Source organism: Gopherus evgoodei, chromosome 14, assembly GCF_007399415.2.
Source record: "Gopherus evgoodei ecotype Sinaloan lineage chromosome 14, rGopEvg1_v1.p, whole genome shotgun sequence".
Taxonomy (NCBI): Eukaryota; Metazoa; Chordata; order Testudines; family Testudinidae; genus Gopherus; species Gopherus evgoodei.
This window is the reverse complement of record NC_044335.1, coordinates 3,632,996-3,757,160: the sequence shown is the minus strand read 5'-3', so window position 1 is coordinate 3,757,160 and position 124,165 is coordinate 3,632,996. Positions and strand designations below refer to the sequence as shown.

At 49.1% G+C, this 124,165-nt stretch overlaps 4 protein-coding genes across 16 annotated transcripts; 2 read left to right on the top strand and 2 right to left on the bottom strand.

The window, feature by feature from the left end:
- Nucleotides 1-2,788: 2,788 nt before the first annotated feature.
- Nucleotides 2,789-18,749, top strand: FKBP1A (FKBP prolyl isomerase 1A). Of its 6 annotated transcripts, XM_030533103.1 has the most exons (6): nucleotides 2,790-2,898; nucleotides 3,017-3,064; nucleotides 11,709-11,780; nucleotides 14,399-14,511; nucleotides 17,095-17,255; nucleotides 17,714-17,750. In XM_030533103.1, the coding sequence occupies exons 1-5, from the start codon at nucleotides 2,862-2,864 to the stop codon at nucleotides 17,221-17,223; spliced, it is 399 nt and encodes a 132-aa protein (XP_030388963.1). In that variant the 5' UTR covers nucleotides 2,790-2,861; the 3' UTR covers nucleotides 17,224-17,255; nucleotides 17,714-17,750. The 6 variants fall into 6 exon arrangements, with proteins under 6 accessions (XP_030388964.1, XP_030388963.1, XP_030388966.1 ...); XM_030533104.1 differs by lacking the exon at nucleotides 17,095-17,255 and having other exon boundaries at nucleotides 2,789-2,898; nucleotides 17,714-18,749; XM_030533106.1 differs by lacking the exon at nucleotides 11,709-11,780 and having other exon boundaries at nucleotides 2,791-2,898.
- On the top strand, nucleotides 3,468-44,406 carry SDCBP2 (syndecan binding protein 2). Of its 5 annotated transcripts, none has more exons than XM_030533098.1 (9): nucleotides 3,468-7,791; nucleotides 39,264-39,341; nucleotides 39,747-39,810; nucleotides 40,366-40,475; nucleotides 40,870-41,031; nucleotides 41,476-41,651; nucleotides 41,749-41,920; nucleotides 42,962-43,053; nucleotides 43,860-44,406. In XM_030533098.1, exons 1-9 carry the CDS (start codon nucleotides 7,693-7,695, stop codon nucleotides 43,912-43,914), a joined length of 1,008 nt encoding a protein of 335 aa, XP_030388958.1. In that variant the 5' UTR covers nucleotides 3,468-7,692; the 3' UTR covers nucleotides 43,915-44,406. The 5 variants fall into 5 exon arrangements, with proteins under 5 accessions (XP_030388958.1, XP_030388957.1, XP_030388960.1 ...); XM_030533097.1 differs by having other exon boundaries at nucleotides 3,469-7,791; nucleotides 40,867-41,031; nucleotides 43,860-44,404; XM_030533100.1 differs by lacking the exon at nucleotides 3,468-7,791 and adding an exon at nucleotides 21,827-24,883 and having other exon boundaries at nucleotides 40,867-41,031; nucleotides 43,860-44,404.
- Nucleotides 44,407-46,394: 1,988 nt separating this feature from the next.
- SNPH (syntaphilin) lies at nucleotides 46,395-81,231 on the bottom strand. 4 transcript variants are annotated; one of them, XM_030533789.1, is made up of 6 exons: nucleotides 80,977-81,231; nucleotides 80,255-80,361; nucleotides 58,074-58,167; nucleotides 55,447-55,653; nucleotides 51,841-51,990; nucleotides 46,395-50,148 (listed from the first exon to the last, which is right to left on the bottom strand). In XM_030533789.1, exons 3-6 carry the CDS (start codon nucleotides 58,118-58,120, stop codon nucleotides 48,912-48,914), a joined length of 1,641 nt encoding a protein of 546 aa, XP_030389649.1. In that variant the 5' UTR covers nucleotides 58,121-58,167; nucleotides 80,255-80,361; nucleotides 80,977-81,231; the 3' UTR covers nucleotides 46,395-48,911. The 4 variants fall into 4 exon arrangements, with proteins under 4 accessions (XP_030389649.1, XP_030389648.1, XP_030389650.1 ...); XM_030533788.1 differs by lacking the exon at nucleotides 80,977-81,231 and adding an exon at nucleotides 80,632-80,720; XM_030533790.1 differs by lacking the exon at nucleotides 80,977-81,231 and adding an exon at nucleotides 80,632-80,720 and having other exon boundaries at nucleotides 55,447-55,554.
- Nucleotides 81,232-86,464: 5,233 nt separating this feature from the next.
- On the bottom strand, nucleotides 86,465-113,857 carry RAD21L1 (RAD21 cohesin complex component like 1). The gene is made up of 12 exons (XM_030532943.1): nucleotides 113,714-113,857; nucleotides 111,512-111,641; nucleotides 109,015-109,114; nucleotides 107,812-107,918; nucleotides 106,679-106,864; nucleotides 103,009-103,110; nucleotides 102,074-102,187; nucleotides 99,875-100,104; nucleotides 96,593-96,695; nucleotides 93,371-93,510; nucleotides 91,631-91,708; nucleotides 86,465-86,653 (listed from the first exon to the last, which is right to left on the bottom strand). Exons 1-12 carry the CDS (start codon nucleotides 113,855-113,857, stop codon nucleotides 86,465-86,467), a joined length of 1,623 nt encoding a protein of 540 aa, XP_030388803.1.
- Nucleotides 113,858-124,165: the final 10,308 nt, after the last annotated feature.

Genomic DNA, 124,165 nt, shown 5'->3' with positions numbered 1-124,165 from the left:
CTTTGAAGTGTGAGTGTGGTCATGGCGCAGGTACTCCATCTCCTCAAGGGGATTAGCTTGCAGCGCTGGGGCACTGTTTACACTGGCGCTTTACAGCGCTGAATCTTGCTGCGCTCGGGGTGTGTTTTTTCACACCCCTAAGTGAGAAAGTTGCAGCGCTGTAAAGCGCCAGTGTAGCCAAGGCCAAAGACTTGTCTCTCAGCTGGGAGGAGCTCTAGTTAGGGAGAGGATGTTTCTCCGGAGAGCACAGCAGAGATGCTGACAAAGTGTTTGACCAGAAGAGCAGTTGGATCCAAGAAAGTACAGGAGGTCCTTTGTTAGAGCTTAGACTGTATGTGGGGAAGTTTAACTGGGCAAAGCCATTTTCCCGGGGCTCAGTGTTTGAGCTGGAAGAAGCTAGTTCTGATACTTCTAGGAGCCACTAAACAACTTTGCTATGTCCTGACCCAGCAGGGTAGATGGGACATGGAGAAAAGTGACTGAGCAGTCTGCTGTGAGGCCAGAGTGGTGCCGAGAGCTCTGAGGGGCGCCTGAGGAAGTGTAGGGTAATCGCTGGTTGGAGTTATTGACAAGCTTTCAGCTTCACTTCTGCCAGTACACTGTGATGGAAACCGGGGGCGTCAGCAGATGCCATTTTACTTTTCTAAGGATAATCTGTGGTACATTGGTGGCACCAGTCTTTGCCAGGCACTTATTAACACACTACTGATAATGCTATTACATGAGATATAATCTCGCCTACTACTAGTGATAGACTCATAGACTTTAAGGTCAGAAGGGACCATTATGATAATCTAGTCTGACCTCCTGCACAATGCAGGCCACAGAATCTCACCCATCCACTTCAATAACAAACCCCTAACCTATGTCTGAGTTATTGAAGTCCTCAAATTGTGGTTTGAAGACCTCAAGCTGCAGAGAATCACATCTTGTGTAACGGATCATCTCTACCTTGGGTGCTTAGGGCTATAATCAACTGACTGGGCAAAATTCATTTTTAATTGCTGCCTAAACGACTTGCGGTAGTTAGCACCACTACAGCTCCACTAGGGAGGAAGGATCACCCTGTGGTTAAACATCAGGTGATCTGAACCATTGCTATTCTGCAGGTTACTTATGTGACCTCTCAGTGGCATGGTTTCACCAGATGATAACAAAGATGGTAACACTTCCTACCTCATAGGGAAGCTGGGCAGTTAAAATGACTAAAGTGTGCAAAATGCTCATATACTTGAGTGATGAGCATCATGAAAATACTTAAAAATAAACAGAGCTGTGTCTTCTCTTCCCACATCCTCACTCCCATTTACCAATGTGGAGAAGGTGAACACTACAAATTTCCAGAGCAGATTGCTGCGGTCCCCTTCGACAGAGATAATAATCAGCAGTTACACGAGCATGCACCTTCCTATTTCCATCTTGGATTTGGGCTTATCAACTTTTTTTTGCTGGCACCAGTCTCATGGAAGTGAGGGAGACATCAATCTGACAAATGATAGAACGGGAATGTGTGAATTGAAATATTTCTACAGTAAAGAACAAAGCAAACCAGGAATGTTGGAGTTTGAATATTTTGCTTTCTAAAAGATTTGAGCAATGAACTTCAATTAAAATCCTGTGTTCCAGGCTCTTATCTATTATGTTATGCATCTCCACTTGTCTTGCATTTTAATGCCACCTGCTGAAAGCGTTTGCTTTTTTAATGCTCTTTCCTGTCCATGAAGCATCCCTGTTCACTTAGCAAAAGTCAAATTCCTCCACTTCAGCTGAGGAAATAAGACGTCTAACTAGAAATAATCCTCTTCAATGCAAAGCCGCTCCTGGGTCGCGAAGAGATTTTTGGATAAAACAGCTGCTCAGGTAATGGGGGGAAGCGCCCTTGAATGTAGAGTTCAAAGTCCGAGGGCTTCTCTGCAGGTAGAGCCACAGCCCTGATGCAGCGGCTCTGGTGCTTTAATGAAGATGCGACTACCTCTCCTGTAGTGCCCACCTCCCCGAGAGGTGGTAGCTCTGGCGGCAAGAGAACTTTGCCTGTGGCACAGCGCTGTCCCCTGGGACGGGGCGGCTGTTAGGTCAGTATGGGCTAGGGTGACCAGACAGCAAGTGTGGAAAATTGGGACGGGGTGGAGGGATAATAGGAGCCTATATAATACAAAGACCCTCAAATCGGGACTGTGCCTATAAAATCGGGACACCTGGTCACCCTAGTATAGGGGGATCAGACAGGTGGAGATTAGGGCCCCCCGAAAAGCCCGTGTGCGGGTTTCCCACGTGCTCATTGTCAGCCCTGGCGCTCGGGGGTGGATTCTCACCCCCGCCCCGAGCGATGGCGTTACCCCCATACAGGGAGGCCGGGCCTGAGCGTGTCTGGCTTCACTGCAGCCCCCCAGCTGCCAGGGGCTGAGCCCCAGCCCCAGCGCCGGGAGGCGAGCTCACGGGGCTCCAGGGACAGTCCTACCCGCCTGCTCGCTGCCTGCGGCAATAGGGGCGCGGATGGCTACCTGCATGCCGCCAAGCCCCAGCTCCTGGAGTCGTGTGACTGCAGCGCCCCGCTTTCTAGCCTCCTCCCCTGACTGCAGGGGGGCGGGGGCTCTGCTCAGGGGCGCCCGGTCCCCATGGCAACGATCCCAGCGCGCCCTGTGGGGCCAAGATGGCCGCTCTGCGGCGGCCGCGCGCAGGGGAGCGAGGGGGTGGGGGGGACTTCACCCAAGATGGCCGCCTCCTCCGCGCCGGGCGGGGCCTCTCTAGGCGGCGAGCTCTCTATGGCGGGCGGGCCGGGCTGAGGAGGCTGCGCATGCGCACGCGGTCTCCTCCTGAGCTGAGTGCGGCGGCTGCGGGATCGGGCGGGCGGCGGCAGCGGGATGGGTGTGCACGTGGAGACCATCGCCCCCGGAGACGGTGAGGGGCGCCTGGGCCCGCCGCCCCCCCCCCGCGGGCTGCCCCCCTCCGAGACCCCCGGCCTCGCCCCACCCCCACCCCGGTCCCGGCGCTCACGGTCTCTCTGTCTCTCCCGCAGGGCGGACCTTCCCCAAGCGCGGACAGACCTGCGTGGTGCACTACACGGGTGAGTGCCGCCGCGGGGCTCCGAGCCCGGCTGTGCCCGGGGGGGCCGTGCCCTGTAGGCTGTGCCCTGGGGGGGGCGTGCCCCGTGGGGTGGGGGCCGTGCCCCGTGCCCTGTGGGGGGTCGAGTGGGGGCCGTGCCCCATAGGATGTGCCCTGTGGGGGGTCGGGTGGGGGCTGTGCCCCGTGGGGGGGCCGTGCCCCATAGGCTGTGCCCTGGGGGGCGTGCCCCATAGGATGTGCCCTGTGGGGGGTCGGGGGGGCCGTGCCCCATAGGCTGTGCCCTGTGGGTGAGGGCTGTGCCCTGTGGGAGGTCAGGTGGGGGTTGTGCCCTATAGGCTGGGCCTCGTGGGATGGGGGCTCAGGTCTGCATTGTGGGGTGCCAGGGCTCCAAGCAGTTGATGGAGCTGGGGGGGGCAGTAGGGTGTTTGGCTTGTGGGGAAGTGGTTATGGGATGGGCCATTGCCCCCCCTCCAGGAGTAAGGGGGGGGAAGGCACATGGAGGTCTCCATTGCGGATAGGCTGCGGGGCAGTCCGTTGCTCGGCTTTTGGAACCTGGCTTTTGCGAGGCCATGAAGAGGCCTGGTACAGAAGGAGCCCCCCTAAGTGCTGAGACCAACCTGCAAGAGCTGAGAGCAGACCCCACCCTGGACTGGGATACACGTTTTAGGGGGAACCGTTCACTGCAGCACTTGAACGCGCAGCTGCTTTGTAGCCCTGTGTTCGGGCAGGCCCCGGTGGACTGGGTAACTTGAAAGCTCCTTCGCATACAGTATTCTGCTAGGGATCTTCTCACTTTGTTCTTTGCTGTGTCTCTTCTGATGGGTTTGCTAGAGACAGGCGCATTTAGCAGCCCCACGCTTGGCTGTAGTCAAATAGGAGGCGCTTTGGTGAAGTTTCTGGGTGTCCTGCTGTTTGGTTGGATCTGTGGTCTAGCAGGAGGGTCTGCAAGTGACTTGCCCTGTCATTTTTCCTTAACGTCTCCAGTTTGTTCAGCCCTTCTCAGCCAGAAGTCTGTTCCCTTTGATGGTGGGAATGGTGGCATGGAGTCCAAATGCTGTGTGCTGTGGGTCCATCTACATTACAATCAGATTCCTGACATTTGTAATAGGATTCCAACTTCAGCAAAGGCAGGACTATAATGTATGTGGTTAATGTCTTGGTGCTGTCCAAAGCTTCAGCCACAGAAGAAGGGAAAGGTCAAGGGACAGTGTTTTAACTGGGTCCCAAGACAATTGTATTAGTGCAGAGTGTAAATGCCCCGAAGTGGTGGTTGGTGTCTCCTTTACACAAGAAGTCAGAGGTAGTTGTCCGTTTTGGAGAATCCTTTCTGTGAAAGTGCTGTTCATTCTGTGCTCTGGTCAGGCTATTCTCTCTCTCTCCCCCTGTAAATTCTTGACTAAACCCAGCTGTAAAGTCTTCCTGACAAGCAATTAAAAAAAACTGTGTAGAAGGGTTGGGCTTGCTGCTCTTTGGCTCAGAAATATCTGAGCAGACTAACCTTTCTCCACAGCCGCACACCTTGTAGTAACACATGTTCTTGTTCCTGTCCAATCCTCATTCCTTGCTTGTTACCTTTTAACGCTCTCTGGGTTGTAACATTGTACATCTGCTGGGACAAGCAAATAGCCTATTTTACCCTCTTTGGCGATTCTTTGCCCTCCTGGTTTGAAGCTAGATTGGCTGTGATGTAAAAAGGCATATCCGCTCAGCCAACCTGCAGCTCTCAATTCTAGGATCAGCTCTGTAGCTGTAAAGAGAGGCAGTGGGAGATGCCAGCTGTCATTTGGTGAGCGATGGATGTTTTACAACTTGGTTGCCTGTCTCTGCTCTGGACTCGCAGCTCACGGCCGTTCATGGTGGTGGTGGTCATTCCAAGGTCTTTCTAAGGCTCATGTTGCTATGGCTTAGCCTATTAGCCCTGTTTTCAGTAACTTGGTCACTTTTAAGATAAATGATCTTAGATAGTTCTCCCCTGTCTCCATGCTCCAAACTCTACTCTTCCTCCTGTCTTGAGGAAGGAGGGGAGGTGGCAGTCTCCTGAGGCTGCTACTGTTTGAAGATGAGCCACTGTCTGTATGGGGTGAGAAACGCCTGGGTCCATCGAGCCGTGCCCCTTACAGTCCTGCCCCATGGTGATGATAGGGGGAGGGGAAGGTTCCAGGGTATGGAGAGGCTAGACCTTTGTGCTTGCTCCTGTGAGGCTGATGGCTCACAACTAGGCCATCTGCTTCTCCTTCCTTCCCCGCTAACCTTTTAATCGGAGGCGGGGTGGGGGAGAGGAAATGGGGTTGCCTCTTTTGCCGGCAGCCCCATTTCCTCTGCCAGTGGAAGAACAAAGGGATGGCTGGCAGGCAGTCAAGTGGCTCTTGGTGGGCCAGCTTTGCTGCATGCCAGCCCTCCGAACTCCCCAGCCGCATCCCCTCTCCCATCCTTATTGCTAACCTTTACTGGCTTTAAGGCAGCACAAAGGCTTCTCCCTGGGACCCTTCCTAACTCCTCCTCACAGAGTCATTCAGGGGGAGATGTCCCAAGTGTTTCCTTCCCGTCCCATCCCCACTGCAGATCTGAGGCTACTCTTGAAGCAGCAGCAGCCTGTCTTCAGTGCTTCCCACTTCCCTCCCCCCCCACTTATATTGTAATGGCCCTTGGGGCTGAGGATTTGCTCTGAATTGTTGGTTCTTTGAGAGAATGGCAGCTCAGCAGTGAGAGACTCTCCTGTGCTGAATCCCCAGGACAATGCCAGCAAAACTCTCCTGTCTGCGCAGTAGCTGTTGGCTCTAATACCCCCCCTCCCTGTGGTGGGGCATGTCAAGAGCAGGATGAGTCAAGGTCTGCTGTGCAGATTGGAGAGGAGACTTGTGTCCTAAATAAATGTTTCAGGCATGCACAGCTCAGCTTCCCTGTCCCGCTGGCTATTCAGTAACATTCCTGGAATCTAGAACAGCATAAATGAGAGCACTAATTTGGAGTACATTGTATACTGTTCCCAAAAGGGCACAGATACGGGATCAATCCCCAAATCACAATTGTCTGAAGTGCAAATAGCTTCTACTCTTGGCAGTCAAGGAATTTCCGGTCCCAAGGCTGCATACTTGTAGCTTTCTCTAATGGCTCACAATTGCTATATGGCAATACAGGTCTTATTTTATTCAGCTTCATTAAGTTATAGTTCTGGAGTCATTTGATTAGAAAGTTGTTTGTCAAATATCTACTTCTGAAACCATTATTTCAACATAATTAAATGGGGATCTTTGAGAGCGGTCTATTTAATAGTATCAATGTACCTATTATGTTGAATTTGCAAAGCTAGAGAAGCTCAGGATCTCTTGCATGGATGTGACTAGCAAGAGCAAAGCAGCTTAGCTTAGCTGGGTGCAAGTAAACCACAGCGCTCCTGTTTCTCTGTCCTATTTGGTTTCATTTTAACACATCTAGTTCTTGAGCATGGTGACTTAGGTAAAAAGCACGAATTGCATTTGCCAAAAGTCTGTGAAGAAGTCTCTCTAGGCTGCCACTTAGTAAGTATGTGTTCAGAATGTTGCTCCACCAGTTCTTCAGCAACAGAATGTGTGTACTGCACGTGTGGGGTGTAGCGGGCTCTGGTCCCCAGGGTGGCTGACCCAGCACTTCCACAAGTGTTTCATTTTATAAAATCAGTCAAACTGAGCGTTCATGAAAGGTGCTAGATTGACATCCTTGGAGCTTGGTGTTTCTAATCCGCACAGTCTGTATTCATGGGCCAGAGCGGCCGTGTTCCCCTGAGCTTCCCTACCAAGGTACCTTAACCCTCTTCCCCAGGAACCACCTCTAGCAGAAGGAGGATGCCCATGGCTGAGTGCCCATCTTGGCTTTCACCATAGACACCTGTCCACCAGGAACTAGACCTGGAGCCAGCTCAAAGATGTAATTGATCAAAATCAGCCACTCTATTGTAGGGTAATCAGTATTGTGCCTGTCTTTAAAAATGGGGCAGGGTGATCCTGGCAGTTAGACCAGTGAGCCTTACCACAGTGTCAGGTAAACACGTTAGAAGAATAGTCTTAAAGCACCTAGGAAAGCATGCTAGACCAACCAGTATGTTACAGACAGATTATTAGGGTTGAAGGGACCTCAGGAGATCATCTAGTCCAACCCCCTGCTCAAAGCAGGACCAATCTCCACTTCCCTAAATGGCTCCCTCGAGGACTGAACTCACAACCCTGGGTTTAGCTGTGTGTGTAATGGGAAGGTGTCTCTCTCCAGCCTGTGAGGATTCTTTGAGGGGTTAGCAATGCAGCGGCCAAGAAGTCCTGCTGGATACAACACATTTGGGTTTTCATAAAAAGCCTTTGATAAAGTCTGTTACAAAGGCTATTAAGGAAAATAAGTCAAGGGTAAAGTTCTCTCATGTATTAGAAACTGGTTAAGAGAAAATAGTGGGACTGAATAGCCGCTTCTGAACGGTGCAGTAGGTTAATTGTGAGGAGTGCGAAGGATCCGTGCTAGGGCTGGTTACTAATGATCGACGGGGGTGGGAGGGAGAGTAGGATGGCAAAGCGTACTGAGGCTGCAGTTATTTGGCTCAGTTGAGACTCGAGGTGATATAGAAGAGCCACAGAAAGAGCTAACGTAGGTGGGAGATTGGGTAACATGATGGGGGGGTGTTCACACAGCACTTCTCATTGTGGTGTCTGCACTCCAGAGTTCTGGCTGGCCATGGTAGGTGGAGGGAGTTCCTGCTTGCTGAGGGTGAGCTGGGTGAGGGCCGGAAGGTGAAGTTTAGTGGCGGCAAATGCAGGATGTGGGACGGGGGAGATGTAGGTGTCACGGTGGCCAACTCAGTGAAAACACTTGCTGTATAGCAGCACTGAGAAAGACAGTCGGGTGTGAGGCTGCGCTGCGGAAAGGACAATATCCCCAGGTCAGTTTGGATCATCCACATCTCTACAGCACTTGGCAGAAATTAGAAAAGGTCAAGAGAAGGGCAGTGGATGCGGAAAAGCTTCTGTAGAAAGAGCCTAGAAAAATTAACACTGGATAACTTAGAGAGGAGGTTAATCCAATAGTGTCCCTTAATTAATAGCACCTCACTGACCTTGTTAGGAGTCTGTTTGAATTGGTTTGAAGGTTAGAACCTGTCCATGTAGGCTGTAAATTGTTTGGGGCAGTGCCTGGCACAGTGGGTCGCTGGTCCATGATTGGGGCCCCGAGGTGCTGCCATAAATACAAAGCATGACTGTTGTCTGTAGTTAGGAAGAGATTCACCTCATGGGTATGTTATTACATAACTGTCCAGCGTGGGGTTTAACACCTTCCTTTAGCATCTGGCATTGGTCGCTGGACTGGATGCTGGACTGGTGACCTCTGGTATGCTGCTGTTATTCACAGGCTACCTCTGAGCCAGATTGATTGGAGCTGACTTAGAGTTGCAAGGTTTCCTGCCCCTTTACCAGTCATTAGGAAATGCAGCTGGCCTGAGCAGAGGCGTCTCTTAGAGCATTAGGATGACATAGGCATTCTGTTCATACCTCCCGCAATAAACAGTGCTAGTGCAGGAATGGTCCTTGTTTTCCATGCCATTTCTCGCAGCCTCTTCTCCAGTGAGGGCTCCGTCTACCTTGACTCTGCTTTTCAGTTTAGGAGATGGAGGGGCCTGAAGTTGCTGGTTCATCCAGAGAGGCGGATTTCAGGCCATCCCTCTTCCAGTGCTACTGACCAAGAGGGCAGGGTGCTGTTCAGGGGAGCTTTTGCTGGCTTGCACATTGCATCTTAGGTCGCCTGAGCAAACTGTAGCAAGGAACTGCCAAGTGTGTGCTGCCTGCAGCTCTGGAAGCAGAGCCCAGTGCAGTTCAGAGCGGGCATTGCTCTGAGCCCTGGTGCAGGAGGTAGATTGCTTTCTGGGTTACATGCCCCGCAGGACTAGTACAATGCCTTCTCTTTCACGCTGCACAGTAAACATAACCCTGTCTGCGAACCTTAAACTTCCTCTTGGCTTGGTTTTGCTGTCACCAGTTTGTGCCATTATCTCAGCAATCAGGCCTCCAAAGAGGAATTGGTAGGAGACTCCACATCCTTAACCTGAAAGTTCTTAATGGCGTGGGAACTGCCTGCCTGAGTGAATGGATCTTGCCCTGGACCAGGCAGCCACACTTGGTCCATGGAGGTGCCTGGGCTGCAGCTGCTGGCAGGTCTGTTCTCTGTGGGGGTCCCTCGCCTTTGGGGCTCACTACACCCTCCACTCTGATGTAGCCCAAAGCTGTTGAGTTGCAGGGCATTCTGCAGGGCTCATTTCTTTCTGAGGGGGAGGGGCTCTTGAAGAGGGGAACCTTGCATGAGAGGCGATGGTAAGGGAGGTTGGGGGACGCATCCTCCTGTCTCCTTTGTGGCAGGTTTTGCTCTGTGGTTGTTTCTAAAGGCGTGTAGACCTCAGCTAGCCACATGGTTTGCAGTAATAGTAACATGCCAGATGCAGCACGTTGTCCTCTTGCTCAAGGGGACAAATGGGAAACATCAAGTCCAAAGCTCGAAAAACCCACTACAGGAGTAAATACAAAAAGGCACAGGAAGCAGAGCTTTGCCCATTGGGGTTGGGAGGCAACGTCCCAGTGGGCAGCCTGTTTCTCTCCCACCCCGGCCATCTCAACTGCTGGAGAGCAAAGGAGGGGGCTGGGGTTCCCACCAGAGTGCTTTCCTGCTTGTGGGCTCCATTTCAGCCTCTGATTAGTTAGTGTCTTGATGGTTCGCCTTCTGCCACTGGAAGGGAAGAGTGGTCCCAGAGCATCTGAAGAAAAGGGGCAGCTGTCTTTGCTGCTCTGCCCCTCTCTTTCCACTCTGCTTAACTCCATGACCTGCTGGAGCTTTCCTAATCAGCAGCAGTGTGGAAGTGACTTGATCTTTGACAGTGTCACAGCTGCCCAGAGGGTTCCAAAGAGCATCTGTGAAACTGACTAGCATCCTGTTAATTTCCCTCTGCCCCATGCCACAAATGTGAGCAGATGCACCAGAGTCATGTGTTTGCAGACTCAGGAAAACACTTCATCAGGTCATACTTGGAAAGTGAAGCTCTTCAGGGCTGGGGCCACATTTCCCTGTGCACGGCCTGTTACAATGGTGCCCTGATCCTGGCTGGGGCCTCTTACATGAGTTTAAATTCTGCCGGAAATCGGATGCCTTGATATCCCCCTCCTCCCCCCCACGCATTGGCCAGGGCAAGAAGCTATTCACTGGTGTACGGACTCTGAGCGCTGGCCTGGACGTGGTGCATTGTACCTGAATTTAGAGCGGGCAAGGTTGGGGAATAGTTTCTCCCTTTACGTTGCTAAAATTTGCAGTTGGCTTGTGGGAGTGTTTGCTGAACTGCTCCCTAGCACTAACAACATACCCAGGCCACGTGACACTCAGCTCTACACCGAAGTCACAAGCTGTAGGGGAGAGGAAATCAGTGACTGTAGTGCCATCCGTGGTGCTGTAGGCGTGCATGCCACCGGGGCTGTGCGCTAAAATGAGAGCGCAGGGGAGAGGAAGATAATAGCTGTGCCTGTCCCTTTGGAGCTGAGGGGCTCCTGTGCCACACCCATCGTTAATAGAATGATGATAACTAGGAGAGGAAAGAGGACTTGTGGGAGGGGGGAAGGGTTATCTGTGAGAGGGAAAGTTCACTCCCTCTCTCTTTGTGCTGTTGCTCCAGCTGGTTGCAGCACCTCCTTGGCAGCCTTGTGTTCTGCTTCCAGGAAAGGAAGCCCTGGAAGAGAACAGCTTGGTGGTGGGAGAGGGGAGGATGGCAAAGCACTGTCCAGCCTGACCCTGTAAAACTACCAGCCTTCTGCTCCCTGCTTTGGCGCAGCACCCAGTGTATGGCTCAAAGGATTGTGGGATTTGGGGGAGTCGCAGCAGACGGTGGCTGGTTTTGTTGATCTCAGGTGCGAAAGGACTGAGAACCGGGAGGGGTTGTGTCCCCGATAAAAGCAAGCAGTAACTACTAGCTCATTGTTCCTGGGCCAGGACAGTGTTTTGATTGGCAGGGCTATGCTGGTGCTGACTTTCTGAGCCAGAGACCTTGGAGTTGAATTCTTGGTGCAGTGGAGCTGCTTTCCAAGCATTTGGCACATTAGCAGTATTTGAAAAATCCCTGGAGCTTATTCCTGTAAACGAACAAAACTCCAGCAAACACATGCCTGCATGGAGGTAGGCTGGAGTGCTAGTGGGTGTCTCGAATGGAGCTGGACAGCACCGTGTGAGAACTGTGCTAATTGCAGCTAGATCTTCTCTGACAAAGAGCAAGGCACAGAGCTCCTCTTAGCCTGCCAGCACTCTGTGTACTCATAGACAATCCCCATTATCGGCAGGCTCGCCTACACTCTCAGCGGGGCAGCGCCATTGCAGAGCCTGGGGCGCTGCGAGCTAGAATGGGGGCCGGGCGCTCTGTGCTTTGGCTTTTTTGCTATTGCAAGGTAATGGTAATTACAGCACTTTGGGAGGTACTCTGGCAATGTTCTGTAATGGATTGTACGAGAATGGTCTCCGCATGGCAATGTGCTCCAGCCTGTTGTTAAATCTGAACCGTGCCATGCGGCGAGGGCCGTTTCACACAGGTTAGAAGGCGTGTGGGTCACTGTAGGGCAGATTTCACTTTGTGTACATGACTTTGGAATTATTTTGCCTTTCAAATGTACTCTGCTGGCTTCGAGGCTTTAGTCTTGGAAAGGCAGGCGGTGCTGCCTCAGCACTGCTGGCGAGCGGTGAGCTAACGAGCCTCTTTTGGAAAGGCTGTGTCTCGCTTGGTGTGGGTTTTAGAATCTGTACCCCTCGGGAATGCTGGCTGGATAGCAGCAGGCTGCCTGACGAGCAGGGATCCCACCCGGTGAGTGTGGTGTTAGCAGTCCTGGCACGTAGTGGTTTTGACACGGCTGGTCAGTGACAGCTGATTTGAGCCGAGTGCGCACAGATCAATCGAGGAGCAGCTCATCTAGTTGGCATTGTTTAGGGCGAGCACCTGTGCTGCTTGCAGCTCCCTTCACTGGTGTATTCACACATGCGAGGAACTTCAGTGCTTACTGCTCCCCCAGCATGGGACGGAAAAGCGGATCTGCCCAGAGCCATATCCAGGGGTGGCTCTATGTATTTTGCTGCCCCAAGCATGGCAGTCAGGCAGCTTTCGGCGGCGCGCCTGCGGGAGGTCTGCTGCTCCTGCATCTTCGGCATACCTGCCGCCAAAGCCACGGCCAGTGGACCTCCTGCAGGCATGCTGCCCAAGGCAGTCTGACTGCTGCCCTCATGGTGACCGGCAGGCTGCCCTCTGTGTCTTGGTGCCGGGAGCCGCCCCTGCCCATATCCTTGGCCCTCCGAGCCATTTCCTAGACGCTCTGGCGGCTGTGATAACGTAGCCTGAAGTAAGATGTAATTTGTTGCTCTCCCCATGCACACAGTGCATTTTGTCCTCTTGCCACGGGCAGTGACTCACTGTCTGTCCTGATTAGGGGAAATCTCTCTGGACAGTGCCCTGCTGGACGAGACAACGGATTTATTTTTCCAAGAGTAAAACAGCTTCCGCTGGGGAAAACAGATGCTTATTTTTGAAGAACTGGGGAAAAGAGAAGTGTGGGTAATGCAGTTAGTTAATAATTACATTCCTGGTTACCCTTCAGCCTGTTTGCAGTAGCTAACTAGCCTGTTCCAGTCTAGTGCCTGTGGGTGTTGATTTCTCAGGGACCTGTTGTTAGCCGGATGTAGGGTTCCTGTAGAAAGGAGACCCACACTGGGCCAAAGCGCCTCAGGCATCCATTGTAGCAAACTGATAATGTGACTCTTTAGTTCTGCTTATAGACCCACTTCATTGCCCTGCTTCGGTTTAGTGAGCACAACGATTTCCTGTGCACCTTGGCCCCCTCGTTCTGTGGCTGTTCTCGGAAGCCCCATGGTTTGGATTTCTTGTGTTAGTGGGGTCCCAGCTCAGTTCCCCTTGTGACTGGCTAGACTGTCACCTGGCTGCCTGTGGCCGTGTGTGGAGGGTTAGAGGAATGTGTGGGATGAGGACAAAGCCAGTAAAATGGGCTGCTGACTCCAGGAGAACACCCGGTGGTGCAGAAATCCCTTTTGATATATTGTGTGCCCCAGGCTCCTCTCATGTGTGCAGCCCCCAAACGGCTTATTCCTGGGTTGGCCGTTTGTGTAAGAAACTTGGCTGGCCAATGGACAAGCTCTGCTGCTCGTATAAGGCAGTGAAAGCTCCCATGTTTCCCCAAGAAGGTCACGGAAACTCCAAGGAGAAAGGGAGGGAACTGCCAGAAGAGGAGGAAATTCCTCCTTTGCTTGTGTTGAGGAACTATATTTAGCCCTGAGGATGTTAACCTTGCTTTAGCCGAAGTACCAATGCACTCACTGTGGTAAGGTCTGGGTGCAGGGCTCCCTTAGAAGAGGTGTGTATTCTGCACCTAGCCTAACATGTCCCTGATTCTGGCTGCAGCTTGTGGGTTCTTCAGCGCTGAAACAAGTCAGGGGATCCAGGAGAAACACCTTGATACGAGTGCCCCCATTCCAGCTTCTAGCAGCAGACCAAGGTGGGTGTGCTGTGTAGTGTTGGCTCTCTAAAAGCCCTGCCATCTCCCCGCTTGGTTGGGTGGGGTTGGTAGCACAGGTGCCAGAAATCCTGGCTTTCACTGCCCAGCTTCTTTCAACTCTGCGTGCCTGGTTGGGATGGCAGTTGGTGGTTGCAGATCTGTGGGCATAAGCGAGAGGAGAGATTTCCCTGTCCTCCTACAGACCAACTGCGGAGTTTGAGCTTGTGAAGAGCAAGGTGCGATCAGGCCAGCAAGAACAGTGGTGCAGGCTGATGTGCGACATGATCCATCAAGAAGCACCAGGAGATGGAAGGGGTCTTTTCCCTCCCCGCCATCATTCTAATTCCTTTCTTCCTTCTGAGCTCGGGAGGCTTGCATGTGATCTGACATGTCAGGAAGCTGTTCCTGACACAGGAGGGAGTGATAAATTCACCTGTTCTGTCTGAACGTTTCTTCTCTCTGTGACCGTAGCTTCTCCCCTCGCATTGCTAGCTAGAGAGGACATAGCATCTGGAATTGCACTCAATTCATTGGTGTTTGGTGGGACTGTCTTCCCTCTGGGAGCTCTGCTTTCTGGGCTGTGCATCCTGTGGTGGCACCTGTACTTGAAAAGCCACCCCCTGGAGGCCAGAAACTGAGCTCTGCTGGGAGCTTTCCCTGATGCCAGGAATGCAACATTTGGCATCGGTGTCTGGTAGCCAGCACCCTGCTGTCACATGGATGGTCAGACTGCACCAGGCTCTGGTGGGGTGTCGAGTCTCTTCCATGCTGCATGTTTGAGGTATTGCTTCTCTTTTCAGGTATGCTGGAGGATGGGAAAAAGTTTGATTCCTCCCGCGACAGGAACAAGCCATTCAAGTTTGTGATGGGCAAGCAGGAGGTGATCCGCGGCTGGGAAGAAGGGGTTGCGCAGGTGTGTGGCTGTATCCCTCCGTGTCTGTTGCGAGGGCTGTTTGGAGATGAGCAGCTGAGGATCACAGACGTGGGAGAGACTCATGCTTGCAGCATGTGCAGTTCTCTTCATTTCCCCGATCCAGGATTTTAAGTGTGGGAGTAAATGTCACCTTCTGCCTCACCGCCTCCTGGATCTGGTGAGCTCAGCGGGGTTGGGTCTGCCAACCCCGTCAGTGGGACACCTACAGAGTGGCAGTGACTAATAGGTGCCATCTCTCCTGCTGAATCTGCACTGAACCAATGTCCTAGCACAGTCTCTCAGATGAGACAGACCCAAAGTGGGGCTACCATCTCCCGGGCTGCCCCTCGTGCTTGGGAAGAGCTCCCTGTAAACCTCTGCAAAATCATTGTCCACCATCAGATCTCTCCTTAAAACTCTGCCATGGTGCCTACAAAAATCTAGGCAGTGGCTGGCTGCTGGTATGCTCAGACCATCGCTTGTCATGCTGACCTGTAGTGTTTTCCTTGGGGCTCCCCATGTAAGTCTGTATCCATCTGGTGTCTCAGCTTATACTTAGATGGTCTCTGCCCCACAGAGTTGACAATCTTTGGGTTCTGTGTTCGTACAGCACCTAGGGCAGTGGGACCCTGGTCTGTGATGAGGGCTCCTAGAGAGTAAATAAATGTGTCCCTTGAAAATGAAGCCCAAGGCATGCTGTAGGCAGGAGAGTGCAAACTGTCTTGTCCTGGCCAAATTCCAGTTTGGGTTCCTGGGCTCTACCTCGCCCCCTTTGAGACCCTGCAGTTTCAGTAGGACGTGGATAATTAGTTCCCATCCTTCCTGACTGTGCAGGGCTCAGGCTTCACCTGGTGTGTAGCAGCCCCTGCATAATACAGAGCAGGCCGGTATCCTGAGGAAACGGTCTGAGCTCACCTTCTCGCCGCTCATACGAAGGGCACCCCCTATTCCGCTTCCTCCCCTGAGTGCATCGCCTTAACCAAGATCTAAAAATAGGACGTGTAGCCCATTTTCAGTGTGCGCCCTTCGCTTTCCTCTTTCAAATACTCTTTCTACTTCCTGTTCTCTATTTCCCTCTGCCTTCCTGCACCCCCTGTTGCATCGCCTTGGCCCGTGGTCTTGGGCCTTGCTCCTGTTCCAAGGTGTGCATCCATTTCACCGACAGTCTTCTGTCTCTCCGTAATGGGGTGTGTCAGTCTGCCCTGTTCTCCTCCTTCTCTGAGTGTTACTCTCTGCACTGCTCTCCTTTCCCACCTGGCTGGGCCAGCACATGGAGCCAGAAGAATGATGGTATTTTCTAAAGCACCAAACTCCCATTGACTTTCACTAGCAGCTGGGTCCTAACTTGCTTGGGTGCTCTGGAAAATCTCACTCCAAGTACCTTCCACCCAACGGGACAGGGGTGAAATGTGTGCTGGAGTGGGGCTTCCAGGGCATCTGTGGCTTGGAGGACTAACCATCACTAGGCAACAGGAGTGCCTAGGCAGGGTTGACAGGAGGAATCTAAGCCAAGTCAGATTTTTCCCCCTTCTCATTTTTCTTTCTCTCTTGGCTTTCCGCTGCTCTTTGCAGAGTACTCGTGGGTGGGATGCTGAGCTATCTCAGCTCAGAGTGGGTGGCACAGCAAGCTTCATTAGCTGTCTTTGTCCACACAGCACATGTGCGAGTCCCAATGTCTTTGGTTGATGTCCCTGCAGTATGCCTGTAACCCAGCCCCTGATCAGAGCAGAACAGCTGTCTGCTGTAATGCTAGTTGAGTCAGGAACTTGGATACAGGTGCATATCTCTTCCATGGTTATGCCAGGCCTCTGCAGAACTGTGAAACCTAGCATCACACTTACACTATCTGATGCTGCGGGTCTTTGACTAAACAGAGAAAGGAGCATCTGCCATGATGCTGAAGTACCATGGGCAGAAAGGTTAGTGCACATAACTAACATAGTCTCTTCCCACAAGAATCATGGGTGCATTAATTCTGAGTGAGGTGATTCCTGTGTGCATCTGTAATCTAGTCTAAATGGAAGTAGTTCCCACACAGTCACCTCCTAGATCAGTCAGTAGGAGCAGGATGGAATCTGAGCACATACAGGAGATAAGTGACTTCTCCTTCCTCTTTTTGTCTTCAGGAATATCCTGAGGAGGATGGGCTGCATTGCAAGGGCCAATTATTATTAATTATCTATGTTACCCTAGTGCCTGGGAACCGTAGTCATGAAGAGGTGCTGATCCATGCGCTAGCGACGTACGAACCCTGAACAAAAGGCAGCCTCTGCCCCAAAGAGCTTACAGCCAAAGTACAAGACAAGATAACAGCTGCAGACAGGGAATACAAGGAAACAATGAGACTTTGTCAGCGTGACAGGCAGTGGTCTGAGTACAAGAGCAGCCTGACCGTGGTCATTGTTCTGTTGTCTGTTCACTGCATGATATCTCCTCTGTGCAGTGGACAGAATGCCTGGGCGCTAACCAGGCATTGCCCTGTGGGTAGCCGCCCCGGCTAGAACATGTTTTGCCCTCTCGAGGTGCCTTTGCCTGGTTTGGAGTTTTTGCATTTGTCTGACTTTGTTCTGTGTCTTTCCACAGATGAGTGTTGGGCAGAGAGCAAAGATGATCATCTCTCCAGATTATGCCTATGGTCCTACTGGCCACCCAGGCATCATCCCCCCAAATGCCACGCTAATTTTTGATGTAGAGCTTATTAAATTGGAATGACAGGAGGCCCCTCCTCAACTCCCTGTTCTTGGGTAGGTGAAAGCCAGGAACTGCCTGATGACTGCCAGCACTTGAACTGCATGTCCTACAGCTGGTTCTGCTTATTTCTGAGGAGGGGAAGTAGCATCAGTCAGAAGTGTGTGGGGAGGAGGGGAAGGTGTTGCCTGTAACAGTAGTTTAAGGAAAGTAAACTGAGCCTGCTTGTGTGTAGGGATTTGGGTGGCTTGGCCTGCTCCAAGGTGAAGCAGAGCATAGATCTGCTCCTAACCCAGCACAGCGAGTGGGCTTTCATGCTGCAGGCTGGAGAGTTAATTGCAAAAGCTGAACATATGTCAGAATGCGCCTGCTCTGTTAATAACCGGGCTGCAATGGTTTTGTCTTCAAATCCCCTCACGTGCCCCAGTTACTCTCTCCAGGGGTCTTGGGAGTCCGAGCTGGGCTCCCTCTGCAGCCTACGTTGATGCATTGGCTCCTCTTCTCTCTCCAACAGGTTTGGCACATGGAGGAATCCAGAATCTCAGCTTCAAGAAAAATGCACATGACTTTGTATGGAGCTTTTCCTGATATTCCACTACACTCATTGTATAACCATATACCCTGATTGAATGTGTCTGATCACTCAGCTTTGCTTCTGACTCTTCCTCCTTGTATTGTGGTTTTATGTCTTTTAAACTATATGCCGTAAACCTCACCATTTTGGGGGTCAAATTCTTAATCTTATTTTTGTTCTGGGTGTAGATTAAGTTGTGTATGATTGAGCATTTACCAGTAAGTACACTGATGGGTTAACCTTAGATAGGAATTGTTTGAACAAAGAAAACCTGTTAATTTTTTGGATGCAAATATCGTGTATTAAAAACAATTGCTGCTGCTCCAAAAGCCATAGCTATCGAGGGCTGAGTGACTCTGGAAAGCAGAGTAGTTCTAGGCTAATGTATTTGTTTCCTTGGCTGAAACTGGGCCTCTGGGAGCAACTTGCTTCCCCCTTCCCGTCTGCCTTGTGGAAGGACAGTTTCAACGCGGTGTTGCTGCCCCAGCAGTATTTTCCCTCCAGGGTGGCTGGGGCTGCCCTTTCAGCTGCCCCCATCGCTACCCATTGACTTTTTCATATCTTGGTTATTTTCTCTTGGATTTCAAAGACCTTTTTATCTTTAGCCATCAAAGCTCTGCAACTACCTACATTCAAGAACTTGAATTGAACTTTTTAAATTGAAGGTGCTGTTTATGGGGGGTGGGGGAGATACAAAAAGAAACCAGCCCACAAGAGAAAACCCAAACCCCAGTCGTCGTAATTACGACTTAGACCCGAGTGTTCTCTACCAAACCTTGATGCTGGTCATCACAGCTCGCAGCAGTTTCCTGTATGACGCACAGTCCTGCTCTGCTGAGGTCCTTCCCACTCGCCTGCCTCTGCCCTGTGTAGTAATTTTTGGTAAGAGAAATTGCCGCTATCACTTCCTCCTCCACCACATCAAAGTATCACGTTTTATTATTGCAATAAAATGCTTTATGCTGGCTTTTCTCAACCCCTGTGTCGAAGGTTTTTTGCTCGCCTCTCTGCCACTTAGCCTGGCTGGCTAACAGCGCGCTGACACGGAAGTCGGGGTGGAGGCAGCAGATCTGTGCGGACGCACAGCTGCCTTTGTTGTCTGAGGAGTGCGAAGGCTTGTGTAGGTGTGCCAGCTCTCTCCAGAGCAAGGCATTTGAATTCGGTATCTGGGCCCTTTAGGCTCAGAGAGGCTGAGAACTTGCCTTCAGGCTGTTAGACGCCTTGCGAGTGTCAGTGAGAGGGCAGCCTGCCTCAGTTTACATAATTGCATTACTGTAAAGCTATTAAAAGTATCACCTTGTGGGCACTGAGGGGGCGAATTGCCTTCAGCTAAGCACCAGCCCTGCTCTGGGTAGGGAGCGTTGGAAAGCCCTGGCTGGAATGATTTATCCCTCATAGCAGCGCAGCTCAGGGCATTGCGCCAGGGCTTAGCGTTCCAGTTCTCAGCATTGTTCAGGCTCTCCGCATATGGGGCGAGGAGCAAGCCCTGTTTCTGCACGGAGGGGAGGGTGGTAGTACAGCCTTTAGCAGGGAGCACAGAACTCCTGAGGCCTTTCTGATTCCTAGCTGATTAGTTAGAACAGCAGCCACAATCTCCACCTGAAGCCAGGAAAGCAGAGAGCTGCTGGCAACTCTGCCCAGCTGCTAGGAATGGAGTCCTGAGTAGGGAAGGAGGTTGGCAACCCCTGCTGTGGAGAAGTTTGTCTGTTTGTCACAAATGCAAAATGTTTGAAGCCCCAAAGACCTAGTTCCCCACCTCTGTCATCTCTCTAACAAGTGCTGTCTTTCTCTCTGCCCCTCACCCCCTTTTCTCTTCTGGTCACCCTCTACTGTGTCCTGCTTGCCTGCGCGCTCTTCCTAATCCTTGATTTTTCTATGACACAATCTGGCCAGATTCACACTCTTTCCTGCTGCTCCCACTTGGCAGTAATTGAAATTGCTTCTTGTACAAATGGAGGCAGAAAGTCAGTGGAGGGTGAGTCGGGGGCTGGGAGCAGACACTGCTGTACTCGTCCAGATGGCTTACTCTACACCAGGGGTACGTAGAGGAGACCTGATGCTACCATTTGTGGACATCAGAGATACCAACATCAACGTTTCTCTGTGGGAGGGAGATCAAAGTTACACCTTGGACTCTAGTTTAGTGACTGTTCGGTAGCAGAAGCTGTGCAGCACACATGTCCCTGCAAGTAGATTTGCCTAATCAAAATCCATCTTTCTAGCCTACGTATGACAGCCGTGCTTGTGCTCACATACTGCTGAGTTCACTTAGCTCTTGATCCATGTTGGTGCCTTTATTTTATTTATTTATGATGCAAGGCCATGAGAGGAATTTTGAGTCTCAAATTTGTTGAGGGGGGGGGAAATGATTGCTAGTAAGCTATAGGTCAGGGGTAGGCAGCCTATGGCACATGTGCCGAAGGCGGCATGTGAGCTGATTTTCAGTGGCACTCACACTGCCTGGGTCCTGGCCCTGGGTCCAGGAGGGCTCTGCATTTTAATATAATTTTAAATGAAGCTTCTTAAACGTTTTAAAAACCTTATTTACTTTACATACATCAATAGTATAGTTACATATTATAGACTTCTAGAAAGAGACCTTCTAAAAACATTAACATGTATTACTGGCACGTGAAACCTTAAATCAGAGTGAATAAATGAAGACTCGGCACAGCACTTCTGAAAGGTTGCCAACCCCTGATCTAGATGGTATAGTCTTCAGCACTCATAAAAAACAAAACAGCCCATAAACAAAACCCGGGGGGGGGGGGAATCTGTGTTGGTAACAAGTGTTTTTGATCCAACATGAGATTTGTTTACATAAGAATGGCCATATTGGCTCAGACCAATGGTCCATCTAGCCCAGTATCCTGTGTCTGACTGGTCAGTGCCAATGCTTCAGAGGGAATGAACAGAACTGGGTGGTCATCAAGTGATCCAGGTCCAGCTTCTGTCAGTCAGAGACCTTGCTTTAGCGGGGGAAAAACCTGAAAATTCAGTGTTGGTTTGAAACAAACCAACTGTTTTTGGTTTGGGAATTTTTCAGTTCCTGGAAAAAAAATCCAGCCTGTGTCCAAAAGAGACTGCCCTGTTCTGCAGTCTGATCAGCAGCACCCCCCGGCTCCTTGTGACTAGATCCGGGCCGTATTTCTGGCTCCTCATGAAATTGCCAGAGATCTCTGATGTTTGTTTCAATAACATACCGATTGCTTAAAGCAGGCAAAGCACAAGATTCGGAGTTGATTTCTTTGATAGCAGCAGAAGCTTCCCTCTCGAAGGTAATTCATCCAGCAAAGGACAGAATAGTTGAAATTACTAACATGCTTCATTTAATGAATACTTTTTTTCCTGGCTTTAAATGTGAACTCATTTACTGCTTTCTGTCCGGGTTCTCTGAGTGCCTATCACATTCCGGTGCAAGTCCAGGGCAAGATCATTGGAAGAGCTGAATTCGACTTGCCACATCAGGCTTTCCACTGCACTATTCTGCACCCCAGAGCTGGGACAAGAGGAGGAGGATGCTGAGGATTGGCATGAGTAGACTGAGCTGTTGGCATTCCCTTCATTTGGGGCAGTAAGAACTGAGGCTAGGCATAGCCTCCTGTGGCCTTAATGTCCAGGTCCTCCAAAGAGCTGCTCCCTAGAGGGGAAAGGGGGGACCTGAGGGTGCTAGTGGGAATGAGCAGGAAGCATCTATTGTAAGCTGGGGCTGGGCACGGAATCACTCTGTAGTTCACATTTAAATAGAATTCTGCCTTTGAGGCTCTTTGTTTTCACTCAGCAAGCAATGGTGCTAAGTTGCAAAGTTGACTGAGCTGAGCTAAAACTCTGCTTTCACCCTTCCCCAGGCCCGCAACTGGGTGCTCTTTGGATTTGTTCCTGGAGAACTGGCTGTTTCTGGACCAGGAGGGGTACTGCAAGGTCTGCTTCACATGCAGTGGGGGAGTTTGCCCAGCACATACCTGCACTCATGGGGTTCTCCCCAGTGTAAATGCTCTGAATTCTGAGTGCTGCCATCTGTGGACATCAAAGCTAGCAACCGCTCAGCTTACAGGATTCGCCTGTGGTAAGAAAATAGCAGTTGACTCCTTCTCAAGCTCCATCAAAGGGAGAAATGGGCAGACAACTTCCAAAGAGCTTTGCCCTGGGAGAGGGAATGGAGATCTAGAGCAGTGGCCATAAAACCACTCGGACAGAAGTCAGATTCGCACCCTGCTCGCGGCGGGAATGGGGCCTGTTCACCTACAGCCATCGCTCTGTCACAGCGAGTCCTCTGTTGGCCTGTGACTTCAGCAGGGCAGTGAGTGGAGGTAGTGCTTAGGGATCTGGCGCCAGGAGCCATCAATTAACCGCACTATGAGCATGGCTCTCACGCTGCCTTGTGGAGGTGGGTAACCAGCAGCGTGGCACAGAGGAGGAGATTGGGGTGTGGAGAAGTTAGGTGACTTGCTCAAGGCCACATGAGGAAGCAGTGGCACAGCTGAGCACACTGAATCAAGCTTTCCTGAATCCCAGCTTCCTTGCCCATCCATCAGTTATCCCACGGGGTGAGTCCCTTCATTGGACAGCAGTTCTGTGCCTCGCTTCAAAACTGTCACTATTTACAGTGCCAGTGATTCAGAATTTGAGGGGTGGGGGCGAGGGTGGGGGGTTCCACCCTTTACAATAGCATCTGAGTCACCATCTCGCCTCTGAGCTCCTAACAGCGATAATGAGGAGATGATACTCTGAGCCCTGCTGCCCTCACCTGGAAAGGCTTTGGCCTGTCATTAAAACCTGTCCTCCTCCCAACTTTCTGAAGGTGTGAGCCTGAACTGGGGGTAGAGGAAATTGGGGTTTTCTAAAGCATCTACGGGCACTTTTGCTCTCAAGCTACTTTGATGCCTGTGAAAATCCTGCCTTATATTAAAGATAGGGCCAGCTCCATCTTCCTCTGAGCTGTGTCAGCTTGAGACGCAGCATGGCTCCAGCACCACTCTGCTGCCCAGTACGGCTTGGCCAAAGCCCTGAACTGTCTCCCCTGGCTCAGCAGCTGTGTGCATTCCGGTGCTGCTGTCGGATCCCAGGACGGCAGTGCCGTTGTCCTCCAGGCGCCTGGCTATAAACGGTGCCGGCTGCTGCTCAGGCTCCTTGCAGAAGGATCAACTCTAGATGGGTGCTTGAGGCACGTATTAAAAAACAGGCTGCAGGTTTCTTTGCTTTAATTATTAACCAGCGGCTGGCAGTGCTGCATTCTGTGGCGCCCAGCGGGAGTATGTCTGTGCAGGCTAAGCCAAGGCAGTCTGGCTGTACAGCTGGAAGCTGGTTTCTGACTTTTGGGGCGTGAGGGGGGTGTTATTCTGAGACCAGCTATGGCTCATTTTTAGCAGTAAAAATGGTGTGTCAAGGTATTGTCCCCTAGATGGTATCAAGCCCTGGCCTCCTGCCCTTAGTGAGGCTGTTACAGTGGCAGCACTGGGTGCCCCAAACCCCACATGTGGCCAGTTCTGGATGCTCCTCACTGTGTGCGTCCAGCCCAGCGATGAGTTTTCGGTCCCCACCAGGGTGCCAGAGCCCACAGAGCAATTCACCTCCTGCTTTTCATTGTACATTTCCCCTTCCCTCTCTCCCTTCCTCCCTCTTTGGCTGCCCCCACCCCTTTATGTAACGAATGCGTGAGTCACTGGGTGGTGAATCTAGCTACATGGCATGTGCGTTACCTTTTGGTGCTGAACGCGTGTTCTGCCTCCATTTATCATGGCTGTGAAAATGCTGTAATCTGCTTCCTTGTTTTCTATCGGGTTTGTAAGTGACCCCTCTGGCTCGCGGCCCCCCTGTGCTACTTAGCAACAGTTGCCATACAGGACAAGTGTAGCAACGTTAAGCAAGTGCTGGCTGTGCCATGTCTCTCAGCCCATTGGCCCTCGGATGGATCATTTCCACCCACGGAGCCCAGGTGCAGGGTGATGGGTTTGAACAGGGAGCTGATGTCATGAGCAGCACGGGGTGTCATATGTGGCTGTTCCCCTGGGGAGCTGTCGAGCGGGGGCTGTGCTTGAAGGGAGAGCATGGGGGTGGAGGGATGTGGGTGGAGGGGCTGATGTACGAGGGAAACACACAGTCCCCTTCTGTGATTGTCTCCCCTGCACCGCTGTATCTCCAACAGTGGGAGTTATGCATGGTGTGAATTTGGCCCTGGTTCTGGGGGTAAGCGAAGGAGCTCGGAGGCCAGAAGCTGCCCCCTGCTGTTCTTCCATGTGTGGCTCAGACAGCAGCTGCCAATCTCCGCGCTGCCCCAGCAGCTCGGCTCTAGGAAAAGCCAGGTGCTCAATGCACCATGGGTGTTTGGACAGCAGTCCCGGCTCCCACCCAGCCACCTCGCCACAGAACTTGTTCCTCCAGGCGTGAGGGGCTCTGTATTCCCATTCCCGAGTGCAGGGCCCAAGAGCGAGCACGAGGATGGCATCCATTTCTCTGCAACACCCACAAACAGCCCAGGGCAGCCGACTCCTCCAGCACATCCCAGGGCCTCAGTCTCGTCACATCCATGCCTAGTGCACTAGGGCATGCATGGTTCATGGGCCCCATCCTGCTGCCGGAGAAGCCAACGGGATTTTTTCTATTGGCAACACTGCAATCAGGCTTGGGCTCTGTGTCTGTGTACAGGGCTGAGCACAGGGTAGTGCTTAACAAGCAACCCTCCTAATTCTCTTGGGGGGAAGAGTCCAGGCCGGAAGGGGAGAGGAAGAGGCACCTGCAGAGTCTGGCCAGTTATCCCAAGCAGTGTCCTGACTGGAGGGGGGAAGCCGAGAGCAGGAAACTCAGGGTTCCCAAGGCCTCTTCTTCTACTCTTGCAAAAGTAGGTCAGGACGCTCAGCTGCCAGGAGAGAGATCAACACTGGCCAGCTGTATGAACTCCATTGTTGTCGCTTTTTCCGGGGCTGGGCCTCTCTGAACAGACAGGGCCGGGTCCCGGAGACAGGATGCAGCCTGCGGGGACTCTGTGTGTGCAGATTTCTCTCAGCAGGGTTTGCAGAGGGAGCCCTGGCTGCATTCTGGCATGTGGCACGTAGATTCTCACACGCTACCCGACAGGCAGCGGCAGGGACGCAACCGAGGGACTCCTTCCAAGTAGGGATGGTTTTTCAAATGTGCTTTCTTTAGTGTGAAATAGAAGTCTGTGTCCTCCCTGGCACTTCTCGCGTAGTTATTGTCGGCTGGGTCACTTGGCTGTCTGGTTAAAACGAATATATAATGGATAAAAAACCAAATTTCATTGTGTTACAAATAGAACCTCCGATTAGTGAGATGCTGAAATCAGATGCACTTGTCACTGTGTATGCAGAGTGTTTTCTTTTTGCGAAGTTTGGGTGATAAATAAAAAGTGATTCTACTTTTTTTTAAAAAGCCCAGTAAGGGAAAAAGCCTGAAATGCATGGGAGTGTCTTTATTACTACAGCTCTTATAAGGTTGCTAGATTACTGTCTGATAGAGAGGCAGTGGGGGCTAGTGGATAGAGCAAGAGTTAAGGACTCAGGGTGAGTTCTAGTCCCAGCTCCTGTAGTGGCCTGCCAGATGACCTTGGACAAGCCATATCACCCCCATCTGTGCCTCAGTTTCCCATCTGTAAAACAAGGATGATACTGACCGACTTTGTAAAGCGCTCTGAGATCAATGGATGAAAAGTTCTGTATGGCTTTGATCCTGTGAAGTCTTTGAACGCTGGTGGTCAGTAAGAGCTGAGTATTAGTACTGTTACCCAGGTGAGTATTTCCAGTGGGGTCTGCATGGCTACAGCGCTGAGTTTGTGGGATCAAATTACTGCCAACTCCAGGAGCTCGAAATCTTGGGCCAAGCCCCCTAAAATAATGAGATTTTTAAAACTAAGAACTGAGGGTTTTGTGGTGTTTTGCCTGCTGGTCTTTGAGCCTTTAGGGGTCACCTTTTCACGCTTTTCTCTGCAGCAGCGAGAGCTAGAATGATCTTACTTTTTAAAAACTAAAATGGAAACGGAGTGTCGCCCACAGTCCCAGGACTCTCACTGAGGTGCTGGGGTTTAAGAAAAATACCAAGTCTCCTCGGACTCAGTTGGAAGGGGGGACACTGTGCACTGGTAGTTTCACTGACTTCAATGTGGCTACCCGGAGTGCGTAAAGCTACGCGTCTCTTGAAGTCTTTGCAGAGTCAGGCTGGGGCCTAAGTGAGCTGCAGAGGCAGGGTGCCCAGACCAGACCTCCCAATATTAGGGACTTTGTCTCCGCTAGGCAACTATATGCCCCCTTCCTCCCTGAAAACAGATCTGCCTCTATTTTTCACACTTGAAGTCTGGTCACCCTAGTTGGAGACAGGGCTAGTGAAAAACCTTGTGCAAACGGGCCTGCGTGTGAAGAGCAGGCAATTTTCAAAGGCTCATCACTCAGTCAAATCAAATTCAGGTACACCACAGCTCTCACAGGCCTTTCGCCTCAAGAACAGCTAGTTCCTTGCCATATTTAGCTTCTTACACACAGGAGTTTCAGCTGTAAAGTTAATTGGAACAACTTTGTATGTTTTGGGGGTTTGGGTCGGTTTCTTTGGTAATAGAAGAAGTTCATTTCCTCCCCACCCCCCCCCCCCTCCAAAATGGCTCAACTGTTTCTTTCTTTTCTGTTTTTTACCAGACCCCAAACCTGGACAATTTCAGTCCAAATGGTGAGAGTTTGGGAAAGTTAAGATCAACCCCAAAGAGGCAGTTGGAATCTTAACTGGAGAAGGCCCTGGGCCGTTATTAACGAATCCATCCAAATAGCCTCTTCACTGTACCCTGTTTAGAATCACTAAGAATCTCTTAATGAACTACAGAAATTCCTGGGTGAGGTTCGCCGTCCTGTGTTATGCCTGAAATCAAATGAGATTATCATGATAGTCTCTTCTGCTCTTAAAATCAGAAACAGAAAAATGTTCAAACGCTTCTTTAATGGACAGAAATCAATCCAACTGCCATGAGCAGGAGTGCCAGCTGGAGCATGCTCTGAGCCGGAGACAGTCCCATCGTGGGCTGGAATGACCCCACCCCAACAAACGCCGCCAGTGGCACACTGACAATACACTGAGCCCATGAGACACAAGACAGGACACAGAAGTAAACTCCTTGGTTGTGCTGTAATCCACAGGGTGGGTCACTGTTGCCTAGCACCTGTTCAGAGGCAGCTGTTATGAGGTAACCTTTTCCTGGGTGTTGCTTAGCCAAGTGTGGCTGTGGTTTCTAGGCAGGTTCACTTTCTGGCTCTCATACTGCAGCAGGAGGCTGCAGAGTTTGAGCTGCAGAGGAAGGGTGCAATCTGGATTTCCCTTTGACTCAAGCAGGGCAGGTGAGCTTCTGCAGCGCTTCCCCTGGAGTGTATCACTGCAGAATCTGAGCCTCTCTGGAGTTTACAAACTGATCTAGGGGCTCAGCTACTGACCTGTAGCAAGCCTCTCCCCGTGACTGGCAGCTGGGCGTGTGCCCAACGTAGTTTCGGGAGGCTGTGACATAACCGACCTGCTGCCCCGCAGTGTTCTCGGCCTTGTGCTCTGTGGGCCTGGCAGGGCTGGAGATTCAGGAGCAGGTTTTGAGCCAGTGTAGGCTACATGCCGAGCTGGGTTTGAATGTGCCGGGGCAGCAGTAGCTGTGTGGCAGGCACAGCTGCTTCCAGCAGTGTCAGTTTCAGTGTCTGTTTTAATTTGAGCAATTCGGGGATCAGGACCCATTGAGACCCCTAACCAAACTCCCTTTCTCATCAACTGGGGACAGGTTGAGTCCCTGCATCCCAGGGATCCTGCTTTGTTAAGGTGTCTTCATCATTGTGCTGGGTACCCCCTTTCCTCTGTGTGGCTTTTGGATATTTTTGATCCCGGCAGTTTAACCTTTGCTACAACTGCTATCATAGCAAGCAGCATCGGTTCAGCACAGCACAGGGCATGGGGAGCTCCCGCAGCATTTCCTTGTGGATTCAGCCCTGCAGCTTGGGGCTTGGTGACACTCTGACCTTACTCCGGTTTTGGCCGGGTTTTGCTCACTGCCAGCCTGGCATCTGGAAATCAAGCTGGGCCCTTTCTGGCTCAGCCAGGAAATCCTCAGGGGGACCCTGCCTGAGTGCGCTGTGGGTGGAGGAACGCAGCCTCACCGCCCTCCCATCACCCCTGCAGCTAGCTATGGGTTACTCTCACAAACAGAGGCCCAGGTTACAGCATGGGTGTTATGGAAAAAGCTTATCAGGGCTTCCGGGGCACTCCTTCCCAGGCTGCTGCTAAAAATAGGGCGCTCCCCATGTGCCCTCCCCTGGCTGAGAGCCCCTCCTGCAATGACGTCCCAGAGCCGGTGGGGCAGCATTCCAAGGCTTTGGAGAAATGGCTCCTGTTGTCTAACACACACAGAGGGTATCAGGGTGATGTTGCACACAAGGGGTGGTTTTGCTAAACAACAGACAGGTTCCCGCACCACTGGTATTGCCCGATTTTGTGCCCAACATCAGAGCAGCAGAGACAATCTGGGGGCAGTTATGCCCTGACCGTTGACCCTTGCTCCTGATCCTTTATTTATGCTGTGGTTTGCCCTATGCAAAAAATACTTATCAGCCTCTTTCCCTCTTTGTTCAGACCAAACGCACCCTTTGTGACCAGGAGGAAGCTGATCAAAGGGGGAAGCTCATTTAAATACTGCTCAGACCAAATTTGCATTTAACCTGAGCATGAACCTTCTGTTCCCTTTATATCTTTGAAATAGTGTGTGCCCAACAGCCCTAGATGCCATAGAAATCCACAAGCCACCTCCCCTTTCACATCAGAGGGACCCGGAGGATCCACCGTAATGAATATTTGTGAGGACTTCTGGTGCCAAGCGCTGTTGCAAGACCGTCTCACCAGCTACTGATTTTTCTTCTTGGGTTCAAAGGCCTCATGGAATTACCACATTGGCTGTCACGCAGGCTGTTGTAGTGAAGGCATGTGATCGCTCCCGCAGTGGTGTCAGACCCCTGTGCTCATGACCAGAGACAGAGCAGTGTCTAGCAGATAAGCACAAGCCTGAGCATCAGGAATCCTGGGCTCTTTTCCTGACTCTGCCACTGACTCATACAGCCTTGAGTAACTCAGTTTTTCCATCTGTAGAATGGGCTTATTAGTGCTGCCTGCAGTGGGGGTGGTGAGGATTTATTAACACTGGGTACAGCTGCATCCACTACCAGACTGGGGGCAGTTCTAAGGCAAAGAGGGGAGAGCAACAAAAACCACCCCATTGCATTCACCCCAATTGACTAAAACTACCCTGTCAGCGAATGAATGTGCAGTGGGGCAGGCAAACAGTTAAACCATTAGCTGTGCAACAGAAAATGAGGGGGGTAACAGATCACTGCACATTCAAGCCTGAAGGTACCAGCCCTAGGTGTTGCACCGGCGCACAGGGTTGCAGGAATAGCACCTGGAGACTGTGCATATCAATGGGAAAGCAAATGTGGCAGGAGACACCTTAGCCAGAAAAGAGAGCCCAGACCAGCATCCGTGGGCTAACCTACTGCATCAATGTCACACAGACACCCCTTAGCAAAGGGTCCCCTGAGCTTTGCAAACAATGCTCACCTCAGCCCTGCCAAACTCACTACACCAAACACACCTCTTACAGGCTATTTAGCCATAAAGAGTCACAGGGAGCTACGGAAAGCTCAGAACTTGTCAAGCGTCACAAGCATTACGAGCTGTATGTGTGAGTAATAGTTGAGAAGTAACGTATTTCTATTGAACGTGTGCTTTAGAGACTGGGTGCTAGAAATTAGACCCAGGGGATAATGTGTCTCGGTGATGGCCCATTCGGGCAGGGCGGTGGTGTCACCCCATCCTTTTTAGCTGGTGATGTAATGCCTGGCTCAATTGTGTAGCCTTGTGCAATACAGGTATGTTCAATGGGAAAAACCCACCAGCTGCAACAGCAAACAAGTGAAACCACTTGAAGGTGAAAAAGGAAACGCACAGCAAGGCCGGGGTTCGCCCTGGCTGTTTTCAGTATAACACAGAGGCGGGAGGCACTCTGGATCCATTCACTACGGACACTCTTTGGGGAGCAGGACTGCTCTCATGGCCTTGGGAGGCCAGCCAGCTCAGCACCAAACTGAACTGTGTGGGGAGGGGGAACGGACCTACTTTATTAGCTAGGAAAGGGAACCATTAATAAGAGTAGGCCCAGGTTGGTGTTTTGTATTGCAGAGGTGAAAGTAAGCAGGTACGGGCCGGGATGGAGGACCGGTAAGAAAAAGTGCAGTAGCTACCAGCAAGAAAATGGAGCATTCTCTCCCTCTCTGACTCCGCCTCTGGGCTCCAGCAAACTGAGGGTCCGGGAGCCCGGCTCCATGAAAGTTCGGGGCCGGGTCTCCCCCCTGGTCCCACCTGCTGCCCCCCCACCCCTCCCGAGTGTGCCCCGGCCCCCCCTTTGCTGCCCCCATGCACCTCCCTGGGTCCAGGAGCAGAGCGTTTGTCTCTCCCCATCCCCTGCAGCTCCCTGCTGCCTGCCTGCATTAACTGCCGCCACAGGGTCCTAGTGCCCCCCTCACTCATGCCAGGGCAGGCTGCCCTTCCCTCTCGGACCCTTTCATTTTCCAGTGGGACCCTCCACCGGTGAAGCCACCCCCCTGCCCGCAGTCACTGCTCTTGCCTCACGCTGGGCAAGGGGCAGCCCCAGTGAAGCTACAGTGAGGGGCAGCAGCAGGGGAGGAGGCACATGTGATGGCAGAGCCCCCCCCCCACCGGCATGGCACCCACCACAGGAGAGGCGAGGGGGATTCCTGGACCTTAGAGGGGCCGTAGGAGCACGTGCAGTGACAGTGGGGGGGGGGGGAAGGGGGTCCCTACCCCAGAGCTCACTGCTGCCAGCAAGGAGGGCTGGGGGGAGTCCTTCTCTCTGGCTCCAGTCCCAGGGCAGCCTGCCTGCACCCCAAACTCATCCCCAGCCCTGCCACACCCCAAAGCCCATACGCCCAGCCAGAGCCCTCATCCCCCCACATCTCAACTCTGTGTCCTAGCCCTGAGCCTCAACAACACCCCAAAACCCTCATCTCCAGTCCCAGTTAGAGCCCTCATCCCCCTGCACCCTAACCCTCTGCCTCAGCCCTGAGTCCCCTCCCACACCCCAAACCCCTCATCCCTAGCCACATCCCAAATCCACCCCAGCCTCACCCCACAGCCCTCACCCCTGCACCCCCTCCCTCCACAAACCCACTTATCCCCAAACTCCCTCCCAGAACTTGCACCCCCTCCCTCCACACTCCCTCCCATCCCCAAACTCCCTCCCAGAGCCTGCATTTTGCACCCCTCTTGCACCCCAGTCCTCTGCCCCAGCCCTGGGCCTGCACTCCAGACCTCCTCCCCCACCCAAACTCCCTCCCAGAGTCTTGGGCAGGTGGGAGGTGTAGTTTGAGGGGGCAGAGTTTGGGCAGGGGCAGGTTCTGGGCACCACCAAAATTTCTACAAACCTGCCACCCCTGCTGGCAAGAGCTGGTGCACCATACCGGGGTGGAACGGCTTCCTGAGGCAGCAATTTAAAGGGCTGGAGCTCAGGGCCCTTTAAATTGCTGCCAGAGCCCCGCTGCCAGAGCCCTGGGGTAGCGGCTGTGGGGCTTAGGTGGTGATTTAAAGGACCCAGGGCTCCTGCTGCCGCTGCCGCCCCTGGTCCTTTAAATCACCGCAGGAGCCCCACTGCCGCTACCCCAGAGCTCCGGGACAATTTAAAGGGCCAGAGCCATTTAAATAGCCCCTGGAGCCAGCCGGAGCCCTGGGGTAGCTGCGGCAGGGCTCTGGTGGCTATTGAAAGGGTTTGGGGCTCCTGCTGCTTCTACCACCCATGGCCCTTTAAATAGCCACTGGAGCCCTGCCGCCGCTACCCCAGGGCTCTGGCAGCAGGGTTCCAGAGACGATTTAAAGGGAACTGGAGGGTAGCGGCAGCCAGAGCCCCGGGCCCTGCTGCTGGAGCCCTGGGGCTCCGTTGGCAATTTAAAGGGCCTGGGACTCTGCTGTGGTAGCAGCAGCTAGAGCCCTGGGCCCTTTAAATCCCCATACTTAAATTGCTCCTGAACCCCAGGGCTCCCAACCACCTCTACAGCTGGGAATTCGGGGGTGATTTAAAGAGCTTGGGGCTCTCAGCTGCTGCTACCACAGCCCTAGCCCTGGGCCCTTTAAATCCTGATTTAAAGGGCCTGGGGATTTAAAGGCTCCACCTCTTCCAGTGGAGGCCACGCCCCTTCTCAGGATTCCAGAATACTGCAAATCCTTTAAGTTACTTTCACCCCTGTTGTATTGTAACCATTTGTTTTCACCAGGCTGTCTTGTGTCTAGTTAAAGCTTAAGTCTTTCTTAAATCAACCCACTGTTGTACTGGACGGGCTCACAATGCTGTGCTACACAGGAATGGAGATTTAAGCTAAACCTAGTCAACGGGGGTACACGGCACCTTGGGGGCAGAGGGTCTGGGATTTCTGTGAGTAGCCAGTGTCAAGGGCTGGATAGCACAGGGTACGAGTCAAAGGGTCTTGAGGCCTGGGGCACACAGATTGTTAATCAGCAAGGCAGAGCCAGGGCTGGCATAGCCCAGAGGAGAGGCAGCGGCTGATAGGCTGGTGGTGGTAGGAGCTGCCACCCAGCCAGGAACAAGCAAGTCTCCTGCACTCTGGAGGCAGGGGTAACAAGGTGACTCACAGTCCTGGGTACTCCGAGAGCCGTCACTGTGTCATTGCAATGCTGAGCAGTTAGAATAGTATGTCATTAATTAGTATCCAGGGACACATTGTCCCTGACTGCAGGGCTATGACACCGTCAGGCTTCGTGCTGCAGACGCGGCAGCTGGACGTAGCAGCGACACCCCAGAGTTCGGCCGGAGCGCTTTAAAACCAATGGACCCTGACGTGCATTTCTCACCTTCAGCAACTGGGCGGTCAGGCAGCTCTGGTATTAACTGCACCCTGGGTGTGCCTGTTTGTGTTGCTTTGTATCAACGTTACCAGGCCACACAACTTGCAGCCCTGGACCCAAGTGCAGATTTGGGGCCATTGTAGCTGGTCTGTTCTCACCAGGATGGCTAAGGTACCGATCACCATGCTGTCCCAGCCCTCGTGTCTTGGCGCTATCGGTGGTGCCCAGGCTGTCCGACGTGCTATATGAAGATGGGACGTTGTTGCGAGAGAAAACAGGGCTTTGCAACAGCTTTAAAAATGTCCTAAATAATCACATGCAGATGCAAAGGCTTTTCAACGACGGCGCTGGTGTGTGGGAGTGAAGGGTTGTGTATCACCAACCCCAGTGTGGAGCCAGGAAGTGACTTACCAAAGGCCACAGCACGGGTGTCAGAGCCAGGAGTCAGCCCTGGTCCTATGACGTGTAGCCACAGCACTAGGCCACGCTGCCTCCCTAAGGGGGTGCCAGTGCCTGATGTAGGCCTTGCAGATAGGCTAGGAGAAGCCATCCCCCCAGACTAGACCTGCCTTCCAGCCAGATCCTGAATCCTGGAGCCAAGGGGCCATTTTAGTTCCTGGGACCTGTGTGATACGAACTGTCTGTGCTAGAAAAAGCTTCAGGCTCGTGCCCGGTTGAAGCAATGCACCAAGAGTCCGTGATGCCAGGTTTCCTGCACGGAGCAGCCTGAGTCTCAGACCCGCACGCTCCTTGCTTTGGGCCTGGGTGATCCTCGCATACTTTGCCAGTGTGGAGCAGGGATGGAGCTTGGCTTCCTCTTTCCTGCACCTGCCTGTTTCCTGGGCTGCTGAATTCCTCTCTGGTGACTACGTCGTCAGCTGATGGGGTGACGCCCCTCCCAGGGAGGCAGCACCTGTGTTTTTCTGCTATTATAAAATCACAGACCTTTGGAAGAGGAAGGCAGAGTGTGCTGGAGAAGAGACACCTGCTCCAGAGCTGTCTGCCAGGTAAGGAGGGACACCCCTACAGCAAGAGAGGGGGAGGGATGCGCTAAGCTTCACCTGGCTGCCCCCATCCCACTGCTCCTTCTTTGGGCTGTTCGGTTTCCTTAGAATCATAGAGTCATAGACCTTTCAGCAGTGTGCCGAGTCTTCATTTATTCACTCTAATTTAAGGTTTCGTGTGCCAGTAATACATTTTAATGTTTTTAGAAGGTCTCTTTCTCTAAGTCTATAATATATAACTAAACTATTGTTCTATGTAAAGTAAATAAGGTTTTTAAAATGTTTAAGAAACTTAATTTAAAATTAAATTAAAATACAGAGCTCCCGGAGCAGTGGCCAGGACCCAGGCAGTGTGAGTGCCACTGAAAATCAGCTCACGTGCTGCCTTCCGCACCTGTGCCATAGGTTGCCTACCCCTGAGCTAAACCCTGAGCATGTGGGCAAGACTCACCAGCCAGACACCAGGAAAGAATTCTCTGTGGTAACTCAGATCCCACCCCATCTAACATCCTATCACAGACCACTGGGGGTATTTACCGTTTGCTAATCAAGCCCAGGTGTTTGTTGTGGGCTCTGGTTCAGCCCAGTTCTGCATTCGACGCCACGGAGCAGCAAAGCTTGGTTTGCCCAGCTGGGTTTCTTCTCTCTGGGACGCTTGGCTGGGGGCTTGGCTGGCAGGTGCTGGATGGGATGAAGTCTAGTTTTTTCAACCAGGCTGAGACAAGGTGCTTTCACCTGCTCTAACAGAGCATGTTATAGGCACAGATTCTGCTCTCTGCTGGCGGCACTTCCATTGGGACCAGTGTGAGCCCCAAGTGCTCGTGTCACAACAGGATTTGGCTCAGAGGGCCAGACTGTCAAAAGGGAGTGTCACCTGGGGTGCACAGGGGGAGCTGAGTGCCTTCAAAAAGCTGGCCTGATGAGTCACACAGGTCGCTGCTGGGAGCCGAACACGGGAACGTCTGGGCCCAGCCATGTGTGCTGAGCACTGGAACTTCTGGGGACAGGCCCTCAGCTGATGTAAATTGTCCTAGGTCCATGGACTCCAACTGAATTCTGACACTTTCCACATATTGAGGAGGTGGCCCGAGCCCTTTGCCCCATAGCGGTAAATTGCTGAGGACCCTGTGGGGCTTGGGTGAAGGGGGCTCTGTTCTTGTTGCTGGAAAATCACTCCGTCCGACTTTGGGATCTGTGTCCCTTGATGGTTATTATCGTGCATCCAAAGCTGGTGGAATGGTGCTAGAACGAGGTGGATTTTTTTTCCTCTGGTACGTTTCCATCCATCCTGGAGTCACTTTGAGGGCCCATCTGCTCCCACCGGAGTCACTCAGCAGCTGACTTCACTGGACTCAGGCTTGATCCTGAAGTTTCGCCTACAGGATTAGTGCCAGGGACAGGGAAGATGGGAACGTTGACGCAGCTCAGGCTGGAGTCTGTTTTCCAGATGCCTTCACTGGCTGGAGCTGTGAGTGAAGTTAATGAATTCCTGCTATATCTGTGCTTTAGCTCTGAATTCCTGGGCACTTGAGTGTTTTTGGGTATTTCCGTGTTCCAGAAGGGCTGAGGTCTGTCCGAGTGCGGGGCATCAGGACCCAGGGTGGTGGTTTTCTCTCTGGCCTCAGGTGTGTGCTGCTGTTCTGAGATCTTGGCCCTTTTAGTCAGTGGCCATGGTCATGTCATTTATTCCACCAGGTCACGTCATTCGGGAGATCCCAACCTTTCGGGTTGTGTTTTCAGAGCCAGGGGCTGCACTTGACATGCCTTTGTAAATGGGAGCCCTGCTAGTGGGCGGGAAATAAATTGACAACTCCAGAGTCGGGGGAAATAAAGCGACGACCCCAGAACATCATCTGCTTGGTTCTGACTAATCCCTGACTTGGGTAATCGTGGACCTGCAGAGCAGTAACGGCCCACAGGGGTGGCTGATGTCACCGTGTGACAAACTGGGCAGGGGCAGCCTTTGCCTTTGCTATGAGATCAGCTGATAGTGTCTGAGGGACGTGGGTGGAAAAACACACCCCCTGCGTCACTGGGGCATTGAAAACCAGGCTGGACAGCTCACCAGGGAAGCGTGTGACCGGCAGGGACACAGGCTGAGGGCCATATTTCAGTGAGTTCAACGGGAGTTGGACACCTAGGAGCTTGGCCTGAGTGCCCGAGCAGCTGGTTTTTGTTCTGTAGGGTCAGAATGTGCAGAAGGCCGGATTCCTTCCAGGTGTAACCAGGAGCCTCGCATGCATTTACACCCACTGAGCACTTGGCCTGGAATCTTTCGGGGAGGGTCAGGCCAGACCGCAGGATGGTAGAAAGTAAAGCTACACCGCTAAGTAAACAAGGAGTCGCATGTATTTCCCCTACACACCCCACATCCCACCCCACTCCTGCTGCCACTCTCCTCCCCTGCCAGGTTTCCCATCACTCCAGCTGCAGCCAATGGCAGCTTTGCCTGAGGCCAGCCTGCAGGATAGACCTCAGTAGGCCTAGGGAGATTCCTCAGTTACTTTCCCTGTCATTGTAGGCTGGGCCCTGTCTCAATATCACTGGGAAAGGTGGGAGTGGGAGCATGGCCTGGTAAAAAGCTGGTTTTCACTTGGTTCTTCGGGGGAAGCCATCACAGCGCTACCCTGGCTGGGAGAGGTGAGAAGCTGGTCAAAGAAAAACCCACAGTCTGCACCTCCTTGGGCTAGAGTCCGAGCACAGCAATAAACCCCAGGTTGCTGCTGTAATCCCTAGCACCCTGCCGCCAGTGGGGCTGTGGGCCGAGGTTGCTTCCCCCAGACGTTGACAACAGTGGGTGCTTTGCCATTAAACCATCACTTGCCACAGAAATATGCTATTGCTTGTGCCGGTATCCCTGTCTATTCCCCTATTTGTGCCTTAGGTAGAGCAGAGGGAGGCTAACCCAGTGGTTGTTAGCCTAGGACTCTGGTGACCTGGGTGCAAAGCCTGGCTCTGCCATGTCCGCCTATGAGATCTGTGCCTCAGTCTCCCAGCAGTAAAAGGGAGATCATAGCACTTCCCTGCTGCACAGGATTGTTTTGAGGGTGAAGCTCTTAAAGACGTGTGTGTGAGAGAGAGAGAGAGAGAGAGAGAGAGAGAGAATAAGTACCAGGGCAACGTTAACTTAAAAACTGTGGGCCAGCTCCCACTCCAATTGACGCTAATGGAGCTATGCCAATTGATACCATAGCGTCTTGGCCTGTGTTACTAACAGTACCTCAAACTGAGCGGACAGGAAAGCCAGATTGTTTGTGTCCTTTTTTGCAGCTCAGACAAGGGAAGTAACTAGTTCGGTGCACATGTGTCGCTGGTCAGTTTCACCTTTTGACACTCCTACCTCCCTTGTCTTGTTAGCCCTGCTGATGTTTGGGGTGTGAAGGCTGCAGGGGAACTTTTTTGAAAGACTCAGGTCTTGCTAGTGAGGGAAAATTGGCAAATTTGATCTGAGAATTTTCCTTGGAGCAGGATGTGAATGTACCTGAAACATCTTCCAAAAGGTAGGTAGGTAGATAGGAGTGTGCGTGCGCTGAGGCTGCAAACAGTATTTTCTTCTCCTCCCCTGTGCTTCATTTATAGGCTCCATTGCTGGCTCTCTCTCAGACACACAGAGGGACAGATGTGCTTACACACACACACACACACACACACACACACACACACACACACACACACACACACACACACACACACACACACACACACACACACACACACACACACAAGCCCACTGGCGCACCCTGCAGGAGAAGGGTTTTAAAGCGGGGCAGAGAATGGCATTACCAAAAATAGGAGCTGTGGCAGCCTTCTCGGGTGGTGGAGGTGCCCAGGCGAGAGAGAAAAGGGGCTCTGTCCCTTTAAGATGTTCTGCCATTAGGGTTCCTGCCTTTTACGTGCAGAAACCAATCATGTGATGCTGCAGAAACTTGGCCTGGCCCCAAAGCTGTATCAGTTCCAGGCTTCATGTGACCAACCTGTTTGAATGGGACCTTTTCATGGGCAGTGCCTGCTGACACAGGCCGCCTGTGCCCTGAGCTCCCGGTGCTGGGTTGGCTCACAGCCCAGGGGAAATCGGACTCCGGGGCAGGCACCCGCCCTGCTGCCTGTTTATTCTGTGGGTATTAATGGCACAGAGGCAGCTATTCAGCCAGCAGGTCACACCAGCTAATGCCACAGAACTTGGGTGGTTACCAGCAGAGGTTGGCCACCAGCAAAACACAGAGAACAAATGTCTGACACATGGTGCCGATCTTGTGCAGCAGCAACTACTTGGTTTGCAGACGCCACAGGCAGGGCTGCAGTCATTAAAATGACAGGCTGCTCTGGGGGTGTTGGTCTATTCCTGGCACTTTCACAGACTTCCTGTGCAACCTTGGGCCAGGCCGGCACCACCTCCTGCCTCAGTTTCCCCACCTGGCTACGAATAGCGTGCGGCACTGATTGGCGATGTGATACAGGTTCACAAAATGAGAGTCCCAAGCCGCAGGACGGCACAATGTGGTTTTAATTGCAAGGGGTGGCAAGGGCACTGACACGACCAGGGAAGAATTTGAACCAGGCACGATGCAGCCTGACAAAAACCTTATTCCTCTGACAATTTCCACTCAAATGCAGGAGAAGGGGGGTGGGGGGAGAGAGAGAGAGAGACGTGTGTGTGTGTGTGTGTGTGTGTGTGTGTGTGCACGTGCGTGCGTGCGTGCGCTGTAGCACCAATGTGAATCACATACGAAGGCCTGGCCATGATCCCATCCTACACTCATGCCCCCGCTGGGGCTTTTTGCCCATGAGGGCTGAGCAGATTACAGGGTGATGGTTGGGCTGATCGCTTTTGCTTTGGCTACTTGGGTGCAGAGTTGTGCCCAGCGTGGCTAAGAGAACCCAGACAGCGTTCATGTTCCAAACTAGACACAGTCCAGGTGCAGTTTCCTGCAGATTGGTGAACCTGGTCTGAATTAGCCTTCCTGTGGCTGTAACCCACAGGCAGGTGAAATATAGTGGTTTAGGCTCAGGTTTTGCTTTGAGCTGGTGTATTTGAAAGCTGCTGGCTGTCATTTTAATTTGCACGGGGTTCCCTGGTCCTGCTTGCAAGCTGGGGGACGCTGTAGCAAAGTGTACAAGAGAGAAAGAAACCACTTAAAGCAAGGCCAGGGTGAGTTGTGCATCACTGCCTTAGGGAGCAGCCTGCTTTGTCTCTCTCTGCTTTTGGTTCTGGTACTGGTATGGGAGGGTTCTGGAGTCTGTCAGTGCAATGTTACCTTGCAACCAGCAACACTCCAGCAAGAGTGTTTTATGTTCTCTCTGACCTCTTGGGCTGTGTGCCGTGAACATACCCCATTGGAACCTGAAACTTGGGACCCGGGGGCCAGTACTTGCCCAACCCCATGTGGACTGGCCTTTCAGCATGCTAACTCTGGACATTAATGCAGCAGTGTGCAGAGCTTTGTGTCCCAAGAGGCTGGGCCTTTCCTTGCCCTGGTACATCAGGCAGCTCTGAAAAAGGTTTGACAATGAACTGGGAGGGAGGGAGAAATGTAACCTTTGCTCTCCGTTTGCTTCAAAGCATCTGTCTCACCCTGGCCTTCACATGCCTCTTCCAGGTGGTTCCTGTGGAGGAAGCAGCCATGTCAGCTCTGTACCCATCACTGGAGGACATGAAGGTGGATCAAACCTTGCAGGTAAGAGGTTGGGTTTTGGGTCCAGTTGACACCAAGCTCGGCTGTTGGAGCAGCGTCTGCCAAGGCTCCAGTGTGGCCCCATCCATTTGGAGGGGCGGTGACGGTGCTCCCTACGGCCTTGCACCTAGCGATGCGCTATGTCCCTCTTCAAGCAAAGGCCTCGGACACTGAGTGAGCCGGGTCCCCTTCGTCTGTGGTTTGGTTTCAGTGACCAGCCCAGCTGTGTCTCCCAGCCCATGACCTGGTGCTGAAAGGGAAGGCCTGGATTCGCTCCAGCCACTGACAGAGCGCAAGGACAATCCCAGCTCCCCAGAAGCTGGGGGTGGGGTGATAAAACATGCCAACCCTGCCCGCTCTCCGTGCCCACTGCCATCCCACATAGTGAAGTCTGTCTTCTCTTCCCAGGCTCAGGCGAACGCAGCCACCAGGGCTGTGTCTGGGGTTGCAGAGAAGTCAGAGCCAGCAACGGGTAAGTCCCAGCTGAGACTCAGCCTCTCGCCACGAGAAGCGGTTTTGAGGGACAGGCTTCTAGACCAGGAGTGGTTTCGGTAGCGGCTCAGGGTGCAGGGGAAAGCACTTATTCCCCAGTGAACAAAGGGTTAATTCTCAGCTGCACTCCCCGCCCAGGCCAGGCACAGTGAGGAGGGGCTGTCAACTGGCTGCTTGGGGTGATGCAGGGGGGAGGGGACGTCTGGGGGAAGGGCAGATCTTTGTCCTGAAGCTATAGGACAGGGGTGGCCAAACACAGGGACCTGCCGAGCTGCCTGAGAACGTTCAACAGTTCGAGCCCTGGGGCGCGCCTGCTGGGGCTCAGAGCATCAGCCCCACAGTGGGGTGGTGGGGCTAAGGGCTTCTGTCTCGTGGGGTCTCGGGGCTGCAGGATGTGGGTAGTTGCTCTTCATCTCAAGGGAGCCAGTCGAATCCTGTGGCAGGAGGACAGGGCCTCCCTGGCTGGCCCAGGCGGCGCCTGCCCCGCTTAGCTCTCTGAATGGACAATGTTCTTTTCTCTTCCCCCCCCCCTCAGCCCCACCTGTTCTGTACCCAAACCTCACGGAGCTTGGGGACTACATGGGGCTCTTGCTCTCCAGTGAAGAGGTCCAGAAGGACCTAGCCCTGGTCCCAGCAAGTGACAACGTAGGTATCGCTGTGACTGTGTCTGTCTGTCCCCCCGATGGCACCACTCATGTCCTAGGCCCCAATAAGCTGGGTCCTTGCCCTCACCCCCGCCGGACACTCTGTAGAGGAGGGGACAGAACCTGCAGGCCAGACCCAGGCAGAAGTCCCCTGAAGAAGCAGTTGGTCTGGTGCCTGAGGAGTGGTCACCTCCCTCTTCTGCTGCCTGGCTCTGCTACCAGAAAGTCTCCCCTCTCCTGCCACACCTCGCTCCCGGTGCCCACTCCAGTGATAGACACATGTGAGGGACCAGCCCCGATGATGCCATCTTCCTCCCCACTCTCATTCCACCCCATGGACCATCTGCACTTGAGTCAGCTCAGATTGTTCACATGCCGGTTGGATTCTCCAGCAGGCAGGGGCCCTGGTCCCTTCCTCCCAGGGTGTGCTGGTCGCCCCACTGACGGGAAACAACCTCGGATTGCGCAGGGCAGAGATCAGACCGGGCCTGCGGGAGCTCCACCTCTGCAAGGATGAACGCGGGAAGACTGGGCTCCAGCTGAAAAGCATCGATCAGGTGGGTTCTGAGGCCATTGTGCACAACTCAGCTTGGGTCCACTGCGGTCCCATCAGGCCTGGCTCCTGAGCGTCGGGGCTGGGACCTGCTGAGCAACTGTGGGGTTGTATAAGAATAGTACAAGGAGAAGCTGGACCCCTTTGTGCTAGTGATTGGTTTGGTCTGAGGATGCTCTGACTGTGAGAAGGGGTAACAGGAGCCAAACTCCCCAGAGCCAGCCTGGTGCCCGGGTCGCCCTGGCAGTGCCCGCTGTGGTCCTTTACCTCTGTCACAAACCCTCACGCTGCAACCCCAAATCCTTCCAGCCAAGGCCTGGCCAGCATCCCTTGCTGAGCTGCTCTGCAGTCAGCGGGAATGGTCGCCGCTGAGCGATGCGAGCGCTGTCCCGGGCACATGATGCCTGGTGCTGCCCATGTGACAGTCTGACTCCTGCTCCTCCCGCAGGGGGTGTTTGTGCAGCTGGTTAAGGCCAACTCCCCAGCGTCCCTCGTCGGGCTGCGCTTCGGGGACCAGGTGCTGCAGATCAACGGGAAGGACTGCGCTGGCTGGAGCACAGACAAGGCCAACAGGGCCCTGAAAAAGGCCGCCCCGGAGAAAATCGTTGTGATCGTGCGAGACAGGTGAGTGGGGTGGTGGTGGGGCGCTCGGCCTGCATCCAGCTTCCTCCGTGGAGCGTCAGGTCCTGACTAACCACCCGTGTTCCGGTGCCCTCCCCAGGCCCTTCCAGCGCACGGTGACGATGCACAAGGACAGCACGGGGCACGTGGGGTTCGTCATCAAGAAGGGGAAGATCGTTTCTCTCACCAAAGGCAGCTCTGCAGCCCGGAATGGCCTCCTCATCAACCACTACATCTGTGAGCTGAACGGGCAGAACGTCATCGGCCTGAAGGTAAAGGCCCCTGGTGAGATGGGCCGGGAGGGGTGCACACGGGAGACTCCCTGAGACAGGCCTCTGGCCAGGAAAGGGAGCAGCCCTCGCTCAGGGCCTGGTCCCACAGCGGGAGAATCCCGTCTCTCTGGGGTAGCCATTGGAAGCACCTTGAGTCAGGCTCGGGTGACCTACAGCTGAAGATTTGTCTCTCTCTTGAGAAACAGGAACTGAGTGTTCTAAGAAGCTGCCACTGTGGGTTACTGATGCCCCCTTGTTCACTGCTGCTGTGGAAGCGTTTCCTGTGGCATTTGATGTGCTGCAGTCAGACCAGACAAAGCAGCTGGGTATCGAGGAGTTTGAGGGGAAGATTTTTAGAGCCACTCCGCCCCTTTCAGTGGGACTAAGGTCCCGAACGCCCTCTTGTGGCTTTGAAAATCTCCCCCAGGTGGTATCTTTGATTAAAAGAAAAAATTGTGGTTGGAGGCTGAAGGAAACAGATCTCTAGTTAAATGTACCAGAAATTAAATTACAAGTTGAAGTATTTTGCTGCAGCAAACACTCAGTGGCTGTTTCGGTCCCTCTTCCCAGGCCTTCCTTTTATTGGGGGACCAGCGTGCCCCAGCCCAGGGCTTGGTGGGGCGAAACAAAGTCTTTTTTCATGTCATTTAGTGACGTTAACTGGTGTGTTGTCAGCCTGAATAAGGGCTGCTTTATGGGAGGTCCCTGCAGCTGCCTCCAGCAGGTGAGTCTTTTGGTTTTAAAGGCTGCCAGGTTAAAAACGTTTTAAAATAAAATCAAGGCTGACTTTTTTTTTTAATAGCTAGGTTTGCACAGCTGTCTATGCAAATAACCCCCCGTGCATGCATAACTCACCCCTAGCAGGGAACTGACAGGCCTACATTCTGTCCTTGCTACATCTCCTTTGTGCTGCGGCAGGAGTGCACAGCGGAGTGGCAGCTGTACGTTCGCTCTGCCTGGGGGCTGGGGGGGGGGGAAATGCTTGGCCCGTGCAGTATCTGGGGCTGTAAAATTGTGTTTCTCAACTCTTCCTCCCTCAAGGACAAACAAATCCTGGATATCCTGGCTACAGCTGGTAGTGCCGTCACCATCACCATCATCCCCACAGTGATCTACGAGCACATGGTCAAACGGTAGGGACACTGGCTTCCCACACACGTACAATGGCAAAGTGAGTGCCTCCTGGCCCGGCGCGTCCCAGCTGGAGGCATCTGTGAGCTCTTCATAGAGCTCTGTTAGAATTCAGAGGCCTGGCTCCAGCCCGAACCTGACCCAGGCCAGCCACAGCCGTGCCCCAGGGCTTTTATTACAGCGTAGGCTGCACTGGGGATCAGCCTTCCCGACCCCGCAGGGACGCTCTGAGCTGAAATGAACACGGTTGTGAAGTGGTGAGCACTTTCAGTCACAGGTGCTAGAGAAGGGTCAGGTTAATTACTGTAAATTGCTAATAAATTATGCCTTTCATAGTGCCAAAAATCCCCCACTGCCTCTGTATGGTGCTTAGTGCAACCGGGCTGGTGGCTGCTGCTGGCCTCTGGCATCCTTCCCTTTTCAAGTAAAAGTATCAAAAATCAAAGCCCCCTGGCACCAACAACGCTCATGCAAAGTCCCACAGCTCCTCAGCAGGCTTTTTGCAGGCCAATTCCTCCACCTTCCTCTGTCCATTGCATGGTTAGAGCGGACGCTGCTTGAGGCAGGGACCACATCATGTTCCTTTTCTGTACAGCACTGGGTGCACTCTGTACTATGTACATTGCTTTACCTAGTACAGGTTTTTTGGTGCTGTTCATGAAGGATCAATTCCTGCTCTCCCCAGCCCCTCAGAATGCCGGGAAGGAGGCTCTGGCCAAGGGAAGGAGGCAGGGTGCTACGTAAAGATGCTGGGCAGATCCTTTGCACAAACACTTCCTCACTGACCTTTTTCCCATCTACTAACTAGGCTGTCACCTGGGCAGATCAAGTCATCCATGGACCACTCGCTTCCTGATGCTTAAAGTCCAGCCTCTGGTCAGCGGGAGCTCAGCGAATCTTCCTTCCTCTTATTAAATGCAATATACCAGAAGACTTCCCTACAATGCCAGGAAAACAGGTGCATCTCTATGGGGGATAGTCCAGAGCAAAAACCATCTGTTTCCTTTAATCTTTTATTCCTTCACTTGGACAGACTTGACCCTTGTTTTGCCCATCCAATCGGCTGGTGTCCGAAGGAGCGCGGGGAGGTGGATGTGGGTAGAGATGCGGGTGTACATCCACAGAAGTGAGGTGAATGGTTGTGGGGGGGCCTCCCTGGTGGAGGTCATGTAATGCAACCCTTTCAAAACCCACCCAAAGAGCTGTTTTAATAAACTCAATTAAAGCTGCTCCTATTTGCCTCTTCTTAAACCAAGGGAAGTGAGGGTAGGTTTAGGAGCTAATGAATGGCTCAGTAGCCACTCCAGCATCGAGTGTGCCAAACCCACTGTGCAGTGCCACCCCAAAGTAGTTACTATTGAAGGGTGACGCCTGCGGCTGGCTAGCAATGCATTGACACTTGTTCCTCTTTGCACAACTTGGGACTCGACAAGCAGCGTGTGTGGGTTCTTCCTCAGCTAAATCCCGGGCCAGCTGTAGTGCTTGAGGGAGGTGTTTGCAGAGCAGGTCAGATCCAAGGAGGTTTGTCCCATCACAGGTTAATGGGTAGAGTAGGTGAGAATGGGAACGGCCTCAAGGCAGAAAGACAGGTGCATGTTAATACACCCAGGCTGCTGCCCAAAGGGGCGTAGTGGGGACTGGTGGATTGAAGCCCCAACACCATGCAGCATAAAGTCCCCAGTCCTGGCCCAGAATGCCATCCTCAGCACTGTCCAAAGAATCTTATTCCTTTCTCCGTGGGCCACTAGAACCACTGCTGGCAACGGATGTTGTGCTGGGCCCCTGCCCCACTGAGAATTGAGGAGTTAAACTAGAACTCCCCTATCCCCTGTCTGCGTTATCAGCCTTCCCACTTCCCAAGTTCCTCCCTGAGACACACCCGACAGAAGGAAATGTGACCCCACCAGCACAGCATGCCTGAACGCACAAGGCACTCGGAGTGTTGCTGCTTCCCCATCCCTGGCTCGGGTTTGATTGCTCAGGCCCAAAAGCCCGTTAGCGCCCCGGGAGCAGAATGGACACTCTGGGTCGAGACATCACCTCCGGGCAGCAGGGGCTAGGCCCTAACCCCAGCAATGGTTCATCGCTCAGAAGCAGGGACACTTTGAAAGGGGAACATCTGTGGAACGTGCACTCCAGCCCAGCTCGCTCCAGAGGGGAAGCCTACGGCCAGCTACATGGAAACAGCCACATGGAAACAGAGACCCAATGACATTTATTACATCCACCAACAGACAAAGGTTACAGGCCCCTGGGAACAAAAGTGGTTACAGCTTTTAAGTTCTGTATTTAAAAAATATAGAAATTTCTCTTTCAAATATAATCCTACACTGATTTCTCAGCAGAGCGCTGGATAGTCTAACAGACATGTACACACATTCACAAATACATCGCACAAGAGCCTTGTATCCTAGCTCCAATGACAGTTGCCATTTTGCCTGGGCTTTGTCCATTTCTCCTCCAAATACTTTATATTACATTATCAAAACCAAGGCTCCTTCAACCCCGGCTCCCCACTACATTTTGAAGCTCAGTGGCCCACTTTTATCCTTCAACAAGCTCTTGTCTCAAAGGGATATTGATTTGTGACAGTCCAGGCGTGCTGGATACAGGTAGTGAAAGTACGAGCATGTGGCAACATCAACACATGCAGCGACACCCCCCTGCCCCCTGCAACAGTAGGTAGGGGGTGGGGGGCACATGACCAAGGTAGCCAGCCACCTGGGTAAAGTCTAACTAAAGCTGTTTGACAGTCTGACCCAGAGGGCAAAAGCCACAGGGAGATGTACCAATGTGACCAGCCCCAGACAATTGGACCCCACCAGACAACTGTCTTTAAACTGTCATAAAATAAAACGATTACAGGAACTACTCCCTCACCTGACGTATGTGGAGATGGCGGCAGTGGGGCAGAGGGTGGGGGAACGTAAGAGCACAAACACTGTTAGTTCAAGTAATCGTAAAGATAAACACAACCTTTGCAGCCAGATTCAGAAACGTACATGTGTGCGTGTGTGTGCGCGCGCGCATGTGTGCACAAAAATGCACTCATGCCATTCTGAAGCCCTGGCCTTTCGGGTCAGTCACTTCCCAGAGAAGACAGGGGCAAGGCCACCCAAGCTTATGAAGTTGATTTTATGTGCTCTCAGGCAGGACCGGTGCTAGGGGTTTTAGCGCCCTAGGCGCACGGTAATTTTGCTGCCCCGCGTGCTGGTCCCACGGCTCCGGTGGAGCTGCCGCAGTCGTGCCTGGGGGAGGTCCACCCAAGCCGTGCGAGCAGCCAACCGTCCGCAGGCACCACTGCGGCAGCTCCACCGGAGCTGCCTGCCGCCCCCTCCAGCAAAACGCCGCCCACCAATAATCCTGGCGCCCTAGGTGATTGCCTAGGCCGCCTAAATGAAAGCGCCGGCCCTGCTCTCAGGGCCGAACACTGCAGATAACCCCAAGCCGATTACCTGTCAGAGCACTGGAGTGTACGCCAGCAGGCTTGTGCTGTACGTCTAGAGGAAATGGTTTGGATGAGGCCTCATTTTCTCTAGGCATTTGTCCCCAGCTGATCGATCTCTGCAGTGAAATTTGGCTTTTAAAGGCATTTCCGGAGGCCACCTTCACTTGAAAGACGTTTTCTGCCAGCCTGAGTTTTAGACAAGCTGCCTCCAGAGACCAGGGCTACGCTCTCCCTGTGCTCCGCATGGCCCTCTGCCTTCTCTGTTCTGTCCCCACAACTCTCCATGCCAGTTCCAGGCATCTCCAGCTTTCAGAATCAGCACCGAAAGCTCTGCAGCGATGGGCAGCCAGACGCCCCCCACTGCTAGCGTAACCAAAACACTCCCCCCTGCACTCTTATCAGACACTCCAGTACTGCTCCGGGCTGAGGAAACCCCAGCTGTTCTCCCGGCCTCAGGACGAAGAGCTGGGATGGAAGCAGAGCAGCAGCAAAGGACTCCGGGGCCTTGGTTCGTCCTTGTAACCCTTTCAGGACTCTGCCAGCAGCGCAGATGTCAGCCTGTCATTCAAACCTGCAGCAGAGAAACCTCTACAAGGGAGCTTCCGTTTGCAAAAAGTGAACATAGTGCAAAGCATGGAATGAAAGATACAGAATTTAAGGAGTTCTCCCCATGGGCAACCTGGGTGCCTATGTAATACTGCACAGAGATGCAGCAGGTGGCTCTGGAGATTCACATGAGGTATATCGGGCTTCTCTTCCTTGGCCACCAGGCCCTTACTGTCACCTCCTCCAGGAGGCAAAAATTTTAGAACTGGGTCAGCAAAGCAGGACTTGAACCAACAGGTCCAAATCCCCAGGAGGTGACAAAGACAAGGGAGTGACATTCATGTGGTTTCCAAAGTGAATGTATAGGCAAGCATCTGTTCACTCTGTCCTCTGACCCCGTCCTCTGGGGGAAGGGATTCTGAGTCACTGACTCTCCTGCGGGCAAAGGGAGCAGACCTGGGCAACCCTCGTTGCTCCACCCCTGCTCCTAGAAGTTCTGCACCGGCTCTCACACCGATTGAGACTAGACTCCTCTCTGCAAACTGGGAATTCAGGCCTCTCCCTGTTTATTCTGCAAAGCATGCTGGGAATAAGGACATCTATTCCAGAGAGGCACTTGCCCCATTCTAGCCCTTGTCTCCATCTCTCCTGCCCATGCCTTCTTGATTTCCCCTTTGTTCTCTGCACGTTAAAATGAGTCTCTGCACGCAATCTCACTTGACAGCTACAGCCATTAACCTGTGTCCTCAGAGCCCTGGGCAGGGTTTCAGAGACTCAGAGAATCTCAGGGCTGGAAGGGACCTCAGGAGGTATCTAATCCAACACCCCTGCTCAAAGCAGCGCCAATCCCCAACTTCCCCCGATCCCTAAATGGCCCCCTCAGGGGTTGAACTCACAGCTCTGGGTTTAGCAGGCTAATGCTCAAACCACTGAGCTATCCCTCCCTCTGTTTGACCTGCAGGCCTCCTCTCGCACTGACGGCAGGTGTGGTGGTTTCCTCTTGGGACTCAGGAACCACTGTAGGAACAAGTCCAATGCAATTAAAGGCCAGTTGGGCAATTAGCCTTTCAAATGACCCTGCCATGGCCAGAGGGAACAACAGAAGTGGACTAGTCAGGGGAGGCAGGGTGGGGTGGAGGGGATCCATTAGTCCAGGGAAGGGCTTGCAATGCTCTGTCTCCCTAGATGAAGTGACCATGGGTCCGTCTACACAGCAAAAAGAGTCCCCTGGCAGCAAGTCTCAGAGTACAAGGTTAACTGACTCAGGCTTCTGCAGCAGGTTCAAAAAAGTCAGTGCAGATGATGGGGATGCGCTGGAGTCCGGGCTCTGATACCGGGTGAGGAGAGGGCCTCAGAGCCTGAGCGAGAACGTCGACACTGCAATTTATAGCCCTGCAGCATGAGCCTGAGTCCGCTGACCGGGCTCTGAGACTTGCTGCCGCAGGGGGCTCCGCTGTGTAGACGCACACTGCATGTACACATCTGTGCTACACACACATCTGTGCTACACACAGCGCAAAATCCATCAGCTACATCACCTGCTGGGCGACTGTCCTTCAGCATGGAGGCTGGGGTGCCCCCCCCAACTCTGCTCTTCCAGGATTGGCCTCTTTTATTCCTCAAACATCTCAGAAGCCAAAGCAAACCCAGAAGCTCATTTTCCTCAGGCCCCTGGCAAGCCCCCTGGAATTGCATATTCTAGCTGCAGCAGATCAGAGGATGTCAAGCTGCCCATGTACTTCAAATAAATAAAACGAACATTTTGTGTGTCTGGAATTTACAATCAGCGGTCAGATAAATTCTGATCGTTTCACAACATCGGATCTTGAAGCATGTGCAATGTGTTTGGTTGGTGGAAGAGGAGAGTTATGGCTGGGAGCTGCCGCCGCTACCTCCCATGTTGCTAACAGAGCGACAGTTGATCTTCCGTAAGGAGTGCAGAGCGACCGTGCAGCACCCGCGGAGCAGCGAGCTGATATTGTATATGGGCTGGCCCTGCCTCCGCTGAGTACGGCACAGCCAGGCTACCGTGGGCACTGCCGGCACCACCACGGCCAAGAGATCCACAATGAAATGGCGGCTCCAGTAGCTTTTTGGCACTGTGGCTTCTTGGCTCAGCTCGCCAGCGTCTTCCTCCAGGGTGCAAACGACGCTCATCGACTGGCTAGTGCTAGAGGGCTGGTGCATAGCAGGGTTGTTGGTCACCAGGTCTGGGAAGCCCTCTTGCCCCTCCGGAGTCTCTGGCCCAACTCCTGCAGTCACAACCACAGCGGAGTTGGGTTCAGTCGCCATCAAGTCCGTGGTCCCGGAGAAGTTCAGGGCCTGCGTCTCGGAGCTGGGCACGATGTCTTCCATTTCGGACACCCACACTGAAGTGGGGCTGCCCCGGCTGCAAACCTGGGACTTCATGACCTTTTCCAGGATAGTGTCCAGGTCCGGCTGGTAATGCACAAAGTCAGTTTGGATGGCCTGTTCCTGCATGCAGCTTGCCTGCACTCCAGCCTCCACGCTGCCTTGCGTACCCATCAGTTTCTCATAGGTGGAGCTGGTGGGAAGTCTGGAGCCCAGTGTGAAAGAGCTCTGTAGAGACCCCTCCTCCGTGCAGAACTCTACCCCTGATGAAAGCAGGCTGCTCTGCTCCAGCAAGTCCATCCGGCTTAGCGAGTCATCTGCAGCCACGAAGCCACTGTCCGCCACCTCCTCAGCTGACAGGGTCTGTGAGTCCCCAGCGTTCCTGTCCCCTGCTGCCTGGTCACTCAGCTTGGTGTAGGTGGAGCTGCGGGTGAGTGACCGGGCTGGAGAGCCCCCCGCCGACTCCCCAGCCCCTTCCTCTTTCACAGCCCCATTCTGTGCTATCTCCATGCTGTGCAGCAGAGTCTCCAACTTCTTATTCTGGATGTTGATATCCACAAAATATTTCTGAAGGCCCTTGTCCTTCTCTATCAAGTTGTTCTTCACGGTGTCAATCACTTGCTTCAGCTGTTTGATCTCCTTCCGGGCCTCCTTGAGTGCCAGCTGGGCCTCCACACGGTGGCACTCTTCCTCGATCCAGTCCTCCTGCATCCTCGAGAGCTGGGTCTTCAGATCCTCAATCTCAGTATCCCTGCACCAGACAGACAGACAATCACCACCACTTCCACCCGAGGGGCTGGTGTGACACGACCGGAGGTTGGAATTTTGCATAGGTGTTGACAGTCCACGCTAAAAGTAGTTTGGACAGTGTATTTCTGGGGTCACTCTCTGAGGGCAATTTATTGTCCAAACCCCCTAATCACCATCTTTCTCCTCTCACCTATGCTAGGACCTTCTATACAAGGAGAAGGGCAGACAGGACTTACATGGGTAAAAATGGTGGGAAACCGAAACACAAAGTTGTTCTGTGATTGGATTGTCCAATCCCAGGTTCCCTTGGGTAACAGCAGCACTGGGGAGGTGTGTGTGTTCAGTGGGGAAGGGGGTCAGAAAGCACATAGGGGCCTTGGGGATACTTCCTGAGGGAAGCAGAGAGGGGGGACAGCCAAATAGAAAATCTGTGACCATCTCTTACAGTGGTCCCTTCAGATGAGAATCTTCTTAGTTCTGCAGGTTTAAACTAGTGCAAATGCTGGATTTTCTGTTACTTGAAGTCTTTAAACCAGGATTTGAGGACTTCAGTACCTCAGCCAGAGGTTAGGGGTCTGTGACCAGAGTGGGTGGAGGAGGTTCTGTGGCCTGCAACCTGCAGGAGGTCAGACTAGAGCAGGGGTCAGCAACCTTTCAGAAGTGCTGTGCTGAGTCTTCGTTTATTCACTCTAATTTAAGGTTTCGCATTCCAGTAATACATTTTAAAGTTTTTAGAAGGTCTCTTTCTATAAGTCTATAATATCTAACTAAACTATTGTTGTATGTAAAGTAAATAAGGTTTTTAAAATGTTTAAGAAGCTTCATTTAAAATTAAATTAAAATGCAGAGTCCCCTGGACCGGTGGCCAGGACCCGGGCAGTGTGAGTGCCACTGAAAGTCAGCTCACGTGCCACCTTTGGCATGCGTGCCATAGGTTGCCTACCCCTGGACTGGATGATCACAATGGTCCCTTCTGACCTTAGAGTCCATGAGTCTAGATCACAATTCCATCCTTTTTCCTGCACCACCAAGTTATTAGGTATTGGATCGGAGGGGAATTTGTATTCATATACAACACTCAATAAATATACAGTATACAGGCAGAAATGTAAGAACACCACAGTGTACTAATATCTGCTGCTCAAGAAAATCAGATCAGAGAGCAACTTGATGGAGAACGGGAGAGTCACAAATATGCCAGGTGAAAATCAGTCTCTGCAATCTCCAAATTTCCTTCCCAAATTTGGCAACAAACTTAAAACTAATAAAAAGAAATCCTTTGTTTCACACAACTCCTGACTAACCTGTGGAACTCACCTCCACAGGATGGTACTGACTGCTTAGTCAGATTAGCACAAGGATTAGCCATTCATGTGAATAATGAGATCATCCACAGCTACACGTTATTATCCTACATAAGGGGTATAAACTCTCAGCTTTGTGGCACAAACCAACCATGAATTGCCTGCAGCTGAGAAGGCTGTTTCCCCTCTGGCCATAGTTATCCACTACATGGATTCTGGTGCCCCCCTCTGAAGCAGTGGATACTGGCCACTGTCAGAGACAGGACACTAGATTAGATGGCCTGACCTGATTTGGAGGTTCCTATGCATTCAGTGACAACCTTCCCATTCCCTCATCCCCACTGGTATTGGGAGCCTCCTGTTACCTGCTCACCTGCATCAGCACTTACCTGTCCTGGAGTCTCTCTTGGGTGTCCTTCAGCCGGGCCTTCAGGTGTCTAATGCAGACCTCCTTCTGCTGGAGGGGGGTCAGGTACTGCTCAGGAGTGGGGGGCTTTATCCCATGGTTATCGCTGCACAGACTGTACTTGATGGGCCGCCTGGGAAAACATGGACAGTAAACAACCCCACCAAGCGCTCCAAGTAAAACAATCCTGATCACATCAGTGCTGCTCCCCACAGAGCCGTTCCACCCCAGACCTCGACTCAGCTCATTTCCCTGAGTCTAGCACAGCCAGGCGCTGGGGCACAGGCTGATAGGAGCAGGGCCGGCTCTAGCCATTTCGCTGCCCCAAGCACAGCGGCATGCTGCGGGGGGTGCTCTGCCGCTCGCCGGTCCCGCGGCTCTGGTGGACCTCCCACAGGCTTCCCTGCACGCCTGTGGGAGGTCCACTGGAGCCGCCTGCCGCCCTCCCAGCAACCGGCAGAGTGCCCCCCATGGCATGCCGCCCCAAGCACGTGCTTGGCACGCTGTGGCTTGGAGCTGGCCCTGGATAGGAGCCAGGAGTCTCAAAGGGAAGAGGAGTTTCACCAAGTGGGGAATTTTAATCTTTTCCTCCCCATTTCTCAGATCTGAAGTACAAACCTCCTGGATTACACACCTTCCTGGACTCCAGTGAGACATCCCAGCGTGTGCTCAGCTGACCACACTGAGGGCGTTCCCAGATTGGTACTGGAGAAAGGAGCCTATCTGTGTGGCTAACAGAAGGCCCCCGTCACCCCTCAACACCCTGCAGTGTAAGAGCCCCAATATTCCTAAAGTGGGACACATGGTAGGAATATTAAGAACTACTGAATATCACATATTTTCATGCAGAAATTAAAGCAGGCTGTGTCCTCTAACCAGACCCCCTTAGGACACCCCCTGCCTAGGTAGACAGTATTTGTGCTGCAGCCCTGAGCTACAGTTGTTATTACTAGAGTGTCATGGGCATACAAAGCATTGTACGGACACACTGAAGACAGGCCCTTGCCCTCAAGCAGCCGACAGTCCCACGGCTATCAGCAGAATGGGTGCTGGGGCATCTCCCTGGAGAGGGACTGCACATTAGCCCTGGAAAATACAGCCACCAGAAGCAAAAGGAAGTGTTCATTAAAAATGACACTTACAGAAACATCGCCTGCCCTGGTTACTGACACATTGGGACGCTAACACTAAAGTTGGACCTAGAAGAAGGGTAGATCCTTCGCAGAGCTCTGCTGGGAGAGAGGGGAACCCTGCAGACAGCAAACACTCTGACCTCTCTGAGTGAGCTCCCCTGGCAATGCAAGATTCTTAGTGATTTTCTAAAACGAGCCCAAGGTGAGACCTCTCCCCTGGAATACGTCACCAGGAGCACATTTCCAAGAGGCAGAGAGCTCCGGATTAGAACTTGCTTGAGGCAGTCGCTCCTGGTGGCCACGAAGGGTCGCCCGAGGACTCTAAGGACTGGGGTGAGTGGTCAATTATGGGCTAGTTTTTTGCTCCTGCACACCTACGTTCAAATCCTGGTGGCATCAGATGCGTAAATAAAGGTTGATGGCTGCCACCTGTCCACAGGACAAAGCCACTGGACAACGGGGCGTGATTAGCTGCTGCTGCTCAAGAAGACCAGGGCTGAACTAGAAGAGGGGGCTGCCTCTCAGGATGGAAATGAATTGACTCGACCCCATGGGGGCCTGGGGCTGGAACAACAGGGAGGAGAGTTGTGGGTAGGGTGACCAGACAGCAAGTGTGAAAAATCGGGAATGGGGGTTGGGGGGTAATAGGAGCCTATATAAGAAAAAGACCCCAAAATTGGGACTGTCCCTATAAAATCAGGACATCTGGTCACCCGAGTTGTGGGTCATTGCCAGAGCTATGTGAGGAAGCCCAGTGCAGTGTCTAGCTGTAGACTCTGGCTGGTATCATTAGTCCATCGCTGTCCCAAACAGTGAATTCATTTAGAAATTCCAAGCAGAATATCTATCTTGGCAAGGCACCCTTGGACTGTGTGTGCGCCTCTGGAGAACCCAGGAGATTTGGGGGCCCATCTGGAATGGGCTTCGATACAGCCCCAACCCTAAACACACAACACGCTGCAGACAATGAGCCATATTCTCCACTAGGGTTAATCAGCACAGCTGCCCTGAAATCAATGGAAGTGCACTCATTAACTGGGGAGCAGAGCATGGCAATGGGGGTACAGGAAAAGCAGAAATATCTTCTCAGCTGCTAAACCCCACGTCATTTATCCCCTGGCCATGATGCCGACGTTTACTCAGCCCTCACATGATGCCGACATTTACTCAGCCCTCACTCTTTCTGTTGTACTGGCTGAGTCAAGCACGACAAGACACATATGATACAGCAAGGCCCAGATCTGACATGCAGCACAAGAAGGGCCAAGAGGCATGCGACAAACCAAGCCAGCTGTGCATTGTGTCTGCAAAGTGCTATTGCCACAGCACTGGAGATCTATTCTGCCAGCTGCAATACACACAGACGACATGCAAGAAAGGAATTGGTGCCAGACAGAGAGCAGAGGGGCTCACAATAGCTGTAATGCAGAGATAGGGGGGTTTCTGAGCCGCTAAGTCCTCCTCAGCAAACTCGGAGGGGGCCATACATTTACTTATAGGGAGAAGTTGGTCAGTTTCTCCATGACGAGCTAGGGCCATTCATTGAGGAACCAGGTCTGGGAGTGGAGAAGAGGGATAGAAACGATCCATTATAGCCCTGGGACCAACTTAGCTGTCTGCAGCAAGTACCACTGCATTTCACAGCATCCCCAGGCCCAGCGCTTCTACTCCCAAGGGGGAAAGAAATGCAATGGGAACGGTGTTTAATATTTGGGGCCATTTCATGTGCTCCATGCTCAACTGTCCTTTATCCCAGGGAAGAGTCAGAATTCTCCTCTTTCAACAAGTCCATCGGTCTCCTGCTTTCCAGTCCAACATCTGCTGGGTATCACAAAGGGACAATAATCACCACTTCTTGTTTCCATGGTGCTGTTCATCCTGAAGGATCTCACAGTATGTCACCAGGGCATGTGGGAGGGGAGCAGACAAGTGGCGCACAGTGCTCTGTGCAATAGCGTGCGTGGTGGCGGGAAAGGCAACAAAGGAAAAAGGGTGCTTGGAAATCAAGGTGATGAGCGGGAAAGAAAATGGAGCAGAGACGGGGAAATTTTTGGACAAGGACACCAGGGTGAAACTTTCCTCTGACACGACCTACTGGCAGATCAGCCATTCCACACCCTCATAGTGCCACGCCTCGCCTTACTGCACGTGCACAAGTTCTGCCAGCCCCAGCCCTGCGGGGACGGAAACCTACAGGATGAAGGGATTTGAATGGTTTCAAGCCCGTGCCTCAGACTCTAACGCTGCTCTTTGCCAGCAGAGCCAATGACCGGGCAAGGGCTTTCAGACTCTGCGAAGCAGTCTGCCTTAGAGTCTTCCACAAACAAGACCCCCTCCGGGAAATCTCAGTGAGCCATTGAAAGGCCCGTGTCCCCGTTCCATGCGGCTGGAGGGACAGTCAGTGGAGCAGGTGGGTGAGGTGAGGCGGCCTCCCCGTGGTGCTATGGATGGGTTACCTTGGGGTGGGGCTGCTGTCGCTGCCCTTGCAGGAGCCCGAGTTGCTGCTGCTGCTCAGCGAAGAGGTGCCGTAGGTGTCCCGCATGCTGACGGGGGGAGAGGGGCGCCTGGAGGCAGGAAGAAGAGGCTGTTTCTCGGTCAGAGTGGCAGGGGGTGCTGAAGACTTAAAGAACGAGGCCAAGCCACTCCTTCCATAAAACCCACGGCTTCCAAATACCACAGACACAGGGACACGCAAGACAAAAGGACAAAACAAACAGCGGGGATCAAGATGGAACAGAGCAAGGCTGTCTTGCAACGGTTACTGCGACAATAGTGAAGGGGGGCCGAGGGGAGCTGCACACCAGGCACTGCCCTCATCCCCTGGGCCAGGCCAGGGAGGCTGCGCCCCTCTCCCACGTCTACTACCCATCGTAACAAAGAGCCTCTACCTCTCTTCAGCAGCCCTACAGAGGGCACCGCAGACCGAGGCCAGGCACCAGTGCTCCAAGCACGTGCCGAGGGCGCCAAGCCCCGGGGGGTGGCCTGCTGGTCGCTGTGAGGGCAGCATTCAGGCTGCCTTTGGCGGTGTGCCTGCGGGAGGTCCGCTGGTCCCGCGACTTCAGTGGCAATTCGGCAGCGGGTACGCCAAAGGCACAGGACCGGCGGATCTCCTGCAGGCATGCCACCGAATACACGTTACCAGCAGACCTCCCGCAGGCGCGCCACCAAAACCCGCCTGACTGCCGTGCTTGGGGCAGCAAAATACATAGAGCTGCCCCTGCTGGGGCTGGGCTAACGAGCACCAGTTCACCCCGTCTTACAGCAAGGAGCTTGCGCCCCATGACAGCAATGTTCTGAATTTTGCCTCAGGTGCTGTTTTGGTTTGGAGCCACTCGGAACTCTCCTCCCCAACCCCGCCCTTCACACCATCAGCCCAACGCTCTCCTGAGCCCGCTGGAATCCCACTGTGTTTTATTTATAGCAAAGTCAACCCTGCTACTCCCAAAACATCTGTCTGATGGGCCACCTCTGGGCTTCTCTAACGGCCATTCTGGAGGTACCGCTAGCAAGGCATTGACACAATCAATAGTGAAATAACCCCTTGTGACGAACTGGGAAAGTTCTTAATGTTTTCTCTGAATACTGTATTGGTGCCTCAGTGTCCCCATGGCAGTTCTTAAGTATCTGGCAGAGCAAAGGGCCAGTGCACCTAAATGCCTGACACTCTGTCTCCTAGCAACTGATGGCCTGGGCCCCTCCTCTGCAAAGGTGCCAGCTGAAGGTGTTGGAGACAAAGGGATCAGGTGACCTCCTGGCCCAGGAAAGGGGCTGAGCAGAGAGGAGGGGCTGGGGAGGGGTTGTTAGTCTGGAGCTGGCTGGGGTCAAGGGTGGAGGGCAGACCTGAGGGTCTGGCTCACTGCTCCCCAGAATGGACCCAGCCGAGGGGTCCGGTTCGCTGTATCTACAAGCTCTGTTTTAGACCCTGTTCCTGTCATCGAATAAACCTCTGTGTTACTGGCTGGCTGAGTCACGTCTGACTGCAAAGTGGGGGTGCAGAACCCGGTGGCTTCCCCAGGACCCCACTGAGGCGGGCTCGCTGTGGGAAGTGCACGGAGGGGCAGAGGATGCTGAATGCTCCAAGGAGAGACCCAGGAGGTGAAGACGTGTGAGCTTCTTGCCCTGAACAAGTCTGCTCCAAAGGAGAGGAGGCTCCCCAAAGTCCTGCCTGGCTTGGTGGGGAGCAGTTAGAGAGCATCGCCCGGTGACTCCGTGACACCCCTGTTCTGGGATGTTGTGAATCTGAACGGGGGTTCCAAAGAGGATGGAACTTGACTGTTCTCAGTGGTACCAGATGACAGAACAAGGAGTAATGGTCTCATGTTGCAGTGTGGGAGGTTTAGGTTGGATATTAGGAAACTAGGAAGGTGGTGAAGCACTGGACTGGGTTAGCTAGGGAGGTGGTGGAATCTCCGTCCTTAAAGGTTTTTAAGGCCTGGCTTGACAAAGCCCTGGCTGGGATGATTTGGTTGGGATTGGTCCTGCTTTGAGCAGGGGGTTGGACTAGATACCTCCTGAGGTATCTTCCAACCCTAATTTTCTATGGTTCTAATGAACAAACTCTGGTGTGAACATGCATGTCTCTCCTAGCCTCTGACTGTACCCAGAGTACGGCAGACAAGGGAAGGTCTCTTCAAGGGGCAAACTCCTCAAACTCCACATCAGTGACTGAGGACAAGGATACTCCATCAACACCTGCCTTTCGCCCAGCAGAGCTGAAGAGATAATCCCGACTTCACGCACTGCAGTGGAGAGACAAATGCAAGTGTGCATGCAGAAACGCGGGCCCTTCTGCAAGTGCTATGCAGAAGAGTTGTTAAGACATGCCACAAGGTACTTCGGCAGCTGCCAAAACCATCGTCCGACCCTGGAGTCTGGTCTGTGCACAATGCTGCCAGTCCAGGTCCAGAAAAGGACCTTGCTAGCTGCCCTTCTTAAACGAAAGCTCTCAGATCTCCTCCGGCACTCTTGCTGCACTAATGCATTTGGGAGAAGAGGAAAAATGGCCTCTAGTTTGTATCTTTTATCGGCAAAGGCACTGCAGGGATTCCAGTGTCATCTACAATAATAGGTTGGACATATTCACCTTCGAGAGCCAGTGGAGGACCGTCTGCTTCCCGTCGGCAGGGACATAGCAATAGCACTGCAGGTCTCGGCAGTGAGGATAACCGGCACACCAGCTAAATAAAGAGAAAGACAGGAGGAAAGAGAATGAGAGCTGGAAGTGTGGATGACGTTACTTGAGAGGCACCTCGACTGGGGGACTGGAGGATACTTAGTAAGTGTCTGGGGCAAGGTCCAGCTTTTTCATTGTGTGTCCCCTGTACCTACTGCTTTGGGGCCCGCTCCCTGATTGGAGCCTGTAGGGTGCTACAGTACCACAGACAGACAAGAATGGAAGCACTGTTGGATGCTTAGCCTCTCCAGTCCCTAGGGGAAGCCATTCTGCCCAGAGAGCCAAGTCCCATTTCAGCGGAGCTCTGCTGACTTACACCACATGAAGATTTGGTCCAGCATGTGGGGTTTTTTTAAATAAACCATTCCTGTGCTCTGTATTATCCGTCCTCCTTCAGTTTTACCACCAGCCACCTAATACTGTACTCTGCTCTGTGCTGTTTAGGCGGGGAACTCAAAACACTTCACAAACATTAACCTCAGGCCCCATGTGCACATTTCACTCCTGTTTTACAGATGAGAAACCGAGGCTCAGAGAAGTGAAGCAACTTGCCTAAGGTTGAAGAGTGAGTCAGTTGCACAGTTTGGAGTAGAAGGCAGGTCCCTAACTCCCAGCTCTGGGCTTTAGCCAGACCTCACTCTTCTGTCCGCCCCAGAGGGCCTGGTCACGAGCATTCCTCAAGAGATGTTATGTTTTCTTACTATTTATTCCTCAGTTAAATCAAAATCATCCATAGCACAAAGAAACCAGACGTGGAAATGGAGGATTCCAGGCAATCCAGCATGAGCAGAGAATCTCGTGAAAAACCCAAAATTGGGTTTTTTCCTGCAAATAATGGGTCTGACCTAGAGCCCCTTGAAGTCAACTGGAATCTTTCCTTTGGATCTGCCCCTGGGTGGGAATAAGAAACTGCACGGGAAGAGAAATCTAGAAAATACGAGGTCAGCACCTAAATTCTCCTTGGATGCTATTTTCTAGATCAGTGGTCTCCAAACTTTTTATGCCCAAGATCACTTTTTGAATCTAAGGGCCACCCAGGATCTACCCTGAGGCCTCACCCCATCCCCAAAGTCCCGCCCTGCTCACTCCATCCCTCCCTCTCTCTGTCGCTCGCTCTCCCCCACCCTCACTGTTGGGGTTTGGGAGGGGGTGCAGGCTCTGGGCTGAAGCTGAGGGGTTTGCAGTGTGGGAGGGGGCTCCAGGCTGAGCCTGGGGCAAGAGGTTAGGGATGCAGGAGCGGATGAGGGGTGCAAGCTTTAGGAGGGAGTTTGGGTGCAGGAGGGGATGAGGGCTGGGGCAGGGAGTTGGGGTGCAGGAGAGGGTATGGGGTGCTGGCTCTGGGAGGGGGCGCAGTGCTGGGGCTTGGGGTGCAGGAAAGGGTTCAGGATGCTGACTCCAGGAGGGGGCTCAGGCATAGGGGTTGGGGTGCAGCCTTCTGCCAAGCAGCACTTACCTCCAGCGGCTCTCAGTCAGCAGTGGGTACAGCGAGGCTCAGGCAGGCTCCCTGCCTATCCTGGCCCCACACCGCTCCCAAAACGGGCTAACGTGCCCCTTCGGAGTGCAGGGGGCACATGGCCCTTAGCGCTGCCCCTCTCTGCAAGCACCACCCCTGCAGCTCTCCGGCCAATGGGAGTTGTGGGAGTGGTGCTTGCAGGCAGGTGCTGCGTGCAGAGGGAGACCCCTGCCCTGGGGCCACGGGGCTGTGCTGGCCGCTTGCGGGAGCAGCGTGGGGCTGTGGAAGGCAGGGAGTCTGCCTTAGCGGCAGCCACGCTGCACTGCAGGAGATCGAGATCGACTGGGAGATCCTCTAGAATTGACCAGTAGATCGCGATCAACGGGTTGGTGACCGACCCCTGCTCTAGATTATAGTAGGCACTGCTGTAATGCTGTGGTGGATTCTCCATCCCTGGAAATTTTCAACTCAAGACTGGATGCTTTTCCTCTATTTCAAACAGGAATTAATTCAGGGAAGTTCTATGGCCGGTGTTATACAGGAGGTCAGACTAGATCAATGGCTCTCAACCTTTCCAGACAACTGTACCCCTCTCAGGAGTCTGATTTGTCTCGTGCACCCCCAAGTTTCACCTCACTTAGTAATAGTAATAATTGGAGATATACCAATCTCCTAGAACTGGAAGGGACCTTGAAAGGTCATTGAGTCCAGCCCCCTGCCTTCACTAGCAGGACCAAGTACTGATTTTTGCTATAGATCCCTAAGTTGTCCCCTCAGGGATTGAACTCAGAACCCTGAGTTTAGCAGGTCAATGCTCAAACCACTGAGCTATCCCTCCCCCTCCCTTAACAACTACTCGCATACGCAACCAGACATAAAGTGTCACAGCCACTAGAACTGAACAATGGCTGACTCTCTCACTTTCACCATAGAATTAGCAAATAAATCAATTGGAATATAAATATTATACTTACATTTCAGTGTATAGTATAGAGAGCCGTATAAACAAGCCATTGTCTGTATGAAATTTTCATTCATATTGACGTCACTAGGGCTTTTTCTGTCACCTGTTGTAGAACTAGGCAAATCTCTAGCTGAGCTGATGTAACCCTGGAAGGCCCCTGCGTACCCCCAGGGGGATGTGCACCCTGGTTGAGAACCACTGCACTAGATGATCACAGCCATCTCTTTTGGCCTTTTATCTTTGAATACAGTGTCTCTTTTCCATGCCCTCATCTGTTCTCACACTATCCAACACACCATAAACCTATGGGAAATATGGCTGCTCTGTGCCCCCGTCAATGCACCTTCTGGGGTGGAAGGTCGTCTCCTCCTTTTGGCCCCACCCAGGCCTCCTCTGCCCCACACACAAAGGGCGGCAGATGCGCGCAGCAATTTTGCACTGCCATGCTTGGTGCTTTAAGTAGGACTTGACCAGTTTCACCTCACATGGAAAACTCTGCCAGCGTCCCTTATCTCAGTGAGATGGGAACAATCAAGCCAGTCATCTCATAATCAATAGGGTGGCTATTGGAAATGCTCCGTGCTGGCGGGGTAATGCTCCTTGAGGGGCGGCAGGAGAGGAAGGGAGAGGGGATGACCAGGGATGGAGCCAATGGCAGTTGAAGGGCTCACCAACATTTTCTATAGCTCTTCTCCCGCCTTCTCTCTCCTCACTCAACCCCTTTTTTCTGAGCATATCAAATATGGCAAATTCCACCTTGTGCCTCTGACTGCAGCACCATTCCTCCCTGCCCCCCGCAGCATCCAACATCTGCACAAAGGCTCCCAAACCAGCAGCGCTGAAATGGTTAAAGAATCAAAAACCCCAGCAACGGCTAGACCCAAGTGAATGCCCTGACCTCTTGAGCTAGCTCCTCAGTGACGGGGGTCAGGTTAGGTACCGTGTCCTCGGCTAGGTCTGCACGCATCGAGTGCGCTATTCGGACGGTGCAGAACAACAACAACAAAAACCTTGCGAGATATTTGCCGTCTCACCCTGGTCCTCGGGCTCCCCCTCAAGAACGGAAGCTCGGGGTGGCGGCAGCCAGGTGTGAAGGCAGGAAGCAGACGGACCACATGGGATCAGAGCTTCGCACTCGGCCGGGTTGGACCAGCGTCTGCCTCCCTGAGCCAGGCGGCTGCAGGGGCTTTGCAAACGCACCCCCAACCTCACCGCTGCCACTGAAGAGGCTCAGCGAGCGCCAAGAGCAGTGATTGCAGCTTGAGCGAAAAGCAGTCACTCCAGCGCTGCCAGGGAGCACAGGAGACAGCAGCCCCAGGCATGTGGCAGAGGATTTCAGGCTGCAGGTGGGCCACATTTCACTGGCTCTAGGTGGGGCTGCAGGAGAGCTGTGGGATAACTGTAATAACCTGCTCTGAGCGCGGCGCCGGGGCACAGAGAGGGAGAATGGGAATGGCAGCCGCGCGGTGAGAAATCGCTGCTTTTGCCAACAGTTTTAAGACCAGCTGGTGCCTGCAGAGAGCTGCATGTGCTAGACAAATAGCTTCAGGCCAGCCAGTTCCTGGCTCAGTTCCAGGGTGAGCCCCACAACTCCCTAAGAAGGACGGTCTTGCGCCTAAGGCACTGAATGGGGACTCAAGAGCCAGCAGTATCTCCTGGCTCTGCCACAGATTCTCTGAATGCCCAATGGCAAATTGCTTGACCTCTCTCTGCCTCAAGTCCCCATATGTAAAATATGGAGAATAATCTTTCCTTTCTGCTTGTCTAGCTGGCCATAAGCTCCTTGGAACACGGACTGTCTGTTACCTTGCGTCCGGACAGCGGCTAGCACAAAGTAGTTCACTGCAATATCAATAACTTAGCAGCCTCTCTGCCATCTAATGGGGCAAATGTCTCCTTGCAGCTGGCAGTCGCAGAGTATTGTCTCCCCCTCCTGCTCTTACCCTTCCGGTCACATGGTTTTCCACGTGGAGATGCTCTATGTAGTGGGTGACTGAAGGGTTTGTCTTAGGGGGAGATTTCCAAAGTCACCAGTGGCAGGTAGGCCCCAACCTGCCCCAGGTGCTTCTGAAATCCCTCTCATTAGCCCTTTGCTTCTGGTGGCTTAATGCAAACAAGAGTTTGTTACCGTGTCTGGTTTGCTCAGTCTGGACAATGGACACAAATCACTCCATTTCCCTTTCTGGTTCGGCAGCATTAGCTCACGGGCGTAACTGTGCGTGAAAACACACTAAAGTATCAATTTGCATGCACAATTATTGCCACTATGGAAATCTGGGTCCTTGTTTACAGTAAGGAGAAAGTCCTTCCACAACAGCACCAGCAAACCCAAGATTAGCTAGTCGAATCTGAAGGGTAAGGAGGATACCGGCAGCGAAGAGCTCAGTTCCGCATACCCTGCCTCCGAGCACTTTGTCAAGCAGAGAGAGTAGAGCCTACCCGGTACAAAGTTAACAGGAGTATAAAGGGCAAGCAATTCTTCACGGGAAGCACAACACTTATTCTGTGGAGAATCGGTGGAAGCATGGAAGCTTTGATGGACTCCAGGGTTTTGCACTGTTACCTCTGTGGATGAATTATACCCCTGGGGGTGCTCCATTAGTAGAAGTCCATACACCTCCATGGAAGAATCTCTACCCTGACCTCTTCATCCCAGGCACTCAACTCCACTCGGCGCTCATACTCCCTGGAAATGCCTTGCATTTCTGATGGCAGTTTTAATGGAAGCTGTCTTATAGTTGCTGTGGCGATGAGCCCAAGCATGGCGGGCAACGCACTCTATTGCGGCTGTTTGTCTATTAGTCATTAGGAAAAGTACACAGAGAGGAAATGGAAAGCGCTCAAAGATAAACGACTAAAAGCCCATGTGTTCTGTACGCTCTCCAGCTATAAAATACACCAGCTGCCACTGGGGATGGCCAAGAAAATGCAGAAGAGTAATCAAAGGCAGGAGAGAGAGAGAGGTGCTTCTGGGAGATCAAAAAGCAGCTGGGGGGGGGCAGGAGAGGATGGGCAGGATTTCAGCACAAAGTGGGAAGGCCAAAGCAGAGACGTGAGGCAGCAGTCCATAAAAAGGGGAGGTGAAAAAGCCACTTCATCTAAGTAAGAAGTCACTCACTGCATCAGGCAACAGTGAGGTCAGGGGTATTTACATCACCTAGAAAAGAGAGGGGGACATTGCTAACAATTACGTGGAAGATTCAGTGAGGAAGAGTGCAGGGTAAGGCAGGTACCAGTAACAGAGCTGTCTTTGCCAGGAGGAAAGAAAACATTGAAGCAAACCAGGATCATGTCAATTATCCAAAAAACACCATAAGAGACAAACAAATGAGCAGGCAGGAAGAGCTCCACCAAACCAGTACTGGATAGGCTCCGTGGGGTCACATCTGAGCAAGAGACCAAAGGAACGGGGAGGAACATTTCAGAGATTACATCTGTAACAGAAAAGCTCATGTCAACAGTTTGAATGAAATCTTGGCTCCATGGAAATCAATCAGAGTTTTGCAATTGACTTAGATGGAAACAGGATTGCAACCTTTGTATCCAGACAATAGAAATGAACGCATGAAAAATGAAGTGTGTGTAGCAAGCTGATTTCTGTCTAAGGGTACGTCTACACCACAGCTGCTGCATCTGTGCCACTGTAAAGCCACAGTGTAGACCAGAGGTGAAAGTAAGCCGGTACGCCCTGGGTACGGCTTACCAGCAAGAGCCGGTGCGCCGTACCAGGGCCAATCAGCTTCCCCTGGGCCTGGCGGCAATTTAAAGGGCCCAGGGCTCCCACTACCGCTACCCTCCGGGGCCCTTTAAATCGCCACCCAAGCCCTGCTGCTGGAGCCCTGGGGTAGCGGCAGCGGAGCTCTGGCAGTGATTTAAAGGCCCAGGGGCTCCCAGCTGCCACTACTGCAGCGGAGCCCTGGGCCCTTTAAAGCTCTGCCAGAGGCTGGGGCCCCAGGGTGGCAGTGACAGCTGGGAACTCCCTATGATGGTGATTTAAAGTGATTTAAAGCCTCTGCAGCTGGTAGCTCCGGGGGTAACTTAAAGTGCCCAGGGTTCCAGCTGCTGCTACCACAGCCCCAGCTCCAGCCCCAGCCCTGGTCCCAGGCCCTTTAAATTCTGATTTAAAGCACCTGGGGATTTAAAGGCCTCACCTTTTCTGGTAGAGGCCCCGCCTCTTCTGGTTGAGTCCCCGCCCCTCCTAAGGACTCCAGGAGTACCGATAAGTCCTTTAAGTTACTTTCACCCCTACATCGACAGAAGGGGTTCTTCCATCAGTGTAGTTAACCCACCTTGCTGAGAGGTGGTAGCTAGGCGAACCGAAGAATTCTTCCATTGACCTTCTTGTGTCCGGCGATTAGGTCGACCTAACCATCGCACTCAGGGCGTGAAATTTTTCCACAGCCCTGCATGGCATAACAAGCGCAGACCAGGCCAAACGTGCACCCCTGAACTGTCACTGAATCTCTTGGCTATCCTCTTAATTAGCGGGTGAGGTTATGGCTCATTTATTGCAACAAAGGGAGCGATCAGCATTGCTGGTCAGGACAGAGCAACACAAACCAACAGCCGTCAGGTCCACCTGCTGACGTAATTACCCAATGGCATTTCTAGTCCTTTTGGGTGCAGAGTACAGGCGTCACTCATGCATTCGTGCAGCACTGTCTTGCTGAACCTGCAGCGAGGATGCCATAGCACCAAACGAGGTGTGAACTTCATCCATTCGTCTTGAGGAGACTGTTACATTTAAACCCGTTAAAGTTCACACTTTCCCATCAGCTCGAGTGGCTCTTGCTTGCAAGTTGGATTCTGTGATGTCCTGAATAAGATCAAAAGCAGGTGAAATAGTTTCCTCCTCCCAATCAGCATTGGCAGCAATTTGGGGAACGAGGACCAGGAGGGATGCCTTGCAGTACTCAAGGCTTGGGCTACACCTATAATCGGCATGGCTCTCTTGGTCAGGAATGTGAACAAAAACCAAAACAAAACACCCCCCTGCCAACAAACCCGCAGTGTAGACACAGCTATGCCAAAAAAAGAGTCCCACACAAGCAGAAAAGACGGTTACTCACCTTTGGTAACTGTTGTTCTTCAAGATATGTTGCTCATGTCCATTCCAATAGGTCCAGTCCTCCTCCAACACTTCCCGAATCGGAGAGTTCACCAACACTGGACTTGACAGACCCCCCGGAGGCTGGAGTCGATGGTGCTGGGAATGACGGACAAGCCTTTTGGTGTCCCAATGTGGGACACACCATGCAGGAGTCCTGTCCGCTCTTCTTGGCAGGGGAGCGGCCCTGCTCCACCTTCTTCTTCTTATGTGGCACCGGGGATTGTGATCGGTGCCACACCAATGAGCCGGCCTTCTGCACAGGGGAACGGTGCTGAAGCTCCTTATGCGAGTCCTTACTCAGTGCCAAGGCTGGTTCTCTGTGCACTGAGGCTGCCGGTGCCAACTCTTGAGCCGGAGATCGAACTCTACCCAGAGGAGTGTGAGGTGATAGTCTCTCTCCCTCTCAGTTCTGGGCTTGAAGCCTCTGCAGACGGTGCACTTTTCTTGCCAATGACCCTCTCCCAGGCACTTCAGACTAGCGGTGCGTGGATCCTCTCTGGGCATAGGCCTACCACACGGCTTGAACCCCTGGGGCCACCGCATGCCCCGGTGATGAGGAAAAATATTGGGGAGGTGGAATCCCCCAACTTAAATGTACTAACAAACTAACTAACAAACTAAGATGAAGGATAACAACTATGTACAGGGAAAACCACTAGGAAGCACTTGCTAAAGCAAGAGACCAGTTGCTCCAATGATTGTCTCTGGCGGTAGGAAGGAGCTGAGCAGGCAGTGGGTTGGCAGGGGCCTATATACACCGAGGGCTCCACAGCTGACCCGACCGGTACCGCTAGGGTAAAAACTTCCGATGACTGTGCACGCAGCGCGCACACACCTATTGGAATGGACATGAGCCATCACTCGAAGAAGAACAACTCTTTCTGTGCATGTACGGCTGCATCTACACCATGGGGCTATGCCGGCCTAGCTTTGCAGCACAGATAAAGCCTAACAGAAGGAACACGGCAGACTTGAGAGAATTCCATCAGTTCATAAGTGAACCGATCCTCATCTCTTTATGTCATTCATCATCAGCCTGTTCAATCAGAAGGGAAGGAGAGATTATAGCAGAGTTTGAAAAGCTTTTAACATTCATTAAAATGCCTAAGCTGTGAGCACAACTTCTGAAATGGGGCCTGTGAGCGCAGCACACTGTTGCATGCCAAATGGATCTGAAAATGCAGATTTTGAAAACCTGGCCCTCCCCTGTTCACAGGCCACTTACTATCAGACCTGGTGAACAAAGCTAGTGTCCAGAAGCACGTTTTCCAAGGTGGCTGGCACCTGAATACCCCGACATCCCCAGAAGATGCATATAGCACAAGAATCACAAAGTGGGGCTATCTGGGGTTTAGTATCAGATGGAATAAGGCCCCATGGAATGTTGTAACAAGAGTCCTAAAATAGAGCTGGAAATAATTTTTTCTTTCTTCATTGCTCCGGGTGTTATCCTACAAGTCACTATTTGCCCTAAAACAAGCTGTCTGGGGAGGGGATTGACCCTTTGACTCTGTTATAGGGCCCGATTAACCCTTTTCTACCCTACAACTGGGATTTCATAAATTTCACCTTTCATGTCCAAACTGCCAAGCCCCAGCTCCCCGACTTCCTGTTTATCAGATTTACTGGAGAAAGGATACCCTGCCTTCAGCCATGGCCCCTGGACTAAGGCAGCTTAGCTGTCATTGAAATCCAACGCCCTGCCAGCCCCCCAGTCCTCCTCTTCCTCAAGGCAGCAGCTACCAGCACCCCACAAAAATCCATGTTGGCCTCTAGGTTGCTGTAACCCAGCTGAAAGGGTTATCATGGCAACTGGGATGGGGTTTAATGGATCGGAGAGCATCTGACGCTGCTGCAGATAGACAACACACAGCATCCCCTACACTACCATCGGGCTGATGTGTTCCAGCACCAGGTGGAAAGGTCAGTGGGTTCATATCCCCCAACTTCCAAAATATTATTAAGCCATGAGGCCACAGTGCTATTCAGAAAGCCAGTGGGATAGTCCACCCAAGTCTATGGACACTTGGCTGCAGGGGCTCTCTGCTATCTGTGCAGTCATATGGGGTCCCACACCACACATGGTTCTGAATTGCCAGCCAGAGTCTCACTCCAAGTCCCTGCCCTTAGTCCTGCTTGGCAGAGGTGCCAGGGAGTGCAGAAGAATGCAAAATTTCCCAACTGCAGTCACCGGACCCACATGTGGAAACTTGCACGGGCAGTCCCAAGAGCGGGGAGCAACAGCGCTTCAGACAGGTTGGTGTGGGAGTGTATGAAAATGGAGATGGGCAGGGATGTCACGACCTGAGGGATTACAGTCAGCCAGGGGGCAGCCAGCTCCTGTAGGGATGATGGTTACGTAGAGGGTATTGGACGGCCCTCCCCCAAGTATTTTTGCATAGGCCCCCTACTAAACTGTAGGACTATCACAGTTGTGTTTATGAACAGGTTAGACAAACATCTGTCAGGAATGGTCTAGTTATAACGTAGTCCTGCCTTGAGTGCAGGGGACTGGACTAGATGACCTCTCAAGGTCCCTTCCAGTCCTACACTTCTATGATGCTATAAAGTACTATTTGGAATTTGCTCTGGTACAATCAGGCTCCATTTCCAGCAGCCAAACAGCAGAAAAGCGTCAAAACTGAGAGAAGCTGTCGGTTCTAAGTGTAACATACGAGCTAAGCGTGTCACGTCCTCTTCTAGTGACTGGTCCACGTAAACAACAAACTACTATTCCAGCCGCCTAACAGAGTTGCTCCTTTTGCTCAAGTGCTAGGGCCTGTGTGCTGGTGCCGAAGCCTCAGGTTCAAACCACGCAGACAATTGGTGGTGGTGACTGTTACATGCAGCAGTGTTCTGTACGCAGGACAAATGCATGAACACAGCAGAGCCTCTGCAGTACAAACTCTCCACCAGCATCTCCTTTGTTTGCCATGAATTACTTGTTCAAACTACCAGAGAAACAGCTCAATTTGCCTGTCTCTCCCACAGCCCACTGCCTATGGAATTAGGAGGACAGTCTTGGTTTGGGTTGAACGTGACTATTTGTGGGGAAGGATTAAGAATGAAGATGTATGAAGACACGTGGAGGGAGCAGCACTGTACCCCAGTGAGTGTGGCCCCTGGACTCAGTGTGGCAGTACATAAGACTAAAACCACACGGGTAGAATGGTTCGATCATTGTGTGGCTGCAAGTCATTGGCAACATAGCAACCCACTGCGGGTTAGTCACCAAGAGAGTATCTGACGGCTCCTTATCCTTTCACTTGTGCCAGAAGTAGCTGCTGTTTAATGCAGCAGATCATTCTGGAAACTCATGAACATCTCACCAGGAATAAACTGAAATGGACCTGAAAAGAGAATGCTTCTCAGTTATATTAAACAGTGACTGTCCTTTGCTCATGAGGCTTGGAACTGGCTTAGTAATCTCTGGCATAGCGTCCACACACAGCCAATGCTGCGAGCGATGCCATTACTCAGGAGCATGGTGGCCACCAGCAGGAGTCTAAAATGTCAAGTACAGTTTAAGTCCTTACTAACCTGGACACATCAGTCACGGTCTACACCCGCGGAAAGCGCTTCATTCCGCAGTAATATCCGGAAGTCACCACACTACAGACATACAGAGTAGATCAGGGGTTCTCAAACTTCATTGCACCGGAGGCACGACCCGCTTCTGACAACAAAAATTACTACGTGACCCCAGGATGGGGAGCCCACCCAAGCCAAACTGCCCCAAGTGAGGGGGCTAAAGCCAAAGCCTGAGCCCCACTGCTCGGGGAGGGGGCAAAGCCCAAGGGCTTAAACCTAGGCAGGAGGCACTGGGCCCTGCCACCCAGGACTGAAGCTCTCGGGCTTCGACCCTGGGTGGTGGGGCTTGGTTTTCAGGCCCAGACCCCAGCAAGTCTAACACCAGCCCTGGCAACTCCATTAAAATGGGGCTGCAACCCAGTTAGAGTCCCAGGCCACTGTTTGAGAACTGCTGGAATACAGCATAGCCAGAATGTGCCCAGTCTCGTGTGCAGGGAGGCCTGCGAGATGAGACCATCAACACCAGGCGAGGACCCGGGTTTTCTGAAGAAGCCTTTAGACTATGTTTGTAATCCCAGCTTGCTGGCAGGTGTTGGCAATGTCCTGAGACTCCCTAAGTAGTCCAGGGTGATCTCATTCCAGATGGCAGTGGGAGGGCCTGCCAGTTGCCAACTCAGAGAGAGACTTTCACAATTTCTATGGAATTCATATTAGCAGACTCCTCCCCATCCTTAGATCATTCTGCCCCACAGACTCCCAAGAAAGCTGGACGTCAGTTATGCAGCAAGTCCCCCAGATTGTGTGGGACTCTGGTGTGGCAGACTGGAATCCTAGCCCAGCTTCCTTGCCATTTAAAAATGGAGATTTGATTGAATTAAACAGGAACAGTCAGAGCACTGGCCGAGGTTTATTTTGATTCAATTTTTCACCTGGTTACTGTGGTCACTGTCAGACAGCAAGAACTGGCTCAGTCATTCCAAGCTCTCTAGTCTGGTGCACGATAGCCATATGTACCGAAGCCTTAAGATTCAGCCCCCCGTACCAGTGTAAGACTTCCAGGGGGGAATCAAACCACAAACTTCCATACTTTGAATAAGGCTTCCAAAATCCAGCAGAGCAGATTCTCCAGTACGTCATGTAAGAGCAAAATAGCACATTGTCTCTGGGAGGGCTAAGGACACTGTCATTCCAGTCTCAAAAGAGATCCTCTCTGAGCCTCATACTGGGTTCTAAACTAGCTATAACTTCACAAAAAGAGTTGCTACAATTGTGGACGGCTCGGAGGAGACCTCTGTGCTCCGTATGAGGCGGGGTCACGAAAGACAACCAAGTGTTAGAATGAAAAAGGAACGGGATGGAGAGCCATATTACGCCATTTTATAAATCAGTGCTATGCCCTGACCTCGAATGCTCTGCTCTGGACACCGCATCTCAAAGAGGATCTAACAGAAATATAGAAGGTTCTGAAATGGGCAACGAGAATGACACGGAAGAACATGCATATGAACAAAGAGAGAAAAGATCCAGGCTGAAATTCTCTGCTGTGGTTCTAAGAGGTACAGCACGGAAATGGCTGCACAGGTGGAGGGAAGGCTAATATGGCATTAAGACATTGTTGTATCCTTTTAAACCTGGGCAGCCTTGGGGCGGGACAGGCCCCTGGTGTAACGTAGACAGTCCTGGGGCCTTAGGTGTGGCAGCCTCCCAGGGCTCTGCTATAGACTTCAGCCTTGCTCAGAAACTCTGCAGTGCCGCATACTGCAGCCCTGCCCAGGGCACACCTCCCACACTAGGGCTTGCAAGGCATTAGCTGGGTGGCAGCCTTCCACCCACACCCACATATGAGGCTTTAGGGCCTTTCTATGGAGTGCCAAGGAGCCAGAGTGAGTGAGGATCTCACCCTAGAACCATTTACCTAATGAACAAGAAGGGACATAAGTCAGAACAGATCACTCCCCAGTGCAAAATTCATCGTCGTTTAATTAGTTAGTTCTTTATTTTGATGTTACTGGTTTTTATTAGGGCTTGGAATGATGGAAGAGGGTCCTTGGTTCCAATGTGCTGGAACTGAAGACACAATAAAGAATGGCCTAGAGAAGGCAAACCAGAACTTCTGTTGATAAGATGATGAAAGGAAGAGGGGCGGAATATTCAATCCGATGGGAAGGGAGCACATTTAACATTCATTAAAGGAAACGCCTGATCTGTGCAACACAATCAGCTGGTGGCACTCATTGCCCCAGAACTTAGCAAGAGTCAAAAACAGACCCGGGCATTTCTCTGGATAATGGAACCTCCAGACTTACATCGTGAAGGTTACACAGCAACAAGAGTTTAGAAATGGGGATTAACCCTCAGGGTCCAGGGCATAAGCCAGCCTCTGACTGATGGGAGTTTGGGCAAGTTTATTCCTCAGGCAAATTTCTCCAGGGTTTCCTGCACTTTCCGCTGACGAATCCAGTGCTGAGGCCACTGTCAGGGCCTGGGCACTGGACTCACTTGTTTGAGCTGCCTAAGTTCCTGTGCGCACCGCTGATACTTTTACCTTCAAACCGCTCATCTGTTCCTTCCCCTTGAAATGCCTGAAGTACCTCCCTCCTCACTCCCACTGCAGGTATCTGGCTCACACAGATCCTTGCTACCTCCTCCAGGGGCCTAATCCTGCCAGATGCTGGACACCCTCAACTGCCCTTGAAGGTAGAATCGCCATTTCAGTGGATGACTCTGTTCCACTTCAAGCAATGAAGCTTTAAACACTACGGGATGGTGGAGGCAAATTAAAAACGGCACTTGAAGTGATCAGTCAGGAGCCTTTTGCTCTATCTTGTGATTCCAGCATTCACAGTCTGGTGCTTTGCGGCCTGGGCATACCACCGCTACAGCTATTTCTGACATTTTACAGGGACAAAACACACATAAAAGTAGCCCGATTCAAAAGGCAGTCCTCACAGGAGTCAAAGGATAAATAGCACTGCTGAGACCATCACATATGATCTCACGCTACTGCCTAGCTGAGATAAAGATTTGAGGGTGTTTATATTACAGTGGAACACAATGTATTGCACCACATTAAAATAGATATTGGAATAAGTTTGCCATCCACCCAGGGAGGGACGCCAGCTCAGCCACCCTTCCTGTGCCAAGCAGGCACACATTTTCAGGTGTCTCCCACCCTGAATTCTGAGCGAATCAGTGGCTGCTGTGCCAGCTCCAGAACAAGGCCAGGACAAGTCTAACTCAGCAGCCTAGCCGAGGCCTTCCACTCCACCACCCTGCTAGGTGCTGGATGCCCTCACCTCCCATCGACTCCAAAGGAAGTTGAGGACCTCAGCACCATTGAACCTCACTCAGGCAGGCAGAGAGCTGCCACCTAAAAAGGAGCCAAGCAATAGTATCTCTGTGAGAGGGGAACCTGACACTTACTGAAAGGGAAGAACTGGGTCTACCCAGTAAAAGAACTAAACCCTCCAGTTAGGGGCCTCTTCTCTGCAGAGATATAGCACCAGATCCCCAGCTGGGGTCAACTGGCATAGCTTCCACAACGGTAACAGAGCTATGCTGGTTTGTGCCAGCTGATGATCTAACTAAAAATGCCTAGAGACCATCTTGTACCTACTGGCTCTGCCAAGAGCTGGACAGGCCCTTTTGAGAGGACAGGGCCTGGTTACTGTAAAGAATAGTGACCATTGAATCATAGAATATCAGGGTTGGAAGGGACCTCAGGAGGTCATTTAGTCCCACCCCCTGCTCAGAGCAGGGCCAATCCCAACTAAATCATCCCAGCCAGGGCTTTGTCAAGCTGGGCCTTAAAAACCTCTAAGGAAGGAGATTCCACACCTCCCTAGGGAACCCATCTCAGTGCTTCACCACCCTCCTAGTGAAATAGTGTTTCCTAATATCCAACCTAAACCTCCCCCACTGCAATTTGAGACCATTACTCCTTGTTCTGTCATCTGCTGCCACTGAGAACAGTCTAGATCCATCCTCTTTGGAACCCCAAGTTTCAAGTCGTTGAAAGCAGCTATCAAACTCCCCCCCTCATTCTTCTCTTCTACAGACTAAACAATCCCAGTTCCCTCAGCCTCTTCTCATAAGTCATGTGAAAGTAGAGGATGGATAGTTCCCAAGACGATATGAAAATGAACCAGAATTCTTTGAGAGGATCCAGGGACGTTCACATTCCTGGGATGTGGCAACAGTGAGGGTGGACCAGTGGAACTGTCTAGAAGCAGTGCCTGTTGAAACACTCTTATGCCCCCGGGTGACTGTGAATGTTCAGAGGGTGAGGCTACGAAAGGGTGGCATGGCACTCCGACTCCCTCAGTTCCTTCCAACTGAGACAGCAGACGGACCAGAAACTTTACTGGGTAATTGGAGCAGGATCCCTCAGATTGTTCCAAGAGTGGGAACATTCAGAGGAGACTTGTTTCAGAACATTAACTCTGATACTGAAATTGTATGGCCACCTGCTATTCGAGTCACTGTTCCTCATGCAGTGCTGCTGTTGTGTCCAATTTATGGTTGTTTTCCCTTTCATTGCTCCTTTTGTTATATTTTACGTAATCTGAGCTAATGCTGACCTTTGCCAGTTTCTAACAGAATGGTCTCGCCTCATGTTTGGGGGCTGTGCTGAGGCTTCATCCCTCCTTTTGGAGGGTTCAAAGCAAAGTTCTAAATAGTGGTTTACATACATCCCAACCGAGCTCGCCAGGGAGCAGAACGCAGCAAGCTACAGCTCTGTTTCAATATGGCTTTGGCTAATAGTGTTCAAAGGGCCCTCCTGACTGATGGGGCCAATCTTTCCCCCCGAGAACTGGGCTCACTAAACGTGGTTGCAGACTCTGCTATGTGCCCACTCGCACAGGGCTTTAAACAGGGTTTGAGAACGATCTTTAAGCAGGGTTTAAACTTGACTGTGTTTGAATGTAGGTTCTAAACAGAGTTTAATCTGTCAGTAAAGAGGGGACCAGTTCAGTTATAATGAGGCTCATCCATTAGGCTCTAGCCCAGGAAAGCACATTTCTCTCAAAGGTTAGGAGTTTATTTATACTAATCTAATGTCTGCCCTTTGCAGCCTTTACTCTCAATTTAATGGGAATTATTGCCATTTTGGAGCAAGATTTTAACTGACTGGCAATGAATAAATAAAAAATAAAAACAAAAAAGCCAGGAACTGGATGGTAAGTTTGGTTTCTGTCCCAAAAGTTAACTCGCACCCTCTTTCCCCACATACTTCTTATATCAATCCCCAATCCTGCCTCAGGATATGCTAACATGAATCCCTGCACCTGTGTGGCATCCCACTGAAGTTGGATAAACTCTGCATGGTCTGTGCTAGAGGATCCTGATTCAGAACCAGGGCCCTGCCTCAAGAAAGCAAACAAAACCCGATCTACTCCACACTTCGGTGTAAGCCTCAACCCAGCCTCCAATCCTGTGGGCATAATTCTGTGGTCGCAAATGACTCTGGGCACATATGTCAGAAATTAGACAGCTAACCGTCTGATTTGCGGGTGCAATCAGGTAAATGTCTCAATGCTTTCATCTGCAACCACAAAACTGGAGACCATTTCTGAAAAAACAACAGGCCCTAAAGGTCACTGGCAAACCCAAGGCAATCCTGTGGAAAGGCTGTCTTGGCGCTCCAGTGCGCCCACACTGCCCTGACTGATAAAAACCCAAAGCGACTGCAAAGCCGAGACACGATGGGGCTGAAGGAAGAAGAGAGAGAGTATCTGAACTCACAAATTCCTTGGTTTCCTTGTCGCACATCACTCCAGAAGCATCAAGAACACATTTCTGATATAAACATATTTAATATAAGACAGCAATTACCATAAAATGGAGGATTTACATTTAAGCTCCTATACCCTGCTTTTCACTATACTATCGGGAGATCTCATGAGTACCAGTGTCACTTCCACATCCTGCAAAGTTGCTAGTGGGATAAACCCAGTGTTCAGCAACCCCAAAGGGTTAAAAATACAGGGCACAGTGAAGGCAGAACTGAACCTTAGTTTTGAAATCTAACAAAATGCTGAGGCGCACTTTAAAGAGGCCTCCCTGCACTCTTCTATATTAGGCCTTTTTTCGTTTCATGTTAAAAAAAAATCACAAACAAAACATAAACCTGGTATGGAGGAAGATGTTCTAAGTTCAGAAAGATCATTACAAATATGTCAATCAGTTATTTTTTTTCCAGGGGTGGGAGGAGGGAAGGCAAAGAATACAAGATGTTTATATTAGGGGCACCTTGAACATAGCGGCAGATTGAGATGGGCTCTTTGGAGCAGTGGGAACCACATGGATTCCAAGGATCTGTTATCAGTGGCATGGCGTGGCTGCTCACTCTGGAGACCTGACGGTCTCTGTACCGAATGAACTTGCATGTGTTACATTCCACTCCCCCTGCCAGAGGGTAATTGCAAGGCACTAAGTACTGATCAGCAAATTGCACCACAAAGACCTGGCGGTGTTTTGAAGCCATTGGTCTCTCTTGTGCCCAAGTATGGAGGTGATTGTAGGAAGAGCCTTGTAATTTTTGTGGCTGTAGGACTCCAACAGTCTGAATCCTACCTGTTTACAATGGAGCAGCCCCATAATACTGATGGACTTAAGTTGTGATCTTACTGTTACAATCCAGTGGGGCAGTGTTGGTCCCAGATTTGTTACTTAATAATAAATATGCAAGAAGGGGGAGGGGGAAGAAAGAGAAATTCCTGCCTTTGTTAAATGCTTAACCATTCGAACCCTGGATCTTGGGGACAATACTAGCTTTATTACGGCTTTGAAATCCATAGCTTCATTAATTGTTTTTAAACATATGTGGATTTGAATAATCTCCTGCAGAATATAGAAGGTTGGCCCTGCTTACTCAGAATCCTTTCCCCTTCATTATCCACCCTATCCCCAAACTGCTACATGGGGTGAAGTGATGGACGTGAAGGGCATCCAGGGCCCTTCCCATCAGACCTGCTTTGCTTCATTGGCAAGGAATAGGCTTGGGTAATGCACAGACAGGTGTGCAAACACTGTCAAAAGCAGATTCATGTTTCCACCCAACATTTGTTTCCCTGCAGAGCTTGCAGTTTTCCACTGGAACAACATCGATTTATTTCTGAGTTTCAACCCAAGCACACAAGCCATCATGGCTCCATTCTGTTTTCCTTGACTGCCATGCTCCAGCCTCACCTACAAAGGTTAGCAGGAAAACACCCCATTCTGGGAGTGGAAATGCTTATTTACCATTGCTGCAGAGTAGGGAGAATACACACAAAGATATTCTGGGCCAAATTTTCAAAAAAGCCTAATCTCAACCTTTACATTTGAGCCCATGTCATTTGCAGATACAAAGTAACAATTTTGACAGCTAGCTGGTTTGTGGGAATTACAGGCATCTTCAATCGATTTGATTAATAGATTATAAAGCCAGAAGGGAGCCCTGTGCTCACCTAGTCTGACCTCCTGCATAGCACAGGCCACAGGACTTCCCTGAAACAATTCCTGTTTGAACTAGAACAGTGGCATATGCAGGAATTTAAATTTCATTGCTTTCAGAGGGGCACATTCTGTGCCCCCCTTGAGGCCCTGAGGCCAGAGGAACTCGCTGCCCCCTGCCCTAGCCCTGGGACCAGAAGAGCTTTGCGTCCCCCCTCCCCCAATTATTGTGGGGCCCAGGGCCCTACTTGCCCCCACTTCTGCACGCCCCTGAACTAGAGCAGATCCTTGAGAAAAATATCTGATCTTGATTTATGGAGACTCCCTGACCACCCTTGTTAAACTGTTCCAGTGGTTACTTACCCTCACTGTGGAATATTTGTGCTTTACTTACGCATGACTGTACATGCACAGTCGCAGTTGTGGACTGATTTTCAGATCTGCTGAGCACTTGTGAGGCCATTGAAAGCCAATGAGGGCTCTGTGGGTAAGTTTACACTGCAGCTGGGAGTCAGCCTTGTTAGACTCATGCTAACCAGGCTCAAGCTAGCGCACTAAAAATATCCGCGTGGACCTTGTAGCTCAGCTGCAGCTCAGGTGTCCAAGCCCACTCGATCCCCTGCATCTGAGCTTGGGTGGCTAGCCCATGTCTCTGCCGGAGCCACAACATTAGCTCCAACCCAGCGAGTGTGAGTCTGCACACCCAGGCTGCCAGGCTCACCCTCCCCTGCAGTGTAAACTTAGCCTGTGTTCCCAGCATCTCTGACAATGAGGCCCAGGGAGCCTTTGGCTCCCCCCAGCAAACACAGGGCTTATCCTTTTACATTTTTTAAAGCTTCTTACCTTAGAGATGGGATGATGGTTTTTAAAGACACAGAATCTGAAGGAAATTTCCTAGGCAAAGTATAACAATTTTATAATGGGGCAAATCTGACGTTTACCCTGCTTCCTGCTCCTTCAGATGAAGGATCTGCCCCCCTGTAGCAGGGCTGGCTCCAGCTTTTTTGCCACCCCAAGCGGCGAAGTGTGTGGGGAAAATAAATAAATAAATATAGCTGCAATCTGCGGCACCTCTACTGCATCACTTCATTCTTCAGCGGTGGGTCCTTCACTCCGAGAGGGACCGAGAGCTCCGCCGCCACAATTGCCACCAAAGACCCGGATTGGCCATCCCATGCACCTGCTTCCTGTGCTGGTGCCTAGAGCCGGCCCTGCACTCTAAGATCCTTTGATCCTGTGGGCTCTGGGGTTTTTGATGGTTTTCAGGGGCTGGTGACATCTAGAAGTGGCTAGGGAAACGTGGTCCTTTAGACTAGTCATCCCCAACCTTTCCGTGGCCAGTAGCACATTCATGTTTTCAGAAGAGTGTGTTGGGCACCAACAATTTTTCAAGGCTTATTTTGTATTTGTACATTAAATAATACAAAAACATATCATATTTAATATTACATAATATATGAATCCAGAGAGAAGAGAGAAGCTGGAGAGAAGCCACAAGGACAGAGAACACCGGTGCCCGCAGCCCCAGAGTACTCTGTCCCCAGCAGGCACGGGGGCACGGATTCTCTCCCCTGCGGGGCACTAAGCAGGTCCCACACCTGCTGGGAACAGAGAATACTGCGCCCGCAGCCTGAGTGCTCTGTCCCAGGCAGGCACAGGGCTGTGGTTCTCTCCCTTGCTAGGCACTAGGCGGGCACACATAAATGCCCCGGGGGGCGCTATGGTGCCCGTGGGCACCATGTTGGGGACCACTGCTTTAGACTAACATGCACATTCAAGATTTGTGCTTTAAGGAGCCACTGCAGCAGCAGAAAGGGATTTCTCCGAGAGCTGCTATTACACATGTAACTGGAAACCTTTTCTTTTTTTGGCTCACCACTAAATGCTGAGTTTGCATCAAAGATCCTATTGAAAAGGAACTCGTTAGACAAGAATACATTATTGTGCTAAGTAGCTGATTGGTTTGTCAAACTGATATTAACGCAGGGACAAAGGGTGCTGGTATTCTCAGGAGGAAGGGATCATCGGAGGGTAACCCTTTTCCTTCGTGTACAACTGGAAAGCTTCCCTGTGTGTCTTCAAGAATAGTTTGAGAAACATACAGCAAGCTTCTAAAGCTGGTTGCAATTGACACATTCCCTGTCGTGCTTCACCAAGCTTTTCTCAGTTCCACAAGGGTTAACTTGCTGTCAACTTTACATTGTGCCTGATCCAATCTGCAGGGGGGCTGGAAAAATTTTTATAGTGGGGGTGCTGAGAGCCATTGAACCAAGTTGTAAACCCTGGATATAATGGAAACCACTCCAAGCTAGGGTGAGCGGCAGCACCCCCAGTTCCAGCACTTGTGCCAATTTGCACAGTATGTGGCACTCTGTTAACTTGCTTTATCAAAAAACACAGTCTCTCCGAGAAGCCCCATTTGACGCAGAGACGCTTATTCATGGGCAGAGGCGTGGGGAGTGGAATTCTGTGACAGATACTGAGGGATAAGCAGGGGTAGATTAAAGGCAGGATCCCTGGGATCTAGACCCCATGTTTGGAGGTGAGGCCTAGACAGTAGAGCGAGTCAGAGAAGCAGCAACACTACAGAGCCCAGCTGATTACAGAAGGCAAAACGAGCTGGCCTGCGTGGGGGCACCCAGGGACTGAAGATACAATTCCATGGGGCTAGGGAGAATGACGCATGACGAGAAATTCACTTCTCAATGTAGAAGAAAAAGCAAAATGTTAGTATAACCAGCTCCCCTCTAACCTCAATCCGCCCTGCGCCAGGAGAGGCTGTTCACAAAGTCTGTGGCCCACTGAAGTCCCATTTGAGCTTTATAAGGAGGCCTTCGGGGCTGAAGTGGGGTTTCTGTGGCGGTGGAGACTTTGTGCTGGCCCTGTAAAGCATGGGCAGATGTTGCTTTCTTTTGAGCACAAGATGCAACCGCTTAAAGATCAGAGAGACCTAAAAAAGGTTGGGGAAAAATGGTTTTACCTGCCTGAGCAAGGTCATTACTTCAACTATGCCTTGTCTAGCCCCAGGGGCAGAGCGATAGTTTACAGAGATGACACATGCACGGCAGGGGATTTTTATGGGAGAATCTGCCTTCATTGACCTTGAGGGGGAAGAAATAAGCAAGGAGCACACTCATCAATTGCCCCATACGCGGCCAGCGTTTCCTTTGAGATGCAGCACAAAATCATTAAATAATAACCCCCCAAACGCACAGCAAGGCCCCAGGGTGCAATGCTGCAGGAGAGGCATCTGGAATGGCCCCGGCAGACGCTGATTGGGGACGTACCTGACCCAAAGTGGAATATCCTCCCCTCTGGCCCAGGGTGTGATCCAGAACAACAAGCAGCCTGCCAGCCTCCTTGCTGCAGAGCCCGAGCTCCAGGGCCGCGTTGCGTTTGGGGGGGGGGGGGAGAAGACTGTGCCGGTTACATGCATCATCCTTAAGTTTTACTTACGGGGAGGCTAAAGCCAATGTAGCCTCACACCTTATCCCCACTGCAGTCTCCGGAGCATTCCCCCAGCCCCGGCTTTCCTCCCCTCCTCCCCCAGGGTGATGCAGCGCTTTGTCTGCGCATCCTGGGTGCGTTGCGCTCACCTGAGTTTGCTCAGCGGGGCCCACCGGGTCTTCTCGGCAATTCCTCCGGGGGGGGGGGGTGCAGCACCACTGCGGTACTGCAGCAGGCAGCCGGCTAGCTCAGCAACCTGCCAGCAGGGAACACAGAGGCAAGGGTAATGGATCAGAGCCAGCCCCCAGGCCCCTGCCCCTGCCCCTCCCAAATCTCAGCCCCTGCAGGGAGCGATGCGCAGTTTCCTGCACCTGTTCCAGGCGCACGGACAGACCCCCCCAGCTCACACCGGGGCGCACCGCAATAGATGCCCAACCCTCCCCCCCCGCCCTCTGCAGCCTAATCCCTGCAAAGCACCGTCCATTTCCAGTGCCGGCTGGGGGAATGGGAGCTCTGCCTCCATCACCTGCTTCCGCGGCCATGCCAGGATGCTCCTGCGTGGCCGGCCGGCCGGGCGGGCGCTGGGAGAGGCGGCTGCGCTGGGGCTGGGCTGCGGGGAGGGATGGTCATGGATGGAAGGCAGCGCCTGGCTTCGCTCACATGCTGCTGCGTAACTGCCGCTCGGCTCTTAAAGAGATAGCTGGCGCTTGGCAGCGGCAAGGGGGTCCCCGCCCCGCTGGGCTTTTCCTGCCCCCGAAAGGGCGATTTTTGCAAAATTTATAGCAGACCCCACCATCCCCGCTTCTCCCAGCGATCAGTGGCTCCGAAGCACTCCAGCCACGCGTGGTAGGGGGCTCTTGCCGTGACTTACTAAATCCGCTCCACTTCGGAATGATGGGCCATCCATAGTCGTTCCTGGTGCCGCTCCGGACTTCAGTGCCGTGAGGCCAGGACGCACGCATGGACATATCTAATCTAACCACAGTCCAGTTACTGCCTGGTCTTTCAGTCCCGCTGCAATTCACACAACCTCGCTGTATTCCGTGTCAAGGCGAGGGGGGGCGTCGGGAGTGTTAATAAACTGCAGCAGGAGTGAAAGGACAAGAAACGCCGTGAATAGCCCGATGGCTTGCACAGCTTGTGAAGGCTGCCACACAAACAAAGAAAAAAAAGCCACAGGAAATGTCACACAAGCAATAATAGTTTCTATAGCAACATGCATCCCATCCAGATTTCCCCAAAGCACTTTACAGTCTCCAGGACAGATTCTGATCTCAGGCACCATTCGTTTAAATCTGGAGTAACTCCAGTGCAGGCAATAGAGTTACTCCAAATTTACACTTCTGTAATTGGTCAGAATTTGGCCCTTTCTCACACCAAAATATGTAATTATAATTGGGAATCAATAGACACGGCTTCATCCTCCTCTCACTCTGGTTAAATGAGTAACTCCAGCAAAGTCAATAGAAATGTATTGGCGTAAAATTGACGGAGAGGAGAAGAGACTCAGGCCCAGAAGAGTCAAACAGAAAGATACGGTGACAGTTCATCTGACGTCAGGTGTTTAAGGTATTTGGGATTCTATTTCGTATTTCCTGACTATTTAATCTGTTTGCGACTTGATACTATGGAAAATCTGTGAAGTGCTTTGAGAGACTTTCGGATTAAAGGTGCTGTTGTTTTAGTCTATAAAGTCCTAATCCTGCAAAGACTTTTGTACATACTTAACTTTGTGCAGTATTTGTAAAGCATGTGCAAAAATCTTTGCAGGATCAAGCTCAATGCAGCCAACATCTGGGCTGAAATTAACAAAATATATAGCTACAAACACTAATAAACATTTACAAAATAAAAGTTTATACTTAGTAATGGCAACACACATATTTGTGTACAGCTTCTTAAATGTCTCGGAATGTCCTCTCAATTCAGAAGTAAAACATTTAATGGGAAACATGCACTCAGACCCTTAATCCATATTGACATTGAAGGCAGAGATTCCTTTGTGCAATATATCTTGATACACATTCTTGCTGGTCATACTACTACTCATACATTTTCTTTGATATCTATTTAATATAACTTCTTCTATGTTATTTAAAATTCAAACATCTAGATTAAATAAACCAAACTCATGCCTCAAATATTATATACAATCAGCTAACCAAAATTTTGTCTATATTTGAAAACCACTTTCATAAAATCCCTAATTTCTCATTTTATATTTAATCTGATATAATTTATAAGCACATGATATTATTATAGTATTTTTTTCTTGTAAGGTTTGTAGTTGATTGAACTAAAGTGTACACATTGTGTTCAATTTCTCTCTCTCTCCGTCTTACACTTCTTGTATTCATCCCTGTTTGCCTCCTCAGATCTTCTTCCAAATCACTTTTGTTATATCCTGCTCCTACTCTTGTTTTCATGCTTTCTTCCATACTGCAAGCCCTTCACTCTGACACACGCAAGCTAAATAACCTCTTTCCTCCTTCAAATCCCTCTTCAAAGCACACCTCATTCTGTGGAAGTCTTTCAAACAGTGATCTTTGCAAGGTTCCTAAACCATCTGCAGATCTTGATCTTGAAGTGGAGGAGTCAAAATCTCCAGCACTGAAATCTGGGTCCTATTGAAGAGTTCCACAAGGGAAAGAGATATTTCTGCTGGTTCATCTTCCTACTCACTGTTGTGTCCTTTTGTATTTGTATTATTCTAGCACCTATGATCTGTAGTCGTGTCTTCTCATGCACCTCAGGTACTGCAGTTATTTTCATGTTCAGACTCTTCTCCCTCCTGATCTCCATCTTCTGTATCACTGGCATTAATTTCTCTCCACCTGAGTCTCTCATGCAGCAGTTTTTCTCTGGATGCACCATACACTGCAGGTCTTTCCCTTTACCTTCCTTGTATCATACCCTAACATGTCAGTTCCTCTACTCTGCACTTGAAAAACAGCTATCAAACAGGTTACCTGGGATTTATGAAGGCACTACCACAAGGCAGTTGCAGATGTAAAATATGCAGTTAATTCCCTCCCCCCCCCCAAGTACAGAAGAATATAACTTAAGAATGACCACACTGGGTCAGACCAATGGTCCATCTAGCCTAGTATCCGGTCTTCCAACAGTGGCCAAAGCCAGGTGCTTCAGACGGAATGAACAGAACAGGCAATCACTGAATAATTCATCCACTCCCGGTTCTGGCAGTCAGCTAGCATAAAAGTTTACTTGAGGAGTGACAAATGATAGAGTCAGTAACTACTCCCTTAAATAGTGAGATGTGGCCTGAGGGAGTCCTTGAAAACTACTTTTCTGACAAGGAAGCCATTTCCAAAAAAATTCCTTCCATAACATCCTAGCGCCTATTATTCACAAGTTTTCACTTTTGGTTTACAACTACATTTTCTAGAATGCCCATCATTTGAGCCTTCCTGATTCATATACAAGAGGGGAGACAGCAAGCTTTGGTGGGTAAGACCTTGGACTGGAAGTCAGAGAGACTTTTTTATTGCTGTCTTGGTCATGGTCATGGGCCTGCTCCCAAGGTAACAGATGCTAGATTTTGAAAAACAAACTCCCTTTTTCTCCACAAATTGGTACTCAGACTCCTAAATAAAAGCGTTTGGCCAGCCCTCAAAGAAAAGAAAAATATAAGCCATTCATAATTACAGTCCCAGGCCAATCTAAATGTGGATGAGATTTCTCCTGCACATGTCGTCAATGGAAAATGTTCTGCTTCTATAGAGAAAGACTTAGGTCTTTTAGCTCTGCCTGGCAGGGTCTCTTTCTTCACAGAAGGCAATCTGTCAAATTGTTAGCCCTAGAATAACAGCAAGGACTCCTTTTTAAATTCGTACCTTATTAGGTTATCTCCAACTGGGCAAAACAAGCAAGCAAACAGCATTTAAGTAATAATTAATGGTTAATTCTACTAATTCTTACTCATGTGAGTAGTCTAATTGAATCAATGGGAAGGGCTACTCTTATGCAGGATTGGGCCCCAATTCCACAAACAAGTAACTTTTTACATGTCGATGGTGAGCAACATGTGTTTGGTATCAGAGGGGTAGCCGTGTTAGTCTGGATCTGTAAAAGCAGCAAAGAATCCTGTGGCACCTTACAGACTAACAGACGTTTTGGAGCATGAGCTTTTGTGGATGAATACCCACTTCGTCAGATGCATGTAGTGGAAATTTCCAGGGGCAGGTATATATATGCAAGCAAGTTAGAGATAATGAGGCTAGTTCAATCAGGGAGGATGAGGCCCTGTTCTAGCAGTTGAGGTGTCATATATATACCTGCCACTGGAAATTTCCACTACGTGCATCTGACGAAGTGGGTATTCACCCCCGAAAGCTCATGCTCCAAAACGTCTGTTAGTCTATAAGGTGCCACAGGATTCTTTGCTGCTTTTACATGTGGGTTTGGGCCCTGAGGAGGTATCCAAACTGATAAACGTGTGGAAATTCAGAAATTCAAAACTAAAATTAACTCCACTCATTTAACTTTTGGGTGGAAGGAGCATTCCTATAACTTAAACCAATGGCAATCCAATCTTTTTTTCAGTTTTCGTAAATAGTATTTGGTCCCATCTTTTAGACAGTAGAAAAAAATTGTGGCTGAGATATTAAAATCCCTTAGATTGTCAGATACATAGAAGAACATAAATTGTTGGGCAAAAGTCAACATGGTTTCTGTAAAGGGAAATCATGTCTTACTAATCTATTAGTGTTCTTTGAAGGGGTCAACAAACATGTGGACAAGGGGGATAAATTCATGGAGGTTAAATCCACTAATGGCTATTAGCCAGGATAGATAAGGAAGGGTGTCCCTAGCCTCTGTTTGTCTGAGGGCGGAGATGGATGGCAGGAGAGAGATCACTTGATCATTACCTGTTAGGTTCACTCCCTGTGGGACACCTGGCATTGGTCACTGTTGGTAGACAGGATACTGGGCTGGATGGAACTTTGGTCTGACCCAGTATGGCCAAGCTTCTGTGTCTGTTGTTTTTGACATTTTACAGCTGATATCAACAAGATAAGAAGATGTCTGTTTTTGCTTTTTACGGATTTAATCTCAATGGTTTGCACACAAAGTACATCAACGTTTTGTTAAAAAAAATAATGTACGTTACCATTTCACATTTCAGTATATTTAAGATAACTAATTTCTCAGTGCAGAAAACACCAATTTACAACACTGAAATAAAAGTGACAGAACATCCTAGGAGAAAAGGAAGGAAAAGATATACTAATGCACTGAGTTAGTTATATATAAATTTAACAAAGAATTTTAAACGTCAACAAATAATTTTTTAAAAAGTAATCTTTAAGAAAAATACTGAGCAGTATTTCATAGTTTAATATGTCTTCCTGATGTTATATGAATATTTTGGGTCTGGAGTATCTTCTCTACAATGCCCTAAAGAACCAGCAGAGTAACAGAAAATGGAACTATTAGTTTTCTAGAGTAAGAGATATAGACGGCAGTGTTTGAAAATCTATTGTTAGAGCTTAAAATATAAAGTTTAAACTCTCCTTGTAAGAAAGTTATAATTTTAAAATGGACTGTAATGTTTCTAATAAAGACCACTTAAAGTATCACTGTTATCACAAAGTAGCAAAATATGCTTTAGTGGTGTTATCCAATAAAAATAAAGTTAAAAATAAATACACGACTTTCAGTTATGAAATAAACAGACTGTACCATGGCTTGTGATAAACTATATAAGTTTTCTGAGATGTACACAAATTGAATATCTACATTAGTTAGTAGGGTTTCATGGACCATTATATATGGACATTTGTATCTCACTTATATAACCTTAATATGTCATAGGAAATAGTCAAATCTATTCATGTACCCTGTGACATCTGGACTGAATATTTAATAGGTCTTTTAATGGTCTTTTTTTTGAAAAATAACCTAGTGCAAAAGATTTTGGCTTAACAATTTTTAAAAACAATGTTTGTCATAACTCTAGACAGGTTTTACAGAACTTTCACTGAGATTTTTAAAAGAAATTTAATATTAAATACAAAATTTGCTTGAGTGGAATGCTTATTTTTAGCTTTTCTCCATTAACAAAATATTGAACTATTGATAATATTAAACAAAATATTTTTTTTAAAACCTAAACCTTATAATAAACATCTTCTCCATGAATAACCATGGACATATATATCACACCTACATAAGCCATTATATAATCCGGAGAGGAGGTGCAAGGATGATATAGGGGGAACTATTTGTCAATTCCCCATAGTCTGATGAGACCTGCAACTCCCTCCTCTGGAAAAAAGAATTTTTGAAAAACGCAGGGCACAGATTTTAACCATGGTATGTGTAGATTATGCTAGCTCTCAGATAGTATGGAACCTTGGACCCACAGTTGCTATAATATCAGTATAGGGAGCACACTGAGTAAGCTCAATAGCCAGCTGTTTCTTTAGAACAAGGAAGCTGTAAAACTTGGCTGAAACTTGTTTCCGGTCATTGTTCTTACAGAGCTCCAAAAAACTGACAGAACTCACTCCTGATTTGTTGATGTACTGTATAGAAAAAAGAAATTGAAAACTATACTTAGGTCAGTTTAACTGCTAATAAAACAAGTTCCCATGGTGTTGGAACCAAGGTACTGATTTTACTGATTTTAAACATTTTTGCACAGGAGTAAATATTTACAGGATTGAGGCCTTAAGATGGTTTCTTATCTGTAAGTTTTAATGTATGTAATTTTCCTAAAATTCTTTATAAATTTTACAGTGTTGCCAACTCTTGCAATTTTATCACAAGTCTCACGATATTTTGTGTTTTCTTAACCCCCCCCCTGCCCTTCTGGAATCAAGAGATTGCATGGGAATCTAAGCTTTCATTTTAAACAAAATTCTAGCCTTTGTGGTTGTGCAGAAATGCTTGAAAAGATAAAGCAAGTGCATCCTAACAGGCCAAAAAGCAAAAGGCACAGAAAAAGAACCTAACATTTATTTTAAAATCTCATCATTTTGGGGGGTCTGAGTCATGGTTTTTGGATGGTTGGAGTTGGCAATACTGTTGATGATACAAGATGCAACGTATCCCATAAAAATCTACTTAGGCCTTGATCCTGCAAAATGTTACATGTATATTTACAGTATAAGTCATTAGTTCCATTTAATTCAATGGGACTATCAGATCCATAAAAACAATCACATGTGTAAGGCTTTGCAGAACTGCCAGTCCTTATGTTATAATTTACTGTGGCTTTTACTATCTTCCCTTCTAAGTACAGCAAATATCGTTAAAAATACAGTAAAGTCTACCACAACTTGCTAAACGTTTGTGTGATTTTTGTAAATGGCCATGTGTGTGACTGTGTAAACATACACACATGTATCACACTGGATATGTGCGTACACACACACACATCTCTCTCACAAAAACTATGTTAAAAGAAAATTATTAAGGTTGCAAAATCAAGCACTCCAAAGTTAGGAAATGCTAGAAGGTTGCCTGTACCCCCCCTTGTATGTTTGCATTATGATACATTCTTTAATTATATGATCACTTATTTTTTTCACAGAATCCCTGCCTCATTCAGTGCACAGTATAGTCTATGCTCAACTAATACACAGCTATTCAATATTTTGTTTTCTCCTAATTGTTCAATGTGTGGCCCATGCCTTATTTACCATACATTATTCAAACCTTGTTCTGAAGAGAAAATTATTAATTTTCTCATGGGTTTTTCTATAGTACTCATCACTATAGCATCAAGAGAGTAAGGCTTTATAAGGGGGTCTTGCCTCCGTACCACTTCAGTTCCTTCCACTGCTAACCCAGAGAAACCATAATAAGACTTTGAGAAAGAGGGAATGGTGGGCGTGAACTGTGAATATGCAATCATCTCACAGAACTCTGGTTACAAGGCAGTAGCCTTCATTTCTTCTTTGAGTAGATCTGTATATTCCCAATTATGTGCAGTGCTGAAAATTCAGAAGGTTGGAACAGAGTCCTAATTAAATAATGACTGAAGCACTGACTCCAGGAGCGGCGGAAGCTCTCTCAAAGGAGGGGGGGCACCAGCATCCGAACCGTAACTCCGCCTCCTGCGCCACCCCTTCTCCCTGAGACCCTGCCCCCACTCCACCTCTTCTCCCAAGGCCACCATATGTAGGTTCAATATGGATGCCATGCAATCCACCAGGTAGTAGAACTGAAGAGTATCCTGAGAAGGGCAAGAAGCAGAAAGCACACCCACACGCTCATCAGTTGACATCAGTTCATCAGGTGACATCAAAGTCAGTATTCATTTGTTCTTGTTCAAAAAGAGGAGCTATCTTCTCATCCTTCTCTTCGACAGTGTATCAGGTACCCTTGCCTGAGCTGCCAATGGATCTGGTGCAACCAGATCCAATAATTGCTGAGACACTGGATCCTTATTAGATGAAACATCACCTCTCCATTCATAAGGAGGAGGATTCAGAAATTCCTGCAGTGCAATGCAATGGGGCCATGGAGACTAGGACTGCCAATCTCTCCAACAGATGAAATCTGGAAACACACCATAGGAGGAGAAGCAAAGAAGTGAGGGAGCCCAGGCTGAGGAGGCATGAACTGGGATGAATCAGGTGTCTTAATTTTTTCTTTCCTCCTCTAAATGAGGATACTACCTCAGAACCACTGTGGATCATATCAGAGACAACAATGGAACCAGAAGTCAAAGAGAAATAAAAGGTGAGAAAGATCTGCCAGAGGATCTTGCAGGAGTCTTAGGAAGAGGATGCATTGATGGATCTGGAGAAAGACTATCTCCTCTGCTCTTCTCTTTCCAGATGAAGAAGACATTGACCATGGAATGGATGACACCCATCTCTTCTTCATCATCCTCTGCCTCTCAGTTGGGTCTGATGAGTGATGAGAAGCAGGAAGGTGCACATCAGACACCACTGTAAAAGTCCTCTTCAGGTCTGAGGAGAATATCTGAACAGAAGCAGGGGATGGAGCCTGTCCCACAAACTTAAGTACCAGATCCAGATACGAAGTTGAACCCAGAACCACCTAGGGTTTCAGAATCAGAAGCACAGACGCCATGTCAGACTTGGATGGAGCTGATAAATCTGATGTACAGAATCTGGCATTGCTAACACTGGCTGTCTTCTCCCTTGTCTTCTTCCTCAGAACAGGTAAGGCTGGAGCCAACCATGTGGCTCCAGGATCCTCAGCAGGAAGATGGCCTTGTAACACCAGTGGTGCCTTCGAAGCCTTGACATCTTTAACAGAAGGATCCGGAGACCAAACTGTCACGGAGTGTGGGGGAGTCCGGCCCTGCACCCCTCTTCCTGGGCCGCACAGTGACTCTTAGCCAGCCAGTAAAACAGAAGGTTTATTGGACAACAGGAACACAGGTTACAGCAGAGCTTGCAGGCACAGTCAGGACCCCTCCACCGAGTCCTTCTGGGCTTTCAGGGTGCTTGGATCCTAGCTAGGATACCCTGAATTCCACCCACACAGCCCCAAGCCCAAACTCAAACTGCTTCCCTCCTGCCACTCCCTTCCTTTGTCCCCTTCCCGGGCAAAGGTGTTGACCTTTCCCCTTCCTTACCTAGCTCAGGTTACAGGCCCTGGCATTGTCCATCCCCTAAAGTCCTCCCCTGCTCTCCCACTCCCCACACAGACAGTACCTACTGCATCACACAAACTATTGAAGATCCCAATGTCCTGGGAACCTTTAAGCAGCTTAGTCTTGCTGGAGGAAGCCGCAGGATCTGAAATTGACCTCTGAGGCTTCAGATCCGATGACCATCTAGAACTAGAGGATTTAGCAGCTAAAGCCTCCATAATCAGAAGCACCTTCAGTCTATTCTGTCTTTGCAGGCGCTGGGCATGAAATCCTGGCAAATGGAAAACCCAGAAGGAGAATTACCTTCAACCCAGCACTTCAGACAACTAATGTGATCATCCAATGATGGGAAGACAGCTGAGCACAAAGCACATCTCTTAAATCCCAGCTTCTTCTTCTTCTACTGTTCCGCCATATCATGGAACCGAACCTACCAACTCTCCTTAACTATCTACACTTATTACTTAACTACACTGCACACTAACAACAACAACTAAAACTATCAAAGGCACTATCAAAGGAGGAAAACCCCTGGATCTGAATGGACTGGAATGGTTCACTTCTGTTTGCTGCAGCAACTGAGGTGGTAGAGTGCAGTGCCCCGTTATATAGTCTTGCCCTCAGAACATTCAAAAGCATTGAGGGGAAGGCTGGTGTGTGTGTGTGTGTGTGTGTGTGTGTGTGTGTGTGTGTGTGTGTGTGTGTGTGTGTGTGTGTGTGTGTGAACATGCGCTCTAATAGGCAGTGCTTGGAGAAGGTTCTACTGTTAGGTGCCACCAGGTGGGGCAATATTCATAAGTGGGAATATGCAGAGCCATTTGAAGAACTATTAATTCTTTACCTCAATCTCTCAGACCCAGTCTCCCCACAGCCATCTCCCAGGCCCGGTCTCATCTCTCTGTTTCCCATTCCTCCCAGGCTCCCACACCAACTGCCTGGCACAGTCATCTGACCCACTCCCAGATCTGGCTTATGTCCCCTCTACATTCAAAACAGACAGCTGTCTCCTCAGTGGTGCCTCAGTGCCAGCCTGGGGGCAGGGGAGAGAAGGAGGGCACCAAGAGCACAGGAGAGCCAGTCTCCCCACTCTCACTTCTGATGCCTGGCCCACAGCAGTCCAGACCTGTAATTTCAGGGAAGTCCTGCTCAGTCCTGGGCTGGAGAATGCCAGATTCTGTATGAACCTTCTGAGTTTTTAGCTGTGAAGCTCTACTAACCAATTGTGGCAATTGTTCAAAGGCTTACAATTTGGCCAAATCTGGCAGATTTTCACAGGGAAGGCAAACAGCACATCCCTGACATAAAGGCAAAAGCCGCTATCAAGTTTCAAGATCCTGCTCTAAACCATATGGGCATAAAAGCATCTTAAAATAAAGGTCATCAGAATTCTTTTAATATGGGCAAAACAATGTATTTCCCAAACATTGTTCTGAGAAATGTCTGAATCATTTGGGCTGAAATTGTCCAAAAAATTTAGCCTGATGCAGACACCCAGCATGTAAAACCTTAGCTTGAACAGTTTGGCAAATTTTGGCAAAGTTACGAGCAATTGAAAATAGGGTCTTACAATGGGAAGTGTCAGACAACCTTAATAATAGGCAGTGCTACCAGACCCACCAATAATAAAATCATGGTCCAGTGTTAAAGCAAACTTCAGAGTGAGAAATCAAGTACTCCAAAGTTAGAAAATTCTAAGAATTCCAAAAACAGTGCAGGATTTGCCATTATACAAAGCATTCTGAAGCTTGAGAGTATCTAGGTCAACACACAATAAAACATGGTTATAACACACATGAAACTCTTACAGAGACCAGTTGCACATGTAATGTATCAACGAATAGCAAGTGCTTGTACATTACATTTTGTGGTTCAAACCAAGTCAATAGCTGATTTAAAAAGCATCTAATGGCTAAATCCAACATCATACCCGTAAAGTGTTCAATATTTGAAGAGTTCTTTTGCTCCACCTTCTTTCTTCACTGTCTTGATCATTCCTCACTATCTCCTGTATAGGAGATTAATACAAACATTAGATGTAACATAAAAAAATCACATGCCAAAATGTTAAAAATTGGACAAGTATTTTAGCTCACTCCTTTAAATTTCAAAAGTTATTTACCTTCCTACCTGGTAAACTTCACTTTTTAAGGCTGCAATTTTTTTTTATGTGGCCCGTGTGTTATCTATTTTGACAATGCCTAACCACACCAGAGCTGTATTAAGGGTGAAGCTGGGTATTTTGGTAGTTGTGTAGGGGACAGTTGGGACTTTTGGCATGTGCGGAGTACTAGGCTGTAAGGAATTGTAAAAACATTAGATAGATATTGTTACTCAGATGGGATTGTTTAACAGCATTTTACTTACTATGCTAGTAAAGAGCCTTTTAATTATTTTGCTACTGTTCATGGGCCAATCTGCCATTTAAAATGTTATCTCCGTATTTTGGAGTTAATGACCTATGAAGACGAATGGGGCACTTCACACCACTCATAGCTACTGTTTCAAGCTGCCTGCAGACTCAAGTTTAAACTTGGTGCAAGTTTTTAAGATTTTTTTCACAACCATTAAGGTCAGAAACTTTTTCTAAATGAAAGCTTACATTCTGCAGCAAGGAGTTGATTCAAGGAAAATTCCACAATGCTTGAATGGTGGAATACATGGGGCCTTGATTACCAAACCAGGATTTCATATTTGTACAAATTTTGGCACCCACAGAAAAAACTTGACAAACATGAATTCTACATTTTTAAAATAAATAACTTCTGTATTAATTTTTATTTTCAGTTTTGGAAGAATATTGTTTTTCTTGGCTTCGTCCTCTCCTTACAGAAAGTAGTATGTACTACCAGTCTTTAATATCTCAGTATTTTTAACAGTAACTAATTTTCCCACCCCATAGGCAAGGCACAGACTTGTGTTCTGCAAGAGTGATTGCAATGCCTTCACAATCTCCACTGGAGAGTTGCAACTACCAGATTCATAGTCAGTGTATATGCACAGACTCTGCCCCAGCTTGTTCCCAACCCTCACCTGCACAGACTATTCAGTCTCCCTCTTTGGTACACAAAGGACATAGAGGTCCCACTGTGTGACAGCAAGACCACACCTTTATACAGTGCACTACAGCATGACTTAAAAAGGAGCAGAATGTATTGTGGAACCCACTAGAATGGTGTAAATATAAACTCTACGTTATAGCAAAAACCTCAAATTAAAACTAACAAAACAAAGAGGTTTTCTAGTTTGGCTAAGGACACTAAAAGACTGTATAATGTCCAGGCTGATGTTACTAAATATCAAGGAGATCTGAAATCCTATCCTTGATACAAATGGCCATTAACATGTATCTTTTTCAGCACACTTAAATAATAATTAGGTTCAATTTATAAGTAGTTTATAAAGTGTTAATAAGTGAATAGCTATTTTAATAAATGGTTAATAAATTGGTATTGTATCCAACAAGTTTGCTTATAAACATGATTTATAACCATTCATAAGGTATTTTACTAATGTACTTAAAACATCTATAACACAAACTACTCATGTCTGTAACATACTTAGTAAATAATTAATAGATGTTATAACTCTCTGTAAATAGAAACTTAATATAAAGCATGGCTAATAAATACATGCATTTGTCCTTTTACATTTAATTGAAGGTGCTTACTATAGCCTCATTCATTTTATTAGCATCCTCATTTCTGCCATTCTGTAATGCCAACACAAATGAATCATCAGTAATAGTTCTCTCAGTTTCTGTATGAGCTGACTCTTCCAGGTAACTTGACTCTTCTATTCTCAACATCTCTATATTAACAAGAAAACAAAGTTTAAAATGAAGTTACACTGAATCTCAAAAATCAACCACCATTAACACCAAATGATCATGGATTATAAGAATCAAAATGAGTCCTGAGCAGGAGCTGCGTACTCAATGGTACTTTGGGACAAAAAACTAGTGGAAGAGTTTTCTTGGAAGCATTTAAAGACAGACCTTTCACTTGCAGGAAAACTGTGCAAACTTTACAAAATAAATGACTGGTTAAGAAACAGACTTATTTACCACAGAATAAACACTGTTTTCCACTGCAAGTATAGTTCTCTCAACACATCCCACAGTGCAATTCAGCAAGTGACAATATAACATTCTACTCAATGTAAAGTATAATGCTAGTAGTCACATTCTCAAATTAATAAAGGAGGAGGAATAAATAAGAAAAGGGACCAATTCCGGCACTGGAATAAAAGGTGCATTTTCTATTGTTTTCTCTGCACTCATTTATGCCAGGGTTGAAATTGATCTAAGTTATACTAGTGCCAAAAAGAGGCAGGATGGCTGTATATGCTTGGAGAGCTAGTCTGTGGTCTGTAAACACTTCTGTACACACTTCCTTTTGCTTGTTTGGTTACCATGAGTAAGTAGACTTAGCAAGCAGCCATCATGCAGAGGTGGATTAATGTCTTTGTGATATAGGCTGGGTATGACATGCTGTTTATTCACTACCATTAGGCAAACATTAAAGTATGCCTATAAATTTTTATAATTATGCCATGAGGCTGCTCAAAATGAACTGGGTGAATCTGGGTCTGAAAATCTTTTTTAAAAGAAACTGAGTACACTGCTAAGTACTGAGGAAGAATAATTGTGGATATAGAGGTATCCTAATCTATTCCTCTACCTAACTTCTTGACAACATTACAGATTGTTTTCTCTAGATGACTTGAGAATAAAAAATGAGTGGAACACCTGTAATCAAGAGTTTCTGGAAGAAACATGTCTCTTTCTGGATGTTCCACAAAGTCTCAGTCATCCAGAATAGAAAAGACCTAAATACCTGTTTTGGGACAGTGGGCTATTATTCATCAATCTCAGAATAAAATGAAAGCCTTGTTTGGTTTCAGTGGTCTCCCAGATAAAGAGACCCTCACCAACCTAACAAATGTACTATGCCTCTTATTCTTAAGCATTTTTTAAGCAGGACATTGAAGTATTTACAAAGCAAAATATGTATTTCTTCTTTATAACTAATTAGGGCTGTCAAGCGATTACAAAATGAATTGCAATTAATCACACTGTTAAACAATAATAGAATACCATTTATTTAAATATTTTTGGATGTTTTCTACATTTTCAAATATATTGATTTCAATTACAACACAGAATACAAAGTGTACAGTGTTCACTTTATATTTATTTTTTATTACAAATATTTGCACTGTAAAAAACAAAAGAAATTGTATATTTCTATTCACCTAATGTAACTACTGTAGTGCAATATCTTTATCATGAAAGTTGAACTTACATATGTAGAATTATATACAAAAAAATAACTGCACTCAAAAATAAAACAGTGTGAAACTTTAGAGCCCACAAGTCCACTTGGTCCTACTTCAACCAATCGCTCAGACAAACAAGTTTGTTTACATCTGCAGGAGATAATGCTGCCCGCTTCTTGTTTACAACATCACCTGAAAGTGAGAACAGGCATTCCCATGGCACGGTTGTAACCGCATCGCAAGATATTTACGTGTCAGATGCACTAAAGATTCATATGTCCTTTCATGCTTCAACCACCATTCCAGAAGACATGCGTCCGTGAAGATGATGGGTTCTGCTTGATAACAATCCAAAGCAGTGCAGATTGATGCATGTTCATTTTTATTATCTGAGTCAGATGCCACCAGCAGAAGGCTGATTTTCTTTTTTGGTGGTTTGGATTCTGTAGTTTCCACATTGGAGTGTTGCTTTTTTAAGACTTCTGAAAGCATGCTCCACACCTCATCCCTCTCAGATTTTGGAAGGCATTTCAGAGTCTTAAACCTTGGGTTGAGTGCTATAGCTATTTTTAGAAATCTCACATTGGTACCTTCTTTGCGTTTTGTCAAATCTGCAGTGACAGTGTTCTTAAAATGAACAACATGTGCTGGGTCATCATCCGAGACTGCTGTAACATGAAATATATGGCAGAATGCAGGTAAAATAGAATAAGAAACACAATTCTCCCCCAAGGAGTTCAGTCACAAATTTAATTAACACACTATTTTTTTAATGAACATCATCAGCATAGAAGCATGCCCTCTGGAATGGTGGCTGAAGCATGAAGGGGCATATGAATGTTTAGCATATATAGCATGTAAATACCTTGAAATGCTGGCTACAAAAGTGCCATGCAAATGCCTGTTCTCACTTTCAGGTGACGTTTTAAATAAGAAGCAGGCAGCAGTATCTCCCATAAATGTAAGCAAACTTGTTTGTCTTAGTGATTGGCTGAACAAGAAGTAGGACTGAGTGAAGTTGTATGCTCTAAAGTTTTACATTGTTTTGTTTTTGAATGCAGTTATGTAACAAAAAAAATCTACGTTTGTAAGTTACACTTTCACAATAGAGATTACTCTACAGTACTTGTATGAGGTGAATTGAAAAATGCTTTCTTTTGTTTGTCATCTTTACAGTGCAAATATTTTGTAATAAAAACTAATATAAAGTGAGTACTGTACACTTTGTATTCTGTGTTGTAATAGAAATCAATATATTTGAAAATGTAGAAAAACACCCAAAATATTTAATACATTTCAATTGGTATTCTATTAACAGTGTGATTAATTGCAATTAATATTTTAATCACAGTTATTTTTTTGAGTTAATCACATGAGTTAACTGAGGTTAATCAATAGCCCTATAATTAATATAATTGCTGTAACAAATTGGTTAAGTGGGTAACCAGTTTTCTTAAGCTTTAAACTTTCTTGCCTTTCTGGTTTGTGCAGTGATGCACATAGAATGTTTTGTGTCTGAAACACTAAATAAAATGTGCGAGTTTAAAAAAAATATTTTCTGGGGGTTAAATAATAAAATCAATTGGGACAAGCAGAATTATAAAAATCTGACCTGTAGTCTCTTTCTCTTGTCTTGTTTCTTCAGTTTCAGACTCTGTCTGTATACCTTTTCTTCCAGTCTTAAACCCATGATACTTAAAGCAATTTGCAAACAACTATAAAAACAAAAATTTGTTTCTTTTTTATATTTCTAGAATGTAACTTCCGATTAATAACTAACAACAAAACATAACAGAAAATACAAGGAAATGATGGACAGTTACTGTATATTAATTGCTTTGATCCAGAATTTAGACTCATTGACTCAGACCCTGTTAACAAATTTTGCAGAGATTCTCTAAATAAGGGGTTCTCAAACTTCATTGCACTGTGAACCCCTTCTGACAACAAAAATTGCTACATGACCCTAGGAAGGGTGGGGTGGAGTAGGGGATAAAGCCAAAGTCTGAGGGCTTCAGCCCCAGGCAGGAGGCCTGTAACCTGAGCCCAACTGCCCAGGTCTGAAGCCTTCAGGCTTCGGTCCCAGATAGTGGGGACTGGGCTTCAGCTTTAGCCCCTGGCCTCAGCAAGTCTAAGCCAGCCCTGGTGACCCCATTAAAACGGGGTCACAACACACTTGAGGGTCCCAAGCCACAGTTTGAGAACCGCTGTTCTAAGTGAGAAAGTGGCAAAGCTAACATTGGGCTGGATCATCTCTCTCTACCCACAGGAGATGGATAAGGGAAAGAAAAATCTGTGAGGTTATTCACATGGGAGTTTCTCTCACATAGTTGTGGAGCCATGATTTGTCTCCATGTGGAACGGGGTGTGGCTCTGTCCCTAAAACCTTGCAGATCTGCGAGATCTGTATGGATCCAAAGGATTAATAAGAGGTTAAGGCCATTTGAATGGACGCCTGTGCCTCAATACCTGCCCTTGCACTCCAGTGTCCTCTTCCAGAAGTTCCCCTGGAACACTCTTAAAGGAGGGGTGCCCCACTAAAGAGGTGCCCCATATAAAAGGTAATAGAGCCTACATAATCTCTGTGGGGCCAGTAGGGGGACACTATATGCTTCCTTTTGCCTTACTCCCACCCAAGTTGGGTTCTCTCAGCAGTCTTCACCCCATCATGGACCCTGAACCTACAGAAGGCTATCTGAAAGATCCCTGAAATCATGGGAGAGGGAGCAGGGAACAGTGCCAAAAAGCAATTGATATCTCCCTCCTGTGGAAAAGAGGTGAGGATCCATGCCTGGAAGGTCCTTCCATGCATGATTTGACCTATTTTTCCAGCCAATATCCTTCAGCATAATGAGAAGACAGTGTTCAAGAGATTCTTATCTTGTAATGAACTAAGAGATGTAGAGATGGCTGGATACGAAGATATGTTTTAGGTCAGGGGTTCTCAAACGGGGGGGGGGCAGAACCCCTCAGGGGGTCACGAGGTTATTACATAAGGGGTCATGAGCTGTCAGCCTCTACCCCAAGCCCCGCTTTGCCTCCAGCATTTATAATGGTGTTAAATATATTAAAAAGTGTTTTTAATTTATAAGCGGGGGGGTCACACTCAGAGACTTGCTATGTGAAAGGAGTCACCGGTAAAAAAATTTGAGAGCCACTGTTTTAGGTCAATGGCACACTAGCAAGCGCATTATTATCAAAAAAGATGTAGTACAGTGTCTTATTGCAATTAACCAATGAAGGCTTTTACTTAAAATGAAAAATTAAAAACACAAGTTGAGATTTTGAAAGCAGTGCAGGGGATTTTGCTACACAAAGACCTGTATCTAAATTAGAGTGACCAGACAGCAAATGTGAAAAATCGGGATGGGGTGTGGGGGGGTAATAGGAGCCTATATAAGAAAAAGACCCAAAAATCGGGACCGTCCCTTTAAAATCTGGACATCTGGTCACCCTAATCTAAATCCCCCGCACTGCTTTGAGAATATTAATCATTATATTTCATGCAGCTAGCCTCAGTGGTTTCAATTGCCTTCCTCTAAAATAGTTAATAAAAGGGAAAACTAAAAAACATTTGAAATAAAAATATAAACACAGGGATAACACAGGCTGCTGGTTTAAACATACACACTGTTGTTCAGGATTCACAACATACTTCTTCCTTCTGCTTTGCTTCAATGTTTATCTGACAGAAGTCTTCTTGTGATAATGTTCTATTTCAATTACTTTAGTCCCATTATACTGAAAAACTGAAGTCTTTTGTCTAACAGTTGATGGACCAAGATAGTGACAGCTGTTCACTATACCATTATTGAATAGCTGAATTCTGACTGGTTTAGAGAAATGACTTGTGTGCTTCCAAAAAGAGCTTAAAATACAGTTTTGTCTTTTTTTAAGGTATGTTCTACTTGTAACCAGATGAAGTTTTGTTTTAAATCAATAAATAAGTAGCCACCACCAGTAATCTGATTAGCTGCCACTATTTCCATTTGGTGCAACTGAAAACATGTTTCAGAAACTAAAATTAATGAAATGACAATTTCAGTAAAACTGGACATGTCCACAGATATTTCAAACAATTTTAACACCATTTCTCTGTAAGACCTCTTGCCTTGTAAGACTGTTAGAATGTTCTTTCTAACATAAGGCCCTTACTACAACAGTATAGCATCAGGTCAAGTCACATATTTTTCCTCAAGCTGATCTTATTTGGCTCTACGAATTTAAAGGTTAGTAATTCTTTTTCTTTGAATTCATTGTTCAAAACTAGGACTTCCTAGAATATAATTCCTACTCAATTAGATTATATTAATAAAAAATAATCATAATACATTTGTATTTACTTGGCAGCCTGAAGACCTCAGAACACAAACAAAAAACAAAAAAGCACTTTGAAATCTACAGATGGAAGGCACTATATAATATTTTTATTATTATTATAACAAGCAATAATTGAAGAAGGTCAACATGGTCTAGTACTAATTACAGAGCAATAAATCAGAAAAATAATAATGTACCAGTGTGCAATCAACTAAGTGCTTATATGTGAAATCACAAACATATGCTCACATTTCTATGCCCTCTTGTTCTAGTTCTTGGAATTTTGAAGATTCAGGGCCTGAATTCTAGAGATGGCAGACTTTTCAGTAGAAGCAAATACCAGTGGATACAAATATAGTCATCAGAGGTCCAATTATCCAAATTTCTCTATAATTAGATAAGGTTCAATTATTAATATTTACACTGGCAGTTTATTGGACACACAGTTACTTGTGCCCACAAAATGAAACCTGTAAAATTGGAGACCATCTCTGATAATCAGGTCCTAAATATGCAACAATCCCATCATGTATAGGGTAATGTTGTAACAGCATACAAAGGCATAAACCTTTACCATTTGTAGCTCAGCATTAATCAAAGGCTGTGTAGTATGGGACAGAAGTTTATCCACTCCTCCTGACTTCTTCCACATCATCAATTTTCTTGTGGGGGGTGCAAGATCCAACATAGTAAGAATATCCGTGCAGTTGCTAAGCTGTTTGTAAATAGTACTGCTGCTGAGCTCCTTCACTACATCAACAAGCAACTTCCTCTTTCTTTTAAAGCTCCTTCTCCCTATGACAACTAAGCATAAGAAACATTCACAAACGGAGACGTTTATCTCTTTTTCTGATGGACACTTGTCTATTACTGTACTAGAGGTGTTGGGTATCACACCTGAAGTAAATGATGCTATTCAAATTGCATTATTTTTTCTACATTTTCATTGTTCAGCATGTTGGTGTCAACATCTGAACAGAAGCTCTCCCCTATTCATAGTTCTGGTGACAGCATATGCTATAACAAGAGAGTGGAATGGGGAGGGGCTGGCTTGTGATCTTCTTAATGCAGAGATTTGGATATTAGGCCATCCTGAAATTGCTGACCTTCCCCTTGTGGCCATTTCCCTCACTTTACTCCCAGTCCTCAACTCTCTTTGTAAAACATTTTCCTGCAGCAACTTAGAGAGCATTTTGTTTATTGCACGTGTACTGGTAACTCTCCTTAAGAGGCCAAAAGTATCACCTTCATCTCCCACACCCTCACATCCCGAGGTCAATCTTTCAGCTAAAAAAAAAAGTGTCAATACGGCAACCACCAGCCAAACAATAAGGGACATTTTGACTCCAGTTTAGAATATTTTCCTCTAATTTCTTGTTGAATTATGAACATATGCAAACAAGTTCTGATGCTTTAAAACTTAAGCATGAATATAATAGTTGGAATAAAAAGGTTAGGCTGGAAATAGTTTAGAAAAAAGTAGAGTGAACTGGAGAATTACATTGACAATGAGGGGACCTTTTCACCAGAAGTTTTCAGAAAGACAGCCTCTTCATTTTATTGGGAATTCTATATACTCTCAAGTTCAAATACCTCTAAGTGCAGGAAGATTTATAAATATTGTAGTCAAAAAGCTGTCAAGTAATGGTTTATTTAAGTAAGAGGACATCATTAAGTGTGTGAGAGACAGGTATTATACCTTGAAAGCGAGTACAGTCCACCAACAGAAGTTGGTCCAATAAAAATATTCTCTCACCTCCCTTGTCTCTCAGGCAGTTTACTGAGAAGTTAGCCAGGCCAAGAATTGCAAACGTCCTTAAAAAAGTTGTATTTTAGGATTAATGTCTGGTTTTGTCAGCTTTAACCCTTTAAGATGTTGAATGAGGAGATAGACACCAACACATGGAGAAACACATCTATGGTATACATGCATCTCAATAGTCATTTGGCAGGAAGGTTTGAAAATGTAAGCATTCTAAAGTTTAGTTTCAATATGAATGGTGTGGGTGTTTATTTCATAACATTCTTTTCCACTGTATCATTTTATGTATTTGATAACACCCACAAATGTACCACATAAGTTGGCCACTGGATGAAACAAATTACACTTTCATTTCTTGTATGAGGACTGATGATGTCTCTTTGAGCCATCCAATTTTAATCTTCTTGAATAAACTAACTTTGAACACCTGTTAATCACAGTAATGAGGAAAAATTTTCCTTTTTCAATATCTTAGGGAAATCTTTATGTTTAAGTAAAATTAAGACTATGAAACAAAGTGAACCCTGAAAATTCACGCTGGAATCTGAAAGTCAATGTTGGTTCTTTCTGGCCACAACTCGCCCACAAAGATTCTGCAACTGGAACTAAGTTAACAATTCTGTTGATGGTATATGAGCCAGAACAGAATACAGTTTGCTCTCCTATAGCAGTATTGGTTTTGCATTGCTAACAGGAGTGAAAAATAATAAAACTTATTTTAGTAAGTGGAGAGGACTGTGAATAAACATTGAGAGTGGATCAGTTGATATAAGAAAATGCTCTTTTTGCATAGTCACTTTTCAGAACAGAACTGAACTTTGACAGCAGGAACAGATGAAATGTAAGTAAATAAAAATAATCTCTGATACACATATCATTAGTAATAATGAGTGAGGAGAGTAAAGCAAATAATATAACTAGAATAATTTTATATAACATGCTTTTCAGGGTTTTTGCATGTAGCAGGAATTGTAATATTTGCACCTAACAGGAAACTGATTGAACTCTGACCTGTAGCATCAACTGGCTCAAGTGTAAATCCTTCTTTTTTATTTGTCAACAGCGTAGTTTCACTCATCTGGTGGCTTTCTTCTGGATGCATAGAACCTACATAGCTGAAATTCACTGTAAAACACACATCCCACAATCCAATAAAAATATTTTAATTAATTCATTTGGTAGTAAAACACAAATATTAGAGTTAGAAAAATGAGTGTAAGTCTTAAGGTACAATAGAATTTTTTTTCTTCCTGAAACTAATTTCTAAAATATTTTAATACAAATATTTTCCACTTCTGCAGTTTCTTTCATCATAGGAACATAGGACTGGAAGAGACCTCCTGGGTCATCAATTCTAGTCCCCATCTATCACAGGCAACTCCATCAGATAAACTCATACATAAATTTATCAAGCTCCATCATAAATCTAGATATCTTTTTTTCCCAGGTACACCTACTGGAAGGCTGTTTCAGAACCTCACTCATTTGATGGTTAGAAACCTGCTTCTGATTTTCTGCATAAATTTATTCATAGCAGTTTATACTCATTTTCTCTTGTGCCAACACTGTCCTTTAGCTTAAATAGCTTTTCTCCTTTCCTAATGTTTACTCTCTTGATGTATTTATAAAGAACAGTCATATCCCCTCTCATCCAAGGAGCCGATATCAAACTAAATCTCACAACATCTTCTGAGGTAGAAAAGGGTATAATGTAAAAACATGTTTCTATCAACGTCGAGTTACAGACACAGAATTCCAAGAATTAATTATACCTGAAAGGGGAACAAAGTATAAAAGAAAAAAGTAAAACAGAATCCAAGACAGTAATGAAGCAAAGGATATGATTCTGATCACATAATGCCTGCATAACACTAGTTTTATACATTAACAAATTAGTGAGGTACTGATTTAGGTAATCAGAAGGAACAGAAACACTACAAACTCACCCACTCCATTATCATCAGGAAGCTCCTGTGATAAAGGAACTTCTTCATCCATATCAAGAATGTCATAAATTAGGCTATTTTGCTCAGTCCTCAGCAGATTTTCTTGAAAACAAAATGCATAATTTTATTCACTCTAAGCTTTAGTGATAATAAAACAAATGACACAGACAAACGTTACTATTTAAATATCAGTCTTGCGTCTAAAGCAAGAGACTGACTTAAACAAGTTTGAAGATTTAGAATTAAAGCTTTCTTAATACTAAACAATGTGTATAAAGGAGAGAATTAGACTTAATTTTGAATTTTCTGCCTTTTACCTGTGAAAGTATGATCTTTAATGTTGTTTAAAAATAGTTTTATATATAACTTCTTTATTCTAAAGAACAAACAAACCCCCATACCTGTTCTAGCTTATATACAATGGCAATCACCAAAAGCTAAATATATACATTTCAAAATTAAAACTAATCTGTACATTATCATATTTTACAATACTCTATGGTATATCAACTACATTAATACAAATATAAATTTACATCTCAAATAAAAAGCTATTAAGTAAATCATAGGTGACCTGGTCAACAGGGTAGACATATATAAAATGTTTTAAAATAGCATTATTTATGCAATAGGCCAGCAGAATCCATTAAAATGGATTATTTAGAAGGAATTATATAGAGCTCAATCCTGCAAGATGCTGTGCATCTCCTGCAAAATCAATGGGCGCGCAGGGTGTTTGGCTAATCAGAAGAGGTGTGCAGCACCTTGCCAATGAGGCCCCAGCACTTATACAGAGTGCTTTATAATTAGTAAAATTCTATGTGAAAATGTCAATACTGATTAACTCATATTACAAATTAATCACTTACTAGACAGCTGTTTGTAAACAAACTATTTTGAAATAAATAAGCAGAAAATAACACCATACTGTGGTAAAATTTAACAGACCACATACAAAGTGTACTTAGCTGCTCTTGCTATTATGAGGAGGATGAAATAAAAAAAAATTTTATAAGATTTTATTTGTCAAAAAAAAATTCAGTTTAAGTGGGCATCTATGTTTCTGCATCTATGTTTCCCCCCTGAAAGTTAAAAACAATACTTTTTTCTTCTTCCAGCACTTAAAAAAAAAAAAAGGTGCATACCAACTTTTATACAAGTTTTTTTTAAATAGTTTCATTAAAATAAATGGATTTGTATGTAAATTCTAAAACCATTGATTATAGCTGTTTACAGTGCTGGTCCTTCAAAACTGCAGGCATAATGACACACTTGACTTGCCATTAATTTCCAAATATTTCTTTTGAGAAAAGCATTTTGTTGTAGTACAAAAGGAAAGGCTGTAGTTCTAAAATGTTTTTGCATGGCTACAGATGCAAAAAACAAAAGCTGAGGAAAATGTACTGAAACCCGTTTTAAGCATAAATTTCAAATGACGATTTACTTACGATGTTTTATTACGGAAGCACCACTTGCAGTGACATAGGGCATGGCTACACTTGCAGGTGTAGAGCACTGTGAGTTAAACCCTTCGGGGAGCACAGTAGGGAAAGCATTGCAGTCTGTCCACACTGACAGCTGCTTGCGCACTGGCATGGCCACATTTGCGGCACTTGCAGTGGCATTGGGAGCGGTGCATTATGGACAGGTATCCCAGTATGCAAGTGACTGCAATGTTCTTTACAAATGGGGAGTGGGGTGGAGTGTGACAGGGAGTGTGTTGTGCATATGTGGGGGGAGAGAAAGTGGGTTTTTGGGGGGTGAGAGTATGTCAGCATGCTGTCTTGTAAGTTCAGACAGCAGACCTCCCCCTCCCCCCGCATCTCTCTCTTACACACAGCATTCCCGGCTGTCAGAAATGGAGCTTTCAAACAGTATATCCGCATTCCTACCAAAACAATGACAACAGCGGACACTTAACTTAAGGGGGTTATGGGACATTTCCAGAGGCCAATCACAGCACAGTAATGCAACACCTCATCCACACTGGTGCCGCAGCACTCCAGTGGGGGCGCAGCAAACGTTATTCTACTCATCAAGGTGGAATACCAGCAGTGTTGTAGCCACAGAGTCAGAGCACTCTACATGCCTTGCCGGTGTGCACAAGGAGTGAACTAGGGCACCTGGGGCTCCTTTATTGTGCTGTAACTCGCAAGGTAGCCAAGCCCATAGTAAAGGCAGAGCTGAGTTTTGCACTTAAAGCAGCGACTTAAGTGCTTTGTTAGGTATGAAGATACAGCATATCTTTCTCAAAACTGCTGTACTTACTCTTTGGGAATAGAATTAATTTTCTCAGAATTTACAAGTAAATTGTTAATTTGATTGAGTTAAAATTAATTAAACAAAGAGATCCTCTAAAAATGTGGCATACAATGTAGGGCTGTTTAATTGTCCTGAATGAACTTAGTAACAGAATAATACAAATGATTCGGACTTTATTTACAGTTAAAACTCACTCCAGACTACATCTGAAGACTTTATTTTTTAGAATTAATGGTAATTTCTCCGTTTATTCTTTATAGCTGAACGTTTCTCCCCAGCAAGAGGCTAACAAATAACATTCCATTACAATGAATTCTGTCTAGAACTGCCCTCTTTCAAAATGGCTGCCATCCCATTTTTCTCAAGACGACTCAGGACATAACTTGTCCACTGTTAGGTGATCATTTTGAGAAGGTCACCTATATCCCATTGTTCTCAATGGGCATGTGGCCATAGGGTGCTCTTAACAAAAAAATTGAGTGGCTTCACTCTTAATGGAAACAGTGGAAAGTAGCTGTCATTTTTAAATGGAGTATATTGACTGAGGGAAGACATGGCCTCAGTCCTTCTGAGAACAATGGACTATTGACACCATTTTGCAAATTCTATGTAAGTTTCACTGAAGAAGATTCTTATATACAAGCTTGTGCTGATGGAGAGACTTTCATTGGTTAAAAAAAATGACAAAAAGTGACAATTAATGCCAAACATTTATTTTCAAAAGCAAACTGTTGCACCAGATCTACTAAACAGAGGACAGAAGGGGGAAGCCAGAGATATAGTGCAGGAGGATCAGTGGGGAAGGGGAAAACTGGTTTGTGTGCACACATATGCACGTGCTGGGAAATGTGGGGTGAAGGAGAGTGGGCCAAACAGGTGACACAATGAGGTGAATAAAGAAAAAAACCTAATGTATTTTAAAATATCATTTTAATCGAATCTGGAACTCAAAACATTAAAATGCTTTAATCAAAATCATACAGTTATTGCTTAGTGTCACAAAAGGGGCAGAGTTAAGATTGTCTGAATGCCCTAACTGTGCATTTCCATATCTTAACACGTTTGAATTTCTTTTAAGTTAACTTTAACTCTCAGTTTCCTGGTTTTATAATGCCTGATTGTGGGATAATTGGACCATTCCTGTAATGTATTTTACCCTAAATTGCTGATATGTACTCTCAAGCTTAATTTCATTTTAATTGAGTTTTTATCTCGGATTATATAAATGAGCTCAGATTATTATTAAGTAGCAAAAAACTAAAAGTGCAAAAGGAAACACATAGTAAATTACAGAAAAAATGTTTTCAAATGCAAGTTCTATTTTTATTTACATTTCGTGTGGGGTTTTTACTGTAAAAATACTTTGGATAGAACTGATTGGATTGTGTTAATCTATGACAAACCATACCAATCATATCCCCAGGAACATCTTCGTCTCCAAAACCATCGAGTTTGAATCCATGTGTGTCGTCACATAGTATAGATTTGTCTCCAGTGGTGCTCACTGAGCTGTGATCAGGCAAGAGACTATTAGTACTCATTAGTATGCCATCACTGAAGAAGCTATGTCCTCTTAGTATTTCAGTCTCCTCACCTGAACAAACATATATAATTACTGACAACGCCTTCTAACAATACAGATAAAATACATATATGTCAATTTCCTCAGAACTTTATAAAATTCTCAAAATGAGGTTGCATTACAGAACAAACAATTTAAGCTAATTCAGTAAAAACACAAAATATCTTAGGCTAGGTCTACACTGTGCACCGTACAGTGGCACAGCTGTGCTACTGTAAGGTGCGCAGTGTAGCCACCCTTTGTCAGCAGGAGAGCTCTCTCCTGCGGACAAAATAAAACCACCCCCAATGAGTCAGGTGTGTTTGTTTTTTTCACACTCCGGCCCACAGAAGTTTTACCAATGAAAGTGCAGTGTAGACATAGCCTTTAGGCTTGATTCTCCTTTACATTAAGGCCTCTTTACATTCCTCTAGCAGAGGAGCGGTTGTATTAGCTGTTCAAATGTGATCAGCACTCAGGCTTTAATCTATATTCTCTGATGGGCCAGCCAACTCAAGTGAGAGATTTGTGTGTGTGGACGGAACTTGGGTTGGGGTTAGGTAAGAAGTGAAGTTAACTTTGCAGTGAACACAAGCCTAAATTGCATATATTATGTTTACACTCAATTAAAGGGGCATCAGCATAAATGAGAATTACGCCCATTAGGTTTTAAGTCACGTAGAGCCTATTTCAAAGACCACTTTAGCCAACAGGTGGATTTTCACTGACTTCAGTGGTGTTGGCTCAAGCCCAAAGAGAATAAGGAGACTCAGTAATTACAACAAGCAAACAAATCCTTCATATGAGTAAAAATAAGCTTTATGAGCTTGCATACAGTAATTAAATCTTAAAATGCAATTTTATAAATCATTAATAATGTAAATGCATTTGCTTATGAAGTACAATTCTAATAATTTAGAAAAAATGGTGGTAAAAATCCTTACAAATTTTTCAAATTCTAATTTATTGGCTGTTCTCACCAAAATTCCCATCACTGGGAAGCACAGTCATTCTGTAATCTTCTGGAAGTGTGATGTCTTCAGATCTGCTCTGATTCAAAGTAAAGTGTTCAGCAACATCAATGGCACTAATGAAAAATGTAAAGATACAAAAAACAACATGAATTGAAACTCATTGGCCATGTTGCTGCAAGGCAAAAAGCTTGTAACCAAAGGGCCCTCAAACTTCATATGTTTTCCTTTAAAGACAAAAAGCAATAAATCACTACTTTTTAAGGCTCCAAAACATCCCAGCTGATGTCAACTCTTGTTCAGGGAGAAAGGCAATCTCCCAGGCAGCCAGAACTCAAACTACTTAGGGCTTTATTGATTAAAATTGACACTTCTAATTGCATCTAGACGCTAAAAGGAAGCCAGCATAGCTACTGGAAAATAGATGCTATATATTCCCTACATCTGATACCTCGAAGCAAACAGGCAGTTGCCTTCTGTACTTGCTGAAGCTTCTAGATAATCTTCACAGAAGTTTGCACAGCACATTAAATAATCTAGTCACAAAGTCACAGCTACAGGTTTTCTGAAGTTAAATTTTTAACAAAAAATAGCAAAGACTTTCAGATCCAAAATAACTAAATTTATTGAGATGTAAAAGGAAAATGTTTGTGAAGATGCACTATGCTTTGGCTCTGACCCCCACTAAAGTCCATCAAAAACAAATGTTTTAGTTCTCAGCTCTTAACTTTTGAAATGTCAGAATGCTGCCTCCCATAGCCTACCAACCCTCAGGGAGCAAAAGACAAGAATTTTAAATTTAATTTTAGATCACACCAGTGAAGGACTTCTATGCCATGGATCCAGGCTACCCTGTTCTTACAGCAGAATGAAATTTAGGTTACTTGGGCTGCCTCCTCTGGAGCACAACAGTTCAACTTTTCTGTCTCTAGTATTCATTCAAATAAATTAAATGAAAACCTTCTAAAGCCTATGCTGAAACAATTACTTCATTGAAAAGGTTTGTGTTCATAAAATGAGATTGGAAGAACTGTACCAATACATAATTCTATGGCCTAGAATATGGAAGCATTGGGTTATCAAATTCAAATAACTGGAATGACTGTACCACCTGCATGCTGAGTAAGGGTCAGATAATAAGCAAGAACATACATTTTTACCTCTGAGAAAATGAGGCCAGACAAAATATAAAAAGAGTTGAGAAACATTTACTTCAAGTCAGGTAGCTGTGTGTCAAATTCAGGAAATTCTTCAGGCAATGTAATGGAATTATAAGCAGCTTCAAAGCTCTCTTCTGGAAGATCAACAAGTCCTAAAAGAAATGCAAAACATAACAAAATGAGCTGTGATAAGGAGTCATGTTCTCACAAGTGTTTACAATAAGACTGTTAATCTATCAAGGAATTATGTTGCCATCATAAACTAAGTTTGCCATTGTCACTAGGACCCCAAAATGGAACTTAAATCTTTAATTTATGTACATTTCAGAGGCATACTATTTATTGGCATACATACAAATGTATGGTGCCATTGAAAAATGCTAGAGGTTCTGAAATGCTATCAATCTACTGGAACTACTAATTAATAGCTGTTCAAAGATCATGGAAAATTTTGGCCACTAACAACCACTGGGGCCAAGTATACACTAGGAAATTAGGTTGACATAACTACATTGCTCGGGATGTGAAAAATCCACACCCTGAGCAATGCAGTGAAACTGACCTAATCCCCTGAGTAGACAATGCTAAATTGACAGGAGAATTCTCCTGTTGACATAGCTACCACTTTGCGAGGACGTGGACCACCTGCACCGATGGGAGAAGCATCTCCCATTGGCATAAGTAACGTCTTCACTGAAGTACTGCAGCTGTGCCGGTGCAATGGTTTATGTGACGGGATCCCTGGAGTGTAGTTTGGGATTGTGGGACCATGGTGCCCCCCTTAACTCTCCAACCTGGGCTGTATCTCACAATGCTTTGCTAGTGACAAGCAGCAAACCCCTCCAGGTGCCGTTATCAGGGCCGGCTTTAGAACGTGCGGGGCCCAATTTGAACAGTTTTAATGGGGCCCTGGCAGGGATGACTTTAAAAAAAATGTAAAAAAAAACAAACACGTGGGGCTTGTACTCACTGGGCAGTGCTCCAAGTCTTCAGCGGCAGGGAGTCAAGGCTCTGGGCTGGGGATGAGGGGTTTGGGGTGCAGGAAGGAGCTCTGAGTTTGGAGGGGGGCTCAGGGCTGAGGCAGGGGATTGGGTCGTGGGGTTAGGGCATGGGCTTACCTCGGGTGGCACCCAGTCAGCGGCATATCAGGATTGCTAAGGCAGGCTTCCTGACAGTCCTGGCACCGTGGACTGCACTGCACCCTGAAAGTGGCCAGCCACAGGTCCAGCTCCTAGGTGGAGGCATGCAAGTGGCTCCACGCAGCTCTCGCCCGCAGGCACTTGCCCCACCATCTCCCATTGGCTGGGAACCAGTCAATGGGAGTGCAGAGCTGGTGCTCGGGGTGGGGGCAGTGTGCGGAGCCCTGTGGCCCCCCCACCTAGGAGCCAGACCTGCTGCTGGCCACTTCCGGGGCACAGCACGGTGTCAGAACAGGTAAAGACTTGCCTGCCTTAGCTGGGCAGCACCGCTGATGGGACTTAATGGCCCAGTCGGCGGTGCTTACCAGAGCCACCGTGACCCAGTTCTGGGCCGTGACCCACAGTTTGAAAACCACTGCCTTAGTCCATGTGCTTGGAGAACGTAAGTCCAGGCATGTATGGCGGTCATTGTTGAGTCACCAGGCAAGGTTGGTTGAGCAATTCCCCTGTTGTGGCCTTGTTCAAGTGAGTAATTGAATTGTAACTCCCTTGCTGGACAATGGCTGTTGACGGTTGTTTGACACCTGCCCAGGCGTTGGTTAGCAACCTTGTCCTTGACTCTGGGGATCTAATATCTAGACAATTCCCCAACTCACAGAATATGTTAGTAACCACCATACAACACAGTCTCATTACTTCATATGCACTAATGATATACATATTTGGATAGAACAATGGCTTTCAGCAGATCATAACCTTTCCCTTGATATATCACATGGCATGCTTTAGGAGAAATATCACAATTATATATAAATGACGACTATGGGGGCTAGAGGGCACTCCCCCGAGGTATAGAGTGTCACAGTTTAAGTGTAGACCTGTCCTAGACCATAAAAAGGTTAAATGCCTTGACAAAGATCATATAATTACTCAGTGCTAAGTTTGGGAATAGAGCCGAAGTTCCTCTGTTCATAGTCCTCTGCTCTAACCATGAGACAATACTATCTCCCTATTAGGTGCCCAAAATAAAATGAAACTTAAACAGTTAAATCCATTTTAACTGAATTTGGTAGTCTCCATCCTGGTAGATCACAAAAGCACTAATAGAATTGGCTCTAACTGCCAGTGTCAGTAAAGAATTTGGTGGCCTCATTAGAAAGGACAAGGAATGAACTGACAATGCAGACAGAATTATCCTTTAACTCCTAGAGCTGGTTCCTCCAAGGCCACGAAGGAGCCAAAAAGATCAAATTACATTCAAAATAACCATTAATTCTTTTTGTTAAGCACCAGGAAGTCCAACTTCTGTTGAAATCAATAATGTGTATCTGACTGGAATATCCCAAATGAAATTTACAGATGAGAAACTGTAAAGGACATAGACAGACAAATGCAGAATTTGGTACATACCTGGACGAAATGCCATCTTCATTTTCACTAAAGCTTCACTGCAGTCTGCCAAGAGGTACTTTGCCTTCCTATGATAGATTCGCACCACTCCCAAAAGCAAGTGTCCTGAGGTGCGCAGAGCAATTTTAACCTTTAATAATTTTTTTAAATGGTTCAAGTATTAATATTTGTAACAAAATCATTAAGACAAAATAATTTCAGTTATTATACAAAGCAAAAGGTGTACTACTGAAGTCTTGGAAAAATGTCTTTATCTGCTAGCTAAGTATAGAAAAGGAGCTCAATTAAACAATAAAACAACCCAATGTGTGTCATTCTGAGATATTCAGGCTAACACAGGGTTGGAGCTCAAGAGCTATTGTCACTTAAAAAGACAATTCCTAGTGAATAGGGTACTGGACTAGGACTCAGAAGACTTCGGTTCTGGTCCTAGCTCTGCCACACTTGCTATGTGACCTCGGGCAACTCGCTTCACCTCTATATTCTGGTCCCCGCCCACCCTTTGTCTGTCTTGTCTAGATTACAAGCTTTTCAAGACATGGGCTAGCCCTTACTATGCATTTGTACAGTGCCTCAAACTTGGGCCACAGTCTTGGCTGGAGTTTCTAAGAAGAATTTTTGAATAAATGTACCATGAAACCAGGGATGCTGAAACAATTTTTATAGTGGGGGTGCTGAGAGTCATTGAACCCAACTGTAAACCCTGTATATAATGGAATCCACTTCAAGCCAGGGGGTGCAGTAGCACCCCCAGCTCCCCAAGTTCTGGCACCTATGCATGAAACCAATGATACACCTGAGATACATCAATTTTATTTTCACCCTCTGGATGGACAGATGACAAACTCCCACATAGATTTCCACCATAACTTCAACAACCACCGTGTACTCATTAAACTCTCTCTGGAACACTCCCACACTAGCATCAACTTTCTCAACACCATGATCGGCTTCAACAATGGAACCCTACAGACAATTATATACAAGAAATGCATGGATCACCATACCTACCTTCATAGATCTAGTAACCACTCCAAACACACCAATAAATTTGTTATTGACAGCCAGGCACTCAGATACCACAGAATATGCACTGAGGAGAAAGTCCGAGATATACACCTTAACACACTCAAAAACATCTTCACCAAAGAAGGACATTCCACCAAAGAAGCGGACCACATCATGGAATGGGCCACCCAAATACACCTGCTTCAATACAGAAATAAAGCCCCTTCCGACCGCACATCCCTAGTTGTCACCTATCACCTCACACTGGAACCCATATCAGATATCATCAAACAACAACTCATACTTGATGGGGATCCCACCCTGAAAGAAATCTTTCCTGAACCCCTTCTTCTGGCCTTCAAACAACACCTCACCTCTCCAAGCTCATCATCAGAAGCAAGCTCCCCACAGCTCCGGACCCAGCAACTCAGTGCCGCACCAGACACAACCAGAGCAACAGATGCAAAACCTGCAGACATATATACACTGCTGCAATGATCAACAGCCCTGCAACTCATCTTTCAAGATTCATGGATCCCACACATATCTATCACAACATATGATGTAGCTCACTAGATGCCCCAACAACAACTATGTGGATGAAACAAGAACTCAAATGAACTCTCACAGGTAAATGATAAAAGACAACACCACCATATAACCTGTGGGCGAACACATTTCACTAAGTGATCACTACATATCTGACCTCTCAGTCCTTGTCCTCAAAGGAAACCTGCACAGCACCTTCAAAACATGAGCCTGGAAGATTAAAGGCATAACTTTGATAGCCACTAAAAATCATGGGAACAGAGAGACTGAATTTATTGTTTATTACAACAATCTATGCCATTAACAACCCTCACACCAGCTACCTTCCTCCTCTTCCATTGCCCCACTTCACCTCAAAGAGTCCCTTGATATATGTTAACTACTTATGCTAAACAATCAGTTCCACGTTGTATTTAGCAGTGGCACGCTGAGTACCTTTCCCACACATGAAGAAGAGCTCTGTGTAAGCTGGGCTTGTTTCCTGCACCAACAGAAGTTGGTCCAATAAAAGATATTACATTACCTACTTTGTCTCTTTGACTTCAAATATGGACCTTTACAATATTTGTTGATATATTCTTTTTTAAAAAAACCAAGGATCTACCTTTCGACAACTGGTCTTAAACATCTCAGTCAGTTACATACCTTTGGTGAAATTATCTTTTCAATAGTAGTCTCCAAATTGCATTCAAATATGTGAGTTTTTGTGAGCTTCTTCTCCCAGTGAGCGGCGAGCCATATTTTGGCCAATGGTCCACGCTTGTTCATAAACAAATGCATATAGAACATGTTGCCTATACTCGGTAGCTGAATTCACGTGAACTAGGGAAAAAACATAAGAATTAATCTTAAAAATTGGAATGCACAATTTTAATGGAGATTAAAGAACACTGACTTTAATGTTCATTAAAAGATAAAGGGATAAAATACTTTAGATTGGATTTTCAGGCAGTTTAGGCCTGCAAAATGTTTGCGTAATTAATTCTATTGTGTGTAGAAATTGTATGACTATGCATGAAAACATGTCTGGTTAGCTGCTTCTGTGCATAATAGTGGCACCTATACAATTACCCATGACTTTGGGGCCCCTAAACTCTCTAAAAATCTAGATCTTTCCGTAAATTATTAGAAGCCATCTGCTAGTTACAGCCACATACACCTCTAATTTTGATAGGGATATATGTCATATAATCTGTATAAAGTAAAGTGATAAACTGTAAGCCATGCTGAACATTTCTGTTAGTCAGAAATCAAAGAGCAGGTGTTTTTTGAGCAGAATGGTGGTTTTTTTTAAAGTACTTGGCTCAGTAGCAGAGAAGAAAAGGGAATAGGCAAAAAGCAGGGGAAATGGAGAAAAAGTAGGAGAATTAAAAGGAAATCGATATTGAAAAGAAAAAGGGGCATGAGGTACACCCAACTACAAATGATACTCTCTTTTGTAGTACTAGCTTATAAAGGCAAGAAAGGACCGTTTCTAGCTTCTCAAGGTGGGTAGAGACAGGAATAACGATTCTTACTTTCCTTTGTAAAGTACTTTGAGATCTACAGATAAAACGTGCTATAAAAGATATAAGTATTGTTATCTCCTGACCTGTACAGACTCAAGAAGAAGCCATTGGCTGTCTCCCACCAGACAGAGGGTAAAAAGAGGCTGCCATACTCATTACAATCCCTACTGAAGAAAGGAGTCACTGCCTCTGAAGTACCAGTGAGTCACAGTAGATGGCATTCTAGGGCATGGACTTCCCAAAATGCATTTTAATCAAATGTTGCCATAGTCTTCAGAAAAGGAAGGAGGAGTAAAGGGAATACTATAGATCTGCTGAAACAGAAAGTACAAGCAGCTACTTCTCAGATCCTCTTCCACATACCCTTCCTCTACTTCTTTCTTGTGAATAGCCACCCATTGTTCCTCTCTTTCATCTCAATCTACTTTTTTTTAACTTTGCACATATTGAAAAACTTGGTCAGTATTATTCATTCTGTAAAGTGGCTTTGTAATGTACTATGACAGAAACTATAAAAAGTTTCTTTAAAGTCTTGAGGGGGAGGGAAGGAATTGAAGAGAGCACCTAAGGCGTCATAGTCCTTCCACTCCCCATGGGTAAGTGTTAGAGCAGGGGTCGGCAACTTTTCAGAAGTGCAGTGCCGAGTCTTCATTTATTCACTCTAATTTAAGGTTTCGCGTGCCAGTAATGCATTTTAACATTTTTAGAAGGTCTCTTTCTATAAGTCTATAATATATAACTAAACTATTGTTGTATGTAAAGTAAATAAGGTTTTAAAAATGTTTAAGAAGCTTCATTTAAATTAAATTAAAATGCAGAGCTCCTCGGACTGGTGGCCAGGACCCGGGCAGTGTGAGTGCCATTGAAAATCAGCTCGCGTGCCGCCTTCAGTACCCGTGCCATAGATTGCCTACCCCTGTGTTATAGTATTGTTTCATAGCAAGTGGAGGCTCATGAGGGGAGACAAGTATGTGCGTGTACTGGATAGTTATGACAGTTGGATGTTGGTTTTATCTTTGCTAATGGGACAGTTTTGAGTTAGGAAGCAGCTTTTCATGAAAGAATGGATATGAAAGGAAGAAGTTAGGGCTGCAAGGGTTTTCCTTTGTGGGGGATAAGTCTGGAAATCGGGAAGATTTCACTACCCTGGGGATTCAGTTTATAGGAAGATAAGCAGATTCCAGCTAGGGGTGTGGAATTTGAGAAAGCAGACTGGAATGGAACAGAAAGTTTCTGACCTTCCAGTCCCTTTCCAATCACCACCAACTACCCATCCAGCCTCTTGCACTACTCCTCCGAGTGTGCCACAAGCCATGAAACTGTGCACACCAGAGGGTGCAAAGCAACTGAGATTTGGAACACCAATCTCATTAGCACGCACACAACTCAATGTAGAAGTTCTGGAACCACTGCAGAAGGGTCTAAATTTGTTGGTGCAGGGAAGAGAATGTTTTAAAAACATGTGCTGCCCACCTAAGATTTGTTTAGTTTGCAAGAATAGAGAATGAGTGTGATGGGGAGGTTGGAGAAATAAAGAGGTGTGGAGTAGATGGAGAGGGGAAAGAAAGGTGGAGAGTAGAAAAATGTGTAGGGCCAAGGTTGTAAGCTGTGCACGTGCAGTGGAGAATGAGGTGAAAGAAGGGGTATGCGGGGATGAGATGTGTAGTATATGGCATGTAGAGGAAAGGGGTATAGGATGAGGGGGAATCAGGGATACGTGGGGAGGGGGTACAGGGAGAAGGTGCAGGAGAGATGTGGGGCAGGGATGATGGATCATGTGTAAGGGGAGGGTAGTAGAGGGAATGAGAGGGATACATGGGAAGAAGATAGAAGGGGTAGGGGTATGTTAGGGTATTGGGGTACAGAGTGAGGGGGAAGATAAAGCATATATAGGAGGAGGAGTGTATGGAATGAAGGGTAGAGGCAATATAGGGCAAGAGAGGGCATATATGGAGTAGGGGTATGATAGGACATACCACATAAGCTGTGCATGTGGGGTGTATGGAGTGAGGGCAGGGATGATATAGGGCACTGGAGTACATGGTGGGATAGTATGTGTGGGTGTACAGGGTAAGATGGTACAAGGCATGGGGAATGAAGGTTGGAAGGTATGTAGTACTCCTGAGGGCATTCTGTGCCAAAAAAAATTAAAAATTCTGTGCACAATATTTTAAAATTCTGCAAGTTTCATTTGTCAGTAAATAAATGCAGAGGCTCCACCATAGCAGTGGGGAGCAAAGGCCACTGGCTGCACAAAGGTGGGAGATCAGCCTGCAGCCTCCCCATCCCTGACCCACAGATTCAGCAGTGAGGCTGCAGCAAATCCTGACACAGCACAAGGCCTGGTTCTGCCCCAGAAACACGCTGGGGTCCTGTCTGCCCCTCTTAGCCAGGTGCACTAGGTGTGGGGCAGACAGGCTCAACCAGGCAGGATCCAAATGTGAAGGGGCATAGTGTGGGGGGATCCAGATGTGGGGTGAGAGGATTCTGTGTGGGACAATCTGGGTGCAGGCACCACAGTGTGGGAGACTGTCTGAATGCATAGAGGTTTGTTTGGGGTGGATGGGGGAGTTCCAGGTGCAGGGGCAATGGGACTCTGCAGGGGCTGCATCTTCTCTGCAGGTGAAGATGCTCAGATGGGGGCTCTGGGTACTGGGAGAGTGGGGCTTGGTGAGGTTGGGTCTGGGTGCAGGTAATTGGAGGTCAGTGGCATGGGGATCTGGATGTGGGGGTTCAGGGTGGTGCAGGGGGTGGGGCATCAGGGTGGGGGTTTGAGTGCAGGGAGCTCACTCAGGCATGGCCTGCTGCAGGGGGGGCTCCAGATGCAGGCGTTGAGGTTCAGTAGGGTGGAGTTTGAGTATGGAAAGCTAGCGGCGGTTCTGGATGTTCTGGGTGAGGCTTGGCAGGGGTGTCTGGGTATGGGAGGTTTGGAAGCACGGAGTTTGGGTGGATGAGGGAGCAGCTCCCTGTAGAGTGACCCCTCCCTCCCACAGCTGAAGAGCAATGTGGGCAGGAAGCAGGGGAGGCAGCTGAGCTTCCCGCAGCTGGAGGAGGTTTCTAGGGGTGGATCTGACACAGCCCCAGCCCCAGCAACCCCTTGCAGAGGAAGAGGAACTCCCATCCTCTACTGCCTCCACCCCAGCTGGGACTAGCAGCTGATCCTGGCTCAGGTTAGGAGCCACTGGCTGGGGTGTCCCCAGCCCCATGGTAATTTACCTCTCCTCCAGCTGCCTGAAACGACGTACCTGCACTGCTAGGGAGTGGTACTAGTCTTGCAGCTTCCCTTTGCTTCCCCTGTCAGAAAGTCATTTTTCTGCAGGGAAACAAATAAATCTGCAGGGGACATGAAATCTGTATATATCCAGTGGCACAGAATTCCCCCAGGAGTGATGTAGGGAGTGCAGGTATATGGAGTGAGGGTGATATAGGACATAGAGGTACAGGTTGTATGGAGTGGGGGTGTAGGGATGCTGGTGGGGAATACATAGGGGTGTAGGGCATGGGGTGTACATGGGGGTGCAAGGTAGGTGTGTCAGGGTGCAGGGTAGTGCACATGGGGGTATGAGGTGATGGGGTGGAGGACATGGGGTGTATATGAGGATGTAGGGTGGGGGAAGTGAGGTGATGGGGTGCAGAGCAGGGGTGAGGGTGATGGAGGTCCTGGGGGTGCAGGGTGGAGTACATGGGGGTATGGGATGAGTGGGACAAGGGCATGGGATGTATACAAGGGTGAGGGGTGCAGGGATGAGGGAGAGAGGGCATGGGGAATATGCGGGGTGCAAGATGGGTGGATGGGGTGAGGGAGATGGGGATGCGGGGTGGGGTGCATGGTGTGAGAGGGTGGAGGGCATGGGGTGCAGGGATGAGGGGGACAGAGGGCATGGGTAGTATGTGGGGTGAAGGGTGGGGTAAGGGAGATGGGGGTGTAGGGTGGGGTACATGGGGGTATGAGGTGAGAGGGTGGAGGGCATGGAGTGTATGTGGGGTGCAGGGGGAGTGTATGTGGGGTGCAGGGGTGAGGGGGACAGGGCATGGGGAGTATTTAGGGTGCAGGGTGGTGTATGTGGGATGCAGGGGTGAGGGAGACAGGGCATGGGGAATATTCAGGGTGTACAGGGTGAGGGGGTGGAGGACATGGGGTGCAGGGTGGGTGGATGGGGTGAGGGAGATGGGGTGCAGGGTGGGGTACATGGGAGCATGGGGTGTGTGAGGGGTGCAGGGTGGGTGGATGGGGTGAGGGAGATGGGGTACATAGTGGGGTACATGGGGTGTGTGAGGGGTGCAGGGTGGGTGGATGGGGTGAGGGGGTGCAGGGCATGGGGTGTATGTGGGGTGCAGGGTGGGTGGATGGGGTGAGGGAGATGGGGTGCAGGGTGGGGTACATGGGGTGTGTGAGGGGTGCAGGGTGGGTGGATGGGGTGTGGGGTGCAGGGCATGGGGTGGATGTGGGGTGCAGGGCTGGGAGATGGGGTGCAGAGTGGGGTACGTGGGGTGGGTGAGGGGTGCAGGGTGGGTGGATGGGGTGAGGGGTGCAGGGCATGGGGTGGATGTGGGGTGCAGGGTTGGGAGATGGGGTGCAGGGTGGGGTACATGGGGTGTGTGAGGGGTGCAGGGTGTGTGGATGGGGTGAGGGGTGCAGGGCATGGGGTGGATGTGGGGTGCAGGGTTGGGAGATGGGGTGCAGGGTGGGTGGATGGGGTGAGGGGTGCAGGGCATGGGGTGGATGTGGGGTGCAGGGTTGGGAGATGGGGTGCAGGGCGGGCTACATGGGGTGTGTGAGGGGTGCAGTGTGGGTGGATGGGGTGAGGGAGATGGGGTGCAGGGTGGGGTACATGGGGTGTGTGAGGGGTGCAGGGTTGGGAGATGGGGTGCAGGGTGGGGTACATGGGTTGTGTGTGGGGTGCAGGGTGGGTGCATGGGGTGTGGGGTGCAGGGCATGGGGTGTATGTGGGGTGCAGGGTTGGGAGATGGGGTGAGGGGTGCAGGGCATGGGGTGGATGTGGGGTGCAGGGTTGGGAGATGGGGTGCAGGGTGGGGTACGTGTTGTGGATGTGGGGTGCAGGGTGGGTGGATGGGGTGAGGGAGATGGGGTGCAGGGCGGGGTACGTGGGGTGTGTGAGGGGTGCAGTGTGGGGTGGATGTGGGGTGCAGGGTTGGGAGATGGGGTGCAGGGCGGGCTATGTGGGGTGTGTGAGGGGTGCAGGGCATGGGGTGTGTGTGGGGTGCAGGGTGGGTGGATGGGGTGAGGGAGATGGGGTGCAGGGTGGGGTACATGGGGTGTGTGTGGGTGGGTGGATGGGGTGAGGGGGATGGGGTGCAGGGTGGGGTACATGGGGTGGATGTGGGGTGCAGGGTTGGGAGATGGGGTGCAGGGCGGGCTACGTGGGGTGTGTGAGGGGTGCAGGGCATGGGGTGTGTGGGGTGAGGGAGATGGGGTGCAGGGCGGGGTACGTGGGGTGCAGGGCGCGGTACGTGGGGTGTGTGAGGGGTGCAGGGCATGGGGTGTGTGAGGGGTGCAGGGCATGGGGTGGATGGGGTGAGGGGGATGGGGTGCAGGGTGGGGTACATGGGGTGGATGTGGGGTGCAGGGTTGGGAGATGGGGTGCAGGGCGGGCTACGTGGGGTGTGTGAGGGGTGCAGGGCATGGGGTGTGTGGGGTGAGGGAGATGGGGTGCAGGGCGGGGTACGTGGGGTGCAGGGCGCGGTACGTGGGGTGTGTGAGGGGTGCAGGGCATGGGGTGTGTGAGGGGTGCAGGGCATGGGGTGGATGGGGTGAGGGGGATGGGGTGCAGGGTGGGGTACATGGGGTGGATGTGGGGTGCAGGGTTGGGAGATGGGGTGCAGGGCGGGCTACGTGGGGTGTGTGAGGGGTGCAGGGCATGGGGTGTGTGGGGTGAGGGAGATGGGGTGCAGGGCGGGGTACGTGGGGTGCAGGGCGGGGTACGTGGGGTGTGTGAGGGGTGCAGGGCATGGGGTGTGTGAGGGGTGCAGGGCATGGGGTGGATGGGGTGAGGGGGATGGGGTGCAGGGTGGGGTACATGGGGTGGATGTGGGGTGCAGGGTTGGGAGATGGGGTGCAGGGCGGGCTACGTGGGGTGTGTGAGGGGTGCAGGGCATGGGGTGTGTGGGGTGAGGGAGATGGGGTGCAGGGCGGGGTACGTGGGGTGCAGGGCGGGGTACGTGGGGTGTGTGAGGGGTGCAGGGCATGGGGTGTGTGAGGGGTGCAGGGCATGGGGTGGATGGGGTGAGGGGGATGGGGTGCAGGGTGGGGTACATGGGGTGGATGTGGGGTGCAGGGTTGGGAGATGGGGTGCAGGGCGGGCTACGTGGGGTGTGTGAGGGGTGCAGGGCATGGGGTGTGTGGGGTGAGGGAGATGGGGTGCAGGGCGGGGTACGTGGGGTGCAGGGCGGGGTACGTGGGGTGTGTGAGGGGTGCAGGGCATGGGGTGTGTGAGGGGTGCAGGGCATGGGGTGTGTGGGGTGAGGGAGATGGGGTGCAGGGCGGGGTACGTGGGGTTGCAGGGCGGGGTACGTGGGGTGTGTGAGGGGTGCAGGGCATGGGGTGTGTGAGGGGTGCAGGGCATGGGGTGGATGGGGTGAGGGGGATGGGGTGCAGGGTGGGGTACATGGGGTGGATGTGGGGTGCAGGGTTGGGAGATGGGGTGCAGGGCGGGCTACGTGGGGTGTGTGAGGGGTGCAGGGCATGGGGTGTGTGGGGTGAGGGAGATGGGGTGCAGGGCGGGGTACGTGGGGTGCAGGGCGGGGTACGTGGGGTGTGTGAGGGGTGCAGGGCATGGGGTGTGTGAGGGGTGCAGGGCATGGGGTGGATGGGGTGAGGGGGATGGGGTGCAGGGTGGGGTACATGGGGTGGATGTGGGGTGCAGGGTTGGGAGATGGGGTGCAGGGCGGGCTACATGGGGTGTGTGAGGGGTGCAGGGCATGGGGTGTGTGGGGTGAGGGAGATGGGGTGCAGGGCGGGGTACGTGGGGTGCAGGGCGGGGTACGTGGGGTGTGTGAGGGGTGCAGGGCATGGGGTGTGTGAGGGGTGCAGGGCATGGGGTGGATGGGGTGAGGGGGATGGGGTGCAGGGTGGGGTACATGGGGTGGATGTGGGGTGCAGGGTTGGGAGATGGGGTGCAGGGCGGGCTACGTGGGGTGTGTGAGGGGTGCAGGGCATGGGGTGTGTGGGGTGAGGGAGATGGGGTGCAGGGCGGGGTACGTGGGGTGCAGGGCGCGGTACGTGGGGTGTGTGAGGGGTGCAGGGCATGGGGTGTGTGAGGGGTGCAGGGGATGGGGTGCAGGGTGGGGTACATGGGGTGGATGTGGGGTGCAGGGTTGGGAGATGGGGTGCAGGGCGGGCTACGTGGGGTGTGTGAGGGGTGCAGGGCATGGGGTGTGTGGGGTGAGGGAGATGGGGTGCAGGGCGGGGTACGTGGGGTGCAGGGCGCGGTACGTGGGGTGTGTGAGGGGTGCAGGGCATGGGGTGTGTGAGGGGTGCAGGGCATGGGGTGGATGGGGTGAGGGGGATGGGGTGCAGGGTGGGGTACATGGGGTGGATGTGGGGTGCAGGGTTGGGAGATGGGGTGCAGGGCGGGCTACGTGGGGTGTGTGAGGGGTGCAGGGCATGGGGTGTGTGGGGTGAGGGAGATGGGGTGCAGGGCGGGGTACGTGGGGTGCAGGGCGCGGTACGTGGGGTGTGTGAGGGGTGCAGGGCATGGGGTGTGTGAGGGGTGCAGGGCATGGGGTGGATGGGGTGAGGGGGATGGGGTGCAGGGTGGGGTACATGGGGTGTGTGTGGGTGGGTGGATGGGGTGAGGGGGATGGGGTGCAGGGTGGGGTACATGGGGTGGATGTGGGGTGCAGGGTTGGGAGATGGGGTGCAGGGCGGGCTACGTGGGGTGTGTGAGGGGTGCAGGGCATGGGGTGTGTGGGGTGAGGGAGATGGGGTGCAGGGCGGGGTACGTGGGGTGCAGGGCGCGGTACGTGGGGTGTGTGAGGGGTGCAGGGCATGGGGTGTGTGAGGGGTGCAGGGCATGGGGTGGATGGGGTGAGGGGGATGGGGTGCAGGGTGGGGTACATGGGGTGGATGTGGGGTGCAGGGTTGGGAGATGGGGTGCAGGGCGGGGTACGTGGGGTGTGTGAGGGGTGCAGGGCATGGGGTGTGTGGGGTGAGGGAGATGGGGTGCAGGGCGGGGTACGTGGGGTGCAGGGCGCGGTACGTGGGGTGTGTGAGGGGTGCAGGGCATGGGGTGTGTGAGGGGTGCAGGGCATGGGGTGGATGGGGTGAGGGGGATGGGGTGCAGGGTGGGGTACATGGGGTGGATGTGGGGTGCAGGGTTGGGAGATGGGGTGCAGGGCGGGCTACGTGGGGTGTGTGAGGGGTGCAGGGCATGGGGTGTGTGGGGTGAGGGAGATGGGGTGCAGGGCGGGGTACGTGGGGTGCAGGGCGGGGTACGTGGGGTGTGTGAGGGGTGCAGGGCATGGGGTGTGTGAGGGGTGCAGGGCATGGGGTGGATGGGGTGAGGGGGATGGGGTGCAGGGTGGGGTACATGGGGTGGATGTGGGGTGCAGGGTTGGGAGATGGGGTGCAGGGCGGGCTACGTGGGGTGTGTGAGGGGTGCAGGTGTTGCTGGCCAGGGGGCGCTCGGGCAGTCGGAGGCCCGTGGGGGAGCCCGTACACGCAGAGCAGCGGCCGCCCCGCCCCACCCCACCCCAACTCAGGCAGCCGCGTCAGTCGAGCCCGCGCTTCTCTCCTCAGCGCAGCAGCCGCCGCCGCCAGTCCGACTCCCGCTGACTGCGCACGCGCAACTGTGGCGCGAGGAGCCAACCGCCGGTAGCGCGGGGTGGCGCGAAGACCCCTGGCTGAGCGCGTGCTGGGGAGCGAGCGCGCGGCAGCCGGGCTGCTGCAACAGCCGGGGCCCTGGGCGTACCCCGGTGCAGAGGGGCTGCACGTGTATGGACATATCCCTCTGTTGCTCGTGGGATCCTTGCAGCACGTTATTGTTTAGGTGCCCAACTGCTCTTCTCAGGCCTTGGTTGCTGTGTATTTGAGTCTGCCAGGAAAACAAAGAAACAACCCAAACCTATAAACACTGGAAACTCTGTGTGTGGTGTGTGTTGTGCGATATGTATAATAGCAATATACAAACCGACAAACATACCTGCCATTGACTCCACCTGTAACCCTGAATAAGCCACTCCTCTTTCTGCCTTCATTTCCCCAGCTGTGCAATCAGCAAGTACCTAACCTCCACTGCAAGGCACTTTGAGATCCGGAGGAAAGGTGTGATATTAGTGCAAAGTGCTATTATTAATTATTCTATTTATTAGCAAGAGCTTTTTGTGGGCTCAGGCCCAGACCCTGCGATTGCTCACACACATGCTTAACTTTAGGCACAGGATGTTAGGAAATTGTTTTTTTTTTGTGGCAATATGTTTGGTTAGGCTGCCTTGGGTTTTGAAACCATCTTTAAAAGAAAAACAAACAGAGGCACGTAACTGACAACATTTAGAACAAACATCCACATTTACCCATGGCCCTACTTCAAAATGAACTAAAAGCAGCCTTCCTTTCTAGAACAAGGACTGA

Excerpts from the sequence above, each read along its gene's own strand:
- FKBP1A (XM_030533103.1), top strand. The coding sequence starts at position 2,862 with ATGGGTGTGCACGTGGAGACCATCGCCCCCGGAGACG. Across the intron at positions 2,899-3,016 it reads GACCATCGCCCCCGGAGACG|GGCGGACCTTCCCCAAGCGC; the intron begins GTGAGGGGCGCC and ends TCTCTCCCGCAG. Across the intron at positions 3,065-11,708 it reads CTGCGTGGTGCACTACACGG|ATGTACTCTGCTGGCTTCGA; the intron begins GTGAGTGCCGCC and ends TTTGCCTTTCAA.
- SDCBP2 (XM_030533097.1), top strand. The coding sequence starts at position 7,693 with ATGATGGGGGGGTGTTCACACAGCACTTCTCATTGTGGTGTCTGCACT. Across the intron at positions 39,811-40,365 it reads GAAGTCAGAGCCAGCAACGG|CCCCACCTGTTCTGTACCCA; the intron begins GTAAGTCCCAGC and ends CCCCCCCCTCAG. Across the intron at positions 40,476-40,866 it reads TGGTCCCAGCAAGTGACAAC|CAGGCAGGGGCCCTGGTCCC; the intron begins GTAGGTATCGCT and ends TGGATTCTCCAG.
- SNPH (XM_030533789.1), bottom strand. The coding sequence starts at position 58,120 with ATGTCCCTGCCGACGGGAAGCAGACGGTCCTCCACTGGCTCTCGAAG. Across the intron at positions 55,654-58,073 it reads TCCTCCACTGGCTCTCGAAG|CCGTGGGTTTTATGGAAGGA; the intron begins GTGAATATGTCC and ends GGTATTTGGAAG. Across the intron at positions 51,991-55,446 it reads GACAGCAGCCCCACCCCAAG|GCGGCCCATCAAGTACAGTC; the intron begins GTAACCCATCCA and ends ATGTTTTCCCAG.
- RAD21L1 (XM_030532943.1), bottom strand. The coding sequence starts at position 113,857 with ATGTTCTATATGCATTTGTTTATGAACAAGCGTGGACCATTGGCCAAA. Across the intron at positions 103,111-106,678 it reads TGTTCCTGGGGATATGATTG|AAAATCTGCTGAGGACTGAG; the intron begins GTATGGTTTGTC and ends TTTGTTTTCAAG. Across the intron at positions 96,696-99,874 it reads TTAATGCTGAGCTACAAATG|TTGTTTGCAAATTGCTTTAA; the intron begins GTAAAGGTTTAT and ends TTGTTTTTATAG.